Consider the following 144,179-nt stretch of genomic DNA (forward strand, 5'->3'; position numbering starts at 1 on the left):
ACCCGGGCCTCGCGGGTGAGAGCCGCGTATCCTAGCCACTAGACAACACGGGAGTTGGGAAGGGTTAAGAAATATCGGCATTTGTAGTGATTTTCATGGTCAGAAATCATTTCAAGGAATATATTTTCCGTAGAGTTTGCATGCTCACTCTCGCAAACTACTGATCATATGCCATTGTATGACTAACCGTCCCGTGTGATGGGGATTTTTTAACATCATGTAGCTGTGTGATGGAGATTTTTTAACATCATGTAGCTGTGTGATGGAGATTTTTTAACATCATGTAGCTGTGTGATGGAGATTTTTAACATCATGTAGCTGTGTGATGGGGATTTTTTAACATCATGTAGCTGTGTGAAGGGGATTTATAGCCTCAAGTATCAAGTTCACACACTGTTCTTCCTTAATATAGTCTAGGGTAACTGCACGGATGCAGATGTACCTAAATGTGTTAATAAATAAAAGTTACTCGGGCGAAAACGGGGGCGAGGGGAAGGAGATAGACCCGGGGACCGCCGGCTACCAATTCTAGTGCATAATAAAGAGAGTACATAATACAGTTTAGCACCCGCGTTGTTTAATATGGTTAACATACACGTTCATGCGCTTTGTTTAATATAGTCTAGTATACGAATTCACGTACTCTGGTTCAAGCCTAGTACACAGGTCCATACGCAAATATAATTTAGCATGCGTTCACACGCTCTTTCCCGAGGTCTTTCACTCCATGAGTGAGCATGAGGTTCCACGTTCTCAAGATTTGCACACGTTCATGCACTCAAATTCGCATCCTTTGGCTTAAGTTATAGAAGTGCACTTAGGACTTAATAAACCGAGTGTGCCGATACACTCAATGTCGAGTAGCACTCAGTAATGAGCAACATATTAGAAGACAGCATGACGCTCCAAACGCAACTACCTCAATCCTATCTCAAATCAATTCTGTGACAGGAATTCTTGGGCAACATTCGTGAGAGTTACGTGGTGACTTGTAGAATTTTTGACAGGGAAAGACTCAATATTTACAGATCACGGACAAGTACACAGTTTTCAATGATGAATCTACAGGCTAACATTGGAGATACCAATGTTTACTTTGTCTCAAAGGTGTTTCAGGAAGTATATTATCCTTAGATCACCAGGGTCGTGCTGAGCCACACTGAGGCGACATCACCACCCATCACCCCTAGTGACGTGGATTTAATGTTATTAACATTATGTAAATAATATAAGCAGAACAGTAAGCATTATCAGAACAAATATTAGGGTTTTTCTCGTCTATATTATAAAAAAGTATCTAAGAAAATCAAGCTCAACTAACTTTATTGAGACAATAATAAACACCTCAAAAGGATAAAGCAAGGAAGCCATCACAAGCCTAGCAGCAACACTTTGAATACAAATCGAGGAGAAGCGAGGCTACGAGGACGGAATGATCCAATATACTAGGGCGAGTACCTGGGCTCCCTAGGGATGGGTGATCAGCCAGCTGATGATGTCCTCAGCCAGGTCACGACCCGTCAGAGTGGACGGAGGGAAGGGGGGGAAAGGCGAGTGATGGAGATGTTTATGGAACAGGAGAAGGAGGGGGACGAGAGAGGTAGAGGGAAGTTGAGAAATCAGCAACTTGGGGAGTAGAAAGGTGAAGAGAGATGGGGGTAACCAGGGGAGAGGAGGAAAGGGGGAAGAATTGAGAAAACTAGGAGAGGAGGTGAAGAAACATCAGGGGAAGAGCTAAGAAGGCGAGAAGACAGTAGTGGAGAGAGGGAGGGGGAAGACGGAAAAAGTAACGATATAGGCGATAGGGGAAGGTGGTGGGACGATTACACTAATCTAGGTAACATCTCACAGGCCCTAGACTACCCAAGTTAAATTAGTTTAGCTTATCTACTCTAACCCATCTCGCTATGATGTAACCTAACCTAGTTAATCTGACCAACTATAATTTATAATAATGTAACCTAAATAAATCTACCCTAACTTACCATAATTTAAACAAACCAAGCCTACCCTAAATCTATATAGCTAATCATAACATAACCTTAGCGAAAACTAACCTTCCATAATATAACCTAGCCTAATATAGTCTTCCATACCTAGCCTAAACTAGCTTTCATCATTTATCATGCAAGTCAATTCTATGAACATTTAAATACGCACGTTGGCTCAGTGATCAACATGTTATAACACTTATTTCCTCGCGTCATGAAAGCACCGCTGGCACCGCTGGCCACCAGATTTTTCCCTTATATTGTGATAATTTGCTTTCCAATTTTCTGTGGCAAAAAGCCTTTTAGGCTTATCAAATTCCCTCCCTCCCTCCCCCTCCCCACAATAGAGATCTACTACTGAAGACCTTCCTCAGGATGCAACCCGCAATAGTTGCCTGACTCCCGGATATCTATTTACCGCTAGGTGAACAGCGGCATAAGGTGTAAGGGTAAATTTACGCCACGCCGTCTCGGTGATCGAGCTAGGGGTCTAATTAGTCCATTACTATTTTTGTTATGTTCAGTGTCTATTTGACTTACAAGCACTGTATACCCATATTGTTTTCCTTATGCCCACTGGGAACAAATTTTTGCTGTTCTCTTTCAGCTGGTCTCGCGTGTTGCTGGAGCTCAGCTCACCTTTGTTTCACAAAGGTTTCCCAATTTGAAGATCGTGCAAAACCTGAATTGAGTTAATAGCTTCGAGTATTATGGCATCTACTTGGAAACATTAAAAATATATTCGTAAAAAGCAGAGATTTCTTTTGTCGACACAATATAGTCAGGCTATGTTGCATCTTCATCACACAATATAGTCAGGCTATGCTGCATCTTCATCACACAATATAGTCAGGCTGTGCTGCATCTTCATCACACAACATACCCAAGCTATGTTGCACCCTCATCACACAACATAGTCAAGCTATGCTGCACCGTCATCACACAACATAGTCAAGCTATGCTGCACTGTTTCTTCGTTGTTACTTTCATCAATATTGCTCCTGTCGAAACATCTGCTCCGTGACTGCAGGAAGGAATTTAGTAAGAAAACATTTTCCCGTGCCGGGAATCGAACCCGGGCCTCGCGGGTGAGAGCCGCGTATCCTAGCCACTAGACAACACGGGATATACTTCAGCTGCAGAACTGCACGTACTAGGCCTTCGTTAAATGTATTTATTAGGATGATGTGACTGTATTATTTTTAAATTATAGTTGATGATTAACGTTGTTTTTGGACAGGAAACGTGTATTTAGGCATCATTCTAATGCCTTTCTTCAATAGGTCGAAATACTGACCTTTTCTAAAATGCAGCCCACACAACAGTTGCCTAACTCCCGGGTAACTGTTTTCTGCAATATGAATAGAAGCATCAGGCAAAAGGAAATATATGCCTAACCATTCAAGTCCCGCCGCGGGCTGGTAACCGGGATCCCTGATCTTGAGTCGAGAACGTAGACCACTGTTTTACAGCTTCTGTTATTACCTGTTTACTCGCTTTACTTAGCAATAAATAGGTACCTGGGAGTTAGGTAATTGTTGTGGATTATATCCTATTGAAAGGAGTAGGGTGTAAGACCTGATCAAATATTCACCACCCAACGTCATCACTTAAGTAAACTTTAACTTACACTTCTGAATGAATAGTCATTCTTTGACTATTCATTCAAAGGCGAATGAAAAAGCTTCGTCAGGTCCCTTGGCGACGTGGCGAAGCTTTTTCATAGCCAAATCTTTCATTCAGTTGGGTCCATTACTGGTCAGATTTGATCGTGCATCAGTCTGATAAGACCTGCAAAAAGTTCGGCTCTGCTGCGTCACCGCTTCTCCTTATTACTGACCTAATCTAAGCTGAGGTTTGGTTAGTTATAAAGCGCAAGAGCAAAGAACATAACCTTACAGTTTATGTTCTGTACTTTATGCGCACGTTTGTTCATTTATAATATCATTTAATTAAGATCTTGCGTCATGAACACATTGACGCAGTGCCGGGTTGTGGGCGTAAATCACACGGCGCTGGTCAATTAAATAACTGATAACTGATAGGAAATAAAATGATGTTTGTTAACACAAACAAGATCTATATGATGTATTTACCTGGAAACGCTAATTAAATTTGCATTTAATATGGGGGAATTAAACAAATTTAGCCACACAGGTGGGCAAATAACATGATATGTTTTTCATCCGTTGGGTAATAAACTCTTGACATTTCTTAACTACCCAACGAAGCTGTTAGTATTAAGTGGTACATTTGTTGTTTTAATTTCTTGGCCAGTGATGTAGCTCCCCCTGGACTACATGATGGAGTAGATGGTTTGTGTCAAGAGAATAGCTTCGTGACACTAACAACCCCCATCTCACAAGGTGGTTAGACATACAGGGGCGTGTGATCACTGCTACAGTTCATAATAGAGCTTGCTGAAACGCCTCAGGAAGCAAGCAAATGGGAGTACCTCCCTCAAGACACTGTAATTAGGTTAAGTGTGTTTAGGAGTAGAACTATTACTATTGGGGGTCCTATTTGAACCTAATCCGGGGACATCCGGATTAGGCGGGGGACATCCATGTCCCCCGCCACGGACACCTTAAACAGTTAAGGTAGAGATAAATAAATACAATGTTATAACCTGTTATATAAATGTATATACAATGTATATACATTGTTATAACCCAATGTTATATAAAAGTCACGACAAGCCTCATCTTGTCATGACTTTTAAAATACTGAACAATTTCGAGGATATTAATCTAGGCCATTTCTTTAAAAGGTGTAATGTAACACACAAGGGGCAACAGGTCCAAGCTTAACAAGACACAGTGCAGGAAAAGTAAAGAGGATGCCTTTTAACTAATAGGTGAATAAACCCATGGAACCGCCTACCCACCTTACCTTACCTTTCAGTTACCTTGCGATGATTTCGGGGCATGACCAGGCCTCCCCGTTGCTGGACTGGTCAACCAGGCTATTGGACGCGGCTGCTCGCAGCTGTAAATGCTAAATTACTTATGCTCAAACTCCACTTATAAAAAATCGCTTTGAACAATGCAATGAAAATGTCTTTGACAGACCGCTGGCTTCTATTCTCCGCCGAGTCCACTAGAGAGATGCTGCTCCAAATTCATGAAAATACAAAGTGAAAAAAAAATTGCATTGGCAAATTTAGGCCTATCAGTTGTTTCGATGGCGTAGTAGGCAGCGCGTCGGTCTGATAACCTTAAGGTCGTGAGTTCGATCCTCACTCGGGGCACTTGTGTTTTCGTCAGTAAATCGGCGCCGTCCAGCACAGCCTCTTCTCTATATCAATTTACTTTCACTGAGCTTTATAGGATAAAAACACATATATATGTCTTTGTGGGTTTACCATTACTTAACTGAGCTTCATGGGAATTGTGACGATTTTCAACTTGTTATGTATATTTGCTACTCCGTTAAAAATGCAACTGTTCAGCGATTCATGCTAATACTGGTGTTACTCTCTAGTCCAGCCACTTGGGCTGGACCGTAGAGCGACAGTCTCGCTGCATGCAGATCGGCGTTCAATCCCCGACCGTCTAAGTGGTTGGGCACTATTCCTTCCCCTCGTCCCATCCCAAATCCTTATCCTGACCCCTTCCAAGTGCTATACAGTCGTAATGGCTTGGCGCTTTCCTCCTGATAATTCCCTCCCTCTACCCTGCAGTAAAAGTGCATAATGCGCATTACGCGCCGGCGCTACTGACTTACTAAACAGGTTACGAATTTGCAAACTTTACAACATACGGATATTATTGTTATAAACAACTGGTAGCAATTGGGAGCTCATAAAATGAATAATAAATGTAAACATATACACTGAGTTTGAGGAAAGATGTGCAGGCTTCGTAAATGATTGCTTAAGTGCTTAATTGACGAGTCGTGGCCAGGGCAGTTCACGAGTCAGCCCGTCCTCTCAAGCTGCCACAACGGCGATAATACGGTGTATGAGCTTGGCGTCATATGTGGGCACTCGGGCATCAGCTGCCCCAATGCCCAACGCTGTTTTTTTAGTGTTTTTGTCACTTAAAATCTCTCTTACACATTACCGAATGAACCAATGATAAAAGACTTAGATTGAAATGCTTAAAATATGTTAGTTGAAAAATCTGCTATTACAACGGAACTCTTTAAAAGAAATTTAGGAAATTTGCTTAATTCGCCATGAATAATACGTCCAATTAAAATTACTTAAAGGGGTACATGAGGGAAATTATTTAATTTAGAGTGAACTAACTGATGAGATAGAGGAGTGTGGCGGCCGTCACCGCCATAACATGTTTGGGTCCTCGTCTCTACAACACCAAATTGGCGTAAAAATATGAACTGGGTATTATCTGTTGGTTTAATTTTAGTTTTAGAGAGAGAAAAAATATTTTGATTGATTTAATTAAATTCAGAGACTCGTAGAACTAAATCAGAACTGTAAGCAGGACACTAGAACAGAACATTAGAGCAGAACACTACAGCAGAACACTACAGCAGAACACTACAGCAGAACACTACAGCAGAACACTACAGCAGAACACCAGAGCAGAACACCAGAGCAGAACACCAGAGCAGGACACCAGAGCAGGACACTAGAACAGAACACTGGAACAGAACACTAGAACAACACTAGAATAGAACACTAGAACAAAACACGAGAATAGAACACCAGAGCAGAACACCAGAGCAGAACACCAGAGCAGGACACTAGAACAGAACACTAGAACAGAGCACTAGAACAAAACACTAGAACAGAACACTAGAACAGAACACTCCAGCAGGTCACTAGAACAGACAACAACAGGTCACTAGAACAGAACACTAGAACAGAACACCGCAGCAGAACACCGGAGTTTTACCCAATGCCCTAAGTAATGTTTGAGTGGCCTTATCCCGTATCCTTCTCACGTTAGAGGGTGGGGGGGGGGGTTAATGCCCAGACATTTATCCGAGTTTTTGTTAGGATTATAAAATATGATGTATTTTTTCGAGGCTTTTTCGTTAGTCTTTTTAAATTTATTCTTTTGTTTTGGCCTCTTTATTTTCCGGATTTTTCTGGACTGCGCTATTTCTGGACTACGCTATTTCTGGACTGCGCTATCTCTGGACTGCACTAACTCTGGACTACGCTATCTCTGGACTACGCTATCTCTGGACTACGTTATCTCTGGACTACGCTATCTCTGGACTGCGTTATCTCTGGACTGCGTTATCTCTGGACTACGCTATTTCTGGACTACGCTATTTCTGGACTGCGCTATCTCTGGACTGCGCTAACTCTGGACTACGTTATCTCTGGACTACGCTATCTCTGGACTGCGTTATCTCTGGACTGCGTTATCTCTGGACTACGCTATCTCTGGACTACGCTATCTCTGGACTACGCTATCTCTGGACTGCGTTATCTCTGGACTACGCTATCTCTGGACTACGCTATCTCTGGACTACGCTATCTCTGGACTACGCTATCTCTGGGCTACGCTATCTCTGGACGCTATCTCTAAACGATATCTCTTGACTACGCTCTCTCTAGACTACGCTATCTCTGGGCTGCACATTTACACGTGTTCTAGTTACACGTGTTGGACTACGCGTGTTGGACTACACGTATTTTAGTTACACGTGTTGGACTACACGTATTTTAGTTACACGTGTTGGACTACACGTGTTGGACTACACGTATTTTAGTTACACGTGTTGGACTACACGTATTTTAGTTACACGTGTTGGACTACACGTATTTTAGTTACACGTGTTGGACTACACGTGTTGGACTACACGTATTTTAGTTACACGTGTTGGACTACACGTGTTGGACTACACGTATTTTAGTTACACGTGTTGGACTACACGTATTTTAGTTACACGTGTTGGACTACACGTATTTTAGTTACACGTGTTGGACTACACGTATTTTAGTTACACGTGTTGGACTACACGTGTTGGACTACACGTATTTTAGTTACACGTGTTGGACTACACGTATTTTAGTTACACGTGTTGGACTACACGTGTTGGACTACACGTGTTCTAGTTACACGTTACCCTTGGGACCTGACCCCCCCCCCCCGGGTGGTCACGTCACAGATGCCTCTCTCTCACTCTGCCTCCAACACCCATGCCTTTACGGGCTCACCATAGCCCGTGCTACTTGGAACTTTGTTCCAGGTAGCGAATCTTTTAACAACAAAAAAACACCCATGAGTCTCTTGTGTGCGGAGATATAATATAATACACCTAGTCTCCACCACCAGACCTGGCAGACACGTCGCGCCCTACATTTAGGTCAGCGATGCTTCTGAAGCTTTGGCATACTCCAGCTTGGCAAGCGTGCACAGCTACACCGACGCTCGTCAGAGTAGCCGAGTATAACTGATATATTCCAGACGAGTTTGTTTGGGTTTGTTGGCTATTTGTTTTCAACTTGAATCAAAGTAAAAATTCCTAGCTTGATTAGAAGTAAATATGTAAAGCTTGATTAGAAGTAAATATGTAAAGCTTGATTAGAAGTAAACATGTAAAGCTTGATTAGAAGTAAATATGCAAAGCTTGATTAGAAGTAAATATGTAAAGCTTGATTAGAAGTAAATATGTAAAGCTTGATAAGAAGTAAATATGCAAAGCTTGATTAGAAGTAAATATGCAAAGCTTGATTAGAAGTAAATATGCAAAGCTTGATTAGAAGTAAATATGCAAAGCTTGATTAGAAGTAAATATGCAAAGCTTGATTAGAAGTAAATATGCAAAGCTTGATTAGAAGTAAATATGCAAAGCTTGATTAGAAGTAAATATGCAAAGCTTGATTAGAAGTAAATATGCAAAGCTTGATTAGAAGTATATATGCAAAGCTTGATTAGAAGTAAATATGCAAAGCTTGATTAGAAGTATATATGCAAAGCTTGATTAGAAGTATATATGCAAAGCTTGATTAGAAGTAAATATGTAAAGCTTGATTAGAAGTATATATGCAAAGCTTGATTAGAAGTATATATGCAAAGCTTGATTAGAAGTATATATGCAAAGCTTGATTAGAAGTATATATGCAAAGCTTGATTAGAAGTAAATATGTAAAGCTTGATTAGAAGTATATATGCAAAGCTTGATTAGAAGTATATATGCAAAGCTTGATTAGAAGTAAATATGTAAAGCTTGATTAGAAGTAAATATTCTGAACTTGATTAGAAGTAAATATTCTAAGATCACGCCAGAAGGTGAGGAGAGGACGACGTTTCGGTCCATCCTGGACCATTCTCAAGTCGGTTTTGTAAATAATCGAATTGAGAATGGTCCAGGACGGACCGAAACGTCGCCTTCTCTTCGTTTTCTAGTGTGTGGTTTCGTCAACATATTTCAGTCACGTTATTGTGACTCCTCGTCTGTATACATTTCTTACTTTACACATGCAATATGTTACCAGACGTACACACAAATACTTTTATGACTAGGTACATAGACAATTTGCAATAGGCATTCAGACAATGCAAGAAAGTTACAATCTTTGTGCAAAATTCTTTACCTCTCCAGAATATCATCAATCTTGGCTATTTGTTCAGGAAGTCCTTATCTCAGAGTTTCTATATGCATTAATCAACGGGCAATGAAGAACTTAATGGGGGAGGGTGTGAGACCTTAACTTTAATACGCCATTGCCTAATAGGTCGAATGATTTTCTTTATTTTCAATAAATTGTTTCCAATTAGTTTATTTAATAATTATTATTATATTAAGAACATAAATTATTGACTTAGTTGTGTTAGTCAATAATCTATTAAACCACATAGTTTACACTTCGTGTCATTATCCAAGAGGTGGCACGGGCATGAATAGCCCCTAATGGGAGCGAGGTTGTTGTCGTTGTTGTTTTATATTTAGCTACTCAGAACGAAGTGTCCAAGTAGCACGGGCTATGGTGAGCTCGTAATTGAGTTCGGTTATTCGCGATAACATTGTTACTGTGACATTTGGGTCAAAGTTTTAAATGGAGGTGGGGGTTTCCTCCTTTTCTTCTGTTTCTTTTCCACTTCTGTTCTAGCACACTGGTTTAAGTCTTGTTTTAATAACATTATCTTGGTGGCGGGTAAAGAGGCACAGTGTTCACTAGTGTGTCCCATTCTTCGAATGCTTTTCGAATCATTATAGTCGCTGTGGAATTTGCATCTAATGCATCTGCTGTCGGTGGATGAAAGTTGAGTTTGATGCGCAGGGTTTCAGTAGCTTCACATTCCAGTATGTAATGCAATAGTGGCGCCTCTGCATCTGGTCCACAGATATGACACTCTCTAACTACTGGTTTTATTACCTCAAAGCTGCACTTGTAACCAAGTCTGAGTCTGTGTAAGGCTACTGCAATGTCTCTGGATATCGTTTTGTCAGGCTTGAAAGAGGATTACCCAGTGGCTTGTTCGTACCACATCCCAGTGGATCTTTCTTCCGCTACTTTGGCTCTGTGGCGACTTTTGATAGTGGGGAGTATTTTCTTCTTGTTTTTCTCCTTAATCTGCTAAAAACGTGGAGGTATTTTAATCTGTGCAACAGGTAGAGCAATGGCAGTTTTTCTAGTGAGCCTCCTTTTTCATTATCATGTATACCAATGTAACTTGGTATCCAATTTAGGGTGATTGACAACCCTAGATTGTGTGCTTCTTTTCCTATATGTTGGATTTCTGTGATGAGTTGTATATTATCTCTATTCTGACTGGATAACAATGCCTGGAGCGAATATTTAGAGTGGGTATGAATGATGACAACATGTAAATTATTCTCAATTACATAATTTATGGCCTCTTTCAGGGCATATAATTATGTTTGCAATGTTGAGCACCCACATTCATGTCCCAGTAAGCTTCAGCGAGCGAAGGTGTCACGGGAAATAAGTAAGACAAGAGTGAGGTGAGGAACAGGTAAGAGGAGGTAAATCCTACATGAATTATATTTTATTTTATTTATAAATATAGTTCTTTAGATAGTTCCTAGATAGTTCCTTGATAAGAGCAAGGCGAAAGATAAGAACAAGGAGAAAGGTACGGATGGGATGGGGGTGTAATAATGGGGTGACGGAAGAATGGGAACGTAAGAATAAGAGAAGAAAGACAAAGAGAAAAAAGGGTAAAAAAAAAAGTTGGGTAGGTTTATCAGAGTCGCGTCGACAAGATGGCGTCTTTGAAGAGTTGAGGCAGGAAAAATTATTTTAGATGAAGACCAATCAATAGGATGATAAGAATCCCCTAACATGACAGAAGAGAGCATTGTTGGTGTCTGCAGACTTAACAAAGCTTTTGTGTTCCTTAAGTCATTTAGTTTCCGGCCAGTTTCCCCAAAGTATTGTAGAGGACAAGACGAACAGGAAATAAAGTAGACACCACCAGCATTAGAAGCATCCACTACTGGCCACAAATTAGTATTTGTGGTCTATAGTAGAGAAGGTTACAGAGGTACATAACGGGTTCAGTCCCTGAGCCCATTATGTGCCTCTGTAATCTTTCCCACTACCGTCCATAGGATGGGTATGAGGTGCATAATAAATGACTAAACCAAAAACTAACTTGTATATATGTTTTCAAGATGTCTCTTATGTTGTGACTGTGTGTGTGTGTGTGTGTGTGCGTGTATATTTTTCCCGCTTTTCTTTTGTCTTCCTGAATGCTTTTATTTTTCTGCGTTTGCTTGTATATGTGTATGTTGCAATAATATTAATAATAATAATAATAATAATACTGATATTAATGAGTAAATCATTAGGAGCCATGCGGAGGATTCGAACCTATGCTCTGGGTACGTCCAAGCTCCTACTGAAATTCTCATTGATGTCTCACGTTAACGTGACTTCTTAGTGCAATACTAATGATAGTATTATTAATAATAATTACAATAATAATTATGGTGCATTAAGCCCCTGAGGTAGCTACCTGGTGGAAGAGGGGCGTATGTGGGGGGTTTATGTGTGACGGGGAAGCCACATTATTGACACACAATTTAAGGTCAAAGTGAATATGTGAAGTCATAATTAGTTTTGCTTCACGTATTCTGAGTCGAGGATGTGTGCTTTTTACCGAGCCTTTGTGAAGTTTGTTGACTCCTTCTGCCAGGTTTGTTGGGAACTGGAGGGATATTATAGCAATAGGTTAATGGTGTATAATTATGGATGAGCATAAATATGTTGTGTAGTTGGTATCATAATTATAGTCTTAAGAAAGATGTTTAGATGTGTTATTAGTTATAAATTGTTATAAACAAGTTATTGTAGATAGTGTTAATTATAGTGAATTTGAATTTAATTCTCTGTATGACTAACCATCCTGCGAGATGGAGACTTGTATTACCACTGCTACCTTATTCAATCTTGTGTTGATGATATCCTCATAATGCATCCGGAGTCTGCCAGTGCAGACCGCTTATCACATGCCTCTGTATGACTAACCATCCTGTGTGATGGGGATTTCTTAGCATCACCTAGTTAGCTTTTTTGACACACTGTACTTCACTTCATATAGTCTAGGGCAGCTGCACTAATGCAGATGTACCTCATGTGTTAATAATAAAAAAAAAAGGGAGGGGGGACTGGCCGAGAGGGCAACTGGCTGGACAATAAGGTGTGGGAGCTGGCCAATAAAGATATGATGGGAGTCAAGAGGGAGCTAGGAGGAGCTGGTCAAGAAGAAGGTCTGGCTAAAGGTGGAACTGGTCAAGAGTGAGGGAGTTCTGGCCAAGGGTGGGGCTGGATAAAGGACAGACAGTTCTGTCCAAGGGTGGGGCTGGATAAGGGACAGGCAGGTCTGGTCAAGGATGGGGCTGGATAAAGGACAGACAGTTCTGCCCAAGGGTGGGGCTGGATAAGGGACAGGCAGGTCTGGTCAAGGATGGGGCTGGATAAAGGACAGACAGTTCTGCCCAAGGGTGGGGCTGGATAAGGGACAGGCAGGTCTGGTCAAGGATGGGGCTGGATAAAGGACAGACAGTTCTGCCCAAGGGTGGGGCTGGATAAGGGACAGGCAGGTCTGGCCAAGGGTAGGATAGGGGCGGCGACTCGGCCCATAAAATGCTGAAACTTACTCCCGTCATTGTCATCCTTTAATTATTTTCTTTTGTGTCTTGATTACCTGCTTTGTTGGTTAATTGATTAGTTTTGGTGTTTGATTGCCTGGTGGTGAGGCTTCATCGCTTTGTCTTTGTCTGGTGACCGCTTTCATATGCTGGCCAAAGAAAATTATTTAAGAAAATATATATAATTGTTATTATTTATTATTTGTCATATTAAGTTAATTGCATATATATTCGTGTAAGCGCATGCGCATGCGTATACGCACCAAGGTGTCCTCACTGAAGTCCTAATGACATACGTAAATTTGATAACCAGAGCGTAAGAGGTTGGAAAAAAGATCTCGCTGTTCCTGAGCCGCAGAGGGATTACTAGTAACGCTGTTCGTGGTCAGCAGAGGGATTACTAGTAATGCTGTTCCTGAGCAGCAGAGGGATTAATAGTAATGCTGTTCATGAGCAGCAGAGGGATTACTAGTAATGCTGTTCCTAAGCAACAGAGGGATTACTAGTAATGCTGTTCCTGAGCCGCAGAGGGATTACTAGTAACGTTGTTCCTGATCAGCAGAGGGATTACTAGTAACGTTGTTCCTGATCAGCAGAGGGATTACTAGTAACGCTGTTCCTGATCAACAGAGGGATTACTTGCAACGTAAATTGTGATAAATTCTCATTTAACATCAATAGCGCATATAAAAGTCAATAGCATTTAAGTACACCTCAGAGTACCATTGACACGTGATGATTGTGTCACCGGCCTGATGAACACCAGCGGGGTTATGTTTTAAAAACTGAGCTGTGAACAGTTGGTTCACCGTAGCGCAAATTATTTTGAACTGGTTACCAAGAAAAATGTGAAAATCGGCAGGAGAAAATCGGAGCCAAAGAAATGTCATCACATAGAGGCGTCATATGTCGCCATAAGGGACGACGGTGTGTCAAGTGTTGGAGTCATTGATTGGGCATGGTAGACTAAATCCCATAATGCGTTAAAAAAAATCATTCGAAACTATGGCGAAAATATTAATATATTAAAACATAATGTTGTGAAAATAGTGTTATACATATTTTGCCAAACAAGGAAAGTGTCCCGTGTATAACAAACTCCAGCAGCGTGTCCTTGGGATTAGATTGGTCAGATTTGGCCAAATCTTCTAACCCAAAATTCTTCCCATGCCGGGAATCGAACCCGGGCCTCCTGGGTGAAAGCCAGGTAGTAACAGAACTTAGTAACAGTTCAGCCACTAGACCACATGGGACTGAAGACTATGCATTCATTTATATTTTATTATATGTTATCCAAAATTATTTCAACTTTATTTTTTCTCTCCGGTGTTTGATGAAACCATCAATCGCAGCCCTCGGCCTCCTTGCTTGCCCCATCAAACGCAGCCCTCGGCCTCCTTGCTTGCCCCATCAAACGCAGCCCTCGGCCTCCTTGCTTGCCCCATCAAACGCGCCCCTCGGCCTCCTTGCTTGCCCCATCAAACGCAGCCCTCGGCCTCCTTGCTTGCCCCATCAAACGCAGCCCTCGGCCTCCTTGCTTGCCCCATCAAACGCGCCCCTCGGCCTCCTTGCTTGCCCCATCAAACGCAGCCCTCGGCCTCCTTGCTTGCCCCATCAAACGCAGCCCTCGGCCTCCTTGCTGCCCCATCAAACGCAGCCCTTTGGCTCTCTTGGCAGTGGACATGGTGGTCAACTCACCACATATATGTTCACCATTTTTCTTATTTGTTTATGTACAAAGTAGGTACAGTATCTGATGATATATGATTTTCCTACTGTATCTTGTGGCATAGGGCTCGTCCCTCCCCACAGCTCATCTTAAGCCATATCCTACCAATTTTCCCAGAACATGATCTGAAAATCAATTTACTCCGATTTTTGGTGTTTCCGTCTGGAGGCAGACTTTAGCAACAATGCAATGTCTTAGTAACAGTTTAAAGTCTTAGTAACAGGTCATGGTCTTAGTAACAGTTTAAAGTCTTAGTAACAGTTTATGGTCTAAGTAACAGTTCATGGCCTTAGTAACAGTTCATGGTCTTAGTAACAGTTCATGGCCTTAGTAACAGTTCATGGCCTTAGTAACAGTTCATGGTCTAAGTAACAGTTCATGGCCTTAGTAACAGTTCATGGCCTTAGTAACAGTTCATGGCCTTAGTAACAGTTCATGGCCTTAGTAACAGTTCATGGCCTTAGTAACAGTTCATGGTCTTAGTAACAGTTCATGGCCTTAGTAACAGTTCATGGTCTTAGTAACAGTTCATGGTCTAAGTAACAGTTCATGGCCTTAGTAACAGTTTAAATTCTTAATAACAGTTCATGATCTTAGTAATAGTTGAGGGTCTTAGTAACAGTTCAAGGTCTCAGTAACAGTTCAAGGTCTCAGTAACAGTTAATGGTCTTAGAATCAGTTCATGGTCTTAGTAACAGTTCATGATCTTAGTATCAGTTGAAGGACTTAGTAACAGTTCAAGGTCTTAGTAACAGTTCATGAGCTTAGTAACAGTTCAAAGTCTTAGTAACAGTTCAAGGTCTTAGAAACAGTTCATAGTTTTAGTAATAGTTCAAGGTCTTAGTAACAGTTTATGGTCTTAATAGCAGTTTATGACTTAGTAACAGTTGAAGGTCTTAGTAACAGTTCGCGAGGACACGCGAGCTCCAGAAGCGTGTCCTCGCGTGTTAGATTGATCAAATCTAACCCAAAACTCTTCCCATGCCGGGAATCGAACCCGGGCCTCCTGGGTGAAAGCCAGGTATCCTAGCCACTAGACCACATGGGACTGAAGAATAACCATTCATTTATTTTTTATTATATGTTATCCCAAATTATTTTTACGTAATTTACTTTTGATTTTTGTTTTTATTCGTTTTGTCAGGGACACGAAATTGCCTAACTATTAGGGTAACTATTTACTGCTAAACAAGCAGAGGCATTAGGTGAATGAAAACATCTCAACTATTGCTGTTGTTCTGAAGTCATATTTGGTCTTGAAGAACATTGTAGTTTGAAGCTGCGTGAAGTGAAGCCCAGCGCCGCTTCCACAGCTTTCCGAACACGTCATATGTGGTGGTGGTGGCAAGGTGTTGTTCACCCTCGTTGTCTGAGTGAAACTGTGTTTCTCTCCGTCTGGAGGAAGACCTTAGCAACAGTGCAATGTCTTAGTAACAGTTTAAAGTCTTAGTAATAGTTCAATGTCTTAGTATCAGTTCAAGGTCTTAGTTACAGTTAAAGGTCTTAGTTACAGTTCAAGGTCTTAGTAACAGTTTAAGGTCTTAGCAACAGTTCATGGTCTTAGTAACAGTTCATGGTCTTAGTTACAGTTCAAGGTCTTAGTAACAGTTTAAGGTCTTAGCAACAGTTCATGGTCTTAGTAACAGTTCATGGTCTTAGTTACAGTTCAAGGTCTTAGTAACAGTTTAAGGTCTTAGCAACAGTTCATGGTCTTAGTAACAGTTCATGGTCTTAGTAACAGTTCTAGGTTTTATTAACAGTTCATAATCTTAGTAACAGTTCAAGGTTTTATTAACAGTTCAAGGTCTTGGTAACAATTCAAGGTCTTAGTAGCAGTTCAAGGTCTTAGTAGCAGTTCAAGGTCTTAGTAACATTTCATGGTCTTAGTAACAGATCATGGTCATAGTAAGAGTCGTTGCGTAACTTGGAAGTTAAGAATTAAAGCCATCAAATAAAGAACACAGCAAGCAATGACTGCAATAAATAAATTATGTATCAGAAAATAATGACATTTTATCGCATCTAAGAATGACATCAAGAATGACATCTCATCTAATGCAATACAAAAGTTATTCAATTTTAATTAAAAAAAATAACTAACTTCGATGATAAACGACTTGTTCCGAGGGAGGGAATTATCAGGGGAAATTACTAAGCCATTACTACTATATAACCCTTGGAAGGGGTCAGGATAAGGATTTGGGATGGGACGAAGGGAAAGGAATGGTGCCCAACCACTTGGATGGTCGGGGATTGAGCGCCGACCTGCGTGAAGCGAGACAGTCGCTCTACCGTCCAGCCCAAGTGATTGGGCCCACCTGTTAAGAGCACTTTAGTAAACACCCGATAAAAGATATCAGTGGGTTGTGTTATCTGTTAGTGGTAGATATCTCTGGTTCCCGGGTGATGCACGAAGATATTGTCTTACTATTTGTCTACAGAGTCCAAGTCTAAATATTCATGACTGACACTGAATATGAGACATGTGGTTGTGTGTGTTGTTTGTTGTGATAGCGGGACATAGTTTTAAAGCTTCGTCTTAGAGCTTAGAAAGTAATTCTTAACTCTAAGCCCCTTCTTAACCCCTAAGTCATTTGATTCTTATCCCTAAGCTCTTTACTTCTTAACCCTAAATTCTCTACTTCTTAGTCCGAAACTCTGTACTTCTTAACCCAAAGCGCTTAATTTACCTTAAACATTTTATTATTAATTAATTTCTCCTGGGTTATTTGAATACAACTCAAATTTGAATTATTTTAATTAAAAAAAATATTTCTTATATCTTAAGACGTATTATTTGAAATCTTAATGTTATTTATTAAATCTTGAACTTCTTTGTATCTTAATAAAATTACTTGTTAAATTTTAGGTTTATTATTAAATCTTAAAGTTTTTAATCTTTAAATATTATTGTTTTTATTTATTAAAAGTTATTGCATTTATTCCTTTAATCAATACGCTTTAACTCCCAATCTTGTCTATTTAAATCATAATTACTAAACCGCACCTAATAAAGTGGAGACCGACGACGTTTCGGTCCATCCTGGACCATTCTCAAGTCGAATTGTCACAATCGACTTAAGAATGGTCCAGGACGGACCGAAACGTCGTCGTCCCTTCACCTTCTAGTGTGTGGTCTGGTCAACTTACTTTAGCCACGTTATTGTGTCTCATCGCCTCCAATATCTTTATTTTCCTTTTCCATTGACCTTTCCGATTATGCCGTTCTCTATTCTCTTCACTTCAACTCTTTCCATCTTCCTTCCGATTGATTGATGAAGATTAAGCCACTCCAAGAGGTGGCGCGATCATGAATAGCCCGTAAGTGGTAATTTTTTTTTTTAATGTCTTTCATTCCAGGAGATATTGAAGTAGTGGCTTTTCTATGATTGTGTGGCAGAAGATGCATTCCCTCAGCCTGGGGTTCACCACTCTCATAGTTATCTTCCATCCTTTCAATTTGCTTACAAAGGTTCACTTTCGCACTTCACCGACCCTTTCTCGAGGTACTGAATATTCTTAAGTCTGTAAAAGATAACAATTCTTTTTCGCAGCCTTTTCACGCTATCCGTTATTCTCTACATCCTTCACTCTGTCTCTCTTCCCGTCCAATTCTCATTTTGTTCACTCTTCTTCTCCTTTCCTCACAGTATAAATCTCTCCGTACGTGTCTCTGGTCCACACTCTCCGCCCCTGGGAACGGGGCGGCCGCACGCCAGGACACGCATTGTTACTAATCCAACCAATCTTGGTCCCGCGGGAAGAAAGGTAACTCCCTGGAGCAGTAATGGCCTCCACATCACAAAACTTCATTCTTAGTTACACGAGGAGAAGAAAGTTCCCAAGCATAGAAGGTTCCATAAACCTCTTTGTGTTGTGATGTTGATATTTCCAGAGTAACCTGACAGGCGAGAAGTTATTTACAAGCGTCTACGGCGCCTTTAACGTGTTCCACAAGGCTTTGTTTCAGAGAAGGAGGGAGCCACGGTAATGAAGGAGCGTGTTGAGGTGGGGGTCTGGACTACCTGCCGCTGACCACCGTTCAGGCTGGAGGTGCAAAAGGCCCCCACAAAGGGTACCCAGCTTGGTCGAGGCGAGCCCGTGATGTGCGAGGGAAGTACATTGGTGGTGGTGGGGGGTCGGTCGGGGTCTTATGTAAAGTGGTAGGTGGAGAGAGGCGCAGGTGTGGGAGGGACTCGGGTGTGGGAGGGACTCGGGTGAACCGGGACCGGTGGTGGTAATAGTAGGAAGGTGCAGTGAGGCGTGTGAGGGAAGAGTAGTGTTGTACGGGGGTCCTTACCTTGCCTTGATTTCGGGGATCAACGTCCCCGCGGCCCGGTCTCTAACCAAGCCTCTTTGGTTGCTGGACTAGTCAACCAGGCTGTTGGACAACACTTAGCTCATCGTCCATCGCGTAGTCTCGTGTTCTTAGAGCTTGACAACATCTATATTCCTGACCAATCGACTACCAGGATCATCAGGATGCGTCTCCTGATATTAAGGAGACCCTGAAGAGACTGGTTACAAAGTAAACTTTCACTGTGCATAAGCTGAGACGTCCACCTCACAATATACGTACCTTCCGGTTATCTTGAGGTTATCTTGAGATGATTTCGGGGCTTTTTAGTGTCCCCGCGGCCCGGTCCTCGACCAGGCCTCCACCCCCAGGAAGCAGCCCGTGACAGCTGACCAACACCCAGGTACCTATTTTACTGCTAGGTAACAGGGGCATAGGGTGAAAGAAACTCTGCCCATTGTTTCTCGCCGGCGCCTGGGATCGAACCCAGGACCACAGGATCACAAGTCCAGCGTGCTGTCCGCTCGGCCGACCGGCTCCTAAGAAAGTTCTGACGATGCCTGAGGACCTTTCTAAATACAGTCTTGGAGTTTCCAGCCGCCGGGCACACTGTACGGGCGCTGGCTGGCATCAACAGATCAATGATTCTCTGCCAAAGGATCCAAGGCCAGGTCCTCTTTATACAGCTCACCTGCTTATACAGAGCTCTGGTAGTACAGAATGTTGGTGGTAGGTACAGAGCTCTGGTGGTACAGAGCTCTGGTAGTACAAAATGTTGGTGGTACAGAATTCTGATAGTACAGAATGTTGGTGGCACAGAGCTCTGATAGTACAGAATGTTGGTGGTACAGAGCTCTGATAGTACAAAATGTTGGTGGAACAGAGCTCTGATAGTACAGAATGTTGGTGGTACAGAGCTCTGGTGGTACAGAGCTCTGGTAGTACACAATGTTGGTGGTACAGAGCTCTGGTAGTACACAATGTTGGTGGTACAGAGCTCTGGTAGTACACAATGTTGGTGGTACAGAGCTCTGGTGGTACAGAGCTCTGGTAATACACAATGTTGGTGGTACAGAGCTCTGGTGGTACAGAGCTCTGGTAATACACAATGTTGGTGGTACAGAGCTCTGGTAATACACAATGTTGGTGGTACAGAGCTCTGGTGGTACAGAGCTCTGGTAATACACAATGTTGGTGGTACAGAGCTCTGGTATCACACAATGTTGGTGGTACAGAGCTCTGGTAATACACAATGTTGGTGGTACAGAGCTCTGGTGGTACAGAGCTCTGGTAATACACAATGTTGGTGGTACAGAGCTCTGGTGGTACAGAGCTCTGGTAATACACAATGTTGGTGGTACAGAGCTCTGGTAATACACAATGTTGGTGGTACAGAGCTCTGGTAATACACAATGTTGGTGGTACAGAGCTCTGGTATTACACAATGTTGGTGGTACAGAGCTCTGGTATTACACAATGTTGGTGGTACAGAGCTCTGGTATTACACAATGTTGGTGGTACAGAGCTCTGGTATTACACAATGTTGGTGGTACAGAGCTCTGGTATTACACAATGTTGGTGGTACAGAGCTCTGGTAATACACAATGTTGGTGGTACAGAGCTCTGGTATTACACAATGTTGGTGGTACAGAGCTCTGGTATTACACAATGTTGGTGGTACAGAGCTCTGGTAATACACAATGTTGGTGGTACAGAGCTCTGGTATTACACAATGTTGGTGGTACAGAGCTCTGATAATACACAATGTTGGTGGTACAGAGCTCTGGTATTACACAATGTTGGTGGTACAGAGCTCTGGTAATACACAATGTTGGTGGTACAGAGCTCTGGTATTACACAATGTTGGTGGTACAGAGCTCTGATAATACGCAATGTTGGTGGTACAGATAGTTATCAGTAAACAATAAACAAGAAGGTTTATCAGACTGATAGTGGTAGTATAGACCACTGGTTGTATAGAATGACCGATTTGAATAAATCTAGTTGTACATAATGCTGATAGTACGGCGTTCTGATAGTACATAATGGCGGTAGTACAGACAAGTACCGTGAAATACGTATGCAGACTGTGTGTGTGTAGTGAGGATGTACGGTAACCGTGTGCGATCCACGAGATTCGGATTCTGGGGGGACCCCGGGAACTTGGAGAGTCGACCATTGTTCTTCACCCAGGCGGCACTTAACAGTTCCCGTTGGTAGCGATGATACAATTCATCACATACGACAGTTACCTCCGAACGAGAGATTTGGAGCCGTCGACATGGTTAGGGAGAGACTGTAACACTTGGGAGAGCCGTCTGCCAGTGATTTTTTTGAAACTAAATTTATTTTTCGTTGTAGGCTCGCATGTGGGTCATTGTATGGGCTCATGTGGGTTATTGTATGCGCTCATGTGGGTCATTGTATACGCTCATGTGGGTAATTGTAGGTGTTCTTGTGGGTCATTGTATGCGCTCATGCTGGTAATGACTGGCTAAAAATGTGTGGAAATTAATAGGTGATACACTATAAACCTTCATTCATTAAGAAATCTTTAACGAGCTATATTGCAGAAATAAGCAACCTTCGAAGGTTGGAATATGAAAATGGGATTAAAGAGTAAATCATTGAAAATGAGATGAAATGTGCAACCATTTAACACTAATTTATTGAGAGAGGATGAAGACTGGCTGATGACGTCATCGAAAATTGGGGGATGCCGTACTAATTTGAAATTGAATTTGAACTGGTACTACTGGGGGCCCTGACAGCTGAGTGGACAGCGCTCGGGATTCGTTGTCCTGAGGTTCTGGGTTCGATCCCCGGTGGAGGCGGAAACAAATGGACACTAGTTTCTTTCACCCTGATGTATCTGTTCTCCTAGCATTAAATAGGTATCTGGGAGTTAAACAGCTGCTACGGGCTGCTTCCTGGAGGGAATGTGTAATAAAAAGGAAGCTTGGTCGAGGACCGGGCCGTGGGGACGCTAAGGTCCGAAATCATCTCAAGATAACCTCAAGATATGGTGGTTACCTACGGTGGTGGATACCTACTGCTAGGTAACAGGGGCATTCAGGGTGAAAGAAACTTTGCCCATTTGTTTCTGCCTGGTGCGGGAATCGAACCCGCGCCACAGAATTACGAGTCCTGCGCGCTATCCACCAGGCCCCCTAAGTACTTACCTATCAGTGACTGCGGGGAAGCAAGCTCCAGCTCTTGATACACCGCCTGTTAGCCTTGCTGTATGTACACTCAGCCGACACTGCAGTTCCATTTTATAAATGATAAATTTTTCAGCTTACAATATGCTCTTTTGGGTGTTATTGACTCATAACTCGGTGTTTCCACAGGTAATCCGATCCGCTGCCTGCTATCTCACGTATTTCATCTCTACAAAACATATATATATTTTTCCCCATTGGACAACTATTCGTAATTAAAATGTTGTTTTTACGCCCGGCAACCGGGCAACAAGTGTGAATTATTGCTGGCAAATTATGAAAACAAATCGGTCATTAAAGACCCAATTGACTTGTTAATCGTTCTGCCTGCGATTAACGTCTTGATTTGTTAGCCTAAAGCTGCCTAATGACGAGGATTAACGAGACTTTATGCTCGCAATAACAGACATGTTTCCAGAAATACAGAAATATATAACTCGTATTTGTTAATAGTTTTTGCTTGTTATCGTGTGTTTAAGGCTTATTTTTCAGTGTATAAGTTGTGCATAACGTCTGTTTCTGTAGCGTTGTTTATTTACATAGTTGTACTTGCGAGGGATGAGCTACGGTTCTTGGACCCCGCCTCTCAAACCTTAATCGATTGGTGTTAGGTGCCAGAGGTATTGGGCTCTGTCCACTGATTTATTTATAAAGATTAAGCCATCCCAGAGATGGCACGGGCATGAATAGCCCGTATATGGGCTTTGTCGTTGTTGTTGAAGATTAAGTCACGCCAAGAGGTGGCACGGGCATGAATAGCCCGTAAGTGGTAGATTGTTTTTTTTTAGTAAATGTATACTGTGGGCTGAGGTCGCATTTAATCGTCAGGCTCCTATCGCGGGGGAGGATACTGCTTGACAGTATTTATGAGGGTGTCCAGCTGCTGGACATCTCTTTTGACCACAAAAGTGGCAGTGTTGATGGCTTCAGGGTGGTTACTGCAAGATTCAGGGACCCTTAAAGCTCTTCTAAGGTCGTTGGTTGCTTCACATTCCAGGAGATAGTGAAGTAGTGACTTTTCTGTGATTGTTTGGCAGAAGATGCATTCCCTCTGTCTTGGTTCACCAATCTCCCAGTTGCATCTGTAACCTAGACGTTGTCAATATAACCGAACTGCTATTTCCCTGTGGATTCCTGTTGGGATATCTAGCCGTTCTAACTTGGTGGTCAGAAGATACCATATTGCAGAGGGCGAACCTTCTGCTACTCTCTAGTGTAGATAGGCTTTGTTGAGGTGTGAGAGTGTTTTGGGGATGGTATTTTTTATGTACTCTAGGCTGGTGCCAATTTAGCAGTTTCATCGGCTTTCTCGTGTAATGGGATTTCAACATGGGATGGGATCTAGTTTAGGGTTACACTGAGTCTTTTACCTTTAGCTACTGCTACCAGATACTGAATGGTGGCAATTATTTCCACGTTGTGGAAATAATTAAAAAAAAGTGGAAAGATCCACTTTTTTTCCTAATATTTGCAGTGCAGCTTTTGAGTCTGTGTGTATGATTGTTTTTTGGAGTGTTTCGTGCAATCACATATGCGAATGCCTGTTGTATGGCAAACAGCTCAGTTTGGGTTGATTATACTGGTCCTCCCAGTCTCCAATATGCCCGTACGCTGGTCGTGCAAAGAGCAGCGCCAGCACTCTCATATTCTGTGTCAACTGATCCGTCTGTGAAGTTGTGGGTGGTTCCTGCTACTGCAATGCTGCTCATTTCCTTTTCTATGATGCGCCTTAGGATTGTTGGATCATAGGCAGCCTTTTTCATCGGAAGACTTTCTATTACTATTTTGAAGGTAGGCTCCTCCCACGGTGGGGGAACAAGTGTAGTTTGGGTGTTATTGATCACCCCCTCTATCAAGAATCATACTTTTTAATTGTAATCTGTTGGGCTGCAAGAGCGGGATATGTCCTAAAGAGTTTCAGCTGTTTTGACCAAGTCCAACCACCAAGGCCTGTCGTACTGGGACTGGATCAGGGGGAAGCAATTATCTTGCTGATAATTGTTAAAAAGTAGATAATTGTAAAAAAGTATGATAAAAAGTAGATATTCTTTGATATATTTTTTCTTGTAGAGAGGGCAAACCCTTTTCCAGTCTTAGAGTTTCAAGCCTGGTCCACATAGGGGCTCCCAGGGCAGCTCTCATAGCATTGTTTTGGGCAACTTCAAGTTTTTTCCACTGTTGGTGTGATAGACTTGTGAGTGCAGGTGCGGCATAGTCGATCACTGATCTCACTGCCTCTACATAATATGTGAGAAGGATTTGCAGATTGGCTCCTCCAGAGAGGGAGGCTAAAGACCTGAGGATTGCCGTCCGGGCCACAGTTCTCTCTCTCAAGTGATGTTGACCAGACCAACCCACTAGAAGGTGAAGGGACGACGACGTTTCGGTCCGTCCTGGACCATTCTCAAGTCGATTGTCTCAAGTGACCTCAACATTAAAATATATGTGTGTGTGTGTGTCCAGGATTATTCCTCGATATCGATAAGTGTCCATTCAGTTGGTTGACCCTGTACTGTGAGTTGGATGTTGGGCTTCACTATTTGTATGTGTATGGCTTTTGTCTCTGTGTGGTTGAGTCTGAACCCAATCAGCTTTCCCTCTTCACTGATGTTATCGCTCTTGTTATTGCTTCTCTTACATGTGTGAATTTACACGTGTGAAGTTACATGTGGGATTTAACACTCTGACGTATTTAACATGAAAGAGAAAAACTGTTGACCAGACCGGTCATCGTGTGAACCGGACCTGGTCGGTATGACAGGCAGGCCGACCAGTCGCACCTGGTCGGTATGACAGGCAGGCCGACCAGTCGCACTCAGCAGGACAATCTGTATTCTATTATATTTGCTGTATATATATCATAAATTATAATGACTCTCCTGAGATTAATACCTCTTGACTAATGATTCAAAACTTTAAATTAGCTAATCAGTCGGACTAAGCATAGGAAGAGCGCCGTGAAGGTTGAGGGTTGAGAGGATTGTGAGGGGGTTCAAGTTCCAGTTCACGTATGTTTATTGAGACAAGAAAGAAATACATCTCAAAGGGATAGAGTAGCTTAGGCTATTTCTACCCTCCCCCCCCCCCCCCAACTTCGTGAGGGTCGTGAAATACTCTACTGAGTCATGGAGACAAATGTTATAGAAGACTGCCTTAAGCCACACCAACAACCTTATTGATCAAATGGTTTCTACGGCTTTACCGTGCTTCATACTTATGTCAGAATATGCGCTCTTCAAACTGGAGAAGTTTAGATTTAGGAAAGACCTGGGTAAATACTGGTTCGGTAACAGGGTTGTTGATTTGAGGAATTAATTACCGCGTAGCATAATAGAAGAATGATCACTTGACTGTTTCAAGCGTAGGCTAGACATTTATATGAATGAGATTGAGTGGATTTAAATAGGAGCTGCCTCGTATGGACCAATAGGCCTTCTGCAGTTACATGCATTCTTATGTTCACGGAACTGTACAAGTGGTGAAGCTGTGCCCGGAGCAGCTGTCCCGGAGCAGCTATGGCCGGAGCAGCTGTGCCCGGAGCAGCTATGGCCGGAGCAGCTGTGCCCGGAGCAGCTGTGCCCGGAGCAGCTGTGCCCGGAGCAGCTGTGCCCGGAGCAGCTGTGGCCGGAGCAGCTGTGCCCGGAGCAGCTGTGCCCGGAGCAGCTGTGCCCGGAGCAGCTGTGCCCGGAGCAGCTGTGCCCTGGGGATACCTTGTGCTACAGAGATTCATAAGTTCTAGATAATTCTCAATTCATTCTAGGATCCTGGCCAGCATCACCCCTCAAAGGAGCTTCTTTTAAGTACTCTCGTCCTCGCCGCTTCCTTCTTCCAGTTCTTATCATACGTCTTGTATCTTCCTCTTTCTCTCCATCACCTCACAGTACCTCGTGAGGGAGGGGGGGGGGGGGAGGTGCAGGACCGCCTCCCTCAGACTCCCTCACAACTATGTGGAGGATCAATAATTAATATGAACGTCACTTTCCCCCTCGTAGGTCCCCTCCTTCCCCCTCACTCGTCCCCTACCCCCCCCTCCCTCAAACGTTCCCTTCTCCTCACCCCTTCCCCCTCACAGCTCTCTTTCCTTCCTCTCAAAGATCCCCTTCCTCACGGTTTCCCTTCCTCACCCCTCACATATCCCTTCCATCTCTCTCCCGCTCAGGTATACCCTTCCTCTCTCTCTCTCTCCCTCACACATCCCCCATTCACCCCCCCCCCCCTCAGGTTTGCCTTCCCCCTCCCCCCCCTCACAAGTCCCCATCTCCCCCTACCTGAGGAAGTTGATAATAAAGGCGCCAGCCAGTCGTGACCGATTTCATTAAGTGTCAATTACTTCCGTCATCGTGGAGATTACAACCCCTGCTGCTGCTGCTGGCGGGGACCGTGAAGGAGGCGCTGCTGGAGATGGGAGGGAGCTCCTTCTAGGGCTGCCCACCTCCTCCCTTGTTGAAGGGCTGCCTACCGCCTCCCTTCTTGGGGGTGTCCGCCTCCACCCATCATGGGAGGTGCCCCTTGTTGAAGGGGTGCCTATCTCCACCCATTTTGGAGGTGCATAACTCTACCCTAAGGTACCGCCTCCATCCTGGTTGGGAGGTTCCTGTGTTCACCTTTTCTGAAGGTGAACACATGAACCTCCCAACGCCTCTTTCCAAAGATGATCTGGACGCATGATAAAGTATCTTAAGTTGTTGCTATCATCACGTGATCAATCCATGTATGAAAACTGCAGGGATATTGGAGTCACGTTTATAGAACAAATAACACTGGCTCCGGAGACGTCGAGTGTGAGGAAGAGAACAGACGTTATACACAACGTAATCTCAACGTTTTGTACGTCGTAGCGTCGTACAAACGCTGTGTGTCTCTGCTGATGTGGATAATATTACGAGGCGAGTGGCAGCGACGTACTGAAGGAAATAAAAAATTTTAAAGGATCGAACCGAACCTAACGACCACGCATAGAAAACGTGAATGTTTGAGGAACTGTGTTTTATAGTGCATCTTCATTTCTTCGTTCGGGATTCTGATGTCAACGTACAGTGTACTGTGTGGGAGGACGGGTTAGGGTGATCCCGTCCTGGAGGTGACAAGTTTCGGTCGGGTAGTGACGTGTGGCGACGTGTACCAGAGGAGGCAGGTCGGGCGGTGACGTGTAGCGTCGTACGCCTCACCTACCTAAACATCTGCTCAACATTACCGTTCGAGGGGTTGGCCGTGAATCCCATTGTTTCGTCCCCAACCATCTCTACATTTTCCTCCGCTCACATATATATATATATACACATATACACATGTACATATCCTGTCTTCATAAACTCTCAGTAACTGCACTTCTGGTTTCCATTTATTGACAGTCGTGGGAGCCCCTGAGAAATTTAGCCTCAATTCTTATCCATTCCAGCCTGATATATTCTGGCTGTGGATCACAGTGATTGTTACTGATGCACACACGCACACACGCACACACGTACGCACACTCGCACACACGCACGCATCCTTCCTTCCTACCCGCACCCCCTATTCACTCAAATGCTAACATTCCCCTTGACCCTCACACACACCCATACTAGCATCCCTCCTCCCCACACACACACACACACACACACACACACACACACACACACACACACACACACACATGCTAGCATCCCTCCTTCCTCCTCCCCTTCCCCCACACACAGGGGCCGGTGGTTGACTGGACAGCACGCTATACGCGTGATCCTGTGGTCTCGGGTTCGATTCCCGGCGCCGGCGAGAAACAATGGGCAGAGTTTCTTTCATCCTGATGACCTGTTACCTACCAGTAAATAGGTACATGGGAGTTAGTCAGCTGTCACCGGCTGCTTCGTGGTGTGTGTGTGGGTGTGGTGTGGGGGGGAAAAATAGTAGTTAGTAAACAGTTGATTGACAGTTGAGAGGCGGGCCGAAAGAGCAGAACTCAACCCCCGCAAGCACAACTAGGTGAATACAACTAGGTGAATACACACACCCATGCTAGCATCCCTCCCCCCCCCCCCCCCCCCTGTGTCGGAAAACCCGACACCATTTAATAATATTAAATACAATAGGCAGATCATATTGTAGCTGTTGTATACACAAGTTAACCCATAGAAAATGTAGATTGTAGTTGAATTTTCCATCAATAGAAAATGGGAGATCATTGCCTTATAGTGCTATAAATTCGCCAGCTATTCTGTGGGGAATTATTTTTAAATACAGTAGTTTTTGGACTTATTACATCATAAAAACACCTCATTTGAATTAACTTAATTATCAGTATCAAAATAGAGTAAATGTGACCCTTCTATCACTTATTGACATCTGGACAAGGAGAGCCAAGGCGTCAGTGGTGAGGGAGGTCAGCCATTGTTGAAAAGACCAGAGTCGTTGGAGCAAATTCAGCTCCTATAATTCTCTTGGACGAAGTGTTAAGAGATCAAATTAGTTCTTCTACCATCATCAACACGCTGTCAACAACCACAAAGGAAGTGTCTTTCCGAAATCTTATCTAAGTCATTATTGGCCAGTAATGTTATGTAGATAGGATTATTTCCGGTTAGAACACGAACAAACGACTCAACCCAGGTAATTAAGCCTTAGTCCTTATCTAATAATATATAAATGTTTCATCTATTATAGCTGTCATATATTAGGATTCCAGCTTTACAGCTAGTGCCCTTTGACAGGAACAAGAAGATGAAGCAAGAATTAATCTTGGTACATCAGTTACTTGGATGTTGGAAGTCAGCCTCACACGAGGATTATTTAGTGTCTACATCCTAGTTATACCTGGTGGAATAGGCCTACCATACAATAAGATAAGGAACCTCAATTTATTTACTAATATATGTAGTTTAATACTGTACTTTGATTGGCCACATATATATAAATTTAATATAACCCCCCCTAATGTGTAAGGATCGATTTGTGAAAATATTGCAGAAATACAGTCCGCTAAACATCATACAAATTGCTATGGAAATATATAAATTAATGTAAATATAAATTCTATATAAATTCATATAAATTAAATAAATTTAAATCTCACAGGTCAGTTCCCACACCCCGCACACACACACACACATATACCCATGCTAGCATCCTTCCTCCCCCCCCCCCCCCACCCACCCACACAAACACACACACCACACCCATACTAGCATCCATTCTCCCTTCACACACACACACACACACACACACACACACACACACACACACACACACACACACACACACCCATGCTAGCATCCCTCTCTCCCCCCCCCCCACACACACACACCCATGCTGGTGGTGTAATGAGTAAGAGTTATCATGAGATATGGGAAGGGGAGAGCCCTCAGCCTGCTGGGAGGAGCCAGAAGTCGTCTCCTTCTGTATCCACCTGTGTCATAATAAAAAAAAAGAGAGTGAGCAAAGTATGAGCCACATTAGCAAGTGTGTGTCCTCACTGTCAGAGTACTCAACAAACGGAGGTAAAGTGGCTATGACAACAGCCCGTCCTTTTTAAGGTTTACCAGCGTCGAGAAACAGCCGTACTAAAGTGCCCTCTCCTAACCTACCAGAGGACCCTAAACAGAAAACGGGACAGTATGTCAATTTCGTGAGCCGCTACCATTTTCCAGTGCGAAAACGTTTGGCTTTAGGTAGAGTATACGTCAAAATGCGAAGTTCTGTTGTACACTAGTCAGTTTAGGATTTTGAAGCGAGCCGAGAATATTGATTCAATGTTCAGAGCAAAGAACAGCTGAGGATGGTGTTAGGGGGCAGCTGAGGATGGTGTTAGGGGGCAGCTGAGGATGGTGTTAGGGGGCAGCTGAGGATGGTGTTAGGGGGCAGCTGAGGATGGTGTTAGGGGGCAGCTGAGGATGGTGTTAGGGGGCAGCTGAGGATGGTGTTAGGGGGCAGCTGAGGATGGTGTTAGGGGGCAGCTGAGGATGGTGTTAGGGGGCAGCTGAGGATGGTGTTAGGGGGCAGCTGAGGATGGTGTTAGGGGGCAGCTGAGGATGGTGTTAGGGGGCAGCTGAGGATGGTGTTAGGGGGCAGCTGAGGATGGTGTTAGGGGGCAGCTGAGGATGGTGTTAGGGGGCAGCTGAGGATGGTGTTAGGGGGCAGCTGAGGATGGTGTTAGGGGGCAGCTGAGGATGGTGTTAGGGGGCAGCTGAGGATGGTGTTAGGGGGAAGCTGAGGATGGTGTTAGGGGGCAGCTGAGGATGGTGGCAAGAGACAACTGTGGATAGTAGCAGGAGACAGCTGAGGATAGCAGCAGGAGACACAGGCCAAAAATCCAGGATGTTCAACTTGCATAAGTTGATACAGTTAAGACATTGACTCAGGCGAGCGAGAGTTAGCGAAGGGTGGAGGGCCAGGAAGTAGATGTTTGGGTGTCAGGAAGTAGATGTTTGGGTGCCAGGAAGTAGATGTTTGGGTGCTAGGAAGTAGATGTTTGGGTGCCAGGAAGTAGATGTTTGGGTGCCAGGAAGTAGATGTTTGGGTGCTAGGAAGTAGATGTTGAGGGCCAGGAAGTAGATGTTTGGGTGCCAGGAAGTAGATGTGCTGCTAGATAGGCGTTGTTAGGTAAAGAAGCGCCCGCTCGCGCGCATATTGTTAGGTGTCTGACTCTGGGTAAATAGTCGATATTGCATTTTCAATTTCATACATGTCAATCGCAGAAATTTATACCTTGAAATCGAGTTCATTCCAGCCAGACAGACTCGTTATGAATCACCTTATTTGTTACTCAAGCCTGCACTCACGCACGCACTCACTCATGCACTCACTCATGCACTCACGTACTCATGCATGCAAACACACGCGCGCACGGAAGCATACACACATGGACCCACACACCACACATGCGTGCGGGCGCGTACACACACACACACATATACACACACACACACACACACACACACACACACACACACACCACACACACACACCACACACACACACCACACACACACACACACACACACACACACACACACACACACACACACACACACACACACACACACACACACACATACACACTCATACACGGCGCTTCAAGAAGACCTGGGGAAACTGAAGGAATGGTTGAGCAAATGGTTGTTAGAGTTTAACCCAAGCAAATGTAATGTAATGAAAATAGGTGTAGGGAGCAGGAGGCCAGATACAAGGTATCATTTGGGAGATGAAATTCTTCAAGAGTCAGCGAGAGAAAAAGACTTGGGGGGTTGATATTACGCCAGACCTGTCCCCTGAAGCCGATATCAAGAGGATAACATCAGCGGCATATGCCAGGTTGGCCAACATAAGAACGACCTTTAGAAACTTGCGTAAAGAATCATTCAGAACTTTGTATACCACATATGTCAGATCAATCCTGGAGTATGCAGCTCCAGCATGGAGTCCATATCTAGTCAAGCATAAGACTAAACTGGAAAAGGTTCAAAGGTTTTGCCACCAGACTAGTACCCGAACTGAGAGGTATGAGCTACGAGGAGAGAATAAGGGAATTAAACCTCACTTCGCTGGAAGACAGAAGAATTAGGGGGGACATGATCACCACATACAAGATTTTCAAATGAATTGATAGGATAGATAAAGACAGGTTATTTAACACAAGGGGCACACACACTAGGGGACACACAGGTGGAAAGTAAGTGCCCAAATGAGCCACAGAGATATTAGAAAGAACTTTTTTAGTGTAGGAGTAGTTGACAAATGGAATGCACCAATGTACTTATCCGCATGTGATGTGGGGGAGGCTGACTCCACACACAATTTCAAGTGTAGATATATATATGATAGAGCCCAATAGGCTCAGGAACCTGTACATTAGTTGATTGACAGTTGAGAGGCGGGACCAAAGAGCCAGAGCTCAACCTACGCAAGCACAACTAGGTGAGTTCAACTAGGTAAATACACACCACACATGCACACATGCACACACCGCGTGGCTGAGTGGACAACGCTCTGGGTTCGTAGTTCTTAGGGCTTGGGTTCGATACCTGGCCGAGGCAGACACAAATGGGCAGAAAGTTTCTTCCATCCTGATGCCTCTGTTCACCTAGCAGTAAATAGATGCCTGGGAGATAGACAGCTGCTACGGTCTGCTTCCTGGAGATTGTGTGTATTTGTGAGTGAGTGTGTGTGTGTGTGTGTGCGCGCATACTCACCTATTTGCTCACCTATTATATCAGATAATGACTGCCTACGTGAGACGAGTCTTAGAGTATGCAGTCCCATCATGGAACCCCAACCTAAAGAAACACATAAGGAAACTGGAAAAGGTTCAGAAATTTTGCATTTGTTGCAAATGTTGGGGTGGAAGTGTTGCATGGAGTTGCATGGGGTGGAATATGAAGAGCGACTGAAGGAACTGTACCTGACGACGTTAGAAAAAAGGAGGGAGCGGGGAGATATGATAGCAGTATATAAAATACTTAGGGGGATGGACTGAGTCGAAGTACACGAAATGTTCACACGGAACACCAACAGAACAAGGGAACATGTGTGGAAGCTGGAAATTTAGACGAGTCATACAGATGTTAGAAAGTTTTCTTTTAGCGTGAGAGTAGTGGGGGAATGGGATGAACTAAAGGAGCAGGTTGTGGAAGCAAACACTATTCATAGTTTTAAAACAAGGTATGATATGAAAGGGCGGGAGTAATGGCTTTAAACAACCGGCAGCTAGACAGGCGGGATCCAAGAGCCAACGCTCGATCCTGCAGGCACAAATAGGTGAGAACAAATAAGTGAGGTGAGTACACACACACACACACACACACACACACACACACACACACACACACACACACACACACACACACACACACACACACACACACAGCTTTTGTAGTCCTCACCTTGTATAAATAATCAATATTGGCCTTTCCAGACATATTTATTGACAACCGCCGAACCATCCAAATAATTTACAGTTTAACAGCCGACTGGAGCAAGTTATTAGTACGCGTCGACGTCACGAAGTCACTCACCGGCGCTGCTGAAAAGAATCCACGACGTTCAAAATATTTGAAAATTATTATTTTTTTTTTTGCCATATTGTTGAAAAAATCATTTTTAAAGAATGTTTTTATGTGATCGTCCAAGTTATAGACCACGGATCTTTGTATGCTTCTGATCCTCGAGAGACCAGGAGGGTGTTCAGGCAGCAACAAAGATTTTAACAGAAGAATTTTGGAATGACGTGTTGGATATTGAGAGGGGATTATAAGGGGACAACACCCCCACTCACGTTGCCATGGCAGCGGAGGGGGAAAGTGAGGGGCCAGGAGTCCCGGCTCGATATTGGAGCCTAATTCTATTATGTTTTCGAAGACTTTGTTTATTTTTTTTCGGGGATAGTTTCAAGATTTTTTCTCTGTCCACGATTCAATAAGTGGGAATATTAGATTTAAAATTAAACAAAAAAATTCTCAGCCCTTAAATTTTCTTTATTTCTTTAAAATATTACATTAATTTGCAAATAGAAAATACATTAATATGCGAAACAGAAATAATAAAAGATAATGGTTATTAAGGATGCATATAGAACTAGGTAGCTAGAATACTATCTGGCAGAGCGTCAGCGGCCCGTCGCAGATCAAAGACCAGCCACACAAAACATCTCATCATGGCCGACCATCGCATTCCCCCCAACCCAATTAGATACTGATAATGTGGAGAGCTGAGCCGCCTCCACTTGTGGCTGTCAGCACTACTTGTTCTAATTGAATATCCGAGGTTCAAAGGCCAGAGATTCACTGGTGGGTTCTCTTCCATCTCCCAGTGACGATTCTGATGGCTCGGGATTCACTACAACCGAATGTCCCTGTTTGAGATTCGTTCCAGTGGGATTGCTTGGAGACCCACAGCCTGAGGGTCAGTTGCATACGGGGTCACCTGCATGTAATTTTGTTCGAACAGGAATACGACGCTTGCAACAAGGAGTTGAAACAGAGAGACCGCATTCATTCCATATAGTTGCCGTCCTCTTTATTTGTGAATAAAAAGTACTTTATAGACGACTAACAATTGATTACACTCGAGTTTTTTTTTCCAAAAATGTTTAATCTTTCCTCTGTATTTTAAGCACATATATCCAAAATGCTTCACTTTATACGTACTTTAAATGCAAATTATTGCTAACGGGACATAACCGGCTGACCTAGCCAATCCTAGACCTAACAATAAACAAAACCATAAAATACTAACAACTGCTTTATGCGAAAGTTAGTTTAGTCATTTATTATGCACCCCACACCCATGCCGTGGGCGGTGGTGACAACGGGTTACAGAGGCGCAGTTACCTGCTACACAGCGCGCCAGATGTTAACGAGTACTGCTTTTGGGAAGGTCGCCGCACCAACGAGCGCAGTCTCCAGATGGCTTAAACCACTAGAATGTACGCGGGAAAACGTTTTGCGATGATTTAAACTATAAGTCAGGTTATTGAGAAAGTCCGGAGGCAGCCCATCCTCCAAACAAAGGCCCAAAGTCCATTCCATGCACCCGCCAAACCCCCTGTTTATGAATGAAAAACGGTTTACACACGACTCACACCTGATTTCGTTCGAACATTTTCGGAACAAGTGCTTCACTGACGAATTTTGTATGAACCACAACGCTGTAAATGCTTCACCCACGTACTACAAATACAAATAATCGCCAACAAAACCTAAACACCTAACCTAACCTATGCCTATATATGCACAATATACTAATTTATTATAATATTAATTTATACTTGAGAAAATTCCCGTTTTGAATGAACAGCATGTTAAAATTTATGAATGCGTCTGTGGGGGGTGGACCGCTGGATGTAATGGACTTGAGTCGAGGACGGGTTGCCGAAGGAGCAGTGATGAGGGATCGAACCTATGCGGTGGGTGTTCCCACGCACACGCTTCTAGCGACTAGACTACGACCTGGTATAAAGATTTCAACCTGCTAGTCTGGTTGTTATTATGTTAATCAACCGTAGACCACAGCAACAAGACTATTGCTATGCAGCAACTAGCAGATAGTAGTAAGTAAACTTAATTAATACTACCATTAAGTAAACTTAATACTACCAATAAGTAAACTTTATTGTTAAAACATTAATATATAAATATTGAACGAAGGGCCCCGGTAGTACAATAGGGTTCGTTCTCGATCCACAATCGAGAATTCCAGGTTCGAATCCCGCGCATGAGAGGAATCCTTAGGCTTATTTCCTATTGCCTAATGCCTCTGTTCACCTAGCAATAAGTACTCAGGCGTCAGTCAGCATGTTGTGGGCCTGCATCCTGGGCAGGGTCAGTAATTCTACTTTGAGGGAGGGAGGGACCTCGATATAAGCCTAACGTGTAAGAATACACTCAGGCTGCCTGTCCCCAGACACATGGAATTATTAATTACAAATACACATAATTAAAATGTTAAAAGGCGGAAAATATGTGTTTTCGAATGCTAGATAGCAACTCCCGTGTTGTCTAGTGGCTAGGATACGCGGCTCTCACCCGCGAGGCCCGGGTTCGATTCCCGGCACGGGAAACCGTTTGTTTATGGAGAATGCTATGATTTGTTCACTATTTTAAAGAAAGACGTTTTCAATGTATAACTCATTTATTTATGCTCCACGTTTCATGAGCATCTCCGCCATGGCTCTCTTGAAGTGCCACGCTGGGAATAATTCAACCTTTCAGCTTAACCAGAAACGTACGAACCCATGCAGCCCACCTAACCTAGCGAGTCCGATGCATTGAAAACTTGTATATATGTAAGTCGTTACTTTTCTTAATAAGCTGCGTTTGTGATATTTATTACGTAAAAAACGCAACTTATTAGTTGAGAGGACGGGTTGAGGGCAACAAGAGGCCACTCGTGTTTACGACAGATCTCTACCCCAGTCCATGGCCTGAACTACATGTTTAACAGATCTCTAACCCTGTACATGGAGGACAGAGGAAAATGTATATATGCTATTTAGCCTTGTAAATATGTGGCCACGTCTGTGGTTATCTTGAGATGATTTCGGGGCTTAGCGTCCCCGCGGCCCGGTCCTCGACCAGGCCTCCTTTTTTGTTACACATCCCCAGGAAGCAGCCCTTAACAGCTGTCTAACTTCCTGGTACCTATTTTACTGTTAAACAAACGTTTTTCCCGTGCCGGGAATCGAACCCGGGCCTCGCGGGTGAGAGCCGCGTATCCTAGCCACTAGACAACACGGGAGTTAGACAACATGAGAGTGGTAGAAATAAAGTGTTCGCGCTCCGCGCCTACACACACTGATCAACTTAACTCAGTTACACACTTTCTCAACTCCACGATTTCTTTTTTTGTACATTAAGACATATATATATACGAATATTCACTGTGACTGGCCTGGTCAGGACCACAGTTGCTGGCCTGGTCAAGACCACAGTGGCGGGTCTGGCCAAGACCACAGAGGCTTACAAAATACTTGCTGCTCCTTGATAAAAGAGAGCAATCTTAGCTATCAATCACACACACATCGTGTCATCAAGGCGGACAGCCAGCCTGCTATCATAACTCACTCTTTATTCTGTATTGCCAAACCATTTCCTTCATTAAATTATTAATTACTATTACACAAAATTATATTGTTAAAAGTCGGAATGTATATTTATTATTGTGTATTTAATTCCAATTCCCGTGTTGTCTAGTGGCTAGGATACGCGGCTCTCACCCGCGAGGCCCGGGTTCGATTCCCGGCACGGGAAGCCCTTTGTTTATGGCCTTCAATGCACAGAATGCTATGATTTGATGGCCACTCTAAGGAGAAACTTTTCCAATATAAAACTTATTCATTTATGCTCCACGTTTCATGAGCATTTCCTTAATGGCTCTCTTGAAGTGCCACGCCGGGAATAATTCAACCTTTTCAAGACATTAACCTACAGTGGGTTATACAATATCGGAGTGTGCATAGATTCTAAAATGACATTCAACAAGCAAATTCAATATCTGAAGGAGAAAGCAAAATCACGACTGAATATAATGAGAGCAATCACAAGGCCCCGTCTAGGAGCGGGACACAAAGTGTTAAAAATGATTTACATACACGCCGTTCGTTTTCTAGTTGATTATGCAGCGCCTGCCTTACTCATTCTTTCTCCTGGCCAGTGGGCAAACGTTGAGGTTATTCAAAATGATGCAATGCGAGTCATAACAGGGGCTCCCAGATGAATTAAAATACTGAACCTAAGACCTGAAACAAAGCTAACGTCTATTGAAATAAGGGTAAAAGCGATTGCTGCGTGCATGCTGACCAAGATATTGACTAGACCTAGCATCAGTTCACTTAAAGATATAATCACTGGATCACTAACTCGGGACAGAAAAGCCTCCAATAGCAACATATGGACCCATTGTGCAATAAACACTATCAATACATTTGATATAACAAATACAGTCACTAAGAAGGGTGTCGACGAAATACACGCAAACTTTGCTATGCAAGCCCTTTGGGAATCGCTGCCAGCAGACTTTAAGATTATGGTTCTTGAGGGAAAAAAGAACCAGACTAATCCACATCTGCTACATAATATTGCACAAATGCCAAAAGAAGCAAACTTGGCATCTGACAGCTTCACATACTTCACAGATGGATCCGTAGACCAGTATGGATAAGAGACTGGAGCTGCAGTTAAGGCAGGAAACTCTGTAAATAGTTGGAGACTCTCAAACAGGTGTTCAACTTTGCAAACAGAGATGCTAGCCATTCAAAAGGCTTTGGAACATGCTCTTGCTGAACACTGAAAACATGTTATCATACATACAGATTCGAGAATTGCCATTGAAACCTTGCAACAAGAACACATACATTACAACATCCGTCTGATTAAAAATGTCAAATCATTAATCCAAACACTCAAACGTCAAGGCCGTCCGGTTCTTATCAACCTGGTGCCAAGTCATGTGGGAATAATAGGAAATGACATTGCAGACGAAGCTGCAAAACTTGCAACTAAGCGAAGAAATGTAGACATTTATATACCACAGAGTCTATCATAGATTTAGAAAGTAATTAGAAATAGAGCAATGCAGATGATGCACAGTGACCACAACACAGCAGTTGCAACATCAGGATCTGAGGGTTGGTACAAGAATTCAACCAACTACGAACCATTTATTTTGATGAAAGGGAGCAGTAGAACAACAGAAGTACACTTACATCGCATCAGGCTTGGATACCCATATGCATGGGATATAGGCTTACAAGTTCCAGAAGATGAGAGGAAATGTCAGCACTGTGGAGAAATGCCCCTCAGATCACTGGAACGTTATCTAAGACAGTGTACAGTTATAAACCCGGTAAGATTTCCACTTAGATTCAACAGAGCAGAAGAAGTTGTTTAACACATTGGGCAAAATCTTACTGAAGCGACCATATGAGTCATAAATTCTCATACTCCGCCTAAGTAAAACAGAAACAAACAACACTTAGATGGCCAGCCATAGGCTTAGGACTCGGGCAGGAATTTCCCTGCAAAAAAAAAAAAATCAACTTTTCCGCTTAACCAGAAACGTACGAACCCATGCAACCCACCTAACCTAACGAGTTCGATCCATTGAAAACTTAGATATTTGTGATTCGTTACTTTTCTTAATAAGCTGCGTTTGTAACATTTATTACGTAAAAAACGCAACCTATTAGTTGGGAGGACGGGTTGAGGATAACAAGAGGCCACTCGTGTTTACGACAGATCTCTACCCCAGTCCATGGCCTGAACTACATGTTTAACAGATCTCTAACCCTGTACATGGAGGACAGAGGAAAATGTATATAAATGGTGGTTAGCATTGTAAATATGTGGCCGCGTCTGTGGTTATCTTGAGATGATTTCGGGGCTTAGCGACCCCGCGGTCCGGTCCTCGACCAAGGCCTCCTTTTTGTTACACATCCCCAGGAAGCAGCCCTTAGCAGGTGTCTAACTCGCTGGTACCTATTTTTCTGCTAAACAAACGGTTTCCCGTGCCGGGAATCGAACCCGGGCCTCGCGGGTGAGAGCCGCGTATCCTAGCCACTAGACAACACGGGAGTTAGACAACACGGGAGTGGTAGAAATAAAGTGTTCGCGCTCCGCGCCTACACACACTGATCAACTTAACTCAGTTACACACTTTCTCAACTCCACGATTTCTTTTTTGTACATTAAGATATATATATATATATATATATATATATATATATATATATATATATATATATATATATATATATATATATATATATATATATATATATATATGCAAACAAGCCTGAATGGTCCCCAGGACTATATACAACTGAAAACTCACACCCCAGAAGTGACTCGAACCCATACTCCCACAACTGGTATGTACAGGGACGCCTTAATCCGCTTGACCATCACGACCGGACAATAAGGAAGTGATAGCCGAGGCTATATGAACCACTTCCCCGCCGGCACTCGGATGGTAATCTTGGGCATAGCATTTTATCAAATCACCTCATTCTTTGGGGCACACGTGAGGAACACAAATGCAAACAAGCCTGAATGGTCCCCAGGACTATATACAACTGAAAACTCACACCCCAGAAGTGACTCGAACCCATACTCCCACAACTGGTATGTACAGGGACGCCTTAATCCGCTTGACCATCACGACCGGACAATAAGGAAGTGATAGCCGAGGCTATATGAACCACTTCCCCGCCGGCACTCGGATGGTAATCTTGGGCATAGCATTTTATCAAATCACCTCATTCTTTGGGGCACACGTGAGGAACACAAATGCAAACAAGCCTGAATGGTCCCCAGGACTATATACAACTGAAAACTCACACCCCAGAAGTGACTCGAACCCATACTCCCACAACTGGTATGTACAGGGACGCCTTAATCCGCTTGACCATCACGACCGGACAATAAGGAAGTGATAGCCGAGGCTATATGAACCACTTCCCCGCCGGCACTCGGATGGTAATCTTGGGCATAGCATTTTATCAAATCACCTCATTCTTTGGGGCACACGTGAGGAACACAAATGCAAACAAGCCTGAATGGTCCCCAGGACTATATACAACTGAAAACTCACACCCCAGAAGTGACTCGAACCCATACTCCCACAACTGGTATGTACAGGGACGCCTTAATCCGCTTGACCATCACGACCGGACAATAAGGAAGTGATAGCCGAGGCTATATGAACCACTTCCCCGCCGGCACTCGGATGGTAATCTTGGGCATAGCATTTTATCAAATCACCTCATTCTTTGGGGCACACGTGAGGAACACAAATGCAAACAAGCCTGAATGGTCCCCAGGACTATATACAACTGAAAACTCACACCCCAGAAGTGACTCGAACCCATACTCCCACAACTGGTATGTACAGGGACGCCTTAATCCGCTTGACCATCACGACCGGACAATAAGGAAGTGATAGCCTGAGGTGATAGCCTGATAGAATGAGGTGATTTGATAAAATGCTATGCCCAAGATTACCATCCGAGTGCCGGCGGGGAAGTGGTTCATATAGCCTCGGCTATCACTTCCTTATTGTCCGGTCGTGATGGTCAAGCGGATTAAGGCGTCCCTGTACATACCAGTTGTGGGAGTATGGGTTCGAGTCACTTCTGGGGTGTGAGTTTTCAGTTGTATATAGTCCTGGGGACCATTCAGGCTTGTTTGCATTTGTGTTCCTCACGTGTGCCCCAAAGAATGAGGTGATTTGATAAAATGCTATGCCCAAGATTACCATCCGAGTGCCGGCGGGGAAGTGGTTCATATAGCCTCGGCTATCACTTCCTTATTGTCCGGTCGTGATGGTCAAGCGGATTAAGGCGTCCCTGTACATACCAGTTGTGGGAGTATGGGTTCGAGTCACTTCTGGGGTGTGAGTTTTCAGTTGTATATAGTCCTGGGGACCATTCAGGCTTGTTTGCATTTGTGTTCCTCACGTGTGCCCCAAAGAATGAGGTGATTTGATAAAATGCTATGCCCAAGATTACCATCCGAGTGCCGGCGGGGAAGTGGTTCATATAGCCTCGGCTATCACTTCCTTATTGTCCGGTCGTGATGGTCAAGCGGATTAAGGCGTCCCTGTACATACCAGTTGTGGGAGTATGGGTTCGAGTCACTTCTGGGGTGTGAGTTTTCAGTTGTATATAGTCCTGGGGACCATTCAGGCTTGTTTGCATTTGTGTTCCTCACGTGTGCCCCAAAGAATGAGGTGATTTGATAAAATGCTATGCCCAAGATTACCATCCGAGTGCCGGCGGGGAAGTGGTTCATATAGCCTCGGCTATCACTTCCTTATTGTCCGGTCGTGATGGTCAAGCGGATTAAGGCGTCCCTGTACATACCAGTTGTGGGAGTATGGGTTCGAGTCACTTCTGGGGTGTGAGTTTTCAGTTGTATATAGTCCTGGGGACCATTCAGGCTTGTTTGCATTTGTGTTCCTCACGTGTGCCCCAAAGAATGAGGTGATTTGATAAAATGCTATGCCCAAGATTACCATCCGAGTGCCGGCGGGGAAGTGGTTCATATAGCCTCGGCTATCACTTCCTTATTGTCCGGTCGTGATGGTCAAGCGGATTAAGGCGTCCCTGTACATACCAGTTGTGGGAGTATGGGTTCGAGTCACTTCTGGGGTGTGAGTTTTCAGTTGTATATAGTCCTGGGGACCATTCAGGCTTGTTTGCATTTGTGTTCCTCACGTGTGCCCCAAAGAATGAGGTGATTTGATAAAATGCTATGCCCAAGATTACCATCCGAGTGCCGGCGGGGAAGTGGTTCATATAGCCTCGGCTATCACTTCCTTATTGTCCGGTCGTGATGGTCAAGCGGATTAAGGCGTCCCTGTACATACCAGTTGTGGGAGTATGGGTTCGAGTCACTTCTGGGGTGTGAGTTTTCAGTTGTATATAGTCCTGGGGACCATTCAGGCTTGTTTGCATTTGTGTTCCTCACGTGTGCCCCAAAGAATGAGGTGATTTGATAAAATGCTATGCCCAAGATTACCATCCGAGTGCCGGCGGGGAAGTGGTTCATATAGCCTCGGCTATCACTTCCTTATTGTCCGGTCGTGATGGTCAAGCGGATTAAGGCGTCCCTGTACATACCAGTTGTGGGAGTATGGGTTCGAGTCACTTCTGGGGTGTGAGTTTTCAGTTGTATATAGTCCTGGGGACCATTCAGGCTTGTTTGCATTTGTGTTCCTCACGTGTGCCCCAAAGAATGAGGTGATTTGATAAAATGCTATGCCCAAGATTACCATCCGAGTGCCGGCGGGGAAGTGGTTCATATAGCCTCGGCTATCACTTCCTTATTGTCCGGTCGTGATGGTCAAGCGGATTAAGGCGTCCCTGTACATACCAGTTGTGGGAGTATGGGTTCGAGTCACTTCTGGGGTGTGAGTTTTCAGTTGTATATAGTCCTGGGGACCATTCAGGCTTGTTTGCATTTGTGTTCCTCACGTGTGCCCCAAAGAATGAGGTGATTTGATAAAATGCTATGCCCAAGATTACCATCCGAGTGCCGGCGGGGAAGTGGTTCATATAGCCTCGGCTATCACTTCCTTATTGTCCGGTCGTGATGGTCAAGCGGATTAAGGCGTCCCTGTACATACCAGCTGTGGGAGTATGGGTTCGAGTCACTTCTGGGGTGTGAGTTTTCAGTTATATATATATATATATATATATACGAACATTCACTGTGACTGGCCTAGTCAGGACCACAGTTGCTGGCCTGGTCAAGACCACAATTACGGGTCTGGCCAAGACCACAGAGGGTTACAAAATACTTGCAGCTCCTTGATAAAAGAGAGCAATCTTAGCTATCAATCACACACACATCGTGTCATCAAGGCGGACAGCCAGCCTGTTATCGTAACTCACTTTTTATTCTGTATTGCCAAACCATTTCCTTCATTAAATTCTTAATTACTATTACTACACAAGATTATAATGTTAAAATTTGGTATGTATATTTGTTATTGTGTGCTTAATTCCAACTCCCGTGTTGTCTAGTGGCTAGGATACGCGGCTCTCACCCGCGAGGCCCGGGTTCGATTCCCGGCACGGGAAGCCCTTTGTTTATGGCCTTCAATGCACAGAATGCTATGATTTGATGGCCACTCTAAGGAGAAACTTTTCCAATATAAAACTTATTCATTTATGCTCCACGTTTCATGAGCATTTCCTTAATGGCTCTCTTGAAGTGCCACGCCGGGAATAATTCAACCTTTTCAAGACATTAACCTACAGTGGGTTATACAATATCGGAGTGTGGATAGATTCTAAAATGACATTCAACAAGCAAATTCAATATCTGAAGGAGAAAGCAAAATCACGACTGAATATAATGAGAGCAATCACAAGGCCTGGTCTAGGAGCGGGACACAAAGTGTTAAGAATGTTTTACATACACGCTGTTCGTTTTCTAGTTGATTATGCAGCGCCTGCCTAACTCACTCTTTCTCCTGGCCAGTGGGCAAACGTTGAGGTTATTCAAAATGATGCAATGCGAGTCATAACAGGGGCTCCCAGATGAATTAAAATACTGAACCTAAGACCTGAAACAAAGCTAACGTCTATTGAAATAAGGGTAAAAGCGATTGCTGCGTGCATGCTGACCAAGATATTGACTAGACCTAGCATCAGTTCACTTAAAGATATAATCACTGGATCACTAACTCGGGACAGAAAAGCCTCCAATAGCAACATATGGACCCATTGTGCAATAAACACTATCAATACATTTGATATAACAAATACAGTCACTAAGAAGGGTGTCGACGAAATACACGCAAACTTTGCTATGCAAGCCCTTTGGGAATCGCTGCCAGCAGACTTTAAGATTATGGTTCTTGAGGGAAAAAAGAACCAGACTAATCCACATCTGCTACATAATATTGCACAGATGCAAAAAGAAGCAAACTTGGCATTTGACAGCTTCACATACTTCACAGATGGATCCGTAGACCAGTAGGGATAAGAGACTGGAGCTGCAGTTAAGGCAGGAAACTCTGTAAATAGTTGGAGACTCTCAAACAGGTGTTCAACTTTGCAAACAGAGATGCTAGCCATTCAAAAGGCTTTGGAACATGCTCTTGCTGAACACCGACAACATGTTATCATACATACAGATTCGAGAACTGCCATTGAAACCTTGCAACAAGAACACATACATTACAACATCCGTCTGATAAAAAATGTCATATCATTAATGCAAACACTCAAACGTCAAGGTCGTCGGGTACTTATCAACTGTGTGCCAAGTCATGTGGGAAAATAGAAAATGACATTGCAGACGAAGCTGCAAAACTTGCAACTAAGCGAATAAATGTAGACATTTATATACCACAGAGTCTATCATAGATTTAGAAAGTAATTAGAAATAAAACAGTGCAGATGATGTACAGTGACCACAACACAGTAGTTGCAACATCAGGATCTGTGGGTTGGTACAAGAATTAAAAAACTACGAACCACTTATTTTGATGAAAGGGAGCAGTAGAACAACAGAAGTACGCTTACATCGCATCAGGCTTGGATACCCATATGCATGGGAAATGGGCTTACATGTTCCAGAAAATGAGAGGAAATGTCAGCACTGTGGAGAAATGCCTCTCAGATCACTGGAACGTTATCTAAGACAGTGTAGAGTTACAAACCCAATAAGATTTCAACTTAGATTTAACAGAGCAGAAGAAGTTCTTAACACATTGGGCAAAATCCTACTGAAGCGACCATGCGAGTCATAAATTCTCACACTTCGCCTAAGTAAAACAGAAACAAGCAACACTTAGATGGCCAGCCAGAGGCTTAGGGCCCGCGCAGAAATTTCCCTGCAAAAAAAAAAAAAAAAAATTATCAACTTTTCAGCTTAACCAGAAACGTACGAACCCATGCAACCCACCTAACCTAGCGAGTTCGATCCATTGAAAACTTGCATATATGTGATTCGTTACTTTTTTTTTAATAAGCTGCGTTTGTAACATTTATTAGGTAAAGAACGAAACCTATTAGTTGGGAGGACGGGTTGAGGGTAACAAGAGGCCACTTGTGTTTACGACAGATCTCTACCCCAGTCCATGGCCTGAACTACATGTTTAACAGATCTCTAACTCTGTACATGGAGGACAGAGGAAAATGTTTATATGCTGATTAGCATTGTAAATATGTGGCCACGTCTGTGGTTATCTTGAGATGATTTCGGGGCTTAGCGTCCCCGCGGTCCGGTCCTCGACCAGGCCTCCTTTTTGTTACACATCCCCAGGAAGCAGCCCTTAGCAGCTGTCTAACTTGCTGGTACCTATTTTACTGCTAAACAAACGGTTTCCCGTGCCGGGAATCGAACCCGGGCCTCGCGGGTGAGAGCCGCGTATCCTAGCCACTAGACAACACGGGAGTTAGACAACACGGGAGTGGTAGAAATAAAGTGTTCGCGCTCCGCGCCTACACACACTGATCAACTTAACTCAGTTACACACTTTCTCAACTCCACGATTTCGTTTTTGTACATTAAGACATATATATATACGAATATTCACTGTGACTGGCCTGGTCAGGACCACAGTTGCTGGCCTGGTCAAGACCACAGTGGCGGGTCTGGCCAAGACCACAGTGGAGGGTCAGGCCGAGATCACAGTGATTGGCCTGGCCACGACGACAGTGGCGGGCCTTATGGAGACCACAATGGCGGGTCTGGCCAAGACCACAGAAGCTTACAAATACTTGCAGCTCCTTGATATAAAAGAGCAATCTTAGCTATCAATCACACACACATGGTGCCATCAAGGCTGACAGCCAGCCTGCTATCATAACTCACTCTGTATTCTGTAGTTCCAAACCATTTCCTTCACATGTACCTCTTCATCCTCCTTGCTCTGGTAGGAGGATGAAGAGGTCTTATCGTGAAGGTTCTTCTGCGAAGTCCCATGTACATCCATGAACTCCCATGTAAATTCAAGAACTCGTGAACTTCCATGTTCTATCTTTAACTTCCGTGTACTTGCATGCATTTCCACATATATCTATTCACTCCCATGCACTTCAAACAACTAGGACGTCGCCTGGACATGCCCAGCCTGAGGACATTTTGCTAGCTAGACCCGTGGGGCTGATGGGCAGAGGGACTTGTCCTTTATAGTGCCATATCCTGGAGTGACACTTGTACCCTTTCGTGCCCTCTCCTATAGTAGGTATATACCTATATCATGATTCAGTGAGGGGAGAGGACGTGTGGGGAGCCAGACCTCAGCGGACGCGCTAGGGAAGTACTGCGATAGGGGGTGGAATGTAACCCTCTCAGAGTGGAGGGGAGGAGAGGAGCGACAATTAAACACAATGTAACCACAACCTTGTTACACTATCTCCTTGTTACAGGGTACAAGTAACATGGTGTGTTTGTTGGGAGGGATCAGTGTACACGGGGTTAAGATTAGGGTCTACATTACTGGCAGCACGGCAGTAATCCACACGCTAGATCACTATGTATTAGCGTGTAAATGGATTGAACAATATAGATATTCAGAACTGAGTAGCGTACCACATCAAGTTCCCTGGATGTGTGATAATGGTAGGAATGAGAGAGTTCTTATAGCAGGTCCAAAAACACTTTGCCCAAATAATTCAATGCTATTATTTTATTATGCTGTAATTTGTTCTGTGACAACTATTGAATTAATGTAGATGTATTTGTAGTGTAAATTATTATTATTATGTGTGTACTCTATGGATTTGTGAGTCCCCTTGAGGGACGTGTTATTGAGGTATAATTAACGAAAGCTACTAATATATATGTCCTTTTGCGATGTATTTTATTATCTCAATTAAATAATTGAGATAATATTTAATTGAGAGTTTATTATCTCAATTAAATAATTCAATTAAAGAGTTAAATTTGAAGATGAGGGAGGAGGGAGAGGAGGGGGGGGGGGGAGAAAAAGTTGGAGAATGGAGGAGAGAGAGAAGCGTGGGAACCGAACTGAAGTATGAAAGACAAGAAGGTATAACAACCAATTCTCCCTGTTTACATAGTAGTCTTTTGCAACTATGTACACCATAGTGCAAATATTGACGTACTAAGCAATTAGGTTGTAGATTTTGTTCTATTCACTTTACACAGACCGAAAAAATGAGGCTAAAAACAAACTTAAGTATTCCTAGGCTTAGTATAGCACATATGTACTATATTAGGTCTCTGATAGCGTGTATGTTATGCATTGGAAGTTTTGGTTGGGTTAATTTAGGTTCTTTTTGCAACATATATAGAAAAAATATTCCGGTTTAGTACAGATTTAATAGATACTGTCCGCTCCTGTCATTCTACCGTCGTCTACCCCTCTCCTGTTCCTCTACCGTCGCCTGATATCACGGACGGTGATTGTACTCTTGCGATTATTGTGTGAAAAGTGATTGTATTACTGCTTTTACTGGGAGATGATAGGTGATTGTACTGCTGCTCTTATTGGGTGATGATAGGTGATTGTACTGCTACTCTTATTGGGTGATAATAGGTGATTGTACTGCTACTCTTATTGGGTGATAATAGGTGATTGTACTGCTACTCTTATTGGGTGATGATAGGTGATTGTACTGCTACTCTTATTGGGTGATGATAGGTGATTGTACTGCTACTCTTATTGGGTGATAATAGGTGATTGTACTGCTACTCTTATTGGGTGATGATAGGCGATTGTACTGCTACTCTTATTGGGTGATAATAGGTGATTGTACTGCTGCTCTTATTGGGTGATGATAGGCGATTGTACTGCTACTCTTATTGGGTGATGATAGGCGATTGTACTGCTACTCTTATTGGGTGATGATAGGCGATTGTGCTGCTGCTCTTATTGGGTGATAATAGGTGATTGTACTGCTACTCTTATTGGGTGATAATAGGTGATTGTACTGCTGATCTTATTGGGTGATGATAGGCGATTGTACTGCTACTCTTATTAGGTGATGATAGGTGATTGTACTGCTACTCTTATTGGGTGATGATAGGCGATTGTACTGCTACTCTTATTGGGTGATAATAGGTGATTGTACTGCTACTCTTATTGGGTGATAATAGGTGATTGTACTGCTGCTCTTATTGGGTGATGATAGGCGATTGTACTGCTACTCTTATTAGGTGATGATAGGTGATTGTACTGCTGCTCTTATTGGGTGATGATAGGTGATTGTACTGCTGGTCTTACTGGGTGATGATAGGTGATTATACTGCTGCACCTATAAATGATGGTAGGTGATTGTATTATGCGATGACCGATGATTGTGTGGCAGTCTCTAATTGGTGACGATAGTTGATTGTACTGTCTGTCTTTGTTGCTAATTATTCATTAATTTTGAATGATTGTTATTGATATTCCTGTCCACCTGGTAATTATATATGCTTACTAATGCAATAATGACCTAACAACTTAATTGCAGACACTAGCAAATAGTTCAATCATTTTAATCTTGTAAACTGAACATAGTTAAGTTGTCAAGTTAAATTGATTTGTGTTATCATTTGGTGTATAATAATTGTCATAAATAATTTTTTAATCCCTCTAGCCATTTAGCGATTACCTTCACCCTGTGAGTTATAGCCAGGGTGTGGCGGTATGTGTATGACCAAGGTGTGGCGATATCTGCCTCTCCAGGGTGTGGCGATATCTGCCTCTCCAGGGTGTGGCGATATCTGCCTCTCCAGGGTGTGGCGATATCTGCCTCTCCAGGGTGTGGCGATATCTGCCTCTCCAGGGTGTGGCGATATCTGCCTGTCCAGGGTGTGGCGATATCTGCCTGTCCAGGGTGTGGCGATATCTGCCTGTCCAGGGTGTGGCGATATCTGCCTGTCCAGGGGTGTGGCGATATCTGCCTCTCCAGGGGTGTGGCGATATCTGCCTCTCCAGGGTGTGGCGATATCTGCCTGTCCAGGGTGTGGCGATATCTGCCTGTCCAGGGTGTGGCGATATCTGCCTCTCCAGGGGTGTGGCGATATCTGCCTGTCCATGGGTTTGGCGATATCTGCCTGTCCAGGGTGTGGCGATATCTGCCTGTCCAGGGTGTGGCGATATCTGCCTGTCCAGGGTGTGGCGATATCTGCCTGTCCAGGGGTGTGGCGATATCTGCCTCTCCAGGGTGTGGCGATATCTGCCTCTCCAGGGTGTGGCGATATCTGCCTCTCCAGGGGTGTGGCGATAACTGCCTGTCCAGGGTGTGGCGATATCTGCCTGTCCAGGGGTGTGGCGATATCTGCCTCTCCAGGGGTGTGGCGATATCTGCCTCTCCAGTGTGTGGCGATATCTGCCTGTCCAGGGTGTGGCGATATCTGCCTCTCCAGGGTGTGGCGATATCTGCCTCTCCAGGGGTGTGGCGATATCTGCCTCTCCAGGGTGTGGCGATATCTGCCTGTCCAGGGTGTGGCGATATCTGCCTCTCCAGGGGTGTGGCGATATCTGCATCTCCAGGGTGTGGCGATATCTGCCTCTCCAGGGGTGTGGCGATATCTGCCTCTCCAGGGGTGTGGCGATATCTACCTGTCCAGGGTTTAGCGATATCTGTGTGTCCAGGGTGTGGCTATATCCGCTTGTGTGTAGCTAGGGTGTGTCGATATCTACCCTGACTCGGGAATAATGGACAACTCAGAATACCCACATTTCCTTGGCCATGTATATAATTGAAGCCAATATATTATTCCTGTTTCACTGGCCCTGGATACTGCACTGGTCAGCGCTCTTGATGTCCCTGCCTGGGAAGGTCATCCAGACGATGCAGTTTGGCCATAAAGTGATCTATCAGCAGTAGGCGAGGCGTGCAGGCAGGCAGGCAGGCAAGTGGGCAGACAAGCAGGAACGCAAGCAGGCATGCAGGCAAACAAGCAGGAGGGTTAGCTTGTAACTGAGCCTCTATTTGGTTATAAATTTTAACAGTGCCTCTAATGTTTTAGCAAGTGTACTTAAGTGAATTCATGTGTGTAGTGTCGTTAAAAAAGGACAGGATACACGGAATCAAGTTACATCCAGGTCTCTTGTGTTAACCTGAAACTGCCGGCAATAATCACTATCTACAAGTTATGAAGCAGAGGGATATTGGTCTTAGGACAACAAATGCTGGTCATAGAACTTATAAATTGGTGTCACTTAAGGTGTTGGAGGCCACAAACTGTGTAAGAGAGCTTGTGAGTGGAGAAGCATATTTTGGAAAACTGTGATTGACTTGGGTAAAATGAGGTTGGTCTTCTAGCATTTCGATCGTGTTCCACAACCCGGTGTCCCGCTACTGTAGTCTGATGTTTAGTGGTTGTAGGTTCAGGAGTTCCTGGAGCTCCTGGATTGTCTGATCATATGGTTATCTTGAGATCTTGAGATGATTTCGGGGCTTTAGTGTCCCCGCGGAAGAAGCAGGAGGAAGCTACCTCCTGCTACCCCCAGGAAGCAGCTCGTGACAGCTGACTAACACCCAGGTACCAATTTTACTGCTAGGTAACAGGGGCATAGGGTGAAAGAAACTCTGCCCATTGTTTCTCGCCGGCGCCCGGGATCGAACCCGGGACCACAAGATCACAAGTTTCACAATTCACAAGTCCAGCGTGCTATCCGCTCGGCCGACCGGCTCCGGGTTTTTTTCAGCCTTTGTTAACGTCTTATTAAGCACTGCTTTTAGCTGTATATTCGGCTAAGACTACGGAACCTCCTACGGTGGTTTTTGCGTTGTTTAGTCTGTCCTTTACATGAAATTTGATTCCCTGTTCCGTTAGTCTTGAGTCTCAGTATTCTGGCTACATCCGTGAGTCGAACTGAGCCTCTGTGTACTGTGTCTGATACTATTGTACTGTGTACTGTGTACTTCTGTGTACTTCTGTCTTCTTCTTCTGTGTACTGTGTCGAGGATAATGGGCTACGGGTTACTTTTTGCAATGTGAATTATTTGGAACTTTTGTTTGTTGGTACATATTGTCCATTGCTTGTCAAAGTTGCTTGTCAAATTAATTGCTGCCTTATTTTAATTGGCCAGAACGATTCTGATTGTCCGGGTTGGCAGATAATTTGAGTTACGTCGTCAGCGTATTGGGGTACTCAACTTTTCAATTTGAATTTATTTATACATTAGCTGCCAATATTGAGCTGAGCTATACTGTTGTCTATGGAGCTGCATCACTGTTCATCCCACCAGCACCTCCCTCCATCCCACCAGCACCTCCCTCCATCCCACCAGCACCTCCTTCCATCCCACCAGCACCTCCCTCCATCCCACCAGCACCTCCCTCCATCCCACCAGCACCTCCCTCCATCCCACCAGCTCCTCCCTCCATCCCACCAGCAGCTCCCTACATCCCACCAGCACTCCCTCCATCCCACCAGCTCCTCCCTACATCCCACCAGCACCTCCCTCCATCCCACCAGCACTCCCTCCATCCCACCAGCTCCTCCCTCCATCCCACCAGCACCTCCCTCCATCCCACCAGCGCCTCCCTCCATCCTACCAGCGCCTCCCTCCATCCCACCAGCGCCTCCATCCCAGGACAAGTTAATCATCCCCCAGACCCTTATCTTTCTTTTCTCACCGTCTCCCCCTTTCTCTCCTCCTTCCCATCTATTCCCCGTCAATTCGCTTCCCATTCGCATATAAGCATCGTCTCGTCCGCCTTTCCACCTCTCCCACTCCCCTCATTATCTCACATTGCCATTTCTCTCATGCGCTCTGTTCTGTCTTCTCTATCCCTTGACCTCTCATCCTTGATTCTTCCTTTGTCCATTTACTTCCTTCACTTCCTCACTTTCTTCCTCCTATTTATTCCCCTACCATCCTCTCTACCTTTAACCCCACCTCCATCTTTCGTCTTGACCGTCTTCCACCTCCCCTTAACCGCGCCTCTCTCCTCTTATCCCTACCAGATTATCTCGGCTCTAACCAAATCATTAATTAATTGACGGTAAGTCCTTGTAGGCCCAATCATTTACCCTCATGGTGTGTGTGGTCGTGGTACGATGAGTGTCCTGTAATGATGCTCACATACACACGCACATAATGTAATTTTAACTACCTCTTCGCCCTTACTTCAGTACACACAGAAATCACAATTTGCATGATTTGTGGAATAAATCCACAAGGGCCGTGTTGAGGGTTCGAACCTATGTCCGGGATGATCCCATACGTGCCTTAGTCGACTGCAGGCACATCTGGTATCATTCAGTCGAATGGTCATGCAGTCGACTGGGACTGCAGTCGATTAATCTGGCACCAGCAAGAATCACTGATGACGGACGGGTCTGACTATCAAAAGTCTCCTTCGCCAACCTTAGGGTATAATGACGATGTAAGCGAAAGGATCGAGTGAACGTGTCAACTTAAAGTCAGTAATTATCTAAAAAAAAGGCACCAAGCTGGGAAGGCTATGTAACACCATCGTGTCTACCTGAAGTATAGGATAACCCTGGGCTTCGATGATATTTTTAATATCCCTGTGGCAGTCCTCAAGTTTTCTGTGTGTGCAAATCGCCACACAGGAAACGGTTATCATGGCACGGTTATTATGCCACACATCAAAATATTTAAGCCACTTGTGGTGGGGCCAAACAGATCACGGTATGTAGCAGTGGTTGAGAGAAATGTGTGTGTACTCGATAGCAAGGACCTCCTGAAAAGTGGTAATAATATATGGTAAATAAAATTGGTAACTAGATAGTGCTCCGAGGCACCCACTCGGACCTGGCTCCATTTATGGTAACTCTGGATGAAATAACCAAGCCTTAATCCAACTTGGGATAAAAACCCCAATACCCCGTTTCTCTAATTCTGCTACGAGACGCTTGTGATTCTTAGTATCATAAGCTGTGCCATCTATATTATGTCTCATTGCCCTTTACAACTTCTTGAATTATACAAAAACATACATAATACCCAACCGTTTTCTCCAAGCAGTATCGTGATGAGATTTTGAAAAAAATACCTTTTTGTGTATTAACAACACAGTATATTTAAAAGGTCCCACTCTTTACAAGCTGTAAGTTTATAAATTCGCTTTAAAAAGCAAACCACAGATTTCACAATTTTATTTTCAATTTAAATTACATTAGCACTATTATTTTTATTAATTACTTGTATTTCAGTATATGCATTAGGACTACAATCAAACAGCAATAATTAAATAGATAACAAGGTAGGACTATTTAATTAAAAAAGCATTATTTAATTAAACAACTATTATTTAATTAAACAAGGATTATTTAATTAAACGAGCATTAATTCATTAAACATAAAAACAAGGGCATCCCAATTAAAAAAATGCAGATTTGAATAAAAAAATGCAGCTTTAAAGCTGCATTTTTTGTATTTAAATACAAAAAATAAGAAATGCAGCTTTAAATACAAAAAATAAGAAATTCAGCTTTAAATAGAAAAAAATACTACATGCATGTTAAAATGCAGACGAGGAGTCACAATAACGTGGCTGAAATATGTTGACCAAATCACACAGTAGAAAGTGAAGGGACGACGATTGATTTTTTTTATGTCCGTCCTGGACCATTCTCAAGTCGGTCGAGAATGGTCAGAGACGGACCAAAACGTTGTCGTCCCTTCACTTTCTAGTGTGTGGTTTGGTCAACATGTTAAAATATTAGAATTAAAAACTTAAATACCAATTTATTTCAACAAATGATGTACCGCAAGACGGTTAAGCCAGTTCTACTGTTAATCCTGAAAATAATCATTAGTTTCCTAGAGAGAGAATTCATGGAGAAAGAAGTCTTGAAAAAAGGCGTCCTAGAACCTGCTTGGTAGTGGAGGCGCGCTTCTTGGTAGTGAAGCAGCCATGGAGCGGTACCGTTGGACAATGGACCCATCGAGACTGGATGTGGAGACACAATGTTGGCCATGAAAGCCATAATGATGGACTGGTCCAGGCTTCGACATGTGATTGTCAATCAAGGCGATTGACCAAGATGTCGAAGTGCTTGCCAAGCCTCTTTCTTCTTGCTGTGCCGGGGTGACGTCACTGAGGATGGTACACCAATATCTTTTATTAACTCCATGAGTGTGACTGATTTTTATGTTTTGCCCAGTCGAGGCGCTCGGCTGTACTTGGGCGCTTGGCAATTTTTCCTCTTGTTGCTGTTTCAGCTTATTAACATAATTCCTCGTAGGAAGAGTCTCAGTTTGAAGCTTGTGAAGAGAGTTTATCACTGAATTCAGTGATAAACTCAACAGTGGCAGCAAAAACTTCCACTGCTCTACCCGTTGTACAGGTTCAAATACCTCCAAATTTTTCACAGATTAAGGAACAAATCAAGAGGAAAATATTTTCAACTATCAAAAGTCGCGACAGAGCCAAAGTAGCGGAAGGAAGATCCACTGAGATATGGTACGAACAAGCCATTGGGTAATCCCCTTTCAAGCCTGGCAAAAAGACATCCAGAGACATTGCAGTAGCCTTACATAGACTCAGACTTGGTTACAAGTGCAGCTGGGAAGTAATGAACCCAACAGTTAAAGAGTGTCATATCTGTGAAACAGAAGCAGAGGCGCCACTATTGCACTACTTACTGGAATGTGAAGCTACTGAAGCATCAGAAGCTACTACGCATCAAACTCAACATTAATCCAACGACAGCAGCTGCATTAGGTGCACATTCCACCGCGACTACAATGATTAGAAAAGCCGTTGAGGAATGGGACTCACTAGTGAGTATTTTGCATCTACATCCGCCACCAAGATAATGCTATTAAAACAAAACTAAAACTAGTGCACTAAAACAGAAGCGAAAAATATACCGGGAAAACGGAGGAATTCCCACCTACATTTTAAACTTAGATCAAAATATCGCGGTAACAAGGTTATCGCGAATAACCGAACTCAATAACGGGCTCACCATAGCCCGTGCTACATGGACACTTCGTTCTGAGTAGTTAAATCTAAAACAACAACAACAACAGGTTACAGTTGTGTGTAAACTAAAGTCTTTGAAAATTTAATAAGTTATTATGAAACGCGTTCAAGCGTCGCGTCAGACTAGAAATAAAAATGAATTTTGGAGAATTGATTTTTCAATTACCATCAACAGTGAAAAGAAACATAAGATATATTGAGAAAATTCGTGTTAGAATTATTAATCTTACCTTTTCGGTCATATTTAACAACATATATATATATATATATATATATATATATATATATATATATATATATATATATATATATATATATATATATATATAAAATATTTATATATAATATACTGAAGGCAGAGAGGACGGGCAGAGCGTGCAGTTGGGGTTGTGTTAACCTGAGTGGCATCGCGGCCTCGCTTCCTGTAACCAGAGTTTGAAATTGACGTTTCAATTTGAGCTTGATTGAGTGTTCGAGTTCTGTTACTGTGGGCGGGGTTGATTTTTCGGTGGGATGTTTTAATAGATGAATGTGTGCTGGTTGGAGTGGATGGGAGTAGACTATGATGTTTACATACTTATTTGAGTTGTGGAGGGAGAAGGGAAGTGGCGATATAAGACAGTGTATGTATATATATATATATATATATATATATATATATATATATATATATATATATATATATATATATATGATAGTATTTTGTATAATAGTATCGGGGTATTTATATATTTGTATTTTTTAATTGTAACTCTCTCTCTCTCTCTCTCTCTCTCTCTCTCTCTCTCTCTCTCTCTCTCTCTCTCTCTCTCTCTCTCTCTCTCTCTCTCTCTCTCTCTCTCTTTCTCTCGGGCAGATATGCATTAATTGGATAATTGGAGAGAAGCCCCGGAGTGCCTTGTGATGCCAATGTCCCGTTGGCCCTGTGTGCGGCCACAGATATGTTGTTCAGCCAAACAAAACAAAAGCCAATTGGGTTGAGGACGGACTGGGAATGTTGACAGTGAGGGAGAGGAGGTAGAGGGGAGGCCGAGGAAAGAGAAGAAAGCCAAAGAAGGGAGAGGGAAAGCAAAGGAGGGGCTCAAGAAGGTGAGAAAGAGGTGTAGGAAGAAGAGATAGGGGGGAGGATGGAGGGTATATACACACACCTGACTCTGGATATACATGAGACCTGCTGGACGTATACGATCACAAGCACACGCCCAAACTCCTCCATCCACAATATTAAGGTCAGGTTCGACGAAGAATGTGTACGTCAAACTGTAATTAACATGCGTTAATTACGTGTTTGTAACATGTACATGTTAACGCATGTAACAAACATGCGTTAAACTGTAACGCAACTGGTACGACAAGGCTGCCGGGCCTCAAGAGCTACGCCTCACTTCCTCGTAGTCACTGATTGATAATCGTATCCTTGTCAAGGTCAAGCAGTAGCAGGGAAGAGGAGGATAGGCTTTTAGAGAAGGTGATAGAGAAATGTGTTGAAAGGAGGAGCGTTTGGATGGAGGATTTGATCGTCGAAATTAAAAGATATTTCAGCAAATACAGGATTGAGAAAAATTCCAAGGGAAAAAAACAGGTGTTCGAGGACTATATTCAGGGAGAGATCAGGAAGATGAGGGAAGAGTGGGAAGGTACACGTACGCGGCTTGTCACAGAGTTATGCACAAGTAGCCACATGGATGGGGAGGTCGAATTAGTGAGGGGGATTAGCATTAAATTTTGTAGCTTATTAATATTCACTATTTGTGGTATAAGCTATGTATAAACCCCCCCCCCCACACACAGACTTGTGTACAGGTTTGTACACAATCCAGCGGAGGGGCAACCAGCATGATAGTGGATCACAGAGGAAGTAGTCAATTATCATCCATGGATTACTCCAAGCTAAGGGAACATCAAGGCATGAAAGGATACAAACTCAGGAGTTTGAAATAAGTCAGATTTTGAGGCGTATTAATGCTGAGATGGCAGGAAACGAGATGGAATTCAGCTACCGAATTGGACCTTATAATGGCACCTGAAGTAGACCTGTTCCGGTGCAGTTTTCTAATCTAGAAAACCTAGAAAATCGAACTATTAATGGGAACACAAGCTCCATACTTGCGACTCTGACAGCAAAACGGAAGAGGATTATGATCTTGATAATATACAATAATCCCCCACCAAACAGTAAAAGGCCCAGACAGAAATATGGTGACAACAACAAGGCATGTATAGCTGAAGTGCAGAGGGCAGCAACAATAGCTTACAGGGATAAGGGAATGTTTGGGAGAAGTGCAGCGGGAGGAAGAACTATGAGGAAAAACAGTACAAGATATGATGGACCCAGTCATATGGAATTGCAAGGAGGCCAAGAGAATTTTATACCAACAGTTAAGAAAAAAAGTAAGAGGGAATATAATAACCCAAAGTTTAATAGACATTGTCAGGAAGCAAAAATGAGAAGCAGGAGGGAGTGGAAGAAGTACAGAGGATTACATAGGATTAGATGCAACAGAGCTAGGAATGAATACATTAACATAAGAAGAGAATGATAAAGAAATTATGAGAACAATATTGCGATCAAAGCGAAAAAAACACCTATATTACTACATAGTCATATAAGAAGGAAAATGTCCGTGAATGACCAAGTGACAAGACTATGGAAAACGGGAGTGGCATGTATGGAAAGCTACATGGAAATCTGCGAGGCACTGATTGCCAGTTTCCATGGAGTGTTCACAACCGAGCCTGAGCAGCGCCCATTGTTGGAAGGGGTTACCCTAGACGAAAGACTATCAGATATAGAGGTGACAGCAGAGGAAGTAATGAAACAGTTGACAAATACTGGATGCAACTAAAGCAGTTGGACCAGACAAAGTATCACCGTGGATACTAAATGCAGCAGCGCAGGCCCTTAGAGTGCCTCTAGCAAGGCTCTTTAATGCGTCACCATCCTGCGAGATGGGGACTTTTATTACCACTGCTACCTTATTCAATCTTGTGTTGATGAAATCCTCAAAATGCATCCGGAGTCTGCCAGTGCAGATCGCTTATCACATGCCTCTGTATGACTAACCATCCTGTGTGATGGGGATTTTTTAGCATCACCTAGTTAGCTTTTTTGACACACGGTACTCCCCTTCATATAGTCTAGGGTAGCTGCACTAATGCAAATGTACCTCATGTATTAATAAAAAAAATGAGTCACTTGTTACGATCCAGTTATACCTAATTGCAGAATAACTGACTCGTAACGTTTATGTTTAAGTATTTTAATATATTAGCCATTAAGAGTGAATAAAGTTGATAGATTGTTCCTTGTATTTACCTATTGTTATGATTGTAAGAATGAGGATATTGGTATGTGTTTTGTAGGAATTGGCTTTTATAAGTCTTGGTATTGTGTGAGGCTATGTGCCGGCACGCGGGAGCGTCGTTTTTTTTTTTTTACCACAGACGTGGCCACACATTTACAATGCTAACCAGCATATATACATTTTCTTCAATCCTCCATGGACAAGGTTAGAGATGTGATAAACATATAGTTCAGGGGTTTATTGAACACTCAACCACAGAAGGTGATTCGGTGCTTTTAAAATGCTAAGCTAACCTACATACGTAAATACATGGAGCGTCGTGCGGGGTCAGATGGTACTGTTGGCTGACAGGATGTTGTGGTCAGGGGGGAGTAACAACGCTGGCGATGTTGTGAAATGCATGCGATGTTTGCATGAGGATTTCCTTGGCCCAGAGATGTGTTGCAGAGCCCTGGAGTCATCAGTTAAATGTGTGGATGAATGAGGGGTGTTGTCCAAGTATGTTTACTTCCTATGTAGTGTTTGGTTATAGTGGATTTTCCCAGTTGCTGAGGGGAAAAGAGAGGGGCCACTCGCCACGTGGCGACCATGCGGTCTTTTGCCAGCTCATGTCAAGTCAGCTACTGTAATTCTTGTGTATGTCAGTATTTCAGTTAGAAGCTTACATTACGTAAGCTGTTATACATATACTCATCACCTGTGAAGGCATATTCAGTCAGTAGTTTTGTTTAGCAGTAATGTTACACTGTGTGTGTGTGTGGCAGCAGACTACTGTAAGCCAGGCCTACCACCCAGACCTGTGGAGAGACCTATGTTAGATACTGTCTAATTATTAGCACTGATTCATTTACTTAGATGTTGTCCCAGTAATGATTAAATTGATTTTGCTTACCAGCTTAAATTAAGGTAAATGAATGATAGTTTAGGACAGCTAGCCTAGTAGAGAGTTACTAGGCCTAGCCGCTTGAACTCATTCGTTTGCATGCGGGCCGCTTGTAGGCTGCAATTTGCACGCTCCTTAGTTGTATCCTGCTGGCTGCGGTGTGAGGACATGGGCTGGTGATCTAGGCGGGCATGGCCCTATTAAGTTAAGTTTTTTTTATTGCAGGGATATTTCTGCGCGGGCCCCAAGGCTCTGGCTGGCCCACTACGTGTTGCTTGTTTCTGTTTTACTTGGGCGGAGTATGAGTATTTATGACTCGTATGGTCGCTTCAGTAAGATTTTGTCCCATGTGTTTACTAACAACTTCATCTGCTCTGTTGAATCTAAGTTGAAATCGTAATGGTTTGTAACTGTGCACTGTGTTAGATAATGTTCCAGTGGTCTGTTGGGCCTTTTTCCTCAGTGCTGACTTTTCCTCTCATCTTCCGGAACCTGTAAGCCTATTTCCCATGCACATGGGTATCCAAGCCTGATGCGATGTAAGTGTACTTTTGTTCTTCTACTGCTCCCGTTCATCAAAATAAGTGGTTCGTAGCTGATTGAATTCCTGTACTAACCCGCAGATTCTAATGTTTCAACTGCTGTGTTGTAGTCACTGTACATCTTTTGCATTGCTCTCTTTCTAATTACTAAGTTAAGTTTTGATCAGTTAACTAGGAAAAATAAGTTATTCAATTGTGTTTAAATTAGTCGGAGTGCCCTAGCCATTCATTTTAGTATTTACTGTGCTAAAAGTGTGTATGTGACTTTGTTCCCAAGCCTGGAGAAGTCACATAGTGGTATATCAGATGTATGATTGTGTGGGACTGTTTTCTATATTATGACCTGTAAATACACTGGAGTTTTAGTTCAGCTCACGTTTTCTTTGTCCTCATTTTCTGTGCCAGTGTACAGAGTGGGAGATGTAGTGGGATACTGTTCTATTCTCGAGCCGTATTTGGACGGTCTTTAACATCACTTATGAAGGAAGAGTTGCCCAGTTGCGGAAGAACCCAAATGTTGTATCAATTTTCAAGAAACGAGACAAGGAAGAGGCACTTAACTTCAGATCAGTATCACAGACAAGGATCCCCTGCAAAGTATTTGAAAGAATAATCAGGTTAAGATTGGTTACTCATGCACCTAGAGAAAATTAGGTATGTAAACAAACACCAACATGGGCTCAGGGAAAGGAAATCGTGCTTAACAAACCTTCTGAAATTCTATGATAGAGTAACAAGAATAAGGCAGGACAGTGAAGGATGGCTACTGGAGTTCAACACGAGAAAATGTAAGGTCATGGAAATGGGATTAGGTGACAGGAGACCAAAGAGTCTTAGTCCTCAGTTTAGTTAGTGAGCTCGTAGTCCTAAGGGCCCGCGTTCGATTCCTGTTCGAGGCAGAAACAAATGGGCAGTTTCTTTAACCTGGTGCACTGTTCACCTAGCAGTGAATAAGTACCTGGGAGTTAGACAGCTGTTACGGGCTGCTTCCTAGGGGTGTGTAAGTGTGTAAGAGATAAATTGATGTAGTAGACATACCAGGAAAAAATAGATCGGTTCGAAAGGCGGGGTCTAGGAGCTAATAGCTCGATTCTCCAGGCACAAATAATAAGCACACACACACACACACACACACACACACACACACACACACACACACACACACACACACACACACACACACACACTCACACACACACACCTGTACACCAGTTGATTAACAGTTGAGAGTCGAGACCAAAGAGCCGAGGCTCAACCCCCTCAAGTACAACTAGGTAAATAAAACTTGGTGAGTACCTACACATACACATGGAGCAGATGATAGTTCAGTCCTCACAAGTCACACTTCGCTGTTATGCCCAGCTTTCACAAGCTAGTGAGTGATAAGATCACAGCTAGATCACATACATGTGATAGCTTACATTGCACAAAATATTGTACACTTTCCAGGCCCTGTCCTTCCCAAGAGAGTGAGTTCTGAAAGAGATGTAGGTAGGGGGTGAAGTTAGCTGGGTAGTATGTTGAAAGATGAGTAGTGTGATGGTTGGTGGGTAGAGTACGAGGGGGAGCAGGGTGAAGGTACAGGTAAGTGGGCAGGGCCCAGGTAAATTGTTGAGTGGAGTGGAGGGAGGTTGGGTGATTAGGGTGCAGGTAGCTAGATAGGGTGTTGTAAACATTCCCTGAAGCCAATCATTAATTAATGGTAACGTCAGTATTGGGCGGTGTTTTGCTATTTTTCCGCTCGGCTCGTCAGGCGAATAATTGGATATCATATTATTTTGTGACCAGTAGAGAACTGGAGTTTGTGGCCCAAGGCTCTTAGGATGTACTTGCTTATATATATATATATATATATATATATATATATATATATATATATATATATATATATATATATATATATATATATATATATATATATATATTTATATATATATATATTTATATATATATATATATATATATATATATATATATATATATATATATATATATATATATATTGTGACGGTAACGCGTTGGTGTTCGGCTGTTTAAGGCTAGGGGTATGGCCTCGTCACATAGTTATAAAAAAAAATAGAAAAACTGGAACTTCGTCTGTGGTAAGGTAAGGAGAAGACACACAAAACACAAGTAAACTTTAACAATGAAATTTTAATGACGTTAAATAAATCAAAACATGAAAATAATGCACAAACAAATTCTTATAATAAAATCAATGAATCAAAATAATAAGAATACTTAAATGACAAAATGAAAAGTTACGTTAAGGCAAAATAACAAGAAGTGCAACACAAAGGTAAGTGGGAGGTGCTGGAATATTGGCTTAAAGCCACCACCTCTCTCAGTACACGCTAACGTCTAGCTGGGAGGAGTGCTGGCTACGAAAGCACGGAACATTCTGAGGACTGATGTTGGGGCGACCCCAGACATCAGGTAGTATTGGGGGCGAGTGCAGGTGTAGCCAGACCGGCGACCAATCAGCGGAGCCGTAGCGATCAACGGGTAGTTTGGTGGTTGGAGTTCGAACAGGTGGCTGGATGCATACGTTTCTGCTCACCCTGGCAAGCCTTGCTGGTGCTGGTGTTGTTGTCGTTGTTGGACATTTCTTCCATAGTCTTTTTATATAATTGTGAAGACGTAATTTTGGAGGGAAGAGCAGGCTCAATCTCTTGAAGGAGATTATCGTCACAATATATATATATAGTAGCCATCCTTCAGTCTCGGGAGACTATGGAGTTGCGCCCTAGTTGTCAATCCTGGTGCAGCGTCTGGTGTTTATATATATATATATATATATATATATATATATATATATATATATATATATATATATATATATATATATATATCAACAATCCTGTTTCCAAACCAGTATTTACCCAGGGCTTTCCTAAATTAATACTTAACATGTATTCTCACTGTTTCCAGTTCTATTTTGAATTGACAACTTATAAATATGTTGGGGAGAGTGTGACGAAGAGCTGGGCGAGGAGCACAGTATTGCTCACCACTCGTCAGGTGTGTGCGTCGTGCCGACAAACACCCTTCTCGCTCATCAATTGCTCTACGTCACAAGGGGGGATTGATAGTTTCCTTGTTTGTTGGCAATTGGATGTGAGAGCACCAATTGCATTGACGAGTTGACGGAGGCGCCGGCGTCAGGATGTTGTCCTCACGTGCACCTGCTGACTCAACGCTGCCCTCACGTGCACCTGCTGACTCAACGCTGCCCTCACGTGCACCTGCTGACTCAACGCTGCCCTCACGTGCACCTGCTGACTCAACGCTGTTCTCACGTGCACCTGCTGACTCAACGCTGCCCTCACGTGCACCTGCTGACTCAACGCTGCCCTCACGTGCACCTTCTGACTCAACGCTGCCCTCACGTGCACCTGCTGACTCAACGCTGCCCTCACGTGCACCTGCTGACTCAACGCTGTTCTCACGTGCACCTGCTGACTCAACGCTGCCCTCACGTGCACCTTCTGACTCAACGCTGCCCTCACGTGCACCTGCTGACTCAACGCTGCCCTCACGTGCACCTGCTGACTCAACGCTGCTCTCACGTGCACCTGCTGACTCAACGCTGCCCTCACGTGCACCTGCTGACTCAACGCTGTTCTCACGTGCACCTGCTGACTCAACGCTGTTCTCACGTGCACCTGCTGACTCAACGCTGTTCTTACGTGCACTTGCTGACTCAACGCTGTCCTCACGTGCACCTGCTGACTCAACGCTATTCTCACGTGCACCTGCTGACTCAACGCTGTTCTCACGTGCACCTGCTGCCTCAACGCTGTTCTCACGTGCACCTGCTGACTCAACGCTGTCCTCGCGAGCACCTGCTGACTGCTGACTCAACGCTGTTCTCACGTGCACCTGCTGACTCAACGCTGTTCTCACGGGCACCTGCTGACTCAACGCTGTCCTCACGTGCACCTGCTGACTCAACGCTGTCCTCGCGAGCACCTGCTGACTGCTGACTCAACGCTGTCCTCACGTGCACCTGCTGACTCAACGCTGCTCTCACGTGCACCTGCTGACTCAACGCTGACCTCACGTGCACCTGCTGACTCAACGCTGACCTCACGTGTCCTTTGCTCGGCACGTCCCTTGTTGGAGACGGGGCCGTATACTTGCTAGGTGACCATAAGCTTCGGGTGAAGGAAAACGTGCCCAATCTTCTCTGTTCTACCGCGGGAGTCTAACTCGGGACCTGCGGTTTGGAGCCTACGCCTTAGAGTAGTGCACTACAGGACCCCATTTATTCCTGGTTCGGTCTATCTCAGTCTATCATGGCATACATCTATTGAATGCCCCAGGTACAAAAAGCTACACCATGTGCCCCTTGTCACAGAAGCCACACCGTGTGCCCCTTGTCACAGAGGCCACACCGTGTGCCCCTTGTCACAGAGGCCACACCGTGTGCCCCTTGTCACAGAAGCCACACCGTGTGCCCCTTGTCACAGAGGCCACACCGTGTGCCCCTTGTCACAGAGGCCACACCGTGTGCCCCTTGTCACAGAGGCCACACCGTGTGCCCCTTGTCACAGATGCCACACCGTGTGCCCCTTGTCACAGAGGCCACACCGTGTGCCCCTTGTCACAGAAGCCACACCGTGTGCCCCTTGTCACAGAGGCCACACCGTGTGCCCCTTGTCACAGAGGCCACACCGTGTGCCCCTTGGCTTAGGAACCACACCTGGAGTCACACCTACAGTTTCTTGCAACACCACTCCAACAAGCGACCATACGAGTCATAAATACTCATACTCCAATCAAGTAAAACAGAAACAAGCAACACTTAGTGGGCCAGCCAGAGGCTTAGGGCCCGCGCAGGAATATTCCTGAAAAAAAAAAAAAAATCCAACTCTGACATTTGGTACACCAACGCTCCAGGTGTAAGCGTGACTTTCATTACTCAGTTCTCAACTTCTCCAACTCCTTCGATAGCTCAGTTGGTAGAGCGGTGGACTGTAGTTGGTTCTTAAAGCAGACATCCATAGGTCACTGGTTCGAATCCGGTTCGAAGGATACGTTTTTGTTTCAATCACCTGAATCCAGTTATCTAGCCATGATCTTAGGTGGTCATGGCTTCACGGTGCAGTGAACGCTGTGTTGTTAAGACAGTGAGAACAACACTGTTGCATCATGGGAAATACTTCGTTATCTGCATGTTTCGTGCAAAGAAATATATCATTATCAAGGCGACTGGTACGTTGGTCTTGGCTGGTTAAACGATGACAGGTGGTGCCTAAGACACCTTAACAAATGATAAGTTTTTATTATTTACATTTTGAGGTACATCTGCATTTTTGCAGCTACTTTAGACTATATGAAGGTGTGAGGGGTACAGTGTGTGTCAAAACTAGCTACGAGATGCTAAAAACTCCCATCACAGGATGGTTAGTCATACAGAGGCATGTGATCAGGAGTCTGCACTGGCAAATTTTGGGTGCAATATGAGGATATCCTCAAGAACACGAGAGTGAATAGAAAAATTGCAAAGCTCCAGGTACCTCATGCTAACGGGTCTGAATGGTCTAATAACTGGGCATTCAGTGATATAGTGTGGGAGATTATGCCGCAGTTCCTCCTCACATAGTTTGCACCTGGAGTTCTCAGGATTGAGAGATCCGTCACCTGTAGCCACCTGCCACAGGTAACGGAAACCCAACCTGATCCTGGCAACCACTGCGTCGCACAGTCTGGTGGACGTTTTGTGCTGCCCATATATATAGGCTTCAGATCTGAACAAATCATAGCTTTTTATACTGGTGCTTTCAGGTCGTTGGGAGTTAGTCATTTCTTCCCTATCAGACGTGAGTGTTTGGGAACAATATAGTTTGACAGCAGAGAGGGGGGATCTAATTCAACGTTATCTTTGTTACACGCTAATTTGGCTGCAATATCTGTCTCATTATGATGGGTTATATATGTGTGATGGTATTCATACAAAGGAGATTCGAAACCCTTTACTCTATGCAGCGATTAGGTCATTTATAATTGGTAGTATGGGGGTCTTGCTGTCTTTTTTTTTATTACATTAGGTTCATCTGTATTTATGAAGCTACCCTAGACTATATGCAAGGGAGTACAGTGTGTCAAAAAGTTAGCTACGTGATGCTAAAAATATCTATCACACAGTAAGGTTAGTCATGCAGAGGTATGTGATAAGTAGTCTGCACTGGCAGACTCTGGGTGCATTATAAGGATATCATGAACACAAGAGTGAATTAAGGTAGCAGTGATACTGAGTCTCCATCTCGCAGCATGGAGAAGCCACACCATGTGCCCCCTTGTAACAGAAGCAACACCGTGTGCCCTTTGTCACTGAAGCCACACTATGTGCCCCATACCTTGAGGTTATCATGAGATTATTTCGGGGCTTAGCGTCCCGGCGGCCCGGTCCTCGACCAGGCCCCTTCCTGGGGGACCACACACCCCCCAGGAAGCAGCTTGTAGCAGCTGTCTAATTCCGAGGTACCTATTTACTGCTAGGTAACAAGTGCATCAGGGTGAAAGAAACATTTTGCCCATTGTCTCTGCCTGAAGAGAAGGCACATCCTGCCATGACCAGAAGGCATGGCAGGATGTGCAGAATAACCTCATTGAAAAGCAGAGGTGCAACAGGTACTCTGAGGGAGAACTCTATCAACATCAGAGGCCCGAGACTGTTCAACACGCTTCCAATTCACATAAGGGGCATAAGTGGCCGACCCCTCACAGTGTTCAGGAGAGAACTTGACAAATACCTCCAAAGGATACCTGATCAACCAGGTTGTGACTCATACGTCAGGCTGCGAGCAGCCGCGTCCAACAGCCTGGTTGACCAGTCCAGCAACGAGGAGGCTTGGTCGACGACCGGGCCGCGGGGTCGCTAGCCCCGGAATCACCTCAAGGTAACCTCAATGTAAAGTAACCTCCTCTTGGGATCGAACCCGGAACCTAAGGACTACGAATCCTAGGCGCTGTCCGCTCAGCTGTCAGGTGTCCCCTCCCCTTGGTACAGAAGTCACTACATGTGCCCCTTTGAATAGAAGCCACATCGTGTGCCACTTGGTACAGAAGCCACACCGTGTGCCCCATGGCTCAGGAACCACACCTGGAGTCACACCTACAGTTTCTTGCAACACCACTCCAACACTGGCATTTGGTACACCTACGCTCCAGGTGTAAGCGTGACTTTCATTACTCAGTTCTCAACTTCTCCAACTCCTTCGATAGCTCAGTTGGTAGAGCGGTGGACTGTAGTTGGTTCTTAAAGCAGACATCCATAGGTCACTGGTTCGAATCCGGTTCGAAGGATCCGTTTTTGTTTCGATTACCTGAATCCAGTTATCTAGCCATGATCTTAGGTGGTCATGGCTTCACGGTGCAGTGAACACTGTGTTGTTAAGACAGTGAGAACAACACTGTTGCATCATGGGAAATACTTCGTTATCTGCATGTTTCGTGCAGAGAAATATGTCATTATCAAGGCGACTGGTACGTTTGTCTTGGCTGGTTAAACGATGACAGGTGGTGCCTAAGACACCTTAACAAATGATAAGTTTTTTATTTTTACATATTTAGGTACATCTTCATTTGTGCAGCTACTTTAGACTATAGGAAGGGGAGTACAGTGTGTGTCAAAACTAGCTACGTGATGCTAAATATTCTCATCACACAGGATGGTTAGTCATACAGAGACATGTGATAAGTAGTCTGCACTGGCAGACTCTGGGTGCATTATGTGGATATCATCATCAACACAAGAGTGAATAAGGCAGCAGTGAAACTAAAAGTCCCCATCTCGCAGGATGGTTAGTCATACAGAACTATACGTTCAGTAGCCTGCATTGGCAAATTTTGGGTGCAGTATGAGGATATCCTCAAGAACACGAGAGTGAATAAAGTAATTGCAAAGCTCCAGGTATCTCATGCTAACGGGTCTGAATGGTCTAATAACTGGGCATTCAGTGATGTAGTGCGGGAGATCATGCCGTAGTTCCTGCTCACATAGTTTGCACCTGGAGTTCTCAGGATTGGGAAATCGACCACCTGTTGCCTCCTGCCACAGGTAATGATAACTCAACCTGATCCTGGCAACCACTGTGTCGCACAGTCTGGTGGTCGTTTTGTGCTGCCCATATATATATAGGTTTCAGATCTGAACAAATCATAGCCTTTTGTACTGGTGATTTCAGGTCATTGGGAGTCAGTAATTTCTTCCCTAACAGACCTGAGTGTTTGGAATAATATAGCTTTGACAGCAAAGACGAGGATACCTAGGTCTAATTCAACTTTATCTTTGTTACACGCAAATTTGGCTGCAATATCTGTTTCATTATGATGGGTTATATATGTGTGATGGTATCCATACAAAGGAGATTCAAAACCCTTTATTCTGTGTAGCAATTAGGTCATTTATAATTGGTAGCATGAGGTTCTTGCTGTCTCTTTTTTTTTAATAATACATTAAGTACATCTGCATTTATGCAGCTACCTTAGACTATATGAAGGGGAGTACAGTGTGTCAAAACTAGCTACGTGATGCTAAAAATTCCCATCACACAGGATGGTTAGTCATACAGACATGTGATAAGTAGTCTGCACTGGCAGACTCTGGGTGCATTATGAGGATATCATGAACACAAGAGTGAATAAGGCAGCATTGATACTGAGTCTCCATCTCGCAGGATCGAAATGTCACACCGTGTGCCCCTTGGCACAGAAGCCACACCGTGTGCCCCTTGGTACAAAAGCCACACCGTGTGCCCCTTGTCACAGAAGCCACACCATGTGCCCCTTGTCATAGAAGCCACACCATGTGCCCCTTGTCACAGAAGCCACACCATGTGCCCATTGGTACAGAAACCACAACTTGTGCCCCTTGGTAAAGATGCCACACCATGTGCCTCTTGGTACAGAGGCCACACCGTGTGCCCCTTGTCACAGAAGCCACACCGTGTGCCCCTTGGCTCAGGAACCACACCTGGAGTCACACCTACAGTTTCTTGCAACACCACTCCAACACTGGCATTTGGTACACCAACGCTCCAGGTGTAAGCGTGACTTTCATTACTCAGTTCTCAACTTCTCCAGCTCCTTCGATAGCTCAGTTGGTAGAGCGGTGGACTGTAGTTGGTTCTTAAAGCAGACATCCATAGGTCACTGGTTCGAATCCGGTTCGAAGGATACGTTTTTGTTTCGATTACCTGAATCCAGTTATCTAGCCATGATCTTAGGTGGTCATAGCTTCACGGTGCAGTGAACGCTGTGTTGTTAAGACAGTGAGAACAACACTGTTGCATCATGGGAAATACTTCGTTATCTGCATGTTTCGTGCAAAGAAATTTATCATTATCAAGGCGACTGGTACGTTTGTCTTGGCTGGTTAAACGATGACAGGTGAAGGTTAGGTAAGGTCGGCTTAGGTGGTGCCTAAGACACCTTAAAAAAATATTGTTTTCATTATTTGCATATTTAGGTACATCTGCATTTGTGCTGCTACCTTAGACTATATGAAGGGGAATACAGTGTGTCAAAACTAGCTACGTGATGCTAAACATTCCCATCACACAGGATGGTTAGTCATACAGAGACATGTGATAAGTAGTCTGCCCTGGCAGACTCTGGGTGCATTATGAGGATATCATGAACACAAGAGTGAATTAAGGTAGCAGTGATACTGAGTCTCCATCTCGCAGGATGGAGAAGCCACACCGTGTGCTCCTTGTCACCGAAGCCACACCATGTGCCCCCTATCTTGAGATTATCTTGAGATGATTTCGGGGCTGAGCGTCCCCGCGGCCCGGTCCTCGACCAGGCCTCCTTTTTGTTACACATCCCCAGGAAGCAGTCTGTGGCAGCTGTCTAACTCCGAGGAACCTATTTACTGCTAGGTAACAAGAGCATCAGAGTGCAAGAAACATTTTGCCCATTTGTCTCCGCCTGCAAAGAAGGCACATCCTGCCATGATCAGAAGGCATGGCAGGATGTGCAGAATTCCCCCGTTGAAAAGCAGAGGTGCAACAGGTACTCTGAGGGAGAACTCTATCAACATCAGAGGCAGGAGACTGTTCAACACGCTTCCACTACACATAAGGGGCATAACTGGCCGACCCCTCACAGTGTTCAAGAGAGAACTTGACAAACACCTCCATAGAATGCCTGATCAACCAGGTTGTGACTCATACGTCAGGCTGCGAGCAGCCGCGTCCAACAGCCTGGTTGACCAGTCCAGCAACGAGGAGACCTGGTCGACAACTGAGCCGCGGGGACGCTATAGGCCCCGGAATCACCTCAAGGTAAGGTAACCTCCACCGGGGATCGAACCCGGAACCTCAGGACTGCGAATCCGAGTGCTGTGCACTCTGCTGTCAAATGCCAGCCCCCCTTTGTTACAGAAGTCCCTACATGTGCCTATTGGTACAGAAGCCACACCGTGTGCCCCTTGGTACAGAAGCCACACCATATGCCCCATGGTACAGAAGCCACACCGTGTGCCCCTTGGTACAGAAGCCACACCGTGTGTCCCTTGGTACAGAAGCCACACCATATGCCCCTTGGTACAGAAGCCACACCATGTGCCCCTTGGTACAGAAGCCGCACCATGTACCTATTGGTACGGAAGCCACACTGTGTGCCCCTTGTCACAGAAGCCACACCGTGTGCCCCATGGCTCGGGAACCACACCTGGAGTCACACCTACAGTTTCTTGCAACACCACTCCAACACTGGCATTTGGTACACCTACGCTCCAGGTGTAAGCGTGACTTTCATTACTCAGTTCTCAACTTCTCCAGCTCCTTCGATAGCTCAGTTGGTAGAGCGGTGGACTGTAGTTGGTTCTTAAAGCAGACATCCATAGGTCACTGGTTCGAATCCGGTTCGAAGGATACGTTTTTGTTTCAATTACCTGAATCCAGTTATCTAGCCATGATCTTAAGTGGTCATGGCTTCACGGTGCAGTGAACGCTGTGTTGTTAAGACAGTGAGAACAACACTGTTGCATCATGGGAAATACTTCGTTATCTGCATGTTTCGTGCAAAGAAATATATCATTATCAAGGCGACTGGTACGTTGGTCTTGGCTGGTTAAACGATGACAGGTGGTGCCTAAGACACCTTAACAAATGATAAGTTTTTATTATTTACATTTTGAGGTACATCTGCATTTTTGCAGCTACTTTAGACTATATGAAGGTGTGAGGGGTACAGTGTGTGTCAAAACTAGCTACGAGATGCTAAAAACTCCCATCACAGGATGGTTAGTCATACAGAGGCATGTGATCAGGAGTCTGCACTGGCAAATTTTGGGTGCAATATGAGGATATCCTCAAGAACACGAGAGTGAATAGAAAAATTGCAAAGCTCCAGGTACCTCATGCTAACGGGTCTGAATGGTCTAATAACTGGGCATTCAGTGATATAGTGTGGGAGATTATGCCGCAGTTCCTCCTCACATAGTTTGCACCTGGAGTTCTCAGGATTGAGAGATCCGTCACCTGTAGCCACCTGCCACAGGTAACGGAAACCCAACCTGATCCTGGCAACCACTGCGTCGCACAGTCTGGTGGACTTTTGTGCTGCCCATAAATATAGGTTTCAGATCTGAACAAATCATAGCTTTTTATACTGGTGCTTTCAGGTCGTTGGGAATCGGTAATTTCTTCCCTATCAGACCTGAGTGTTTGAGAACAATATAGTTTTTACAGCAGAGATGGGGATCTAATTCAACTATATCTTTGTTACACACTAATTTGGCTGCAATATCTGTCTCATTATGATGCGTTATATTTGTGTGAGATGATATCCATTCAAAAGAGATTCGAAACCCTTTACTCTGTGCAGCGATTAGGTCATTTATAATTGGTAGTATGAGGTTCCTACTGTCTCCTTTTTTTTAATAATTCATTAGGTACATCTGCATTTGTGTAGGTACCTTAGACTATATGAAGGGGAATTCAGTGTGTCAAAACTTGCTACGTGATGCTAAAAATCCCCATCACACAGTCATACAGAGACATGTGATAAGTAGTCTGCACTGGCAGATTCTGTGTGCATTATGAGGATATCATGAACACAAGAGTGAATAAGGTCGCAGTGATAATGAGTCTCCATCTCGCAGAATGAAGAAGCCATACTGTGTGCCCCCTTGACACAGAAGCCACACCGTGTGACCCTTGGCTCAGGAACCACACCTGGAGTCACACCTACAGTTTCTTGCAACACCACTCCAACAGGTAAACACAAGACAAAGTTAGAGAAGATTCAGCGGTATGCCACCAGGCTCGTCCCGGAACTGGGAGGAATGAGCTACGAGGAAAGGCTAAAGGAGCTGAACCGCATCTCCCTGGAAAACAGAAGAGTAAGGGGAGACATGATAACCACCTACAAAATTCTCAGGGGAATTGACAGGGTGGACAAAGACAAACTCTTCAGCACGGATGGAACACGAACAAGAGGACACAGGTGGAAACTTAGTACCCAGATGAGCCACAGAGACGTTAGAAAGAATTTTTTTCAGTGTCAGAGTAGTTAATGGAATGCATTAGGCAGTGATGTGGTGAAGGCTGACTCCATACACAGTTTCAAATGTAGACATGATAGAGCCCAGTAGGCTCAGGAATCTGTACACCAGTTGATTGACAGGTGAGAGGCGGGACCAAAGAGCCAAAGCTCAACCCCCGCAAGCACAATTAGGTGAGCCCAATTAGTTGACTACTGGCATTTGGTACACCAACGCTCCAGGTGTAAGCGTGACTTTCATTACTCAGTTCTCAACTTCTCCAGCTCCTTCGATAGCTCAGTTGGTAGAGCGGTGGACTGTAGTTGGTTCTTAAAGCAGACATCCATAGGTCACTGGTTCGAATCCGGTTCGAAGGATACGTTTTTGTTTCAATTTCCTGAATCCAGTTATCTAGCCATGATCTTAGGTGGTCATGGCTTCACGGTGCAGTGAACGCTGTGTTGTTAAGACAGTGAGAACAACACTGTTGCATCATGGGAAATACTTCGTTATCTGCATGTTTCGTGCAAAGAAACATGTCATTATCAAGGCGACTGGTACGTTTGTCTTGGCTGGTTAAACGATGATAGTTGGTGCCTAAGACCTTTTATAAAATGATAAGTTTTTATTATTTACATATTTGGGTACATTATGAGGATATCATGAACACAAGAGTGAATAAGGTAGCAATGATACTGAGTCTCAATCTCCCAGGATGCAAAAGCCACACCGTGTGCCCTTGTCACAGAAGCCACACTGTGTACCCCTTTTCACAGGGGGGCCACACCGTGTGCCACTTGGCACAGTAGCCACACCGTGTGCCCCCTATCGAGGTTATCTTGAGATGATTTCTGGGCTTAGCGTCCCAGCGGCCCGGTCCTCGACCATGTCTCTTTTTTGTTACACACCCCCAGGAAGCAGCCCGTAGCAGCTGTCTAACTCCCAGGTACCTATTTACTGCTAGGTAACAGAGGCATCAGGGTGAGGGAAACATTTTGCCCATTTGTCTCCGCCTCCACCGGGGATCGAACTCGGAACCTCAGGACTACAAATCCGAAGCGCTGTCTACTCAGCTGTCAGGCGCCCCCTTGGAACAGAAGCCACACCGTGTGCCCCTTGGTACAGAAGCCACACCGTGTGCCCCTTGGTACTGAAGCCACACCGTGTGCCCCTTGGAACAGAAGCCACACCGTGTGCCCCTTGGTACAGAAGCCACACCGTGTGCCCCTTGGTACTGAAGCCACACCGTGTGCCCCTTGGTACAGAAGCCACACCGTGTGCCCCTTGGTACTGAAGCCACACCGTGTGCCCCTTGCTTCAGGAACTACACCTGGATTTATACCTACAGTTTCTTGCAACACATTATTATTATTAATATTAACATCTTTATTGACAAAATTAATTACAATTTTGCCTAAACTGAGGATTTCAATTAAGCCTTATTAAAGTGAGGATAATGCTGGTATTCACTGTCACGCAGGACAGAGGGCCATACATAAGACAATAGGTCTAAACTGTAGGCTGAAGCACATATATGTCATGGTTACAATCAATGTTTTAATGTATGGATATGTGAAAACAACTTTCTATTGTGCACTGCCACACAAGGACAGGGATGGGTTCATAAGTGATGCAGCGTAGAAGTAATATGCATAAATTTGTTCTTCATTCTTTAAAATGGACAAGCAAATTTTGGATAAATTGTTAGGATGTCGTGCAGAACACCTGAGTCAATGAAATAGTTACACAGTTGGTGGTACAATAGGCCAGGAGGTCTAAAGTCTTTTACGGTTTCACATTCATCAATATAGTGTTCTAGTGAATGCATTAAAGGTTTATCACAGAGTTTACAATCTGAATATTCTGGTAGTGGCTCAGCCTCACTAACCTGCCAGATGTGCCTATAGCCAAGGCGAATTCGCACAATGACTACATCACATTGCCTGGTCCGGTTACTGTGCTGACCATACAAATACCTATTATAACAAAACTTGTCATAACTTTTAATACTGCAGCTTTCAGGTCTCTGGGCATTTCTTTGTTCTTCTAAATCTGAATTAATTTCTTTAATTTGTATGTTTCTAATAATTGCCTTAGATAGTCCAAAGTCATAATCAATGTTTTCTTTCCTGCAAGCCTCATTGGCCAATCGATCCACAAAGTCATGTTTTCCAACTCCAACATGGGATGGGATCCACACAAATTTTATACCATATTTATTATTATTGGCAAAAATTACATTCCATTTAATATTACAAGCTACTTCCGACATACAGTGTGATGGGTTATTTAAGGACAGCAGAGCACTTTTAGAGTCCCAGAATATTACTCCACCACCATTGAGCTAAAGGCACTCAGTGGCTAGATAAATACCCAATAACTCAGTTAGTGTCGTGCTTGCCCAGTTGTTCAGTCTCTGTGTTCTAGACATGATCATTTCATTCCCTTTATATACTGCGCATGCACTACCTGTTCTAGCAGTACCTAACTGCACAGAACCATCAGTAAAGGCGTAGGATTCAGTCGGTTTGAGATTTTGAAAATGACTGTCAATAGCTTCTAACATCTCATAGTTTCAGGGTTATACATTTGATTTACACTGATGGGGGTATAATGCAAAGAGACCTGCACATCTTTCCAAGGGGGAATATAGGGAACAGTTTTATCAGGATTAAGAGACACATTCCGTTTCGGAAGATTATAGTCACAACAATTGAGCCACACACTGTAAGGAGCTTTTTGCGGCAGATTGAGGGAACAGTCAGAATTGTTTAGAATGGGTCTCAATTGAATTTGAATAGAGCTGGGGGGACCATTATTTTTCAAAGTTTTGGCTCAAAACATAGTACTAAGTGGAACTATTCTTTTGTAAATGGAAGGTAAGTTTAGTTCCTTTCTCATGTTAACAATTCTGACAGTTCTAGGACAACCCAGGATGATGTGCATGGCATCATTCTGTACTACATCTAGGCCTTGTAATTGTTTAGGAGAAAAATTAAGAAGATGCAAGGCATAATAATCAACAACAGACCGTATGAAGGCAATATAAAAACTACGAGCATATTTGCACCACCACTCCAACACTGGCATTTGGTACACCAACGCTCCAGGTGTAAGCGTGACTTTCATTACTCAGTTCTCAACTTCTCCAGCTCCTTCGATAGCTCAGTTGGTAGAGCGGTGGACTGTAGTTGGTTCTTAAAGCAGACATCCATAGGTCACTGGTTCGAATCCGGTTCGAAGGATACGTTTTTGTTTCAATTTCCTGAATCCAGTTATCTAGCCATGATCTTAGGTGGTCATAGCTTCACGGTGCAGTGAACGCTGTGTTGTTAAGACAGTGAGAACAACACTGTTGCATCATGGGAAATACTTCGTTATCTGCATGTTTCGTGCAAAGAAATATCATTATCAAGGCGACTGGTACGTTTGTCTTGGCTGGTTAAACGATGACAGGTGGTGCCTAAGACACCTTAAAATTTTTATATTTTTTTATTATTTACATATTTAGGTACATCTGCATTTGTGCAGCTTCCCTAGACTATATGAAGGGGAATACAGTGTGTGTCAAAAAGTGTTATCTACGTTAGCTACGTGACGCTAAAAAATCCCCATCACACAAGATGGTTAGTCATACGGAGGCATGTGATAAGAAGTCTGCACTGGCAGACTCCGGATGCATTTTGAGGATATCAACAACACAAGATTGAATAAGGTAGCAGTGGTAATACAAGTCCCCATCTCGCAGGATGGTTAGTCATACAGAGCCATGTGTTTAATAGCCTGCACTGGCAAATTTTGGGTATACTGTGAGGATATCTTCAAGAATACGAGAGTGAATAAAGTAATTGCAAAGCTCCAGGTACCTCAGCTGTCTTTTTTTTTTTATTAACATATTATGTACATCTGCATTAGTGCAGCTACCATAGACTATATGAAGTGGAGTACAGTGTGTCAAAAAAGCTAACTAGGTGTTGCTAAAAAATCCCCATCACACAGGATGGTTAGTCATACAGAGGCATGTGATAAGCGGTCTGCACTGGCAGACTCCGGATGCATTTTGAGGATATCAACAACACAAGATTGAATAAGGTAGCAGTGGTAATACAAGTCCCCATCTCGCAGGATGGTTAGTCATACAGAGCCATGTGTTTAATAGCCTGCACTGGCAAATTTTGGGTATACTGTGAGGATATCTTCAAGAATACGAGAGTGAATAAAGTAATTGCAAAGCTCCAGGTACCTCAGCTGTCGAATAGGTGACGGCGAGTGGACTCTCCGGGCTCTGCACACCACCACTCACCTAACAGCTGTTGTCAGTGTCAGAATGGCTTAACAACACCATGTGTCAGTCTTAACTACTGATACCGCTCCCATTACTTTTATGTGTCCGCCCTTCGTTGATATTTACGCCCTTTTATGACGTGCGTGAGAGCTAACATTGGCGTCGGCATGTTAGGCTGTTAGATCCTCGCTAGGTTAGTACAGCCGCGCTGGTAACATGTCATTGGGCAGCAACGATGGGGAACAACCTGCACAGAGGAATAATATGTACGGAAGTTATCAGACTTGCACGAGGAAGCCGCGGACTGTGCAGGCTGTGAGGTGATTAAACAGGTAATTGAGGAGGTGGCTCTAGTACCCCAACAAGCTCGCTTAACCTCCCAACAATAAGGCGAGAATATTGCCCGCCAGACGGCAGCCGCGTCGTGATGACGGGCCGCGCGTGGAGAAGCACAAATGGCGGGAATATATTCCATCTATGCCTCTCAGAGGGGTCGCCTCAAGTCCCGAGAATAATTGAATAGTTTGGGGTCTCATCGTTGGTGTCGGGGCAAATGGTGGGCAAGTCGGGCTGGCGGCGGCGGTGGTGGTGGTGGTGGGCGAGTAACACCTGGGATGAGCACCCCAGTTGTTTATACTGCACACTTTATAGTGCACGAACAGACATGACCCGGGGATGGTGGTGGACCCCTGGTGATGGTGACCAGTCTTACGGTGCCAGTGTAGGGCCGGGGGGGGGTGGACCCCTGGTGGTGGTGACCAGTCTTATGGTGCCAGTGTAGGGCCGGGGGGGGGGTGGACCCCTGGTGGTGGTGACCAGTCTTACGGTGCCAGTGTGGGACCCGGGGGGGGGGGTGACCCCTGGTGGTGACCAGTCTTATGGTGCCAGTGTGGGGCCGGGGGGGGGGGTAGACCCCTGGTGGTGGTGACCAGTCTTACGGTGCCAGTGTTGGACCCGGAGGGGGGGTGGACCCCTGGTGGTGACCAGTCTTATAGTACCAGTGTGGGACCCGGGGGGGGGGGGTGCCACACGACCTCATTGGGCTGTAGATCAGCGTAATGACCACCCAGAACAACGCAATGCGCCAATTTGTAATACAATAATTAGTCCCTACACATGCACTTTATTCGTAATTGCTAACTATTGTGGGTGAGCTTACACACTCACCGAGGGATCACACTATTGTGTTCATAAAACATACTAGAGCTAGTTCACTGCTGGTGAGTGCTGTCACGATTTTTTTTCTAAATATAAATTCAAATACAACGGGGCCTAATATCATATCATACATTATATATATATATATATATATATGTCGTACCTAGTAGCCAGAACGCACTTCTCGGCCTACTATGCAAGACCCGATTTGCCTTATAAGCCAAGTTTTCATGAATTAATTGTTTTTCGACAACCTAACCTACCTAACCTAACCTAACCTAACTTTTTCGGCTACCTAACCTAACCTAACCTATAGAGATAGTATAGGTTAGGTTAGGTAGGGATGGTTAGGTTCGGTCATATATCTATGTTAATTTTAACTCCAATAAAAAAAAATTGACCTCATACATAATGAAATGGGCAGCTTTATCATTTCATAAGAAAAAAATTAGAGAAAATATATTAATTCAGGAAAACTTGGCTTATTAGGCAAATCGGGCCATGCATAGTAGGCTGAGAAGTGCGTTCTGGCTACTAGGTACGACATATATATATATATATATATATATATATATATATATATATATGTCGTACCTAGTAGCCAGAACTCTCTTTTTGGCCTATTATGCAAGGCCCGATTTGCCTAATAAGCCAAGTTTTCCTGAATTAATATATTTTTTCTAATTTTTTTCTTATGAAATGATAAAGCTACCCATTTCATTATGTATGAGGTAAATTTTTTTTTATTGGAGTTAAAATTAACGTAGATATATGACCGAACCTAACCAACCCTACCTAACCTAACCTAACCTATCTTTTAAGGTTAGGTTTGGTTAGGTAGCCAAAAAAGTTAGGTTAGGTTAGGTAGTCGAAAAACAATTAATTCATGAAAACTTGGCTTATTAGGCAAATTGGGCCGGCCGACCAGATGGAATCACACTACGCCCTTGGAAGGGTGGCAGACAGTTGGCGCAGGACTACACTTGCGTATCCACCATGGAAACCACATACATTGACCTCTCTGTCAGCCAAACAGAAGCCGCAGCGACACAGAAAAAGAGACAAGTCAACCAAGTACGGGGAAATAGATCACTGGTACTACTTCGTTTCAATAGGATCTGAGACCCTAGGTCCATGAGGAGAGAGCGCAAGAAGGTTTCTTAAGAATCTTGGTTCCAGGTTCATTGACACTACAGAAGACGATAGAGTGGCAAGTTTTCTTTCCCAGCGCCTCAGTGTAGCGATCCAGAGGGGGAATGCCCGTTGCATCCTCGGTTCCTGCCCGGCGTCCGAGGAGTTCGAAGAAATCTACAGCCTCTAGGAAACAAACTTCCCCTAATTTCTTCTTAATGTTCTCTTTTTATAAACGATCAAGATATGTAACTGTATAAACTTGTATAATAAAGTGCACAACATAAAAAAGGGGGGTGGTAGGAGAAGTGAACACTCTTACGTATTCAATGTTAAATGGCAAGTTTTTCTCTGAATGCTCTGTGTTCCCTTCTTCGAGGCTGTGGGTCCCTACAATACCGTTTATATATATATATATATATATATATATATATATATATATATATATATATATATATATATATATATATATATATATATATTGTTAGCAATCTTTTGTTAGCTACCTGAATTACAGCTGCTTAACAAGCAGAATTTTAATTACATTTTTACGATTTTTTCTTATGAATTGATTAAGGTTTCCATTTGCATGATTTCAAATTTTGTTTGACTTGAGTTAAAACTAACATAAAAAGTTTATCAAACCAAGCCTTTACCTAACCTAACCTAACCCTTTATTTAACCTAACCTATCCTAACGCTATATTTAACCTAACCTATCCTAATGCTTTACCTAACCTAATATTAGAAGAATAAATCAATTTGGAAAGAAATATTTGAAAAAAAAACAAAAATCACTGCTTGTTATACAAATCAGGCCTTGCATACTAGGCCAAGTAGGGCGGTTCTGGCTATTAGGTGCGACATATGCATGATCAGGGACACCTAGCTGCAGCTGGGTCTCCTTTCTCCTATCTCCATCCCTCTTCCCCCTATTTGCCTTCTTTCCCTTGGTCCCTCTACTTCATCCTTCTCTTTGTCGTCCCCTCTATTTTGCCTCCCTTCCCTCTCTCCTGCTCTCAGAAAATGCATTAAGAAGTACTAAAAACACTCTATAGGAAACACAGAATGCTTCACATTTGACTCAGTGAAAATCGCCTAAGGGGGGGGGGAGGTCTATAAATAAAAATATTTCTTAAAGTATTTAACTTAGACTGACCCTGACCAGCCTATAAGTCTGTCTCGTACCCCAGACATTGGACAGTCATTCTAACTTTATATAGATAGCTAAGTGAGAGCATTAGAGATCAACAACAATTATAAATATATCACTTTTAACAAATAATAAATCTAATACCAAATTACCTAATTACAAGGTACACAAATATATGGAAAAGTTTAATTTGGTGTACAACATGTTCCCGATCTATAATGTGAGAGCGGTAGATATAAGAAGGAAGAGATAACATGAAGGTGGAGGTAGAAGGGAGAGTTTACGACTCTCCATGCTGGTGTGTGTGTCTGGGTCATAAAGCGTGGGTGTGGACAGATACTGGCAGATAAGGGGCGGGACAACCCCCCCCCCCCCCTCATAATGGACACCCCCTGGGGGACCCTTCCTGGCCGCCACACTAACGATTGGCTCCACCCTTCCCGTGGGATGGCCAGTCAAGGCAACAGGCTAATTTCCGGGTAATGGCGGTCCTAGTGAGGTAGTATATCCCCTCCTTGCTCATAGGGAGGTTCTGTTGCGGCAGCATATCCACCTCCTAGGTTAGAGAGTCCTCTAGATGCATCGTATCCACCTCTTCTCTAAACATAGGGAGGGAACATCCTGTTGAGGTAGAATTTTTCCTTTCCCAAAGTCATGGTTGGTGCTGCCTGAAGCAGTAGTTACTCTCTGGGATCATATTAAGGCAGCTTATGTACCCGGTATGGTCATATTAGGGCCGTATTGAAGGATCATAACTGAACTGTTCTACTGGGTCGTGGCTACTCTTGGGGTGATGACAGCTTGGTAGATAGCGTTGTTACCAACTGAATTATCTTTGGTAGCAGCCTACCCTCTTGGGAGCACGAGGGGTCGTGCCTGAGAGCAAGAAAATTAAAACTTATAAGCCAGCCTAACTTAGCCTAGCCTAACCTAAGAATCTAATAATTGGAACATTATCATTTAAGTCTGATTGTTTATGACCCATGGCATTTATTGTGTAAACACCTGAATCTGGGTGATTTTTTTTACCAATCGAGGCTTCATTGTCATGATGATCACAGATTCGAAGATGATAAGGTGAAGCCTTTTCGATACTGAAGTCACTATGAGTGAACGATTGGTTGGTTGAGTGAGAATGATCAAGGTCTCCAGACAAGGAAATTTGCATGCAGGGGTGATCCCGTGCTGGGAGCGAAGAGAGGAAGCAAGTGAAAGGAGACAAGGAAACATGGGGGGGAAGAGGGAAAAAACGAATGGAGGATTACGAAAGAATACACAAGCAACAGGTGGTGGAAAATCAGGGAATGTCGGCAGGGGGACTTTTTCAGGGTTGGGGAAAGAGGGGGACACTTTAGGAGTGTGGCAGGGAAGGTCAGGGAGTAAGTAGGGTTATCTTATCTTGAGATTATTTCGGGGCTTTTTAGTGTCCCCGCGGCCCGGTCCTCGACCAGGCCTCCACGGCAGGGTAGTAGAGTAAGGGAGAAAGAGGTGGTGGGAGTGACAACACGGTAGGGGGAGGGGGGGGGAGAGACAGGCGTGCCACGAGTCGTCAACACAGTAATGGAGGGATGCATTAGACAGACAAACAGACCCCCCACACCCCCCCCTACCCCCACCCGACACATACATGATATTATTAATCATCCTGTCAGGGGAATTTTGTCCAAGAGTACGGCAGGAAGACATGAACGCGGCGCCCTCATCAGTGAATAGCATTACGTCCACTGTGGTGTGTGTTAGACCCTTGTGAGCGTGTGTTAGACCCTTGTGAGTGTGTGTTAGACCCTTGTGAGCGTGTGTTAGACCCTTGTGAGCGTGTGTTAAGACTCTTGTGAGTGTGTGTTAGACTCTTGTGAGTGTGTGTTAGACCCGTGTAAGCGTGTGTTAGACTCTTGTGAGTGTGTGTTAGACCCTTGTGAGTGTGTGTTAGACTCTTGTGAGTGTGTGTTAGACCCTTGTGAGTTTGTGTTAGACTCTTGTGAGTGTGTGTTAGACCCTTGTGAGTGTGTGTTAGACCCTTGTGAGTGTGTGTTAGACCCTTGTGAGTGTGTGTTAGACCCTTGTGAGTGTGTGTTAGACTCTTGTGAGTGTGTGTTAGACTCTTGTGAGTGTGTGTTAGACTCTTGTGAGTGTGTGTTAGACCCTTGTGAGTGTGTGTTAGACCCTTGTGAGTGTGTGTTAGACCCTTGTGAGTGTGTGTTAGACTCTTGTGAGTGTGTGTTAGACCCTTGTGAGTGTGTGTTAGACCCTTGTGAGTGTGTGTTAGACCCTTGTGAGTGTGTGTTAGACCCTTGTGAGCGTGTGTTAGACCCTTGTGAGTGTGTGTTAGACCCTTGTGAGCGTGTGTTAGACCCTTGTGAGTGTGTGTTAGACCCTTGTGAGTGTGTGTTAGACCCTTGTGAGTGTGTGTTAAGACTCTTGTGAGTGTGTGTTAGACCCTTGTGAGTGTGTGTTAAGACTCTTGTGAGTGTGTGTTAGACCCTTGTGAGTGTGTGTTAGACCCTTGTGAGTGTGTGTTAGACCCGTGTAAGCGTGTGTTAGACTCTTGTGAGTGTGTGTTAGACCCTTGTGAGTGTGTGTTAGACTCTTGTGAGTGTGTGTTAGACTCTTGTGAGCGTGTGTTAGACCCGTGTAAGCGTGTGTTAGACCCTTGTGAGCGTGTGTTAAGACTCTTGTGAGTGTGTGTTAGACTCTTGTGAGCGTGTGTTAGACCCGTGTAAGCGTGTGTTAGACCCTTGTGAGTGTGTGTTAGACCCTTGTGAGCGTGTGTTAAGACTCTTGTGAGTGTGTGTTAGACCTGTGTAAGCGTGTGTTAGACTCTTGTGAGTGTGTGTTAGACCCTTGTGAGTGTGTGTTAGACTCTTGTGAGTGTGTGTTAGACTCTTGTGAGCGTGTGTTAGACCCGTGTAAGCGTGTGTTAGACCCGTGTACGCGTGTGTTAGACCCTTGTGAGTGTGTGTTAGACTCTTGTGAGTGTGTGTTAGACTCTTGTGAGTGTGTGTTAGACCCGTGTAAGCGTGTGTTAGACTCTTGTGAGTGTGTGTTAGACCCGTGTACGCGTGTGTTAGACCCTTGTGAGTGTGTGTTAGACCCTTGTGAGTGTGTGTTAGACCCGTGTAAGCGTGTGTTAGACCGGTGTACGCGTGTGTTAGACCCTTGTGAGTGTGTGTTAGACCCTTGTGAGTGTGTGTTAGACCCTTGTGAGTGTGTGTTAGACCCTTGTGAGCGTGTTTTAGACCCTTGTGAGCGTGTGTTAGACCCTTGTGAGCGTGTGTTAGACCCTTGTGAGTGTGTGTTAGACCCTTGTGAGCGTGTGTTAGACCCTTGTGAGCGTGTGTTAGACCCGTGTGAGCGTGTGTTAGACCCTTGTGAGTGTGTGTTAGACCCTTGTGTGTGTTAGACCCTTGTGAGCGTGTGTTAGACCCGTGTAAGCGTGTGTTAGACCCTTGTGAGCGTGTGTTAGACCCGTGTACGCGTGTGTTAGACCCTTGTGAGTGTGTGTTAAGACTCTTGTGAGCGTGTGTTAGACCCTTGTGAGTGTGTGTTAAGACTCTTGTGAGCGTGTGTTAGACCCTTGTGAGTGTGTGTTAGACCCTTGTGAGTGTGTGTTAGACCCGTGTAAGAGTAGTAGGGAGTAAGACTCACAGGCTCCTTTTTTTTTGGGGGGAGAGGACCCCTGTGAGTTGTACGACTCACAGGCTCCTTTTTTTTTTTGGGGAGAGGACCCCTGTGGACTTGACATGCCACAGGTGATATTTTGTTTTGGGCAAATATCACGTGTAGCATGTCAGGGTTTTCAGGTGAATTTGGGGAGTCACAGATTTGGGATTAAGGATTTCTTATGAGAAAAATAATTTCCGAGATCTTAGAAGTTTGTTAAGCATTCTTACGATGAAAATAAGTAGGAAAATCTTAAAGAAAAGTTTTAGAAAAATCGTGTTTGTGTCACAGCATTTCCAGGTAAACTCTATGGACAACCTTTGCCCGTTTTCAATCACACATTTTCCAAGAGCATTTTCAGAGAATATTGTCTTAGATGTTTTGTTAAGGAAAACAGACAACTTATCCATAACATTTAGTTTTATATCCATTTACGGCTATTTCATCTGTAAAGACCAAAATTGAACAGAGCCCAGTTTTAAGCTCATATTTCATCAGAGACCAGTTTATACCGAAATTCGCCAGAGTCTACTTTGAGAGCAAATTTCATCAGTGTCCTGTAATCTGTGAAAACTTGACAGAGACCATTTTATACCCAATTTTCGGCAGAGTCCAGTTTATGCTCAAATTCGCCAGAGCCTACTTTGAGAGCAAAATTAGTCAGAGACAGTTTTAAGCTCATATTTCATCAGAGTCCAGTTTATGCTCAAATTCGCCAGAGTCTACTTTAATAGCAAAATTCATCAGAGTCCAGTTCTTGATCGAAATTCATCAGAGTCCAGTTTTCTAGCAATTTTCATCAGAGTCCAGTTTATGCTCAAATTCGCCAGAGTCTACTTTGAGAGCAAAATTCGTCAGAGTCAGTATTTAGCTCATATTTCATCAGAGTCCAATTTATACCTAAAAATGAACAGAGTCTACTTTGAGAGCAAAATTAGTCAGAGACAGTATTTAGCTCATATTTCATCAGAGACCATTTTATACCTAAAAATGAACAGAGTCCACTTTGTGAGCAAAATTAGTCAGAGACAGTTTTTAGCTCATATTTCATCATAGTCCAATTATCAACAGAAATTCACCAGAGTCTACTTTGAGAGCAAAATTCATCAGAGACAGTTTTAAGCTCATATTTCATCAGAGTCCAATTTATACCTAAAAAATGAACAGAGTCTACTTTGAGAGCAAAATTCGTCAGAGACAGTTTTAAGCTCATATTTCATCAGAGTCCAATTATCAACAGAAATTCGCCAGAGTCCAGTTTTCTAGCAAATTTCATCGGTGTCCTGTAATCTGTGAAAATGTGACAGAGTCCAGTTCTTGATCGAAATTCATCAGAGTCCAGTTTTCTAGCAAAATTCGCCAGAGTCTACTTTGTGCCAAAATATTCAGAGTCCAGTTCATGATCGAAATTAATCAGAGTCCAATTAAAGACCCAAATTTGACAGAGACCGCATTTTCGCTACTAACAGTCCAATCCCCCTGAAATTTTAAACAGTCATATTTCAGACGTAGTAAATAAGATCAAGTCAGTTACAGAGCTCCAGCTCTTGTCCCCCTGTATTTGCATATTTTCTCTATATTCAGCTGTGTTCTTCACATTTTTTCCATGTTTTCTGTGTTCATTCCATGTTCTATAAATGTTCACAGCAAGCTCAGTTCAAATTTTTTCTGCCATTTTTCCCCTTATGTTCACTATGTTCTTTCTCATATTTTCATGTGCATCATATGTTCTCTGTATAACTTTTATACTCAATATTCATGTTCTCAATGTTCTTAGCTTGTTCTTCACATGTTCAGTGTTCATTCTTTGTATTCCCTATGTTCCTTATCATGTCTTCATATTCTCTATAAGTTCATATTCCCTGTTTTGTTCACTCTATTCATCAACTTTTTCTTACATGTTTTCTGTGTTCACCATATGTTCACTGTGTTCATTCCCTTACTTAACCTCATTTTTTTTATGTTCTTTGTTTCTTCCATTCACTAACTAGTTCTTTGTCAAATAATAGCATCAGCAATACAGTTCCCTCAACAATTTTAGTCACCAAGTTTTATTTTCAAAACTATATCAAAGTAATTCTCGTTGTCAACTTAATAGTTCTACCAACCCCGTTCTTAAACAAATCTACACTTTATTTAGTTCCAAATTTACAAAAGACAAACCTTTCTTGTAACTTCTTAACTAAAAATCTTTCGCCAATCAACTGAATCATAGTCACTTTTCTCATTTCTCAACTAACTTATTATCCAATCAACCAAAATTGTCAAAGGAATCTTTCCAACACTGTTCATAACTAAACTTATTCCCTAGTCATCAGAAAATAACCGTGTTCTTCATGTTTCATTGTCATTTCATAACTAAAAAAATCTTTCACCAATCAACTAAAAACATAGTCACTTTCGTCATTTCTCAACTAAACTTATTATCCAGTCAACTAAAAATAGTCAGAAATAGCCTCGTTCAACACTGTTCTTAACTAAAAGAACCTTTCTCTTAGCTAAAAATTGTCAAAGGAAACTTTTTTCAGCACTTTCTTAACAGGCGCTATGTTTCATCAAGAAAATTTGTCAAAGGAAACTTTCCAAAACTGTTCATAACTAGCTTTTATCCATCGTCAATCAACTAAAAATAATAACTTTCATCATTTCTTAACTAAACATATTCCCCATTCATCAGAAAATAACCGTGTTCATCATGTTTCATTGTCATTTCATAACTAAAAATTATCTGCCAATCATCAGAAAAAGTCATGTTCATCATGTTTTGGCTTTTGCTCAACTAAAAGTATTCATCGGTCAACTAAAAATAGTTACTTCATCATGTTTCCTTGTCATTTCTTAACTGAAATATCACTTCTCTCATCTGAAAATAGTCAGGATTAACCTCATTCAACACCGTTCTTAACTAAAACAGCCTTTCGCTTAGCTAAAAATTGTCAAAGGAATCTTTTCAGCACTGTTCATAACTAACTTTATCCATAGTCAAGTAAGAAAATATAGTCAAAGATATCTATCATCGTCGTTCTTAACTGGCATTATACTTTGTGGAGCACTAAAATAGTCAAATGTAACTTTTTCAGCACTTTCGTAAAAATTATATGTCGTCAAGTACGAAAAAAATAGTCAAAGGTGCTCTCCGTTACACCAAAGTTACTCTTCGATAAATCAAAGACACTCTTCAATACATCAAGGACTTACTCAAAGACACCAAAGTTACACTCTAAGACATCCTTCGAGACATCAAAGACTTACTTAAGACTTCAATGGGACTCTTCCATTCATCAAAGACATTCTCTAAGCCCTCAAAGTTATTCTCAGCACAATCAAAAGTTATTCCGAGACAACAAAAGTTATTCTCAGAACAATCAAAAGTTATTCCAAGACAACAAAAGTCATTCTCAGAGATATCAAAATTATTCTCGGAGTCATCAAAAGGTATTCTCTAACTCACTTTGGTCATTAAAGTTAATTTCTATGTTATAAAAGTTTGTCTCAGAGACATCTAAAGTTAATCTTAGAGTTATCAAATGTAATCTCTAACTCTCTTTTGTTCATCAAAGTTGATCTCAGAGTTAGCAAAGTTAATCTAAGACATCTTCTTTCATCAAAGTTATTTTCAGAGACATCTAAAGTTATTCTCAGAGCTATCAAACTTGTTCTCAGAGTCATCAAATGTTATTCTCGAAGTCATCAAAGTTATTTTCAGAGACATCTAAAGTTAATTTCTATGTTATAAAGTTATTCTCAGAGACATCTAAAGTTAATCTTGGTCATCAAAGTTGTTCTCTAAACATCAAAGTTGTTCTCTAAACATCAATGTTGTTCTCCAAGACATCAAAGATGTTCTCAAAATCATAAAAGTTATTCCCAGAGCTATCAAAGTTAATCTCAGAGTTATCCAAAGATATTCTCATGTCCACAAAAGTTATTCCAAGAGACGTCAAAGTTGTTTCAAAGACATCAAAGTTAATCTCAGAGTTATCCAAAGACATTCTCAGAGACATCTAAAGTTATTCTCAGAGACATCTAAAGTTAATCTTGGTCATCAAAGTTGTTCTCTAAACATCAAAGTTGTTCTCTAAACATCAATGTTGTTCTCCAAGACATCAAAGATGTTCTCAAAATCATAAAAGTTATTCCCAGAGCTATCAAAGTTAATCTCAGAGTTATCCAAAGATATTCTCATGTCCACAAAAGTTATTCCAAGAGACGTCAAAGTTGTTTCAAAGACATCAAAGTTAATCTCAGAGTTATCCAAAGACATTCTCAGAGACATCTAAAGTTATTCTCTAAGACATCAAAGTTGTTCTAAGAGTTATCAAAAGTTATTCTCAGTCATGATATGTTATTCTCTAACTCACTTCCATTCATCAAAGACATTCTCTAAGTCCTGAAAGTTATTCTCTAAGACAACAAAGTCTTTCTCAGAGCTACCAAAGATGTTCTCTAAATCATAAAAGTTAATCTTAACTCACCTTCGTTCATTAGAGAAACTTTCCAATCCATATTCGTTGACCGGAGTTATTCTCAGAGTCATCAAAGCGATCTCTAATTCATCTTCGTTCTCCAAAGTTGTTCTCTAAGACACCTTCATTCATCCCCTAAAACTGTTCTCTGAACTACACTGTTCAAACCTACGTAACCTATCCTCTCCACCCAATGTTACTTAGTTAACGTAACGTTCCTAAACCTAGCTTTACCTATCCTAACATACCTTACCTTACCTTCCCTATCTTACCTAACTTTACCTATCCTAACATAACTTACCTTACCTTCCCTAACTTAACCTAACTTTACCTATCCTAACTTAACTTGCCTTTCATAACCTAACTTTACCTATCCTAACATAACTTACCTTACCTTCCCTATCTTACCTAACTTTACCTATCCTAACATAACTTACCTTACCTTCCCTAACTTAACCTAACTTTACCTATCCTAACTTAACTTGCCTTTCATAACCTAACTTTACCTATCCTAACATAACTTACCTTACCTTCCCTATCTTACCTAACTTTACCTATCCTAACATAACTTACCTTACCTTCCCTAACTTAACCTAACTTTACCTATCCTAACTTAACATACCTTTCATAACCTAACTTTACCTAACATAACTTACCTTACCTTCCCTAACTTAACCTAACTTTACCTATCCTAACTTAACTTGCCTTTCATAACCTAACTTTACCTATCCTAACATAACTTACCTTACCTTCCCTATCTTACCTAACTTTACCTATCCTAACATAACTTACCTTACCTTCCCTAACTTAACCTAACTTTACCTATCCTAACTTAACTTACCTTTCATAACCTAACTTTACCTAACATAACTTACCTTACCTTCCCTAACTTAACCTAACTTTACCTATCCTAACTTAACTTACCTAACTTATTCTGCTTAACATAACTTACCTTACCTTCCCTATCTTACCTAACTTTACCTATCCTATCCTAACCTAACTTGTCTTACCTAACTTAATCTTACTTTCCCAAACTGATGTATCCTAACTTATCTAGTCCAACCAGACATGATCTAACTTAAGTATTCCTTCTTGTCTTTGTGTTTCGTCAATCATTGTCTCATATTCATTTACTCATTTCATTAGTTAATTTCTCAAATGGTCACTTATGCATTTCAAGTGCTATTTGTTAGAGATTGGATATTTAAGCATTTCAAAGAATTTTTGTTATATATGGGAACTCACTCGTTTCAAGGGCTAATTTCTCAAATGGTCATTTTTGCAGATCAAGTGTTATTTTGTTTAAGATTGGGTATTTAACCATCTCAAAGGATTTTTGTTATATATGGGAACTTACTCGTTTCAAGGGCTAATTTCTCAAATGGTCATTTTTGCAGATCAAGGGTTATTTGTTAAAGTTCATCAAGTTGCCCATAAGTTGTATTAGTAGGTTCTATCATATGTTCTTATTCCCCAACCCCTTAACCTAACCTCTTGTAATCTTAGTGTATTTAGTAGGTTCTATCTTATGTTCTTATTCCCCAACCCTTTAACCTAACCTTTCAGATGTAGTTTGTTGAATATATTATCCTTTTCCTAACCTTTCAGATGTAGTTTTGTTTCTTGTTTTGTATATTTTACCCAAACCCACCATCCCACTTAACCATCTTTCCTTCTTTACTTTGATTCTCCTACTCCTTCTAACCCTCCTTTTCTATCTCTCTCCCTTATTCTTTCTCTTCCTCCCCCTCTCTCTCACTCATTTGCTCAAATGCTCTCTTCCTTCTCAAATTCAAGTCTTAATGCGCCCATTCTCACACCCTAACTCTCATTCACTTAGTTTTTCTTTTTCTCAAATTCAAGTCTTAGTGCTCTCATGCCCACACTCTCTCTAATTCTCTCTTCTTTGGTCCCATTTTCTTCCGCCCCCTCTCTCTTACTCCTTGCTCTTCTTTCATGCTCTCACTCCCTTGAGCTCTTGTTTCTCAATTTCAAGTCTTAGTAGATCTGATTCTTTACTATTGTAATTTTTATTATTACTATGATAAAGAATGAACTTATATGTGAAAACAAAGTGAAGAAGGAAAGAAGGTTTGGGTAAAAATATACAAAAAGGAGAAACAAAACTACATCTGAAAGGTTAGGAAAAGGATAATATATTCAACAAACTACATCTGAAAGGTTAGGTTAAAGGGTTGGGGAATAAGAACATAAGATAGAACCTACTAAATACACTAAGATTACAAGAGGTTAGGTTAAGGGGTTGGGGAATAAGAACATATGATAGAACCTACTAATACAACTTATGGGCAACTTGATGAACTTTAACAAATAACCCTTGATCTGCAAAAATGACCATTTGAGAAATTAGCCCTTGAAACGAGTAAGTTCCCATATATAACAAAAATCCTTTGAGATGGTTAAATACCCAATCTTAAACAAAATAACACTTGATCTGCAAAAATGACCATTTGAGAAATTAGCCCTTGAAACGAGTGAGTTCCCATATATAACAAAAATTCTTTGAAATGCTTAAATATCCAATCTCTAACAAATAGCACTTGAAATGCATAAGTGACCATTTGAGAAATTAACTAATGAAATGAGTAAATGAATATGAGACAATGATTGACGAAACACAAAGACAAGAAGGAATACTTAAGTTAGATCATGTCTGGTTGGACTAGATAAGTTAGGATACATCAGTTTGGGAAAGTAAGATTAAGTTAGGTAAGACAAGTTAGGTTAGGATAGGATAGGTAAAGTTAGGTAAGATAGGGAAGGTAAGGTAAGTTATGTTAAGCAGAATAAGTTAGGTAAGTTAAGTTAGGATAGGTAAAGTTAGGTTAAGTTAGGGAAGGTAAGGTAAGTTATGTTAGGTAAAGTTAGGTTATGAAAGGTAAGTTAAGTTAGGATAGGTAAAGTTAGGTTAAGTTAGGGAAGGTAAGGTAAGTTATGTTAGGATAGGTAAAGTTAGGTAAGATAGGGAAGGTAAGGTAAGTTATGTTAGGATAGGTAAAGTTAGGTTATGAAAGGCAAGTTAAGTTAGGATAGGTAAAGTTAGGTTAAGTTAGGGAAGGTAAGGTAAGTTATGTTAGGTAAAGTTAGGTTATGAAAGGTATGTTAAGTTAGGATAGGTAAAGTTAGGTTAAGTTAGGGAAGGTAAGGTAAGTTATGTTAGGATAGGTAAAGTTAGGTAAGATAGGGAAGGTAAGGTAAGTTATGTTAGGATAGGTAAAGTTAGGTTATGAAAGGCAAGTTAAGTTAGGATAGGTAAAGTTAGGTTAAGTTAGGGAAGGTAAGGTAAGTTATGTTAGGATAGGTAAAGTTAGGTAAGATAGGGAAGGTAAGGTAAGTTATGTTAGGATAGGTAAAGTTAGGTTATGAAAGGCAAGTTAAGTTAGGATAGGTAAAGTTAGGTTAAGTTAGGGAAGGTAAGGTAAGTTATGTTAGGATAGGTAAAGTTAGGTAAGATAGGGAAGGTAAGGTAAGGTATGTTAGGATAGGTAAAGCTAGGTTTAGGAACGTTACGTTAACTAAGTAACATTGGGTGGAGAGGATAGGTTACGTAGGTTTGAACAGTGTAGTTCAGAGAACAGTTTTAGGGGATGAATGAAGGTGTCTTAGAGAACAACTTTGGAGAACGAAGATGAATTAGAGATCGCTTTGATGACTCTGAGAATAACTCCGGTCAACGAATATGGATTGGAAAGTTTCTCTAATGAACGAAGGTGAGTTAAGATTAACTTTTATGATTTAGAGAACATCTTTGGTAGCTCTGAGAAAGACTTTGTTGTCTTAGAGAATAACTTTCAGGACTTAGAGAATGTCTTTGATGAATGGAAGTGAGTTAGAGAATAACATATCATGACTGAGAATAACTTTTGATAACTCTTAGAACAACTTTGATGTCTTAGAGAATAACTTTAGATGTCTCTGAGAATGTCTTTGGATAACTCTGAGATTAACTTTGATGTCTTTGAAACAACTTTGACGTCTCTTGGAATAACTTTTGTGGACATGAGAATATCTTTGGATAACTCTGAGATTAACTTTGATAGCTCTGGGAATAACTTTTATGATTTTGAGAACATCTTTGATGTCTTGGAGAACAACATTGATGTTTAGAGAACAACTTTGATGTTTAGAGAACAACTTTGATGACCAAGATTAACTTTAGATGTCTCTGAGAATAACTTTAGATGTCTCTGAGAATGTCTTTGGATAACTCTGAGATTAACTTTGATGTCTTTGAAACAACTTTGACGTCTCTTGGAATAACTTTTGTGGACATGAGAATATCTTTGGATAACTCTGAGATTAACTTTGATAGCTCTGGGAATAACTTTTATGATTTTGAGAACATCTTTGATGTCTTGGAGAACAACATTGATGTTTAGAGAACAACTTTGATGTTTAGAGAACAACTTTGATGACCAAGATTAACTTTAGATGTCTCTGAGAATAACTTTATAACATAGAAATTAACTTTAGATGTCTCTGAAAATAACTTTGATGACTTCGAGAATAACATTTGATGACTCTGAGAACAAGTTTGATAGCTCTGAGAATAACTTTAGATGTCTCTGAAAATAACTTTGATGAAAGAAGATGTCTTAGATTAACTTTGCTAACTCTGAGATCAACTTTGATGAACAAAAGAGAGTTAGAGATTACATTTGATAACTCTAAGATTAACTTTAGATGTCTCTGAGACAAACTTTTATAACATAGAAATTAACTTTAATGACCAAAGTGAGTTAGAGAATACCTTTTGATGACTCCGAGAATAATTTTGATATCTCTGAGAATGACTTTTGTTGTCTTGGAATAACTTTTGATTGTTCTGAGAATAACTTTTGTTGTCTCGGAATAACTTTTGATTGTGCTGAGAATAACTTTGAGGGCTTAGAGAATGTCTTTGATGAATGGAAGAGTCCCATTGAAGTCTTAAGTAAGTCTTTGATGTCTCGAAGGATGTCTTAGAGTGTAACTTTGGTGTCTTTGAGTAAGTCCTTGATGTATTGAAGAGTGTCTTTGATTTATCGAAGAGTAACTTTGGTGTAACGGAGAGCACCTTTGACTATTTTTTTCGTACTTGACGACATATAATTTTTACGAAAGTGCTGAAAAAGTTACATTTGACTATTTTAGTGCTCCACAAAGTATAATGCCAGTTAAGAACGACGATGATAGATATCTTTGACTATATTTTCTTACTTGACTATGGATAAAGTTAGTTATGAACAGTGCTGAAAAGATTCCTTTGACAATTTTTAGCTAAGCGAAAGGCTGTTTTAGTTAAGAACGGTGTTGAATGAGGTTAATCCTGACTATTTTCAGATGAGAGAAGTGATATTTCAGTTAAGAAATGACAAGGAAACATGATGAAGTAACTATTTTTAGTTGACCGATGAATACTTTTAGTTGAGCAAAAGCCAAAACATGATGAACATGACTTTTTCTGATGATTGGCAGATAATTTTTAGTTATGAAATGACAATGAAACATGATGAACACGGTTATTTTCTGATGAATGGGGAATATGTTTAGTTAAGAAATGATGAAAGTTATTATTTTTAGTTGATTGACGATGGATAAAAGCTAGTTATGAACAGTTTTGGAAAGTTTCCTTTGACAAATTTTCTTGATGAAACATAGCGCCTGTTAAGAAAGTGCTGAAAAAAGTTTCCTTTGACAATTTTTAGCTAAGAGAAAGGTTCTTTTAGTTAAGAACAGTGTTGAACGAGGCTATTTCTGACTATTTTTAGTTGACTGGATAATAAGTTTAGTTGAGAAATGACGAAAGTGACTATGTTTTTAGTTGATTGGTGAAAGATTTTTTTAGTTATGAAATGACAATGAAACATGAAGAACACGGTTATTTTCTGATGACTAGGGAATAAGTTTAGTTATGAACAGTGTTGGAAAGATTCCTTTGACAATTTTGGTTGATTGGATAATAAGTTAGTTGAGAAATGAGAAAAGTGACTATGATTCAGTTGATTGGCGAAAGATTTTTAGTTAAGAAGTTACAAGAAAGGTTTGTCTTTTGTAAATTTGGAACTAAATAAAGTGTAGATTTGTTTAAGAACGGGGTTGGTAGAACTATTAAGTTGACAACGAGAATTACTTTGATATAGTTTTGAAAATAAAACTTGGTGACTAAAATTGTTGAGGGAACTGTATTGCTGATGCTATTATTTGACAAAGAACTAGTTAGTGAATGGAAGAAACAAAGAACATAAAAAAAATGAGGTTAAGTAAGGGAATGAACACAGTGAACATATGGTGAACACAGAAAACATGTAAGAAAAAGTTGATGAATAGAGTGAACAAAACAGGGAATATGAACTTATAGAGAATATGAAGACATGATAAGGAACATAGGGAATACAAAGAATGAACACTGAACATGTGAAGAACAAGCTAAGAACATTGAGAACATGAATATTGAGTATAAAAGTTATACAGAGAACATATGATGCACATGAAAATATGAGAAAGAACATAGTGAACATAAGGGGAAAAATGGCAGAAAAAATTTGAACTGAGCTTGCTGTGAACATTTATAGAACATGGAATGAACACAGAAAACATGGAAAAAATGTGAAGAACACAGCTGAATATAGAGAAAATATGCAAATACAGGGGGACAAGAGCTGGAGCTCTGTAACTGACTTGATCTTATTTACTACGTCTGAAATATGACTGTTTAAAATTTCAGGGGGATTGGACTGTTAGTAGCGAAAATGTGGTCTCTGTCAAATTTGGGTCTTTAATTGGACTCTGATTAATTTCGATCATGAACTGGACTCTGAATATTTTGGCACAAAGTAGACTCTGGCGAATTTTGCTAGAAAACTGGACTCTGATGAATTTCGATCAAGAACTGGACTCTGTCACATTTTCACAGATTACAGGACACCGATGAAATTTGCTAGAAAACTGGACTCTGGCGAATTTCTGTTGATAATTGGACTCTGATGAAATATGAGCTTAAAACTGTCTCTGACGAATTTTGCTCTCAAAGTAGACTCTGTTCATTTTTTAGGTATAAATTGGACTCTGATGAAATATGAGCTTAAAACTGTCTCTGATGAATTTTGCTCTCAAAGTAGACTCTGGTGAATTTCTGTTGATAATTGGACTATGATGAAATATGAGCTAAAAACTGTCTCTGACTAATTTTGCTCACAAAGTGGACTCTGTTCATTTTTAGGTATAAAATGGTCTCTGATGAAATATGAGCTAAATACTGTCTCTGACTAATTTTGCTCTCAAAGTAGACTCTGTTCATTTTTAGGTATAAATTGGACTCTGATGAAATATGAGCTAAATACTGACTCTGACGAATTTTGCTCTCAAAGTAGACTCTGGCGAATTTGAGCATAAACTGGACTCTGATGAAAATTGCTAGAAAACTGGACTCTGATGAATTTCGATCAAGAACTGGACTCTGATGAATTTTGCTATTAAAGTAGACTCTGGCGAATTTGAGCATAAACTGGACTCTGATGAAATATGAGCTTAAAACTGTCTCTGACTAATTTTGCTCTCAAAGTAGGCTCTGGCGAATTTGAGCATAAACTGGACTCTGCCGAAAATTGGGTATAAAATGGTCTCTGTCAAGTTTTCACAGATTACAGGACACTGATGAAATTTGCTCTCAAAGTAGACTCTGGCGAATTTCGGTATAAACTGGTCTCTGATGAAATATGAGCTTAAAACTGGGCTCTGTTCAATTTTGGTCTTTACAGATGAAATAGCCGTAAATGGATATAAAACTAAATGTTATGGATAAGTTGTCTGTTTTCCTTAACAAAACATCTAAGACAATATTCTCTGAAAATGCTCTTGGAAAATGTGTGATTGAAAACGGGCAAAGGTTGTCCATAGAGTTTACCTGGAAATGCTGTGACACAAACACGATTTTTCTAAAACTTTTCTTTAAGATTTTCCTACTTATTTTCATCGTAAGAATGCTTAACAAACTTCTAAGATCTCGGAAATTATTTTTCTCATAAGAAATCCTTAATCCCAAATCTGTGACTCCCCAAATTCACCTGAAAACCCTGACATGCTACACGTGATATTTGCCCAAAACAAAATATCACCTGTGGCATGTCAAGTCCACAGGGGTCCTCTCCCCAAAAAAAAAAAGGAGCCTGTGAGTCGTACAACTCACAGGGGTCCTCTCCCCCAAAAAAAAAAAGGAGCCTGTGAGTCTTACTCCCTACTACTTGTAAGCGTGTGTTAGACCCGTGTAAGCGTGTGTTAGACCCTTGTGAGCGTGTGTTAGACCCGTGTACGCGTGTGTTAGACCCTTGTGAGTGTGTGTTAAGACTCTTGTGAGCGTGTGTTAGACCCTTGTGAGCGTGTGTTAGACCCTTGTGAGCGTGTGTTAGACCCGTGTAAGCGTGTGTTAGACCCGTGTAAGCGTGTGTTAGACCCTTGTGAGCGTGTGTTAGACCCGTGTAAGCGTGTGTTAGACCCGTGTGAGCGTGTGTTAGACCCTTGTGAGCGTGTGTTAGACCCAAGACGGTCACCAACAGCACCTAACTAACTCTCCAGACTGCACCTGGCGGAAGTTACTACGCCCTGGAAGAAACATAATAAGCGGGTCCCATACCGTAATTAAAAGTAAGAATACATGAAAAATACATTTCAAACTTTAGATTAAGTAGATCACAAAATAAATTAAATAGTTACACGTTATTAAACTGAAAGGTCCATAATATTACACAGAAATACAAAGTAATAACATCCATTACATACACAATCGCCTTGAGTTACATAATGGCGGACGATGGCGCTTCATAAAAGTTGAATGTATCTTAGTAGTAACAATTTAGTACTTAATTATTTTAATGAATTATAATTCATTATAATATTATATTATATAATATAATCTGTTAATTATAAATTCCTCGTAGTAGTGACCTTTGAGGATGACAGATCAGGGACCGCCCGGGACCACTTGGGACATCTAGGGACCGCCCGGGACCACTTGGGACGGTCAGGAACCACCAGGGGACATCCAGGGACCACCCGGGATCACTTGGGACAGCCAGGAACCACCAGGGACCGCCCGGGACCACTTGGGACAGCCAGGAACCACCAGGGACATCCAGGGACCGCCCGGGACCACTTGGGACGGTCAGGAACCACCAGGGGACATCCAGGGACCACCCGGGATCACTTGCGACAGCCAGGAACCACCAGGGACCGTCCGGGACCACTTGGGACAGCCAGGAACCACCAGGGACATCCAGGGACCGCCCGGGACCACTTGGGACGGCCAGGAACCACTAGGGGACATCCAGGGACCACCCGGGACCACTTGGGACGGCCAGGAACCACCAGAGACATCCAGGGACCGCCCGGGACCGCTTGGGATGGCCAGGAACCACCTGGGACATCCAGGAACCGCCCGGGACTGCCCGAGGTACGTCTACACTTACGGACTTCACAAATCACGGCCATTTTGTTTTCAAAATAGAGGGGGGGGGGGGGGTGAAGACAATTTTGACCAAGTGATTCTATTTCTGTTTTAACACTCGACATTATATCAATTCCCTTAGAGAATATAAAAAAGTTGGACAATATCACTGTTCTGTATTTGCGGGAGGATAGGAGGAATGATTTTAGTTCACCACAAGCCAATATATATATTGTTCTAACGTTCGCATAATAATGTGTTTACCCCTACAAAGCCACAGAAACATCATTAAATGACTGTATGATGAAAGGTACTCCCCAGGTACTTAAAAGTTGTTCCCCACAAAATATGGTTGTCAATTAGGTACTCACCTAATTGTACTCACCTAATTGTGCTTGCGGGGGTTGAGCTTTGGCTCTTTGGTCCCGCCTACCAACTGTCAATCAACTGAGGTGCTTCATGTACTACGGCAGAGCACTTGGGGGTCTTGTGAGGCATCAGCCCGTCCTCACCAGCGTTCACAACATCACTAAAATGATGCACTGAATTGCCCGAACCGATCGAATCGATGACCCTCGAACAGAAAACGGGGCATTACATCAATTTTGCGAGCCGCTATGCTATTTAGAACGTTAATGACGTTAGGGAATTTTACGTCAATATGTTATACAAGAGGACAGGTTGTACCTCACTGCAAATGAATAATAACTAAATTAGCTTGATTAATATTCATGATTTCCTCCGCAAATATCCGTTAACGAGCCAATTATAAAGAGATGCCACGGAGATATGAATACACTGTTGGCACGCACGTGGGAGCCGGTCGGCCGAGCGGACAGCACGCTGGACTTGTGTTCCTGTGGTCCTGGGTTCGATCCCAGGCGCCGGCGAGAAACAATGGGCAGAGTTTCTTTCACCCTATGCCCCTGTTACCAAGCAGTAAAATAGGTACCTGGGTGTTAGTCAGCTGTCACGGGCTGCTTCCTGGGGGTGGAGGCCTGGTCGAGGACCGGGCCGCGGGGACACTAAAAGCCCCGAAATCATCTCAAGATAACCTCAAGATAACGCACAAGGACGCCACCGGATTGGTTGTTACTGCCACAGTCACGAGGTGAGGGAGTCGACAGGTCCTTCAGGGCACAAGGCCGGTCCTGAACAACCGAGTGGTCCTAAATACCTGAACAAGGCTGTAATTACGTTATTAAGTTATTAAGTTGTAATTTATTATAAATATCACTACTGACTCATAGTTCTTCAGGTTAGTGAATATTTATTGGTCCTATAAACAAACATAAATTACACACACACACACACACACACACACACACACACACACACACACACACACACACACACACAAACACACACACACACACACACACACACACACACACACTCACACACACACACATATATATATATATATATACTAGGTAGTGAAAGGTATTATGTAACAAGTGTGGGAATAGGTTAATATGGAGGAAGGAGCCACAGCCCAGCTGGTGGAGCAGGAACCGGCAGCTCTGTGACCAGCCATGAAGGTGATAGTGCAGCGTAATATGTGGGCGGTAACAAGAGTCAGACACGTAGAGTAGGGCTCTAACCCCTCTATAGTAGAGTGAACCCTAGAAGGCCCTTAAAGTAGGGTAAACTGGCGGTAAACACTTACAGTAGAGTAAACCATTAAGGTAAGGAATGTACTACTTCTACTACTATTACTACTACTACTACTAATAATAATATTAATAATAATAATAAAAATAATAAATAAATGTGTCGGGGACAGGAAGCCTAATTATACATACAATATATGTTAGGCTTATACCGAGGTCCCTCTCCCTCCCCCACCCCGAGGATCAAATCCGCCCAAGATGTCCGAAACTCGTCAGTAAACCCCATAAGAAGTTAAGTAACTCCTCGGTACCAATTTACTGCTCCGTGACCTTGTGAGTCGGGAACGAACCCGACTCCACTACTGGGACCCTCTATATAAATGATAATTTATATTTATAATATAAACTCCTGAAATATAAAACTCTTAAAATATAAAACCCTCGATTTAAACCTTACAGTATGGTAAACCTATAACGTAGGGTAAACCTTTATGGGAGGTGAGCCCTTTCAGTAGGGCAAACCCCCTACAGTAGGAATTTTAACAGTACTGGGAACCCTTACATTATATGGATTCTTACAGGGCCCCAAATAACCCGCTTGATCAGGCCTTTAACAACACTAAGGCCAGCACTGCAACTTATAATAATAGTTCCTAATGTTAGGGTGACAGGCAGTGTCTCTCTCTCTCTCTCTCTCTCTCTCTCTCTCTCTCTCTCTCTCTCTCTCTCTCTCTTTCTCTCTCTCTCTCTTTCTCTCTCTCTCTCTTTCTCTCTCTCTCTCTTTCTCTCTCTCTCTCTTTCTCTCTCACTATATATATATATATATATATATATATATATATATATATATATATATATATATATATATATATATATATATATATATATATAATATACAGTTATATCGAGATCCCTGACCTCGGTTGAACTACTGACTAACTCCGGGGTACCTATTTACTGCTAGGTGAACAGAGGCATTGGCTGAAAAGAAAAAAGCCCAACCACTTCTGTCTCGCCGGGGCGATCTTAAGATGTGTGCCGAGAACGTAGACCACTGCACTACAACAACCCAGCCTTCAATAACGAGAGCACATTTAACGACTGAGGACAATTTAATACAAAATGTTTACTGTGGTGCTTTGAAAAAATTGATAAAATTAAAACGTTTCTGTATTACCAATGTTAAAAAATAAATAATATATTGTTAATAAGCGAACATCAGCACTATACCAGTATATGAACATCAGCACTATACCGGTATATGAACATCAGCACTATACCGGTATATGAGCATCAGGACTATACCAGTATATGAACATCAGCACTATACCAGTATATGAACATCAGCACTATACCGGTACATGAACATCAGCACTATACCGGTATATGAACATCAGCACTATACCGGTATATGAGCATCAGGACTATACCAGTATATGAACATCAGCACTATACCAGTATATGAACATCAGCACTATACCAGTATATGAACATCAGCACTATACCGGTACATGAACATCAGGACTATACCGGTATATGAACATCAGCACTATACCGGTACATGAACATCAGGACTATACCGGTATATGAACATCAGCACTATACCAGTACATGAACATCAGCACTATACCGGTATATGAACATCAGCACTATACCGGTACATGAACATCAGCACTATACCGGTATATGAGCATCAGGACTATACCAGTATATGAACATCAGGACTATACCAGTATATGAACATCAGGACTATACCAGTACATGAACATCAGCACTATACCGGTATATGAACATCAGCACTATACCAGTATATGAACATCAGCACTATACCAGTATATGAACATCAGCACTATACCGGTATATGAACATCAGCACTATACCAGTATATGAACATCAGCACTATACCGGTATATGAGCATCAGGACTATACCAGTACATGAACATCAGCACTATACCGGTATATGAGCATCAGGACTATACCAGTATATGAACATCAGGACTATACCAGTACATGAACATCAGCACTATACCGGTATATGAACATCAGCACTATACCGGTACATGAACATCAGCACTATACCGGTATATGAACATCAGCACTATACCAGTACATGAACATCAGCACTATACCGGTATATGAACATCAGCACTATACCGGTACATGAACATCAGCACTATACCGGTATATGAGCATCAGGACTTGTTACGAACCCGGATCCAGCGTCCGTGCCTGGAGCAGTGACAAACACGCCATCTGTGGGTCAGCTCCCGAAACCCCCGCCAAACGAACGACGACACCTAGTGAGGACAGCGTGTACTGGCCTCGAGGACCAGTTTCCAGTCTGGTTCAGCGCTCAACACCGCCGCTCCTGACCTCTGGTGAGGTGGTGCTCCGACAACAGCGCCATCTATGGAGTGGATATGTCGGGCGTTTGTATCTGAGCCTGTGAGTGTGGTGTATTAGTGTCCCGGTTATTAATGACGTGTCTGCTTACAGAGCCGACCTGGGACCATTGTGTTGAAGGTGGAGTCAGTCTACCCGAGGCAGCCAGTCTCCATACAGTGAAGTTTGCTGCAGCTGTCGTGACGTCGTCCCCCCGGAAGAACACTGTGGTGTGTTAAGCCTGCCAGTGGAGTGGCAGTGGAAGGATTTACCCGGGACCGACGGTTGGAGACGATAGTCCACTGGGGTATTGAGGACAGGAGGGTGATTGGTGATATCACACGAGACTCCTGTCTAGGGCGTACCCCTTATATCGTTCGTGGAGTGGCCGTACCAGCCTTGGTGGCCCAGTACCTGCCAGCAGACCTGCTGGACGTGTGGTTGACGGCCTCCACGACGGTGCCCCCAGTGGACCTGTGTTGTGGCTGACCTGTGGCCAGGGTAGGCTCGGCGTTCTCCGAGGACACGTCTTGAGGCCACGAAGAAAGCACCGCGGACTCAGCACCTAGCTTCGAGGATCCATAGTCTCCAGTAGAAGACTACAGTGTTGATCCCCTTCGTAAAGTGTTAATACCCCTCCCCCTTGTGTACGTTTTACTTTTATATATTTAAATGGTGATGGTGAACATTATAGAATATTAAGTTCTTAACTTTCTTTCCCTACTCCCTTTTAAGTTACTTGCGTCACGGATCTCATCCCTTGATAGCCACTACTGGCTTGGGAACGGATACATATATCTTCCTCTAACAACATCAGAGTGAGAACCCCGTTGCGTCCCGAGAGGGCCGTAACAGGACTATACCAGTATATGAACATCAGGACTATACCAGTATATGAACATCAGCACTATACCAGTATATGAACATCAGCACTATACCGGTATATGAACATCAGCACTATACCGGTACATGAACATCAGCACTATACCGGTACATGAACATCAGCACTATACCGGTATATGAACATCAGCACTATACCGGTACATGAACATCAGCACTATACCGGTACATGAACATCAGCACTATACCGGTATATGAACATCAGCACTATACCAGTACATGAACATCAGCACTATACCGGTACATGAACATCAGCACTATACCGGTACATGAACATCAGCACTATACCAGTATATGAACATCAGCACTATACCGGTACATGAACATCAGCACTATACCAGTACACGAACATCAGGACTATACCAGTACATGAACATCAGGACTATACCGGAATATGAACATCAGCACTATACCAGTATATGAACATCAGCACTATACCAGTATATGAACATCAGCACTATAGCAGTACATGAACATCAGCACTATACCAGTACATGAACATCAGCACTATACCAGTACACGAACATCAGCACTATACCAGTACATGAACATCAGCACTATACCAGTACACGAACATCAGGACTATACCAGTACATGAACATCAGGACTATACCAGTATATGAACATCAGCACTATACCAGTATATGAACATCAGCACTATACCAGTATATGAACATCAGCACTATACCGGTATATGAACATCAGGACTATACCGGTATATGAACATCAGCACTATACCGGTATATGAACATCAGCACTATACCAGTATATGAACATCAGCACTATACCAGTATATGAACATCAGCACTATACCGGTATATGAACATCAGGACTATACCGGTATATGAACATCAGGACTATACCGGTATATGAACATCAGCACTATACCAGTATATGAACATCAGCACTATACTGGTATATGAACATCAGCACTATACCGGTATATGAACATCAGCACTATACCAGTATATGAACATCAGCACTATACCAGTATATGAACATCAGCACTATACCAGTATATGAACATCAGGACTATACCAGAATATGAACATCAGCACTATACCAGTATATGAACATCAGCACTATACCAGTATATGAACATCAGCACTCTACCGGTATATGAACATCAGGACTATACCAGTACATGAACATCAGCACTATACCAGTATATGAACATCAGCACTATACCGGTATATGAACATCAGGACTATACCAGTACATGAACATCAGCACTATACCGGTATATGAATATCAGCACTATACCAGTATATGAACATCAGCACTATACCAGTATATGAACATCAGCACTATACCAGTATATGAACATCAGGACTATACCAGAATATGAACATCAGGACTATACCGGTATATGAACATCAGCACTATACCAGTACATGAACATCAGCACTATACCGGTATATGAATATCAGCACTATACCAGTACATGAACATCAGCACAATACTGGTATATGAGCATCAGGACTATACCGGTATATGAACATCAGCACTATAGCAGTACATGAACATCAACACTATACCGGTATATGAACATCAACACTATACCTGTATATGAACATCAGCACTATACCAGTACATGAACATCAGCAGTATACCGGTACACGAACATCAACACTATACCGGTACACGAACATCAGCACTATACCAGTATATGAACATCAGCACTATACCAGTATATGAACATCAGCACTATACCAGTACATGAACATCACCACTATACCGGTACACGAACATCAACACTATACCGGTACACGAACATCAGCACTATACCGGTATATGAACATCAGCACTATACTAGTATATGAACATCAGCACTATACCGGTACATGAACATCAGCACTATACCGGTATGTTTATGACGCCTCAGGTCTACATAAGACGTGTTTACGAAGTTCTGAAGTCATTTAATCTCGGCCATCAGGAGCTGAATTAAAAGTTAATTTAAAATCTTAAATGAAACTTTACAGAAAAGTTTCACACGGCAGCACTTTCTCCACGGTGTTAATTACCAGTTTCCCCTCTGCTTGATGACTTTCCCCTCTGTCTGATGACTTTCCCCTCTGCCTGATGACTTTCCCCTCTGATGACTTTCCCCTCCGCCTGATGACTTTCCCCTCTGCCTGATGACTTTCCCCTCTGCCTGATGACTTTCCCCTCTGCCTGATGACTTTCCCCTCCGCCTGATGACTTTCCCCTCTGCCTGATGACTTTCCCCTCTGCCTGATGACTTTCCCCTCTGCCTGATGACTTTCTCCCTCTGCCTGATGACTTTCCCCTCTGCCTGATGACTTTCCCCTCTGCCTGAAGACTTTCTCCTCTGCCTGATGACTTTCTCTTCTGCCTGATGACTTTCCCCCTCTGCCTGATGACTTTCTCTTCTGCCTGATGACTTTCCCCCTCTGCCTGATGACTTTCTCTTCTGCCTGATGACTTTCCCCTCTGTCTGATGACTTTCCCCTCTGCCTGATGACTTTCCCCTCTGTCTGATGACTTTCCCCTCTGCCTGATGACTTTCCCCTCTGTCTGATGACTTTCCCCTCCGCCCGATGACTTTCCCCTCTGCCTGATGACTTTCCCCTCTGCCTGATGACTTTCCCCTCTGCCTGATGACTTTCCCCTCCGCCTGATGACTTTCCCCTCTGTCTGATGACTTTCCCCTCTGCCTGATGACTTTCCCCTCTGCCTGATGACTTTCTCCCTCTGCCTGATGACTTTCCCCTCTGCCTGATGACTTTCCCCTCTGCCTGATGACTTTCTCCTCTGCCTGATGACTTTCTCTTCTGCCTGATGACTTTCCCCCTCTGCCTGATGACTTTCTCTTCTGCCTGATGACTTTCCCCTCTGTCTGATGACTTTCTCCCTCTGCCTGATGACTTTCCCCTCCGCCTGATGACTTTCCCCTCTGCCTGATGACTTTCCCCTCCGCCTGATGACTTTCCCCTCTGCCTGATGACTTTCCCCTCTGCCTGATGACTTTCTCCCTCTGCCTGATGACTTTCCCCTCTGCCTGATGACTTTCCCCTCTGCCTGATGACTTTCCCCTCCTCCTGATGACTTTCCCCTCCGCCTGATGGCTTTCCCCTCTGCCTGATGACTTTCCCCTCCGCCTGATGACTTTCTCCCTCTGTCTGATGACTTTCCCCTCTGCCTGATGACTTTCCCCTCTGTCTGATGACTTTCCCCTCTGCCTGATGACTTTCTCCCTCTGCCTGATGACTTTCCTCTCTGCCTGATGACTTTCCCCTCCGCCTGATGACTTTCCCCTCTGCCTGATGACTTTCCCCTCGGCCTGATGACTTTCCCCTCCGCCTGATGGCTTTCCCCTCTGCCTGATGACTTTCCCCTCCGCCTTATGACTTTCTCCCTCTGTCTGATGACTTTCCCCTCCGCCTGATGACTTTCCCCTCTGTCTGATGACTTTCCCCTCTGCCTGATGACTTTCTCCCTCTGCCTGATGACTTTCTCCCTCTGCCTGATGACTTTCCCCTCGGCCTGATGACTTTCCCCTCTGCCTGATGACTTTCCCCTCTGTCTGATGACTTTCCCCTCCGCCTGATGACTTTCTCCTCTGCCTGATGACTTTCCCCTCTGCCTGATGACTTTCCCCTCTGCCTGATGACTTTCCCCTCCGCCTGATGACTTTCCCCTCTGCCTGATGACTTTCCCCTCTGCCTGATGACTTTCTCCTCTGCCTGATGACTTTCTCTTCTGCCTGATGACTTTCCCCCTCTGCCTGATGACTTTCTCTTCTGCCTGATGACTTTCCCCTCTGTCTGATGACTTTCTCCCTCTGTCTGATGACTTTCCCCTCTGCCTGATGACTTTCCCCTCTGCCTGATGACTTTCTCCCTCTGCCTGATGACTTTCTCCCTCTGCCTGATGACTTTCTCCTCTGCCTGATGACTTTCCCCTCGGCCTGATGACTTTCCCCTCTGCCTGATGACTTTCCCCTCCGCCTGATGACTTTCCCCTCTGCCTGATGACTTTCCCCTCTGCCTGATGACTTTCTCCTCTGCCTGATGACTTTCTCTTCTGCCTGATGACTTTCCCCCTCTGCCTGATGACTTTCTCTTCTGCCTGATGACTTTCCCTTCTGTCTGATGACTTTCTCCCTCTGTCTGATGACTTTCCCCTCTGCCTGATGACTTTCCCCTCTGTCTGATGACTTTCCCCTCTGCCTGATGACTTTCTCCCTCTGCCTGATGACTTTCTCCCTCTGCCTGATGACTTTCCCCTCTGCCTGACGACTTTCTCCTCTGCCTGATGACTTTCCCCTTGTGATGACTATCTCCCCTTGCCAGTATCACTTTCACATAGTCGTTATGACTTTCCCTTTGTCGTCGCCACTTTCCCCTTGTCATTATCACTTTCCTCTAAAAATGACTATCCGTTTTAGTGATGACTTTCCCCTTGTCGTCATGACTTTCCTCGTATGATGTCTATCCTTTGTCGTGATGACTTTCTTCCACCGAAAAAAAAGTTGTTTGAGATCGTAGCATGAATTATAACGATGAAATATAGCAAGGTACGAGTCATTTAGGTTGTGCGAGACTTCCTATTAACCCCCCCCCCCCTCGTCTGTTTTCCGGAAGGAGGAATTAAGGAACTTCTGGAGGCGTGTCTCGTCTTGTCCGGCTCGTAAAACTGGCAACTTGGGCGGATGTCAGTTGACAGAGTCATTCAGCTCGGGGTTGAGGAGGCTGCCATTACTCGTCTCTGTTTTAACGAGCAATTCCGTGAGGATTAGAGAACCTTGAAATAATTTAAGGCTTTTGTGTGTGTGTGTGTGTGTTTCGCCTGTTTGAATGCTCATCTGCCTGCTCAGTAACACATATTATAATGGGGTTTTGGTCATAATTAGTGTATTTTCGTCTTGAGATTTATTTTGGCTCTGTATCAAGGCAGAAATATTAATTTAGTAGCCTTCAAGAGACTTTTTTATTTGTTTAAATTTGCGAATATGTGGGCCAGCTGTAACTCCTGACCTGTAATTAGTCCCCCAACCATAGGGACCTGTCCTTTCACTCATCAACTGAACAAGCGCCTACCCATGTTGTTAAACACCCAAGTACCAATCTACTGTTATTCCTTAAGTATCTCAAAATTTGTTGCCAGTTAAGACTTGCATCATCCCGTGTAATACAATCAACATTGGTAAACATTTGTGTTAGTGTAGACTGACAATAACACATTTTTTTTATACTTTCGATCCTTTTTTGTAGCTACTTTAGGTTTGCATTTGTGTCCGCTTGTCACCTATGTCCTCTTCTTTCCTCGTGATCACTGATCGTCAGTGAGCTGAGAACTTGGATCAAGTTTTCAGCTCACACCTCTTATCAAGGTCACTCACTGGCGACCTTCCTCACACCATTCACCACATCGACGAAGCTCAAGAGAACAGAACATTTATAATTGATTTAGCTCACCAAATTTGATGTATATTATTTTTTGTATTCAACAAAGGAATACTAATAACCTAACACTTAGTGTTATAAATTACATATAACATAGGTCTTGATAAACACCTCCAAGGGATACCTGATCAACCAGGCTGTGATTCATATCTCAGACTGCGAGACGCCGCTTCCAATAGCATAGTTGACCAGTCCAGCAACCAGGAGGGCTGGTCGAGGACCGGGCCGCGGGGACACTAAGCCCAGAAATCATATGCAGGCGATGAGTCACAATAACGTGGTTAAAGTATGTTGACCAGACCACACACTAGAAGGTGAAGGGACGACGACGTTTCGGTCCGTCCTGGACCATTCTCAAGTCGATTGATCGAAATCGACCCAGAAATCTTCACAAGGTAGGTTCTAAATTTTCAATGTAACCTTAGTCCCCACCGGGTTTTCCAGGAACCCGGTTTTCCAGTTCTTCTGGAAAATCCAGAGGAACACTCTGCCCATCACAGCCATCCAGGGAGGCATTTCCTGAGCTGGAGCCTCTCACTCCTGACTCAGCCAGCGTCCGCTATACAACTACAGTTCATTATTTTGTATTAGAGAGAGTGAGAGCGAGCATTCCTCAGTGCTTCAGCTGTACCTGAGTTCAGTATTTTTCAGCCGCGCATCTCCCTTGTGGGGGAGAGATGGCGCTACTGCCTCGCTGGTGGTTGATGCAGTGGTGAAGGCAGAGGAACAAGTACTCTTTGTTTCTCTCAATTATCTCATTTCATTTGGTGACATTCCACATATAAATATAAATTTAGCTTCATTTTAGTGATATAAATTATGGGTATCATAGAAAATAATCCTGTACAAAAGTGGCGGTGGAATTTTTATATTGGTGTAATCTACAGACCTGGTCGACAAGATCACACCCAACCTTTATATATATATATATATATATATATATATATATATATATATATATATATATATATATATATATATATATATATATATAATATATATATAATATATATATATATATATATATATATATATATATATATATATATATATATATATATATATATATATATATATATATATAAACAGATTTTTTTATTTCAGGTATAGTCCTGCGCGGGCCCCAAGCCTCTGGCTGGCCCACTAAGTGTTACTTGTTTTACTTGTTTCTTGTTTCTGTTTTACTTAAGTGGTGTATAAGTATTAATGACTCGTATGTTTGCTTCAGTAAGATTATGCCCCAATGTGTTCAACAACTTCTTCTGCTCTGCTGAATCTCAGTTGAAATCTTATTTGGTTCGTAACTCTTCACTGTGTTAGATAATGTTCCAGCGGTCTGTCGATAAAGTAGATTGTGATGGGCAGCTGGATGTTAGGAGGGGAAGGGAGGGGACTATCAGGAGACAGCGCCACGCTATACGACGATGTTAGGAGTGATTGATGAAATTACTTTAGGAGGAAAGTGATTGATGAAGAAGCTCTGGGAGGAAAGTGATTGATTAAGGAGTTTTGGGAGGAAAGGGTTACTATACAAAAGCGTAATTTTGTTTTGAGGTAAATCACATTTGTGAGTGTATATACTGCGAGGTACAAACCATTTCTCTATATACACTGAGGTATAGCCCACTTCTCATTGTATATACACTGCAATGTATACCCCAATTCTTAATGAATATAGACTGAGGAATATTCTAATCGGTACATATATATTCTATTAAGTATATCCCACTCCTCAATGCATATGCAGTGTTACTTGACAAAGTATATATACAGTCGAGAGTTTAATCTTTAAATTCTGTCTAAAATTAAAATATATTTAGTAATGGTAAAGTCTTCTCTCAGACATAATAACATGGGATAAAAACCCACACTTGTGTATATGTGAAATATATGTAAGACATTTACACCAAGTCTTTCGCACTCTCCTGAGTGCTTTATCAAGGTCTGAGTGTGATGGTGAGGCCCCTGCGGCTTCATCCTTGGAGTCCATATATACCTCATCCATGCATATATGAAGGTAAACCCAAAACATTGAGTGGCCGAGTCACTACAAAAATTTATCCACGAGGAACGTAAGTTTTGCCTTTCTAACACTCTTGAGATGTAAACACCGGCAGCATGGATGAACGTGAACGGTGCGGAGATCTGGGTTAATATTTGCTGCCTCTTACAGATAGTGCAGACGGTGAGTCACAATAACGTGGCTGAAGTATGTTGACCAGACCACACACTAGAAGGTGAAGGGACGACGACGTTTCGGTCCGTCCTGAACCATCTAATCGACTTGAGAATGGTCCAGGGCGGACCGAAACGTCGTCGTCCCTTCACCTTCTAGTGTGTGGTGTGGTCAACTTACAGATAGTGTGAGAGATACGGTTGTCTCGTGCCTCACAAGGTGGTGATGAACACAGAGGCGCAGGGAGGTGTTGTGGGTGATGAAGCAGCGCTGGTCGCTGCACGCACACGGGATGGGGGGGGGGGTTTAAGAGGAAACATTAAAGAATTTAGTGAGGCGACTCCTAGCTTTTCCAGCTCGTAAAAGTCCGTCATTTCGCGGGTGCGGGATGTGAGAGCCGCCTGTCCTCTTCTGGGAGTGGAAAGGTGTATACTGTGTGATTGTTGTAACACACCAGCTTGTCAGGGGTACGAGTCACCCCTTCAATAGCCTTTATTTTTATATATACGTTACTTTTTAAGAAATTTAGTTGTGTATTAATTATTATGATTGAGTCGGGATTTATCTTCAAACTCCGACCTGCTCTAATTATTCACTTGGTCTACATATGTGTTTTTCTCTCATTATGTTCTATGTACGGTAATATATTCTACGTGCTTCATCATGTTCTATGTGCGTTATTATGTTATATGTGCGTCATGTCATCTTCAAAATCTCAAATCAACTGAATCCTATGATGGTTATGTTATACTGATGGTCATGTTAAGCACTAGTAGAACAGGTTGTTCACGTGCAGTATATAAAGGGGATGAAATGATCATGTCTAGTACACAGAGATTGAACGACTGGGCAAGCACGACACAGACTGAGCTATTGGGTATTTAACGAGCCACTGAGTACCTTAATTAATCTCTATAGGGGTGGAGTGATATTTTATGATTCTAAAAGTGCTCTGCAGTCTTTAACTAACCCATCACAAATAATGTCTGAAGTAGTTTGTAATATTATATGGAATAGAATTTTTACCAATGATAATAACTTTTGTATAAAATTTGTGTTGATCCCATCCCATGTTGGAGTTGGAAAACATGACTTTGTAGATCGATTGACCAATGAGGCTTGCAGGAAAGAAAACATTGATTACGACTTTGAACTTTCTAATTCAATTATTAGAAACATACAAATTAAATAAATTACTTCAGATTTAGAAGAACTAAGAAATGCCGAAAGACCTGACAGCTGCAGTATTAAAAACTATGACAACTTTTGTAATAATAGGTATTTGTATGATCAGCACTGTTACCGGACCAGGCAATGTGATGTAGTCATTGCGGTAATTCGCCTTGGCTGTAGGCACATCTGGCAGGTTAGTGAGGCTGAGCCACTACCAGAATATTCAGATTGTAAAACCGTAAAATATTTTACACCTCCTGGCCTATTGTACCACCAATTGTGTAACTATTTCATTGAGTCTGTCTGGATGATTCCAGACAGAAGATGAGGAGACGTCGTCGTCTCCTCATCTTCTCGTGTATGGTTTGGTCATCACAGTATATATAACACGAGGGGCACACTCACAAGGGGACATAGGTGGAAATTAAGTACCCAAATGAGTCATAGAGACATTAGAAAGATCTTTGTTATTGTCAGAGTAATTAACAAATGGAATGCATTAGGAAGTGACGTGGTGGAGGCAGACTCCATACACAGTTTCAAATGTAAATTTGAAGAGCTTAATAGGGTCAGGAAACTGTACACAAGTTGATTGAAAGTTGAGAGGAGGGACCAAAGAGCCGAAGCTCATACCCCGCAAGCATAACTAGGTGAGTACAACCAGACGAGTTCACACACACGCACGCGCGCGCGCATATAGTAGAGTAACAGGACAATGGGAAAATGTAATTAGGAAAATTCATCAGTGCTGAAGTGCTGAGACCCATGAAATTCCTAGTACACATAAATGCCAGCTGATGGACAATTTGGATCAGTGTTTTTTGATGAGACAAAGATGGCAAGGATAATCAGGACGAATGAGGACTGCACAAGACTGCAGGAAGATACAGACATGATGAAGACACAGTTGGACAGAGCTGGAGGATCTCAACACAGATAAATTCAAGGTTTTGAGGCTGAGAACTGAAATGAGGAGGTCAAGGAAACCACGTGTTAAATGGAGAGAACTTTGCCATGGTCAGAGTAAATACTCTTGTGAGTAAACAACTCACATTAGCAGCATAGGGTAAGCTGACTAAAATCAGCAGCATATACCAAGCTGGCGAACATCAGCAGCATATACCAAGCTGGAGAACATCAACAGCATATACCAAGCTGGAGAACATCAGCAGCATATACCAAGCTGGAGAACATCAACAGCATATACCAAGCTGGAGAACATCAGCAGCATATACCAAGCTGGAGAACATCAACAGCATATACCAAGCTGGAGAACATCAGCAGCATATACCAAGCTGGAGAACATCAACAGCATATACCAAGCTGGAGAACATCAGCAGCATATACCAAGCTGGAGAACATCAACAGCATATACCAAGCTGGAGAACATCAGCAGCATATACCAAGCTGGAGAACATCAGCAGCATATACCAAGCTGGAGAACATCAACAGCATATACCAAGCTGGAGAACATCAGCAGCATATACCAAGCTGGCGAACATCAACAGCATATACCAAGCTGGCGAACATCAACAGCATATACCAAGCTGGAGAACATCAACAGCATATACCAAGCTGGCGAACATCAACAGCATATACCAAGCTGGAGAACATCAACAGCATATACCAAGCTGGAGAACATCAACAGCATATACCAAGCTGGAGAACATCAGCAGCATATACCAAGCTGGCGAACATCAACAGCATATACCAAGCTGGCGAACATCAACAGCATATACCAAGCTGGCGAACATCAACAGCATATACCAAGCTGGCGAACATCAGCACAATCTTCACAAATCGAGACATTGACACTTCAGACTGTTAATTATTGATTATATAGAACCAGTGCAAAATACACAGCACCAGGATGGAGCCCCCGCGATCAAAAACACAGAACGACAAATTAGGAAGTACAAATATTTGCTTCAAAACATTGTACCAGAAATTACGAAATTTGTGATATGTATACCACATATCACATCCCTTGTATACCATACACGGTATTCCATACCAAGATACTGTATACCTTACAAGGTATATATACCAAGGTATATGGTATACCATACTACATACCTGGTATACCACATATGTAAGACCAGTTCTGGAGTATGCGGCCCCAGCATGGAGCCCGTACCTTGACAAGCACAAGACGAAGCTCGAAATAGTCCAGAGGTATGCCACTAGGCTAGTCCCAGAACTAAGAGGCATGAGTTACTAGGAAATGCTACGTGAAATGCACCTCACGACACTGGAAGACAGAAGAGTAAGGGAGGGACATGATCATTACCTACAAAATTCTCAAAAGATTGACAGGGTAGATAAGGATAAACAGTTTAACACGAGGTGGTACGCGAACAAGGGGACACAAGTGGAGACTGAATACCCACAGGGACGTTAGAAAGAACTTTTGTCAGTGTCAGAGTAGTTAACAGATGGAATGCATTAGGCAGTGATGTGGTGGAGGCAGACTCCATACACAGTTTCAAATGTTGATATGATAGAGCCCAATAGGCTCAGGAATCTGTACATCAGTTGATCGACAGTTGAGAGGCAGGACCAAAGAACCAGAGCTCAACCCCCGCAAGTACAACTAGGTGAGTACACACACACACACACACACACACACACACACACACACACACACACACACACACACACACACACACACACACACACACACACACACACACACACTTTTGGAGTTCAACACGAGCAAATGTAAAGTTATGGAAATGGGACTATAAGATAGGAGACCAAAGGCACAATACACAATGAAGGGGAACAGCCTACCTTTGACGACGCGAGAAAGAGACCTGGATGTGGACGTAACACCTAATCTATCTCCTGAAGCTCATATAAATAGGATATCGACAGCAGCGTACTCTACACTGGCAAAAGTTAGAACATCATTCAGAAACCTAAGTAAGGAGGCATTTAGGGCGCTTTACACTGCCTACGTGAGGCCAGTCTTAGAGTATGCCACACCATCATGGAGTCCCCATCTGAAGAAGCATATAAGGAAACTGGAAAAGGTTCAGAGGTTTGCAACGAGATTTGTCCCTTGCAACGAGGGATGGGGTATGAGGAACCGCCTGAGGGAACTGTGCCTTACGACACTAGAAAGAAGAAGGGAGAGGGGGGACATGATTGGAACGTATAAAATACTCAGAGGGATTGACAGAGTGGACATAGACGAAATGTTCACACGGAATAGTAAGAGAACGAGGGGACATGGGTGGAAGCTTGAAACTCAGATGAGTCACAGAGATGTTAGGAAGTTTTCTTTTAGCGTGAGAGTAGTGAGAAAATGGAATGCACTTCAGGAACAGGCTGTGGAAGCAAATACTATTCATAATTTTAAAATTAGGTATGATAGGGAAATAGGACCATAGTCATTGCTGTAAACAACCGATGCTCGAAAGGCGGGATCCAAGAGTCAATGCTCGATCCTGCAGGCACAAATAGGTGAGTACACACACATACACATTAGGTGCCCCAGTTCACCTAGCAGTAAATAGGTACCTGGGAGTTAGACAGCTGCAGCGCGCTGCTTCCTGGGAATATGTGTGTGTGCGTGTGTAAGGTAAATATAAGTATTAGACATAATAGAGGAAAAATAAATTGGTTAGACAGGCAGGGTCGAAGAGCTAATTGCTTGTTTTCTCAGATACAATTAGTAAATACAATTAGTAAATACACACACACTCATCCTGTTAATTGACAGTTGAGAGGCGGAACCAAAGAGCCCAAGCTCAACCCCCGCAAGCACAACTAGGTGAGTACAACTAGGTGAACACACACACACACACACTCACCAATATCCAGGAATATTGGTTGTTATTCTCCCAAGTCGACGTAATATTAGCTCCCCTGGACACCTTCCATCTCTCGACCAATTACCTGTTTCCCTCCTGCAGCTGTCATGGCCTCGCCTCGCCAGTGTTCAGCACGGGTGGAGGAGCGACACGAGGACAGGCATGACACCCAGAGGCCCAGATGACCCTTCATGAGATCCTTCTCATGACAGGGTATACTGCATGTGTACTAGTGAGTCATGCCTCATCTTGTAACCTTTCACTGTATCACTGTATGTGTGTGTGTGTGTATATATATATATATATATATATATATATATATATATATATATATATATATATATATATATATATATATATACATATATATATATAATGATTTTAACACGAATCTTCTCAATATTTCTAATGTTTTCTTCACTGTCGAGGGTAGTTTAAAAATTAACGCACCAAAGTTCATTTTCACACTTTATTTATGGTCTGACGCCTAAAAGCGTTTCGCAAGACACTTCTTACATTTTCAGAGACAATTTTACATACTCTGGGGAATAGTATGTTCTATTTACTGCTTATATTCGCTTGGGGTGAGGTGATGCAGGACATGATTGTGATGAACCAGTGAATTAATGGGTACATCTTTGCATGTTTTCTCTTTTTGCTTCTGAGTTGGTTTAGGGTCTTGGAGTGAGTAGAATGTAATTCTGTGTTAATTGGCTAGTTGATTGTTGATTTTGACTTTTTGATGTCCGATCCTGTCGCAAGAGGCCCACATCAAAAGGATATAATCATCGGCATATGTTAGATTGGCCAACATAAGAACAGCCTTTAGAAACTAGTGTAAGGAATCGTTCAGGAACTTGTGTACCACTTATGTTAGACCGATCCTGGAATATGCAGCTAAAGCCTGGAGTCCATACCTAGTTAAATACAAGACATAGACAAATTTCATAGGTATGCCACCAGACTAGTCCCGGTACTGAGAGGTATGAGCTACGAGGAAAGGCTAAGGGAGCTGAACCTCACAACCCTGGAAAACAGAAGAGTAAGGGGAGACATGATAACCACCTACAAAATTCTCAGGGGAATTGACAGGGTGGACAAAGACAAACTCTTTATCACGGGTGGAACACGAACAAAGGGACACAGGTGGAAACGTAGTACCCAAATGAGCCACGGAGACATTAGAAAGATTTTTTTCAGTGTCAGAGTAGTTAACAAATGGAATGCATTAAGCAGTGACGTGGTGGAGGCTGACTCCATACACAGTTTCAAATGTAGATATGATAGAGTTCAGTAGGCTCAGGAATCTGTACACCAGTTGATTGACAGTTGAGAGGTGAGACGAACGTGTCAAAATTCAACCCCCAAGCACAACTAGGTGAGTACACACACAAACACACACACACACACACACACACACACACACACACACACACACACACACACACATGGTCTATGTGTGTGTGTGTGTGTGACCAGGATGAGCACGTCTGCGCTCTATATCGCTCCTAAAATCAATTAAAACAAAGCAAACTTGAAAACCTATTAACTAAACGAATACACAGATGTTATATCTGTTGACTGAAAGCGGCAGAACTTTTCTGACATAAGCTCTTTAGAATTGGGATAAACTGAATATGGAATACGTCATACTCTGAAAGCTCTCACTATATAAACTGAGTGTATTGTTGACTTCAGAAAAAAAAACGAGATGGAAATAATACCTAAATTTGTTTGCTAATGAAAACAGGGGAGAAGGGGAGTGTGTGTGTAAACAGCATTTATGCTTCTGTAAAACTCATGCAACAAAATTTATACAACTTGGTTATGAAATAGATTTTGTTCATAAGGTTCTGACAAGAGTGAGGACCAGGGTATTTAAGGGTGTAGTGAGAATCAGGGGTATTTAAGGGTGTAGTGAGGACCAGGGTATTTAAGGGTATAGTGTGGACCAGTGTATTAAGAGTGCAGTGAAAGTCATGGTTTTAAAAAGGGTGTAGTGAGGACCAGGGTATGAAGGGTGAACTGACTACCAGATTATTTAGAGTACATTATAAACTATGTCAATAATGAGAATGGCTTAAGAACACTGATCCAGCATTATGTGAAGGAGAATGAATGTTCACAGTCTGATGAATATAGATGTATAGAGTCTGATGTATAGAGACTTGCAATCTGATGTTCCGCAGCGGTCACCACTGGCTGTGAGCTGTGGAGGGAGTCAGGCATGGCTGCGAGGTAGGATGGAGTCAGAACTGCCTGTGATGGGAAGCACTGGGATTCTCGTGCATTTCTCGAAGGAACATATCTGTTCAGTTTCTGGTATTTCTGTCATCTTTTATGATGTCAGTTTACCTTACCTCCCTGCCCTTCTTAGCCTCTTCTCAATCTTCTTTCATCCTACCCAAGTTATGTTCACTCCTATGTTGTAGTGTACACCCCTCAATCCCCCAATTCTCAACCACAGTATATCCTACTGGCTTGTCTAAAATGCTACCTTCACTGGTCATTTATATCCGTCCTGGTACTTTCCTATTCAAGTAGTACTTTCTATCTTTGCAAGTTGTACCATATGCTCCATAACGGCTTCCAGGATGTCGTTGTTGTTTGTCTAGTCACCGTCTTTCTGTATCCTTTCCACTGCGTCTGATAATTATTCGTGCTTGGTTAGTTGTTACTTAACACAGAATTTTGCTCGAATGCCTCCTTCATATATATATATATATATATATATATATATATATATATATATATATATATATATATATATGTATATATATATATATATATATATATATATATATATATATATATATATATATATATATATGTCGTACCTAGTAGCCAGAACTCACTTCTCAGCCTACTATTCAAGGCCCGATTTGCCTAATAAGCCAAGTTTTCCTGAATTAATATATTTACTATGTTTTTTTTCTTATGAAATGATAAAGCAACCCTTTTCTCTATGTATGAGGTCAATTTTTTTTTATTGGAGTTAAAATTAACGTAGATATATGACCGAACCTAACAAACCCTACCTAACCTAACCTAACCTATATTTATCGGTAAGGTTAGGTTAGGTAGCCAAAAAAAGCTAGGTTAGGTTAGGTTAGGTAGGTTAGGTAGACGAAAAAACATTAATTCATGAAAACTTGGCTTATTAGGCAAATCGGGCCTTGAATAGTAGGCTGAGAAGTGCGTTCTGGCTATTAGGTACGACATATATATATATATATATATATATATATATATATATATATATATAATATTTCAACATATTTTTAAATATGACCGAAAAGATTTTAGTGTTAGACGAGTGATGGTAGTCCGAATCTTCACTATATTGTTTACTAAAATGGTTTTGTAGTCAGTGTCTCAGGTCTCTCCTCCCCTCCCTCTCTCCTCTTCCCCATTCTCTTCTCTTCTCTTCTCTTCTCTTCTCTCTCTCTCTTATCTCTCTTCCCCTGTCCCCTTTCCCGCCTTTTTCCCCCTGCTCTTTTGCTCCCCCTCTCTCACCGTTTCTCTTTTCCACTCACTTTCCCAACCTCTCCTTTGTCTCCCCTCCTCTCCTCACTTCCAACTTCCCCCTCTCCCCCTTCTCCTTCCCTATTTTTTTCCTTCCATGTTTCTCCCACAAAATTCAATATTACTAAGCACTGAAAAAGCTCTTAAATAACTCTGGAAAACACAACTTCTATTTCAGACTTGTCTTCTTGAAAACCGCAGGAGTGGGGGTTGCTATAGATAACGATATTTCTTAAAGTGTGGCACTGGGGCCAACCCCCAACTGGCCTATGACACTCCCATACCCCCTATGTATCCTTGTAGACAGTTGGATGAGGCTAGTTCCAAAACATCAGGCCTCCAACCACAGACAGACAAACTAACAGACAGACATTCTCTTTTTAGAGATATATGAGTCTTTCTTGAAAAGGAAGCTGTTAAAGGAATTCTCCAAAGTTTTCTTTTTATAGTTTCTTTGGCGTTTCGTGTGTCGCTAACGAACGTGTTCCGCTGAAGCACTCATCATCACCTGTGGAGGCTGCTTGTGACGCCATCTGTGCTCTCTCATTTTTTATTGATAGAAAGAATTGTCATCGTTTTAGGTCTTTGTTTTCCTGTTATCTTTGTCTTAGGGTCCTACAACAGTATAGAGAATAAATTAAACTTGTAGTCCACTGTATTATACAACAGTGTAGAGAACAACATTACCTTGTAGGTCTGTGTATTATACAACAATGTACTGAACCAAAACTTGTAGTCCTGTGTATTATACAACAATGTACAGAACCTAAACTTGTAGTCCTGTGTATTATACAACAATGTAGGAAACATAAACTTGTAGTCCTGTGTATTATACAACAATGTACAGAACCTAAACTTGTAGTCCTGTGTATTATACAACAATGTAGGAAACATAAACTTGTAGTCCTGTGTATTATACAACAATGTAGGAAACATAAACTTTTAGTCCTGTGTATTATACAACAATGTAGGAAACATTAACTTTTAGTCCTGTGTATTATACAACAATGTATAAAACAACAAAATATTATCTCGTTCTGAGCTTCGCTGGGTGACTGTTGTCGGTATTAATGCAATTAAGTAAAAATTCAAATGTTCGCTGCAAACTAAATTGTCTAGAATAATTGAGTTGTGGAAACAATCCTCTGACCGTGTGACATGATGGCTGTGTACTCACCTTACTTGGCTTCCGTGGGATGAGCTTTAGCTCTTTAGTCCCGCAACTCAATTTGCAATCAACTTAGGGACAAGGTTTTCGATCCTTTACGGCTTTGTCACAAAGGATCGAAAAGTCTACATTTGAAACGGTGTACGAGTTACATTCGTCTACATTTAAAGCGGTGTACGAGTTACATTCGTTTACATTTGAAGCGGTGTACGAGTTACATTCGTCTACATTTAAAGCGGTGTACGAGTTACATTCGTCTACATTTGAAGCGTCGCACGAGTTACATTCGTCTACATTTGAAGCGTCGCACGAGTTACATTCGTCTACATTTGAAGTGGTGTACGAGTCCTCATCCACTTAACTTCTTAGAATTGGAAACAAATAATCTTTGACAATTAATTTTGTTTAATGTCTGTGGGTCATTGAGGTAGTTGCCACCTGTGTACCACCCACGCTAAATTATGTACCTGTCTGCTGTATTATCACGGAATTTGTTATTGTTTTGATCCCTTCTGAGTGCTTTATAGTCGTGGCGGCTTGGTGATTTCTCCCGATAGTTCCTTTCCCTTCCCTATGAATTTTGGATATGGTTATCATGTGTTCCATGACTTTTATATCCTGCAGTGACGTGATGCATAATTTTTTTTACTCATTCTTCGCAGCTTATGCCACTCTGAAACTAGTCTGATGGCATATCTACGGACATTCTCCGGGTTCGTTGGTCTGACATACGTGGTAAACATGGTCCCAAATGCTTCCGAATTCAAATTATTAGATAGTTTTTGTCGGTACTCTTGCATATTCAGCTTAATAATATCCGTTTGATGTAGGCTGCATACACAGGTTTGGTGTTATATCACCGAACCTGTCTATGTTATATATGGGTGGTTGATATCTTGAGTGGTTGATATGAACAACTCAAGTTCATGATGGTTCATATCAACCACCATGAACTTTTCTGTCTTATTCCTGAGGGGCTTCACCTCTCGTTTAGCACTTTGAGTTAGGAATACTGTTGTCAGCCTCTACTTTCATTACTTGGCACTTACTTGAGTTGAACTCTAGTAGCCACTTGTTACACTATTCTTTCAGAATTGTCCAGGTCACCCTGCCGTTTCATCGCATCATTTTTGTGTGAACAATAACTGTTGAGAGTATGGAACCTATCTCTTCTGGTGCATTGTTTACATAGATGGGGAATAATATATGGAATAATAATTATCCTTCTGGGACACCACTGGCAACATCTCGTCACTCAGATCTATCCTCTCACTGTGTATTATGTTGCTTAGGTACTCCCTTGTCCCATGGAGCACCTTCCACGCCACTCCTGCCTGCTTCTCTAACTTGTGCTAATTAGACTTCCGGGTTTAGTGCCTTATTTAAGAACATAAGAATAATGGTAACTGCAGAAGGCCTATTTGCCCCTAAGAACCATCTAGCTCGTATCTTGTAACTATATCATCATTACCTAGCCTTAAAACCTTACATTTGTCAGCATTAAACTGCATCTGCCAATCTTTTGACCTTTTCAAAACCCTATTTAGATCGTATGGAAGTGATAGCGAGTCTTTTTCCGTGTTTATTTCCCTCCCGATTTTTATATCATCGGCAAATTTGCAAATATTGCTGCTCAAACCTGAATCTAAATCATTTATATATATTATGAATAACAAAGGTCCCAGGACAGAGCCTTGAGGTACTCCACTTACAACATTTTCTCAGTCTAACTTAACCCACATTTATACTAACTCCTTGTTTCCTTTGGTATAGATATGCCCTAATCCAATTTAATATAGTACCCCCCCCCCCCCTCAATACCGTGAGCCTCTAACGTTTTAATGAGTCTTTCATGTGGTACTGTGTCAAAAGCTTTTCTAAAGTCAAGGTACACAACATCACAAACCTTACCACTATCAACTGCCTTAATTTAGATAATTCCTTCCTTCCGAGGTTTTGCACCAATCTCGTGAGGTACTGAGTCTAAGGCTTTCAGACAGTCCAAAGATTTGCCTTCCATCCAACCTTCTCTCTTTTAGTGTGATCCCTGTCGTCAGGCCATATAATTCTATCACACGTGTGAGCCAAAATTTGCTGTCCCAAAACTCCCTTATGGTATTCTGTCTAGGTACTTAATTACTATCCTTTTTCTTAGGGTGTTTTCCATCGGCTTTCATGATATACTTGTAGAAGACGTTCGCTTGGAGTCTTCTTTCTCCTCTCTGTCTCCATTTCAGAATATTATCCCTACACTGACTGTCTTCCAACGTTATGTTAGCAGGTCTAACTTGTCCAGTAAATTTGTTATACATCATATCCTACTCAGTTGAGCTAAGGCGTAGCTCTGTGTGATGACTTGTATTCTTCAGGTGAGTTGCGCAATTTGTTTTCTATACATATGTACTTCCCTGTCATTTTGTCCTCTGTTCCTTTACTTTTACTTTCCTCGTGATGTGAATTGAACATAATGATGACATTTTGACCTGTGCTCCAGCACTGGAACCATGAAGCTATTCAGCGACCCTCTTAGTGTGGCCATGGAGCACCTAGTGCTGTGCCTAGGCATTACTTGCTATATAATTTTAAAACTATATATCATTATCGGTTCTTCTTAGATATTCTTAACAGACACTTTATGTACCTCTCTTTTCTCTCTTATATTCTCTTGCTCCTGTGTGGTTATACATGTCATTATACATATTCATACGGCTTGCTGTTTGGTACTTCCTTGGTTAAACCATAAGTTAGTCTTGCCTTTCATTGTTCTCCCCTTTGGACAGGTGCAACTTGTCGACTACTTCTCAACATTCTTGGGTGAAGAAGACCATCATGTCTTGTGTGGTTTTCACTCTGGGTTCCTTTCAGTGTTTTCCCTGACCAACCCCTTCATAATATCTCCTTCTGTGTACCCAACCCGTTCTCGCAAATTTAATAAGTCAATATTGACTTATTAAATATGTGCATAGGTGACATACTTAACATAATAGTTTCCCTTGAAAAGCTTCATAGAAAACACCGACCTTACCTAACCTTTTTAGTATGTTAAGATAAGCATCTTATAGCTTCGTAATTACAATTATTACCTAACCTATACCTATAATAGGTTAAGTAACAATTGTAATTACGAAGCAATAAGATGCTTATTTTAACATACTAAGTAGGTTAGGTAGGGTCGGTGTTTTCTATGAAGCTTTTCAAGGGAAACTATTATGTTTAGTATGTCACCTATGCACGCAACTAATAAGTCAATATTGACTTATTAAATTTGCGAGAACGGGTTGGTACCAGCCATTGATCTTTTCGTCCTTTCTTAAACATGTCATTCCTGCCTCCATCACATACTCAAATGCACGTATTCAATGATTGTACATTACTAGGGGGGGTAATCGAACAGTTATTTTCATTATGTCTGACACTTTCAAAGTGATTCCCAAGTCAAGTCAAGTTCGTCATTTTCCCTCATTCATTTGAGTACCTTGAAATGTTGGCTTAGGAGGATTGTCATTGCTGTTTCCATTATTTTGCCTCTCCATGAATCTGTATCCCACTGAGTTTCTCCGTTTTCCCAGTCTATCTTGCAATAGTGTAAATCTCCCATGATTAGTAGTTAATATCCATATCCTACCTGCGTTTAAAGCTGTTCTTTGCAGTATCGGAATAGTTGCCCAATTGCTGTATGTGTGTGTGCAATGAGTAGGCAGGTGGTGATACCTGGGCGTCATCCCATGGCAGTCCATTGATCAGTTGTGGACGTCAGCTGCTAGTGAATGCTACAGCGGACTGCTGCTTCATCCTTCCATCTTCTGGTGGTGACTGCTGCTCTTCACTTCCCTCGGCTACTAGTGATTACTGCTTCTCCTTCCCCTCTGCTGCTGGGGACTGCTGCTTCTCCTTCCCCTCTGCTGCTGGGGACTGCTGCTTCTCCTTCCCCTCTGCTGCTGGGGACTGCTGCTTCTCCTTCCCCTCTGCTGCTGGGGACTGCTGCTTCTCCTTCCCCTCTGCTGCTGGGGACTGCTGCTTCTCCTTCCCCTCTGCTGCTGGGGACTGCTGCTTCTCCTTCCCCTCTGCTGCTGGGGACTGCTGCTTCTCCTTCCCCTCTGCTGCTGGGGACTGCTGCTTCGCCCTCGCCTCTGCTGCTGGGGACTGCTGCTTCGCCCTCGCCTCTGCTGCTGGGGACTGCTACTTCGCCCTCGCCTCTGCTGCTGGGGACTGCTGCTTCGCCCTCGCCTCTGCTGCTGGGGACTGCTGCTTCGCCCTCGCCTCTGCTGCTGGGGACTGCTGCTTCGCCCTCGCCTCTGCTGCTGGGGACTGCTGCTTCGCCCTCGCCTCTGCTGCTGGGGACTGCTACTTCGCCCTCGCCTCTGCTGCTGGGGACTGCTGCTTCGCCCTCGCCTCTGCTGCTGGGGACTGCTACTTCGCCCTCGCCTCTGCTGCTGGGGACTGCTGCTTCGCCCTCGCCTCTGCTGCTGGGGACTGCTGCTTCGCCCTCGCCTCTGCTGCTGGGGACTGCTGCTTCGCCCTCGCCTCTGCTGCTGGGGACTGCTACTTCGCCCTCGCCTCTGCTGCTGGGGACTGCTACTTCGCCCTCGCCTCTGCTGCTGGGGACTGCTGCTTCGCCCTCGCCTCTGCTGCTGGGGACTGCTACTTCGCCCTCGCCTCTGCTGCTGGGGACTGCTGCTTCGCCCTCCCCTCTGCTGCTGGGGACTGCTGCTTCCCCACTTCTCTCAACACTACTCGTCTTATCGGTTCAACCCTGTCAACCTTCCTCCTCTCCTGCGATCTCTCCCTCCTCCCTGTGATTCTCCAATTAGACTTCCCCCTAAATTACTCCAGCCTTGATCATCATCAGGGAACCCTGACCCCTGCACTCTCTCTGAGCACTCTTTGTTTACCTCACTCTTCACCTGCTGCACTCTCGCGCCCTCACCCACCTTCAACTCCATACTCGCAAACGACTTCCTATTATTATTTCTTCCCCTACCCTCAACTCCCGTTGTTTGTATCATATCTTTGATTTGCCTCTTTTCTCTCATCTCTTCCCTCGCTCTGTCTCTCCTGTCCTCTCTCTCTTTTCCTTCTGTCAGCCTCACCGACCCGTCTCTTCTGCCTCGCCACGATTCCTCCCTTCACTATTGTTTTGATTGTTCCATTATTACCTTGCTCTTCCCAGTCACCCCTGACGTTTGTTGGGTATATGGAGCGGTATGCATTCCGGTAATATTGAACCAGACCTGTTGATGTATGAGGACTGGGTCTCCTCTGCTGCTGGGGGCTGTGGGAACTGGGTCTTTCCTATTGCTGGGGGGGCTGTGGGAACTGGGTCTCTCTCCTGCTGCTGGGGGCTGTGGGAACTGGGTCTTTCCTATTGCTGGGGGGCTGTGGGAACTGGGTCTCTCTCCTGCTGCTGGGGGGCTGTGGGAACTGGGTCTCCCCTGCTGCTGGGGGGCTGTGGGAACTATGTCTCTCCTGCTGCTGGGGGGCTGTGGGAACTGGGTCTCCCCTGCTGCTGGGTGGCGGTGGGAACTGGGTCTCTCTCCTGCTGCTGGGGGGCTGTGGGAACTGGGTCTCTTCTGCTGCTGGAGGCTGTGGGAACTGGGTCTCTTCTGCTGCTGGAGGCTGTGGGAACTGGGTCTCTTCTGCTGCTGGAGGCTGTGGGAACTGGGTCTCTTCTGCTGCTGGAGGCTGTGGGAACTGGATCTCTTCTGCTGCTGGAGGCTGTGGGAACTGGGTCTCTTCTGCTGCTGGAGGCTGTGGGAACTGGGTCTCTTCTGCTGCTGGAGGCTGTGGGAACTGGGTCTCTTCTGCTGCTGGAGGCTGTGGGAACTGGGTCTCTTCTGCTGCTGGAGGCTGTGGGAACTGGGTCTCTTCTGCTGCTGGAGGCTGTGGGAACTGGGTCTCTTCTGCTGCTGGAGGCTGTGGGAACTGGGTCTCTTCTGCTGCTGGAGGCTGTGGGAACTGGGTCTCTTCTGCTGCTCGAGGCTGTGGGAACTGGGTCTCTCCTGCGTTTTGGGTCTTTCCAGTGTTCTGCATGTTATGGTAACATTTGTTCTTTTTGATAATTACAACATATTTTGTAATAGTTTTAGTATGTAAATGGTTATTATTTTGTGTTTCCAGTTGGAGTGTTTTGAGTAGTGAAGCGCCACGATTGATGGCGGATTTTCACTGGTTTGTGGAAATCGCCTCAAACGTTGTTTTTTTCTGGTTTCTCAATACATTTCTTAATACATTTCTGGAATGGTATATTGCGATCTAGTTAATACAGATTTTAGCCTTAAAGCAATGTTAATATACGAAGAGTATGCTTAAATGCATTAAGAGTTCAAGTTGCAATGCAAAATATGCTTTATAAATGGATTGTTTACGGTTGAAAAAGTGTTTTTGCCTGTCTAATGTATATTTTGTTCGGCTGTTTTGGACAATTTTCTAGAGTTTCTCTATAAAGCTGGTTACCTATTTTGTCCTCCGCTCTCTCCATTTCCTCCAGCTCTCATTTTAAATAATCCTCAGGTGACTCTTCTCTCTATAACAGCTCTGACTGTTACAATCACTGTGTACTGCGGACTTAAAGCTGCACCTCCGTGTCTACATCGGACACATCATGGGGCTCATAGCTCCAGGATTGTATATATTAATGGTTAAAATCATCTTTGTTTTCCTTAGACCATATGGCCTTCCATAACAAGTTTTGAATACGTGAATTCCTATTCTGGCCTGCAAGTATGCACCTTGATGTTAGTAAGCAGTTTCTGTTCGAGCATCATATGATTTATATGATCGTTATTGCACAGAAAGTTTTCCATCCTTCTAAAGTGAAAGCACTTATAGTAAAGGTTTGGTGGTGAGTACCCGTTTGTAGTGATGGAACCAGAAAGTTTACTTTTGTATTATTTAATTTAGACAAACCGGAAAATTTTTTAGTCGCAACTTTAAACCTAACTTCTCCTAGCAATCCTAGGCCTAATAAACTTTATCTTAAGCCTAATATAGTGCAAATACGCGCTATTCTTGGTCTAGCAATATTCAAGTATTCTTTTCAGTTGTCATTTTTCCTGAACTCTATAAAATTAATAGTACAAAAAGTGGCTTACGCGTCACTATATTGGTACTATAAACCTATGAGTGCTATATAGTTGCAATGGCTTGGCGTTTTCCCTGATAGTTCCAGTCCATTCCACTAAAGAGTTACTATAGTTACCATTTCAGGAAGATTGGTTGATTGAAAGATATTAAAATACATTACAAAATATAACTAAAATAATAACAATTTACTAAGGCAATATATACCGACTGGTGACACCAGGAGGGGGGGGGGGGCAGGAGTGGAGGAGGAGTAGTACACCTCCACCTGTACTCCACTCTCTCCTCCCTCTCTTCACTGCCATTATACTGATCGTAAAATATACATAAACGCGACGTAAAATAGTGGGAGTAATAATGCCAGGTAGGCCAGGCTTCGCATAACTGAACGCCATCAGGCTATCGTATCATTACCGTAGGTATCGACCTCCCAGCCCACCCGGCTGGAGCAGAGATAGCAAAGTTGTGTTTTTGGCCACCTCCATATAACCTAGCACGGAGAGTGGGGACGGAGAACTTACGCAGTTATAAAAGTTTAAGAACTGCCTTGTTTCCTCAGACCGGCGATTAGCAGCTAGCGAGGAAATTGTACTGTGTAATGACATGCCAAGTATGGTGCTTATAGTGTCCCGCGCGGCGTGGCCACCACCTCCTGCTCCTCCTGCCTGTGATGGCCAAGATAATGCAGCCTCCGTCCCCCTCCCCCGTCTAGACACCGTCTAAATGTTCAACAATAATGCATCAAACTGAAACGAAAATATTTGATTAGCAATGGTGAGGTATATGATCACTGTTGTCGCTGATTATACGTGATATTTACTTATGACCTATACATGGTATTCACGAATATTCATAGGATTATATATATATATATATATATATATATATATATATATATATATATATATATATATATATATATATATATATATATATGTATATATATATATATATATATATATATATATATATATATATATATATATATATATATATATATATATATATGTCGTACCTAGTAGCCAGAACGTACTTCTCGGCCTACTATGCAAGGCCCGATTTGCCTAATAAGCCAAGTTTTCCTGAATTAATATATTTTCTCTAATTTTTTTCTGATGAAATGATAAAGCTACCCATTTCATTATGTATGAGGTCAATTTTTTTTTATTGGAGTTAAAATTAACGTAGATATATGACCGAACCTAACCAACCCTACCTAACCTATCTTCATAGGTTAGGTTCGGTTAGGCAGCCGAAAAAGTTAGGTTAGGTTAGGTTAGGTACGTTAGGTAGTCGAAAAACAATTAATTCATGAAAACTTGGCTTATTAGGCAAATCGGGCCTTGCATAGTAGGCTGAGAAGTGCGTTCTGGCTACTAGGTACGACATATATATATATATATATATATATATATATATATATATATATATATATATATATATATATATATATATATATATATATATATATATATATATATATATATATATAATATATTGGTGTATACTGGCAGCAGGTTTTCTTTTAAACATGTCTCATTGAATATGACCGCATATTCTGTATTTACTCTCTTCTGATTTAGGGCTTCTATCCCTCTATTTTCCTAGCATCAGGGCTTAGCTGAAAAAGGAGTTCTCCAAAACTCATTTTCGTTATTTCAAGGTGAAGAAAAAACTGAATTACTATAGAATGTATTAAACTTATTTATACAATTTGCACACGTTTCGAACCTCCATGGTTCATTCTCAAGTGAAAAGAATTACAGAACTCGTTGATTTATACCCGTACGGGGTCAGGTGATAAGACAAGTACAAAAAGGTAAAAACAAGGGGGATACATATGGGATAAATCGGGGACGAAGCACATAAGAACATAAGAACATAAGAATAAGGGTAACTGCAGAAGGCCTATTGGCCCATACGAGGCAGTTTCTATCTATAACCACCCAATCCCATCACTACATACAAAGATTAATCAGATGTAATTGGCCTGTTATGTTGAACAGTGTCTTCAGTGTTGGCATCGTTATATTCCGGTCTTGTCCTTACTCTCATGGTGGGTAGAGTAAATAGTTCCGTGACTTGGGAGTTCATGGTAGGTTGTTCTATTCTTATGTGAATTGCTTCAAGAATTTGTAATCTTAATGTAATATATAATGTATAATATAATATTTTTATATTATACAAATATATATTATTTATATTATATACAAATATATTATATATATTATATAAAGAGAATATGAGTACAAAGAGCTGGAATCTGAGGATAAAGAGGTGGGATATGATGACAAGTATCTGGGTTGCGAGGACCAGAAACTGGTATATCATGACAAGAACTGGTATGTGAAGCTAAGGAACTGGGCTATAAAAAAAAAGGACTTGCCATATGAGGAAACAGATCTGGAATATGAGGACGGAGTGCAGGAACAATGCCCAACCATTTGGACCATCGGGGATCGAACGCCCGCCTTCCTTGCAAGAAGCGAAGGCGTCTCGACACCAACCAGTCCAAGTAGACGGTCATTAACGAGACATAACACTTGTCTCTCTTTTGTGTGTGTTGGACAGAACACCTCGACTCAGAGGTGATCCGTGAACGTAGGAGAGGAATGCCAGGAGAGAGTGGGTAGAGGGAGAGGGGGAGACAGGGAGGAGGGGGGAAGAGAACAGCTATCGTAAATAGAATAGGTGTGGTCAATATAACAAGTGTGATAGACAGGTGTGGTAAAGACAACAGGTGTCGTAATGAGAACACGTGTGATAAAGAGGACATGTGTGATAAACGTGATAAAGATGACAGGTGTAATAAAAAGAATAGTGGTGATAAAGAGAACATGTGCGATAAGGAGAACAGGTGTAATAATGAAAACAGGTGTGATGAAGGTGAGAAACCGAAAGAGAACAAAGGGAAGTGAAAAGTAAATATTATATATGTATGAATAAAAAAGAAATGAAGGTTTTAATAATTAAAAAAATATACAGGAGAAGAAAAGCAAGAAGTGCAAATAGTAAGATAAAAAAAAAAGAATATGAGAGAGCAGGAAGATGAGTATATGAGTAAAGAGAATACGAAGGAAAAGGGAGGATGAGAATATGAGTGAGACGGGGGGGGGGGGCTACGGGCTCACCATAGCCCGTGCTACTTGGAACTTTTTGTTCCAAGTAGCAAATCTTAAACAACAACAACAACAGAGTGAGACGGAGAATATGAGCAAGGAGTGGAATACGAGAGAGCAGGAAGCAGATAATATGAAAAACGGGAGGAGAATATTAGGGAACAAAAGGAGAGGGACTATGAAAGAGAAGAGAGAACAGAGGTAAGATAAAAATGTGGTCAATGGAAAGGGGGAGCAAGTTCGGAACTGCTGAGAGCACCTGACGATCTGCGGTGCAGCAGGTGAAGGAAGGGGAACTATTTATCCAAGATCCGACAGCGCTCGGATCTTCTTGGATAAATAGTCTCACGACACATTGACTACCATGATTTTTGTACAGTCAATGTGGTCTAGTGGTTAAGGTACCAGGTACGCCAAATAATGCTCCTGGTTGTCTGGGTTCGAATCCTTCTGGGGTGTGGAGTTTTCAGTTATATATATATATATATATATATATATATATATATATATATATATATATATATATATATATATATATATATATTGTCTACTTTAAATATATAGTTGAGAGTAGGCCTACTCTCAAATACATATAGGCGTGGAAGCATACTTGAAGTAGGTTGTCTTGTAAAATACAAGCATGACTGAAGCTAGTAAAGTTATCTACTCGACGCACACAACGCCACCCCCCCCCCCCCCCTTCCCACTTTCCCCCCTCTGCTCCATCCCTTCCCATCTCGCCTAGTGTTATGATCTCAGCCTGCAGGAGAAACGAGTCTCCCTTCTTGAGAGTTATTCAGCAAGCCTGACCTAACTAGAAGGTCTAGCAAATATTGAGGTGATAACCCATATGAAAAATGGCTGGTTGGATATGTAAAACAATTTAAGATTATGGGCAGTAAGTAAGGAAATAGATAAATGACTGGCTAGGAGATGTGGACATTTTGCTGGAGGCGTGAGGCTCGCTTCTGGAGGACCTTGACCTCACTTGAGTGCCAGACATCGCAGGGGGAAGCCGCGCTCCGTTGAGCTCCCGTCAGAAGGGAACCCCTAGTGATATATCTCGAAGAGAAGAGAAGTGTGCGGACGTACCAGCTGTGGAATCGAGCTGGGAACGTTGTGGTCTCAAGTCCTGGTCGACGAGCAGATATTAAATCGCCCAGAAGCATTATTGTGGGCTGTGTGGAGCGCCCTGACCAGACGCCGTCAGAGGGAAAGCGCCCTCGATCAGTTAATCTGTGGTAAGCACGATAAACGCCAGTTCATAGTGATTACTTGTAGTTTGGTCGTGTGCCCAGCGACAGTAGCAATGTTTATGTATAAGTTAGACATGTTTTAATAAGGCAGAAAGCCTGAAATAGGAGAGTGAAGAGGGAGGAACACGGAGCGACGTCCGCCCCCTCTGAGCGCTGGCGGAAGACTGAGGGAGCCGGGCTCTTGACGGAGGAAGACCCTCCCAGTGAGTGAGGACCGACACCAGGCGAGGTGGAGTATGGACCCGCCCAAAACGGGGGAGTCCACTCTCACTGTATGTAGAGAACAGATAGAGGTTTGAGGCAAGCATATTGTGTGGTTATTTTTGTTTATGTGTTAAAGGGGAACATTTTATTGGAGTGCCGATGGGTTGCAGGTTTGTTCTTTGGGGAAGAAGTTGCTGAGAACTTCGAAGCCAGCAGAGGAAGTAGCTGATGAGACTCCAAGGTAGTGAAGCAGAGGACCTCGAGCTGTGAGGAGAAGCAGCAGTGAAGAGGAGTGTCACGTGCTTCTGTAGAGGTGGTGTAGCAGCCAAGAGAGCTGTGGAAGAACCTAACAGAAGGGTGAAGCACCGTAGTTGCACAAGGAAACTTCATGATAGCAGCCTGGAGGAGCTGCAGAGGATCCTGGTAGTGAAGCCCGGCAGAACCTAAGGATATTAGGGTTGTGAACTTCCAGAGGTGGAAGGGGAAGTTCTGGTGGATTACTTATAGGGAGTTGATAGTGTTTGGTTGTCAGTAGCGTGCAAGACGCAGTGAGAGGTGAGTGACTGTTGGCATCCTTATGTCAAGGAGTTTCTTATATTGAAGTATCAATGAACATTTATACTGGTATATGTTATTACATTCAAATGCTGGTTTTCTATATATATATGTTATCTTGCTGATGGTGCAACAGTGTGTGGGCTTGACCAACTTGAGGAGGTTAATAGTACCAGGTGGTGAACCAGGAGTTGGGATACCACTTGATAAGCTGATAATAGAGTTCTGATGGTATTGGAGTGCAACCTGATTTGGATATTATAGAGTATAGGATTCATTATTATTAGATGTGTGTATGTATCGTGTATGTGCTTTGTTCAGTAAATGTGTTACAATTCACTGGTGTTTGCCCTTGTCCTAGTGAGGCTTCCCAGGAGGTAGTAAAGAAGGAGAGAGAAAGAGCCAAGAACCACTGCTGTGGACAGGGTAGGAGGTAATACCGGTAAGTCATAGGGGGATTGAGGAGATCATATCTCATAAGGAGAGAGTGGGGAGTCACAGCGGCTCGAGTGGGTGTGTGCACGTGACAACGAGGCTAAGTGTTGGAGCCGCATCCCCTGAACGTGTGACGTTGAGCCCCTCTCCAAGAGCCAGAAGCGCCAAGGGTGATCTCCTAGTATAAGCACTCTGCCGAGTTGTGGGTTGGGTTGTCCATAGAGAAGGATCAACGACGACAACACCAACCAACCCACAGTCTATATAATAAATTGGGGGCCTGTGTCCGGGAGAGTGAACTGACACACCCACACCCTGTCCAAGAGTGGATTTGTACACCCTTGCTGAAATAGATAAACTGTGTGACCGCAGGTGTATACTCTCTCTCTTGGGAAGACTCACAGGACAAAGATGGATAAGGTGCAAGCGTTTGTGGAGTCAGGCAAGCCTGAGGACTTGGAAGGTTGCACGAGGGATCAATTGAAACAAATAGCAGAAAAATGTGGCATCAGGTTGAAAGCATCTAAAGTAGCTGGGATGAAGGATGAGATCCTGAGGCAGTTAAGAGCCAAAAATGAAGCGGCAGAGCAAGGAGCCCAAGAAGGAGCTGAAAGTAGAAAGGAGGATGATGGGCAGGATGAAGTGAGATCCCAGGGATCGAGTAGGAGCAGCAAGAGTAGCCGCAGTAGCAGGAGTAGCCGAAATAGGAGCTTGGAGAGATTCCAGTTAGAGCTCCAGATGCAGCAACAACGAGAGGACAAGGAGAGACAGTTCCAGCTGGAAAAGATGAAGTTAGAACTCCAGATGAAAAGGGAAGTAGAAAAAGAGAAAACCAGAGTAAGAGAACTGGAGTTGGAACAGGAGAAAGAAAAAGAGAAAACCAGAGTAAGGGAACTGGAGTTGGAACAAGAAAAAGAAAAAGCCCAGGTCGAAAAAGAAAAAGAGAGAACAAAACAAATGCAGATAGAAGCGAATAGAACCTTGGCTGAGCAGAGGATTGAACATGGGTTGCCAGAGAGCACCACCCAGGTATCACACCCACCAGAGGTTAGGGTTAGGGAGAAGGACATTCCCTTGTTTGTTCCCGAAGAGGCAGAGAGCTTCTTCGAGCATTTTGAGAAAGTAGCCAGTATCAAGGAGTGGCCACAGGAGGAATGGGCCCAGCTGGTCCAGTTAAGATTGACCGGTGCAGCCAGGGAGGCATACACCCAATTGTCACTGGAAGAGTGCCAGGATTACGCCACAGTAAAGAGCAGCATATTGCGCTCGTTTCAGTTAACCCCAGAAGCTTATAGGAAGCGCTTCAGAGAGATGATCAAAGTTGGAGCATGTACGTTTGCTGAGACAGCAAGAGATCTGGAAAGACGATTCCAGAAGTGGATTGAGGCTGCTGGAGTTGGATCTTACGCTGACCTGAAGCAACTGATGGTCATGGAGAAGTTCTTGGAGATGATGCATCCCGAAACAAAGTTCAAGATCCAAGAAGCAGGGATAAAGGAGGTGAAAGATGCCGCAGATAGGGCGGATATGATTACTGAAGCGTACAAGAGCTTAAGGGAGAACAGAGTGAGAAGCGAGGCGAGATGCAGCAATAGCAGATCCAATGGAGTCTGGGGAGGAAGAAATTATGAAAGACCCAGAAGAGTTTGGGGTGAGAAAAATTTTGATAAATGGGCAGATAAAAGTAAGTACCCAAAAACTCAGAAGAGTAGGTCGCGCACTTCGTCTGAAAGTGAAGATGGAGGAGCAAAACGAGAAACTGATCGGTATCCAGGAAATCAAGAATCCAGTAAAGCTCCACAGAGTACGAGTAGTACGTCTGGCCCGAGGAACTCCAATACGAGTGGGCAGAGTCAGAGCTACTCTGGTACATATAGAAGAGACTTTTCACAGATGAGATGTTACAATTGTAACGGATTGGGGCACGTGATGCGATATTGTCGGCAGGGCAAGAGAGTTGTGACCCTGGCCATGTGTGACCCCCAAAGTAAATATACTAATGTGTTCCGAGACAAACCACAGAGATCAAACTTAGTGAACGAGAGGTATAGGCCGTTCATGAGCAAAGGTTGGATCAGTGTAGGAGGCCAACCTGAGGTAGAAGTTGGTATCTTAAGAGATACCGGAGCTAATCAGAGCTTGATTGCGAGAAGCCTGATTGGGGATGGTCGACGGTTAGCTGGCAGTGGGAAGATGAAAGTATATGGGTTATTGTCGGAGAGTGACATGCCCGTATGTACTGTCCAGCTAAGGTCGGAATATGTGTCGGCAGAGGTGATGTTGGGAGTGTGCCCTGACATACCTGTTCCAGGAGTCCAAGTGATCCTGGGGAATGACTTGTGCGGGACAAAGGTGTTGCCAAGAGTCATAGTGGAGACTGTGCCAGAGGAGTGCCCAGAAGGCCACGGCACGTGTGGGACACCTGAGAGTGTGAACCTGACTGACATCCGAGGGGATGAGTCAGGAGACCGCCAAGCCATTGAGTACCCCGTCTCGGTAGTGAGGAAGGCAGAGGTGGCCGACAAGGAAGACGCTGGAGAAGATGATACAGTGTCGATTCAACCAGTGGAAGATATCGATGTAGATATAGCATGGCTGTTTGATGAAGGTCCAGCCCAGGCAAATGGAGTCTCGGTGAGGTCGAAAGTGAAGATGGCCCAGCCGAAGAAGAATACTGTGAAGGGAGTTGACCTGAAGAGAGCCCAGACTGCTGAAATTGAGAGTCGGAAGGCGAATGCAACTGTGCTGAGTAGGAATGAGGAAAGATGTGGACAGACTGAGGACGGGAATAGAGCGTCAAGTGGTCCACGAGCACAGAGGCATATGGATAGTGGAGTTAAGTTGTTTGAGATGTCAGGAGTCGACATGTTTCACAGAAGACGTGGAGGAGAGATAGTGAAGAAGAGTAATAGCCGGGAAAATGAAAGGAGAAGAGACAGTATGTGTGGAGAGATGCTTACGAGCACTCTAGGAGAGGTAGAGCGACATGCACAGTCGAGTGCTGTTGGTTGTAGTATGGTGCCCGAAGAAACTTTTAGGGAACGAAGAAGAGTTGAAGGAGAAGAAATGGAGTGGTATAGAGGTGAGAAGTGTGGGAAGAGGATGATGATGCAAGCATGGAGGAATAGAAGAAAGCCGAGGACTCGATGGGAGTCGAACAGGATGAGGTCTCAGATAAATGAGGAGACGAAAAGGAGGATCGTCGGTGAAGACGAGGGAGTGAGGTATGATGACAGGAGACGGAAGTATAATGGCAGTAGATGGAAGTGTGAAGACGACAGAGGAGGTACAGACAGCAGATGTCTGACTCTGGACGTGAAGAGAAGACGAGGAAACGGAGGGTGGAGACAATAAGTAGAGTGGACCGATAGAGTGCAGGCGTCCACGGAGGACAGCCTAGCTAAGAGGTGTCAGAGGTCAAATCGTTTATGAGAAGATCATGGTTCTGGAGAGAGGTGAGCCAGATGTTGCAAGGAGCAACGAACTAATTGTAGACTCCTAAGAGAGTATATCGGGTGAAGAACGAGACAGTGTGGTGGCGGATGTATTATCCCGAGCTTTGCCACTGGAATAACTCTCAAAAATAAGGGGAGGGGAGTGTTATGATCTCAGCCTGCAGGAGAAACGAGTCTCCCTTCTTGAGAGTTATTCAGCAAGCCTGACCTAACTAGAAGGTCTAGCAAATATTGAGGTGATAACCCATATGAAAAATGGCTGGTTGGATATGTAAAACAATTTAAGATTATGGGCAGTAAGTAAGGAAATAGATAAATGACTGGCTAGGAGATGTGGACATTTTGCTGGAGGCGTGAGGCTCGCTTCTGGAGGACCTTGACCTCACTTGAGTGCCAGACATCGCAGGGGGAAGCCGCGCTCCGTTGAGCTCCCGTCAGAAGGGAACCCCTAGTGATATATCTCGAAGAGAAGAGAAGTGTGCGGACGTACCAGCTGTGGAATCGAGCTGGGAACGTTGTGGTCTCAAGTCCTGGTCGACGAGCAGATATTAAATCGCCCAGAAGCATTATTGTGGGCTGTGTGGAGCGCCCTGACCAGACGCCGTCAGAGGGAAAGCGCCCTCGATCAGTTAATCTGTGGTAAGCACGATAAACGCCAGTTCATAGTGATTACTTGTAGTTTGGTCGTGTGCCCAGCGACAGTAGCAATGTTTATGTATAAGTTAGACATGTTTTAATAAGGCAGAAAGCCTGAAATAGGAGAGTGAAGAGGGAGGAACACGGAGCGACGTCCGCCCCCTCTGAGCGCTGGCGGAAGACTGAGGGAGCCGGGCTCTTGACGGAGGAAGACCCTCCCAGTGAGTGAGGACCGACACCAGGCGAGGTGGAGTATGGACCCGCCCAAAACGGGGGAGTCCACTCTCACTGTATGTAGAGAACAGATAGAGGTTTGAGGCAAGCATATTGTGTGGTTATTTTTGTTTATGTGTTAAAGGGGAACATTTTATTGGAGTGCCGATGGGTTGCAGGTTTGTTCTTTGGGGAAGAAGTTGCTGAGAACTTCGAAGCCAGCAGAGGAAGTAGCTGATGAGACTCCAAGGTAGTGAAGCAGAGGACCTCGAGCTGTGAGGAGAAGCAGCAGTGAAGAGGAGTGTCACGTGCTTCTGTAGAGGTGGTGTAGCAGCCAAGAGAGCTGTGGAAGAACCTAACAGAAGGGTGAAGCACCGTAGTTGCACAAGGAAACTTCATGATAGCAGCCTGGAGGAGCTGCAGAGGATCCTGGTAGTGAAGCCCGGCAGAACCTAAGGATATTAGGGTTGTGAACTTCCAGAGGTGGAAGGGGAAGTTCTGGTGGATTACTTATAGGGAGTTGATAGTGTTTGGTTGTCAGTAGCGTGCAAGACGCAGTGAGAGGTGAGTGACTGTTGGCATCCTTATGTCAAGGAGTTTCTTATATTGAAGTATCAATGAACATTTATACTGGTATATGTTATTACATTCAAATGCTGGTTTTCTATATATATATGTTATCTTGCTGATGGTGCAACAGTGTGTGGGCTTGACCAACTTGAGGAGGTTAATAGTACCAGGTGGTGAACCAGGAGTTGGGATACCACTTGATAAGCTGATAATAGAGTTCTGATGGTATTGGAGTGCAACCTGATTTGGATATTATAGAGTATAGGATTCATTATTATTAGATGTGTGTATGTATCGTGTATGTGCTTTGTTCAGTAAATGTGTTACAATTCACTGGTGTTTGCCCTTGTCCTAGTGAGGCTTCCCAGGAGGTAGTAAAGAAGGAGAGAGAAAGAGCCAAGAACCACTGCTGTGGACAGGGTAGGAGGTAATACCGGTAAGTCATAGGGGGATTGAGGAGATCATATCTCATAAGGAGAGAGTGGGGAGTCACAGCGGCTCGAGTGGGTGTGTGCACGTGACAACGAGGCTAAGTGTTGGAGCCGCATCCCCTGAACGTGTGACGTTGAGCCCCTCTCCAAGAGCCAGAAGCGCCAAGGGTGATCTCCTAGTATAAGCACTCTGCCGAGTTGTGGGTTGGGTTGTCCATAGAGAAGGATCAACGACGACAACACCAACCAACCCACAGTCTATATAATAATATATATATTGTCTACTTTAAATATATAGTTGAGAGTAGGCCTACTCTCAAATACATATAGGCGTGGAAGCATACTTGAAGTAGGTTGTCTTGTAAAATACAAGCATGACTGAAGCTAGTAAAGTTATCTACTCGACGCACACAACGCCACCCCCCCCCCCCTTCCCACTTTCCCCCCTCTGCTCCATCCCTTCCCATCTCGCCTGCCCCTTCCCCCTCTCCCCCCTATTCCCTCTAAGAGCCTCCAGCTGCCTCCAACAGAGCGTAAGTAAGCCTTTGAAACTAGGCCTCCCTTCCCTCTCTCCATTCCTTCCATTCTGCCTCCTCTCTGAGTTTCCCCTCTTCCCAACCTTACAGCATCTCTCATCTGCTCTACCTCCCCTTACTCTTCCTCGAAACCAATGTCCTTTTTTGTCCACTCTTGGCGGTTCTGTATCTCTCTCTCTCTGTCGTCATTCCCCCTCTGCTCTTCCTGCAGGGGCTTCCTAAGAAAGAAGTGCTACGTGCTAGTCTTTATTTTGCCTCTTACACCTTTCCCTGTCTCTGTCTCCTGGACTCCAATGAACCGGATGAATTTCCAGTAGTAGGTGGCTACTGGGTGGGTCGCAGCTGGGATGGCTCCTAGCTATTGTTCCTCTTAACTGGAGTGTGTCGTAGCTGTAGTGGAAATACATGGGGGGGGGGGGTCCTCTCCGGGGTGAATTCTATATGGGTTTGGGTCTCCCTGGGGTGTGGTCCCATCTGGGGGTGGTGCCATCTGGGTTGGGTCTCATTTGGGGGTGGTGCCATCTGGGTTAGGTCTCATCTGGGGGTGGTGCCATCTGGGGGTGGTCTCATCTGGGGGTGGTGCCATCTGGGGGTGGTCTCATCTGGGGGTGGTGCCATCTGGGTTAGGTCTCATCTGGGGGTGGTGCCATCTGGGTTATGTCTCATCTGGGGGGGGTCTCATCTGGGGCGATACACACACAACATCTTAGGCGATACACACACAGCATCGTAGATAATACCTTCACAATTTTTTTAGACGATATGCACACAGAATCTGAACCAATACGCACACAGTATCATAACCGATACGCACACAGTATACGCACAGAGGAGCACGAGACTACTCGATGTAACTTTTTTCCTGATCAAGTTACAGGTGTAGCTATTGAGTTACACATGCAATTTAATCTGTCAGAAAAAAACAAGTTTTTTCTGATACACAACTTGGTCAGAGCTTTATGCTGTGGGTATTGTAACCAGGCCAAGTACACTGGAGAAACCCGTTCTCGGGGCCAAGCACAGGTTCCCCCAGGGGTCATACATCCACCCTATAGAGCCAAACACCTGTTTCCCGGGGCAAAACACCGCCCACTGTCCTAGAGCCACCCATCTGCCCTCCCTGAGGGCAAACACCCGCCCACTCTCCTAGGACCAAATACCGGTTCCCCGGGGCCAAACACACTGGGGGAGGGGTTCAGCAAGTCAAATATGGTTCCGAACGTGATTAAATTTGCATGTATTTGGGGACTGTTAGACCAGCGAGTGAACGAGGATTGAGTGGAAGAGATGAAACATTAAGTACTGAGGAGGAAGGGGAGGTGGAAGAGGGGACACGAGGGTGTGGATAGGAGGGGGAGTGTTGAAGGGAGGAGCTGAAGGAGGGGAACAGGTGAGGGTAATGTAGAGAGAGAGAACGACTCTTGCAGAGGAGGATAGAGGGGGTTAGTGAGGGGGGGTGAGAATGGACTTGAGGCTTGCATTCTCCAGAGAACTCTGCTTGTCTGTCTTCTTTCTTTCTATGTCTGAATACCTACCTGTCTTTCTGTCACTCTATCCGTATATCTTTCTAGCTGTGTAAATGTACGCTTTTCTGTCTTACCCGTCTGCCTGTTTATCTGTCTATATGTCTGTCTGTTAATTGGCATAAATGTTTGTGTTTAACTGTTTGCATGTATGTCTATCTAGATACCTGTTTGTTTGGTTACCTGTCTGCCTACCTGTATGGCTGTCCGTTTACCAACCATCAGTGTGCCTGTCTACGCGTCTGTCTGTCTGTCTGTCTGTCTGTCTGTCTGTTTGTCTATACTTACCTAGTTGTACTTACTTAGTTGTGCTTGCGGGCGTTGTGCTCTGGCTCTTTGGTCCAGTCTCTCAACGGTCAATCAACTAACGTCTGCCTGTCTGTCTGTCTGTCTGTCTGTCTGTCTGTCTGTCTGTCTGTCTGTCTGTCTGTCTGTCTGTCTGTCTGTCTGTCTGTCTGTCTCACTCCCCGTGTCAACCTAGCCTTGGTGACGCTTGTGTACTGGTGGAAAACATTCCGTAATATAAGTAATTATAAAATCAACAATTCCCTGCAATCAGGAAATATTGTAAAAGACTCTCACGTTGAAGTCTTAATTAAAGAGATGGCCGTGTGGCTCCTCTCATCCCGAGTGCGGATTTATTGATAAAGGAATGGATGGTTGGGCAGGGGAATGGGACACAGGGAGGGTGGGATGGTGCAGGGGGGGAAGGGGATGGGGGGATGCTGGTACTCTTCATCCCCTCTCTCCCTTTCCCTCTTGCTGGTTGGTATCTTTCATACCTCTTGGTTTCCTTCCTCCGTTTCTTCATTTCTCCCTCGTACTCGATGTATCCTCTTTCTCCCCCCTCTCCCATCTTTCTCTCTTGGTCTCTCCTGTTCTCCTTCCCTATGCTATCCTCTTCCATGCTTTCTCAACCTCCCTCACAACCTTACTCGGGCTCTCTTCTCCTTCTTTTTGTTTAGGTTGACATCTCATCTCATAATCCTTCCTCTTCACCCCCTCTCTTCCTTCCTTCCCTTCCCTTCCCTTCCCTTCCCTTCCCTTCCATCTCTCACCCGTGACTAAGCCTACTAATACCCTTCTCACTTGAATATGGGACTAATCCAATCATCTTTCAATTTGCTGCTGAGGCTCACGTCTGTCTGTCTGTCTCTGTCCAGGAGGCTGCTCTGCTCACCCCCCCTCCCCCTCCCACCCTTCCCCTCATCCCCACGCTCCACTCCTTCCCCCTCTCATTTCCACTACCCCCTCTAAGCTCCCTTCTTTCATTTTCCTCCCCTCATAAGCTCCCCATTTCTCCCCCCCACTATAAACACCTATTTTCTTCCTCCACGCTGTGTACCCCATTTTCCCTCTCACTATGCTTCACTCTCCCCCACCGTGTCTCCCCTCACTCCATTACCTCCTGGTCACCTTACAGGGACTCTCCCCCAGAGCAGGTGAGGGGAACACTGTTACAAGGTACTGTAATAATGTTATAAATCTGCTCCCTGTGAGCCTAATTACCTCACCTCCAGGTTTTCTAATATTAGCTGTTTAAGGCAATGACTATGTTCTTAAAATTTTCCTTACAGTTTTTATATTTAAAACTGACCGCGTGTGTGTGTGTGTTTGCGTGTGTGTGTGTGTGTGTGTGTGTGTGTGTGTGTGTGTACTCACCTAGTTGTACTCACCTAGTTGTGTCTGCAGGATCGAGCATTGACTCTTGGATCCCGCCTTTCGAGCATCGGTTGTTTACAACAATGACTCCTGTCCCATTTCCTTATCATACCTGGTTTTAAAATTATGAATAGTATTTGCTTCCACAACCTGTTCCTGAAGTGCATTCCATTTTCCCACTACTCTCACGCTAAAAGAAAACTTCCTAACATCTCTGTGACCCATCTGAGTTTCAAGCTTCCATCCATGTCCCCTCGTTCTGTTACTATTCCGTGTGAACATTTCGTCTATGTCCACTCTGTCAATCCCTCTGAGTATCTTATACGTTCCTATCATGTCCCCCCTCTCCCTTCTTCTTTCTAGTGTCGTAAGGCACAGTTCCCTCAGGCGCTCCTCATACCCCATCCCTCGTAGCTCTGGGACGAGTCTCGTTGCAAACCTCTGAACCTTTTCCAGTTTTATTATATGCTTCTTCAGATGGGGACTCCATGATGAGGCGGCATACTCTAAGACTGGCCTTACGTATGCAGTGTAAAGCGCCCTAAATGCCTCCTTACTTAGGTTTCTGAATGATGTTCTAACTTTTGCCAGTGTAGAGTACGCTGCTGTCGTTATCCTATTTATATGTGCCTCAGGAGATAGATTAGGTGTTACGTCCACCCCCAGGTCTCTTTCACGCGTCGTTACAGGTAGGCTGTTCCCCTTCATTGTGTACTGTCCCTTTGGTCTCCTATCTCCTAGTCCCATTTCCATAACTTTACATTTGCTCGTGTTGAATTCCAGTAGCCATTTCTCTGACCATCTCTGCAACCTGTTCAGGTCCTCTTGGAGGATCCTGCAATCCTCATCTGTCACAACTCTTCTCATCAACTTTGCGTCATCCACGAACATCGACATGCAGGACTCTACTCATGTAAACATGTCGTTAACATATACAAGAAATAGAATTGGTCCCAGCACCGATCCTTGTGGTACTCCACTTGTTACTGTTCGCCAGTCCGACTTCTCGCCCCTTACCGTAACTCTTTGGCTCCTTCCTGTTAGGTAGTTCCTTATCCATGCTAGGACCTTTCCCCCCACCCCCGCCTGCCTCTCGAGCTTGAACAGCAGTCTCATGTGCGGTACTGTATCAAAGGCTTTTTGGCAGTCCAGAAATATTCAGTCTGCCCAACCATCTCTGTCCTGTCTTATCCTCGTTATTTAATCATAGAATTCCAAAAGGTGTGTGTGTGTGTGTGTGTGTATGTGTGTGTGTGTGTGTGTGTGTGTGTGTGTGTGTGTGTGTGTGTGTGTGTGTGTGTGTGTGTGTGTGTATGTGTGTGTGTGTGTACTTACCTATTTGTACTCACCTATTTGTGCTTGCGGGGCTCTTTGGTCCCGCCTCTCAACTGTCAATAAACTGGTGTACAGATTCCTGAGCCTACTGGGCTCTATCATATCTACATTTAAAACTGTGTATGGAGTCAACCTCCACCACATCAGTTCCTAGTGCATTCCATTTATTAACTACTCTGACACTGAAAAAATTCTTTCTAACGTCTCTGTGGCTCATCTGGGTACTAAGTTTCCACCTGTGTCCCACCCGTGCTGAAGAGTTTGTCTTTGTCCATCCTGTCAATTCCCCTGAGAATTTTGTAGGTGGTGATCATTTCTCCCCTCACTCTTCTGTTTTCCAGTGTCGTAAGGTGCATTTCCCGCAGCCTTTCCTCGTAACTCATGCCTCTTAGTTCTGGGACTAGTCTAGTGGCATACCTCTGAACTTTTTCCTGCTTCGTCTCGTGCTTGTCAAGGTACGGGCTCCATGCTGGGGCCGCATACTCCAGGATTGATCTTACGTACTTCATTCCTTTTCTGTATCCTGTGTCTGGCCTCCCGTTTCCACCGCCTAGTTTCATTACTTTGCATTTACTCGGGTTAAACTTTAGCAGCCATTTGTTGGACCATTTATTCAGTCTGTCTAGGTCGTCCTGTAGCCTCCTACTATCATCCTCTGTTTCAATCCTTCTCATAATTTATGCATCATCAGCAAACATTGAGAGAAACGATTCTATACCCTCTGGGAGATCATTTACATATATCAGAAACAGTATAGGTCCAAGGACTGACCACTGCGGGATTCCACTTGTGACGTCTCGCCAATCTGAGACCTCACCCCTCACAGTGACTCGTTGTCTTCTGTTACTTAGGTACTCCCTTATCCAACGGAGTACCTTTCCTTTCACTCCTGCCTGCATCTCCAGCTTTTTCACTAGCCTTTTGTGTAGTACTGTATCAAAGGCTTTCTGGCAATCTAAAAATATGCAGTCTGCCCACCCCTCTCTTTCTTGCCTAATTTTTGTTGCCTGATCGTAGAATTCAATTAACCCTGTGAGGCAGGACCTGCCATCCCTGAACCCATGTTGATGCTGTTACCAAGTTCTTTCGCTCCAGGTGCTCCACTAGCTTTCTTCGCACAATCTTCTCCATCAGCTTGCATGTTATGCAGGTTAGGGACACTGGCTTGTAGTTCAGTGCCTCCTGTCTATCCCCTTTCTTGTATATCGGGACTACATTAGCTGCTTTCCAAATTTCTGGCAGTTCCCCTGTTGCCAGTGATTTGTTATACACTATGAAGAGTGGCAGGCACATTGCTTCTGCTCCTTCCTTTAATATCCAAGGGGAGATCC

The 144,179-nt window shown here is 43.2% G+C and overlaps 6 protein-coding genes and 15 non-coding genes across 21 annotated transcripts in view; 13 read left to right on the top strand and 8 right to left on the bottom strand.

The window, feature by feature from the left end:
• The window catches only part of TRNAE-CUC (transfer RNA glutamic acid (anticodon CUC)), a 72-nt gene extending 19 nt beyond the window's left edge, over positions 1-53 (bottom strand). The window contains exon 1 of the tRNA in view: positions 1-53. This exon is cut by the window's left edge and continues 19 nt beyond it. This is a non-coding gene — a tRNA (tRNA-Glu).
• Positions 1-26,013, top strand: part of LOC123754620 (putative surface-exposed virulence protein BigA) — a 55,206-nt gene extending 29,193 nt beyond the window's left edge. Inside the window, exons 4-5 of the mRNA XM_069326831.1 lie at positions 25,426-25,552; positions 25,688-26,013. Of these exons, the coding sequence (XP_069182932.1) occupies positions 25,426-25,552; positions 25,688-26,013 (453 nt within the window). The remainder of the gene's footprint in view (positions 1-25,425; positions 25,553-25,687) is intronic.
• On the bottom strand, positions 3,046-3,117 carry TRNAE-CUC (transfer RNA glutamic acid (anticodon CUC)). Its single transcript has one exon. It is a non-coding gene; the product is annotated as a tRNA-Glu (tRNA).
• Positions 15,740-15,811, bottom strand: TRNAE-UUC (transfer RNA glutamic acid (anticodon UUC)). The gene has a single exon. It is a non-coding gene; the product is annotated as a tRNA-Glu (tRNA).
• Positions 26,014-35,733: 9,720 nt separating the features above from the next.
• On the top strand, positions 35,734-35,805 carry TRNAE-CUC (transfer RNA glutamic acid (anticodon CUC)). Its single transcript has one exon. It is a non-coding gene; the product is annotated as a tRNA-Glu (tRNA).
• A 606-nt stretch (positions 35,806-36,411) lies between these two features.
• On the bottom strand, positions 36,412-36,483 carry TRNAE-CUC (transfer RNA glutamic acid (anticodon CUC)). Its single transcript has one exon. It is a non-coding gene; the product is annotated as a tRNA-Glu (tRNA).
• A 440-nt stretch (positions 36,484-36,923) lies between these two features.
• On the top strand, positions 36,924-36,995 carry TRNAE-CUC (transfer RNA glutamic acid (anticodon CUC)). Its single transcript has one exon. It is a non-coding gene; the product is annotated as a tRNA-Glu (tRNA).
• A 2,250-nt stretch (positions 36,996-39,245) lies between these two features.
• Positions 39,246-39,317, bottom strand: TRNAE-CUC (transfer RNA glutamic acid (anticodon CUC)). The gene has a single exon. It is a non-coding gene; the product is annotated as a tRNA-Glu (tRNA).
• A 3,938-nt stretch (positions 39,318-43,255) lies between these two features.
• Positions 43,256-43,327, top strand: TRNAE-CUC (transfer RNA glutamic acid (anticodon CUC)). The gene has a single exon. It is a non-coding gene; the product is annotated as a tRNA-Glu (tRNA).
• A 2,254-nt stretch (positions 43,328-45,581) lies between these two features.
• Positions 45,582-45,653, bottom strand: TRNAE-CUC (transfer RNA glutamic acid (anticodon CUC)). The gene has a single exon. It is a non-coding gene; the product is annotated as a tRNA-Glu (tRNA).
• Positions 45,654-63,023: 17,370 nt separating this feature from the next.
• LOC138366098 (germ cell nuclear acidic protein-like) lies at positions 63,024-63,716 on the top strand. Its single transcript, XM_069326833.1, has one exon. The coding sequence runs from the start codon at positions 63,024-63,026 to the stop codon at positions 63,714-63,716; it is 693 nt and encodes a 230-aa protein (XP_069182934.1).
• A 1,087-nt stretch (positions 63,717-64,803) lies between these two features.
• TRNAY-GUA (transfer RNA tyrosine (anticodon GUA)) lies at positions 64,804-64,894 on the top strand. Its single transcript is given in 2 exon segments — positions 64,804-64,840; positions 64,859-64,894. It is a non-coding gene; the product is annotated as a tRNA-Tyr (tRNA).
• Positions 64,895-67,077: 2,183 nt separating this feature from the next.
• Positions 67,078-67,168, top strand: TRNAY-GUA (transfer RNA tyrosine (anticodon GUA)). Its single transcript is given in 2 exon segments — positions 67,078-67,114; positions 67,133-67,168. It is a non-coding gene; the product is annotated as a tRNA-Tyr (tRNA).
• Positions 67,169-68,949: 1,781 nt separating this feature from the next.
• TRNAY-GUA (transfer RNA tyrosine (anticodon GUA)) lies at positions 68,950-69,040 on the top strand. The gene is given in 2 exon segments: positions 68,950-68,986; positions 69,005-69,040. It is a non-coding gene; the product is annotated as a tRNA-Tyr (tRNA).
• Positions 69,041-70,652: 1,612 nt separating this feature from the next.
• TRNAY-GUA (transfer RNA tyrosine (anticodon GUA)) lies at positions 70,653-70,743 on the top strand. The gene is given in 2 exon segments: positions 70,653-70,689; positions 70,708-70,743. It is a non-coding gene; the product is annotated as a tRNA-Tyr (tRNA).
• Positions 70,744-72,642: 1,899 nt separating this feature from the next.
• TRNAY-GUA (transfer RNA tyrosine (anticodon GUA)) lies at positions 72,643-72,733 on the top strand. The gene is given in 2 exon segments: positions 72,643-72,679; positions 72,698-72,733. It is a non-coding gene; the product is annotated as a tRNA-Tyr (tRNA).
• A 2,777-nt stretch (positions 72,734-75,510) lies between these two features.
• TRNAY-GUA (transfer RNA tyrosine (anticodon GUA)) lies at positions 75,511-75,601 on the top strand. Its single transcript is given in 2 exon segments — positions 75,511-75,547; positions 75,566-75,601. It is a non-coding gene; the product is annotated as a tRNA-Tyr (tRNA).
• Positions 75,602-105,914: 30,313 nt separating this feature from the next.
• Positions 105,915-106,925, bottom strand: LOC138366099 (micronuclear linker histone polyprotein-like). The gene has a single exon (XM_069326834.1). It carries the CDS (start codon positions 106,923-106,925, stop codon positions 105,915-105,917), a length of 1,011 nt encoding a protein of 336 aa, XP_069182935.1.
• Positions 106,926-110,096: 3,171 nt separating this feature from the next.
• On the top strand, positions 110,097-113,155 carry LOC138366100 (uncharacterized). The gene is made up of 2 exons (XM_069326835.1): positions 110,097-110,127; positions 112,416-113,155. Exons 1-2 carry the CDS (start codon positions 110,097-110,099, stop codon positions 113,153-113,155), a joined length of 771 nt encoding a protein of 256 aa, XP_069182936.1.
• Positions 113,156-123,605: 10,450 nt separating this feature from the next.
• Positions 123,606-124,637, top strand: LOC138366101 (uncharacterized). Its single transcript, XM_069326836.1, has one exon. It carries the CDS (start codon positions 123,606-123,608, stop codon positions 124,635-124,637), a length of 1,032 nt encoding a protein of 343 aa, XP_069182937.1.
• A 493-nt stretch (positions 124,638-125,130) lies between these two features.
• On the bottom strand, positions 125,131-125,868 carry LOC123754618 (basic salivary proline-rich protein 1-like). The gene has a single exon (XM_045737092.2). The coding sequence runs from the start codon at positions 125,866-125,868 to the stop codon at positions 125,131-125,133; it is 738 nt and encodes a 245-aa protein (XP_045593048.2).
• Between the last annotated feature and the right edge of the window lie 18,311 nt (positions 125,869-144,179).

The sequence above is a fragment of the Procambarus clarkii genome, chromosome 18 (genome assembly GCF_040958095.1).
Source record: "Procambarus clarkii isolate CNS0578487 chromosome 18, FALCON_Pclarkii_2.0, whole genome shotgun sequence".
Lineage (NCBI taxonomy): Eukaryota > Metazoa > Arthropoda > Malacostraca > Decapoda > Cambaridae > Procambarus > Procambarus clarkii.

Excerpts from the sequence above, each read along its gene's own strand:
- LOC123754618 (XM_045737092.2), bottom strand. The coding sequence starts at position 125,868 with ATGCAGAACACTGGAAAGACCCAAAACGCAGGAGAGACCCAGTTCCCA.
- LOC138366100 (XM_069326835.1), top strand. The coding sequence starts at position 110,097 with ATGGATGAACGTGAACGGTGCGGAGATCTGG. Across the intron at positions 110,128-112,415 it reads TGAACGGTGCGGAGATCTGG|CATATACCAAGCTGGCGAAC; the intron begins GTTAATATTTGC and ends TAAAATCAGCAG.
- LOC138366101 (XM_069326836.1), top strand. The coding sequence starts at position 123,606 with ATGCTACAGCGGACTGCTGCTTCATCCTTCCATCTTCTGGTGGTGACT.
- LOC138366098 (XM_069326833.1), top strand. The coding sequence starts at position 63,024 with ATGTTGTCCTCACGTGCACCTGCTGACTCAACGCTGCCCTCACGTGCA.
- LOC138366099 (XM_069326834.1), bottom strand. The coding sequence starts at position 106,925 with ATGACAAGGGGAAAGTGGCGACGACAAAGGGAAAGTCATAACGACTAT.